Source organism: Ornithorhynchus anatinus, chromosome X5, assembly GCF_004115215.2.
Source record: "Ornithorhynchus anatinus isolate Pmale09 chromosome X5, mOrnAna1.pri.v4, whole genome shotgun sequence".
In the NCBI taxonomy this organism is placed as follows: Eukaryota; Metazoa; Chordata; class Mammalia; order Monotremata; family Ornithorhynchidae; genus Ornithorhynchus; species Ornithorhynchus anatinus.
In genome coordinates this window covers 65,520,681-65,664,859 of record NC_041753.1, presented here as the reverse complement: position 1 = coordinate 65,664,859, position 144,179 = coordinate 65,520,681, and the positions used below count along the sequence as shown (strand labels likewise).

The 144,179-nt window shown below is 45.5% G+C and overlaps 1 protein-coding gene and 1 long non-coding RNA gene across 5 annotated transcripts; one reads left to right on the top strand and one right to left on the bottom strand.

Annotated features, from left to right (window-relative positions):
- Positions 1-33,354: 33,354 nt before the first annotated feature.
- On the bottom strand, positions 33,355-34,830 carry LOC114807944. The gene is made up of 2 exons (XR_003755942.2): positions 34,547-34,830; positions 33,355-34,062 (listed from the first exon to the last, which is right to left on the bottom strand). It is a non-coding gene; the product is annotated as an uncharacterized LOC114807944 (long non-coding RNA).
- Positions 34,831-34,963: 133 nt separating this feature from the next.
- LOC100080169 (transducin-like enhancer protein 1) lies at positions 34,964-130,330 on the top strand. Of its 4 annotated transcripts, none has more exons than XM_029056098.2 (21): positions 34,964-36,818; positions 37,760-37,860; positions 39,508-39,571; positions 39,684-39,728; positions 65,811-65,873; positions 68,170-68,274; positions 86,601-86,805; positions 87,590-87,606; positions 90,301-90,339; positions 99,791-99,907; positions 103,144-103,197; positions 103,805-103,957; positions 105,450-105,594; positions 106,598-106,788; positions 107,953-108,029; positions 120,849-121,098; positions 122,836-123,083; positions 126,403-126,550; positions 127,808-127,958; positions 128,710-128,786; positions 128,976-130,330. In XM_029056098.2, the coding sequence occupies exons 1-21, from the start codon at positions 36,795-36,797 to the stop codon at positions 129,081-129,083; spliced, it is 2,382 nt and encodes a 793-aa protein (XP_028911931.1). In that variant the 5' UTR covers positions 34,964-36,794; the 3' UTR covers positions 129,084-130,330. The 4 variants fall into 4 exon arrangements, with proteins under 4 accessions (XP_028911931.1, XP_028911932.1, XP_028911934.1 ...); XM_029056099.2 differs by having other exon boundaries at positions 34,965-36,818; positions 68,170-68,244; XM_029056101.2 differs by lacking the exon at positions 90,301-90,339 and having other exon boundaries at positions 34,965-36,818; positions 68,170-68,244.
- Positions 130,331-144,179: the final 13,849 nt, after the last annotated feature.

The window sequence follows — 144,179 nt, the reverse complement described above, 5'->3', positions numbered from 1 at the left end:
AATTATAGTGACAACTGTGGTATCTGTTAAGTGCTTAGTATGTGTCAAAAACTGTATTAAGCTCTGGGTTAGATACAAGATAATCCAGTCCCACATGGAGCTCAAAGTTTAAGTAGGAGGGAGAACAGGTATTGAACCCCCACTTTGCAGATGAGAGAACTGAGGCCCAGAGAAGTTTGGTGATTTGTCCAAGGTCACACGGCAGATAAGCAGCGAAGCCAAGATGAGAACCCAGGTCCTCTGACTCCCAGGCCTGTGTTCTTTCCACCTGGGCACTCTGCTCCTCTAATAACATAAATACCACTGATTGATTGATCGATCGATAGATAACCAACCTCAAAGCAGGAGTGTGGGATGTAGTGGATGCTATCTCTCTTGGTCTCTAACTATGCTCCCTCCCACCCTCTCCTCCAGAATTGGGTGGTGCCCATGCAGCTCCACAGGGTGCAATAGGGAAACTGCAGAGGGAGGAATTGTCCTAAAAGGACCCTCTCTCCCCTTTCATCCTTCCCTGCTCTGCCTCTTCACTGGCTCTGCAACGTATTAGAGATGGAGCCATCCCTGCTCCCACTCCCCCATGCATTCATTTATATAAATCCACTTCCTCTAAACTGTGAGCTCGTTGTGGACGGGGAATGTATCTGTTTATTATTGTATCATCCTCTCTCTAGCTCTTAATGAAGGGCTCTGCACACAGTAAGCGCTCAATAAATACGATTGAATGAACTTCCCAGGGAGGTAGAATCAGACCTAGTCAGCTTCATTCATTCACTGAATTGTAGTTGTTGTTGGATGTTTTTTGGGAGGGTGTGAAGGGGGTTAGTATCAGAGGGCTTAGGGACATAGGGGACTGAGAAGGGAAAGAGAACAGGGAGAGGAGAAGGAGGAAGGGGGAAGAAAAAGGCAGCATTTAATCTCTCCCCTGGAGAATGAAGGAAGGAGAGAAAGCAATTAGAGGAGTGGTATAGGGAACCTTGTGGAACTTTGGCAGAAGGAGGACAGGGAAGGAAAGAGAGACCAGGCCCTGGCCTCCAAATAGGAGACCAGAGAGCGACCCTGGCACTCACTCTGGAAAAGTGGCTATCACACAATGTGAAGTATGGTGCCACTGCCTCCCTCCATCCAGTTCACCATGAGAAACCCATTGATAATCTGCCACTTATTCTCATTCTTGAAAAATAACTAAAACTCTCTTGGGTAAAAATGCCTCTGGGTTTTCCCATATATGGGTCAATGCCAGCAATTTGGGTGTAACAGTGTTGACTAAAAATACGCTTTTGTTTTCACAACATTAAGTTGAAGCCTGCTTACCCCCTGGGCAAATGGAAAGCAAGACATCAATCACCTCTCTTAGGATAAATAAAAAATCCTTAGTGAGAGCTAGCATGATTCTGAGTTACAGGTAACAGGAGAATCACATGTTGGAAAGTAATTTTCCCACTCGACTCCATGCTGGTCAGACCCTCAGTCCGGAACTGGGTCCAGTTTAGACCTCCCCAGCTAAACAGGCTCTAGGGAATCTGGAGAAGGTTCGGGGAAGACCTGAACATATAATTAAAGGGTCGGCCAATAAAACCTATGGGGAAATATTGAAGGCACTGGAATTAAAGGCATAGCTGCCAGAAGAGAAAGTCAAGGGATGATTTAATGCAGCTTTCAAGTACATAAAGGGCTCTCATATGGAGAATGATACCCAATTGTTTCTTCATAAAAGAAGAAGGTATGACTTAAATTTAGGGGCAAGGGATTTGGGCTAGACACTTTCCAGGAGTGAAACACTGGACTGGGTCCCCAAGGAAGGTCGATAATAATTGGGGTACTTTTAAAGCACTTACTATGAGCCAAGTCAGACGCTCACCCTGTCCCACCTGGGGCTCCCAGTTTAAGGTGGAGGTAGAACAGGTATTTAACCCCCATTTGACAGATGAGGAAACAGAGAAGTGAAGTGAAGTGACTGGCCCAAGGTCAGCAGGCAAGTGGCAGAGCCCAAATTAGAACCCAGATTCCCTGACTCCCAGGCCCGGGGCTCTGTGATCTCCATTTTTGGAGGACTTTAAAAAGAAGGCAGCACTCCATCTGTCTGGGTTGTGGGGTGTGCTAGGTAATCTCTCAATATCCCTTCTAACCTTTATGATTCTAGAATCTAGATAACCTCTCAATGTCCCTTCCAAGCTTTATGATTCCAGAATACTGTACATATTACAAAAGAAATAAAGTCAGGAAAAAGGGTGCCATTATTGTTAGGGGACTTTGGGCTTTCTAGCCAGAAGAAAGTGTGCTTTCCATTATTCCAAAGGTGATTCGTTTGGCCAGTTTGCTCATAAAAACAGATGACCAGACTTTTAGGGGCAGGTAATTGTTTGTTTTTAAGTCATAAAAAATGAATTCCTGCTTTGTTTCCAAAGGAACATACACTTCATGCAATCTCTGGTATACAAACTGAATGATAAGTAGCTGAAGATTTGAATGATAACACTCATTTGCCTAGGAGCCAAGAACAATGGGACAAAGGAGACATTTGTTGGTGTAAGCTCATAAAACACAATAATATTAGTCATGTAAATAAAAGAAAATAAAAGAAGTTTAATGAGATAAGTTACACCAAGTCCCCACATTAGGGATTAAAATATTCTGAATTGGCAAACACTAAACGGTGAAAAGAAAGGATAAAGACAAGAGTGATAACTTCAGATTTGGAAAACAATGGGTCCTTCTATCTAAACCAATGTTAAACAACAGGGATACTATTTAGAGCCAGCCTTGGACCTCCATTGTGAAGGGGAATGTCTCTGCTCTACCATTACATATCTTACTTTTCATAAAAATTCACCCCATGCTAAAACCTCTGACAAACAAAGCCTCCACAATTCCTCTCTTTCTTCCTTCCTTCCCATCTTTCTTTCTTCTTTCTTTCCTTCCTTCCAATTGCAAGGTAATCCACTTGCAGGGCTGAATTACATAAGTCAAGGAAGGGAATAAAAAAAGTGTTGCTAGTTTTCCAACTCTGTATTTGCATTCTTGTAACTCCTAACGGGCTTTGTAATTTGCTAGCCTGTCTACCCAACTGTGAACAGGCTGCTGTCCTCAAAGGATGGGAAAACAGCCAATTTATCAGTGCTTGAGATTGTCCATGTACTTACCTGTATGAACAGTAACTTTTTCATAACCTTTTTATGAGAACATTTGAACAATCGAACTCCAGCACAATTTTCACTAGTTAAACTAAAAACATTGAATAGGCCAAAGCCATTCATTGAGTAAATATTATACATTTGTATTGGGTTTTTTTATTACTAAGGGTGTATTTAAAGATATAAAGAAATAGAAGTTTGAAGAAGTACAGACAATTCTTACTGGCTCACATACCGGTAAACACCCAATACACAACACACAATTTCCCATGCTAATCCCCTGCTCCTTCCCCCAAAATGGCTAGCTGTTGATGTCCTAATTCAACAGAGTTGCCTGGGTGGCCCACAACCCTCTCCAGGGACCTGTGGTCCAGGACACCTGAGCCCCAATGTTAGCCTCTTTTCCCAAATCTAATAATAATAATAATAACGGTACTTATTAAGAGCTTACTATGTGCCAAGCTCTGTTCTAAACCCCCCAGTAGTTACGAGTTAATCAGGTTGAACATAATCCCTGTCCCACATTGGACATTTAATCCCCATTTTACAGATGGGGTATATGAGGCCCAGAGAAGTGCCCAAGGTCACACAGCAAACATGTGTCAGAGCCAGGATTAGAACCCAGGTCCTTCTGACTCCCAGGCCCGTGCTCTTTCCACTAAGCTATGCTGTTTTGCTATAGTGCTACCAGAGTCTTCCTACCGCCCCTCCCCCCCAATCCCCACCAGCCTTCAGACCCCTCCAAAATACTTTTTTTTTAATGGTAATGCTATTATGTCATAATAACAATAGTAATAGTGATATTTGTTAAGCACCTGCTATGTGTATAGCACTATAGTAAGCTCTGGGTAGAGACAAGATAATCAGGTCCCACAAGGAGCTCACAGTCTCAGTAGAAGGGAGAGTGTGTACTGAATCCCCATTTTACAGATGAGAGAACTGAGGCACTGTGAAGTTAAGTGACTCGCCCCAGGTCGCACAGTAGATAAGTGGCAGAGCCCGGAAAAGAACCCACATCCTCTGATTCCCAGGCCCGTGTTCTCTCCGCTAGAGCCACAATACTTCTCTTTCCTATAAGAGTGTAAAACTCCTTGTGGACAGGGAATGTGTCTCTTGCTAGTTATCATCATCTTCGATAGTATGTATTGAGGACTTCCTCTGTGCAGAGCTCTGTAATAAGCACTTGTGAGTTAGAAGAAGTGAATCCTTTCCATAAGCCTGCGGCAATTAATAGACGTGAACCCTGTCCTCAAGGTCTAATAGGGGAGGCAGATACTAAAATAAATTACAGGTAGGGGGAAGTAACAAGGATGTGGGGGTGGGGGGTGGGGGGAGGGGTGGGCGGTAGTGCCCAGGGCTTAGGTGACAGGGAAATGCTGAAATGGTAGTAAAGGGAAAGCTTCCTGGAAGAGATGTGATTCCAGAAGGTTCTTGAAGATAGGGCGAGCCAGATCGTTATGGGAAGTGAATGTGGGGATTGAGACTGTGAGCCCCATGTGGGAAAGGGACTGTGTCCAACCTGATTTGCTTGTATCCATCCCAGCGCTTAGTACAGTGCTCTGCACACAGTAAGCACTCAATAAATATGATTGAATCAATTACTGAATATGAAGGAGGGAGTTGCAGGCAGAAGAGGGGGCATAAGCCAAAGCCAGGGATGAGAGGGACTTACTAAATACTTAGTACAGTGCACTGCACCCAAGGGGTGTTCAATAAATACTACCTCTAGGACAACAACTACTGCCAGGAATATGGGCCCTTCTCTTTCTCTTCCCCTGCCAGGAGAAACCATTTAGAATATTCCTGGAGGATGGTCCCAAAGTGGGGAAAGAGCCTGGGCCCAGGCTTGGACTGGTCAGTCAGTCAGGCAGTCAATCGTATTTATTAGCCACTTACTGTATCCACCCTAGCGCTTAGTACAGTGCCTGGCACATAGTAAGTTTGAAACAAATACAATTATTATTGTTATGCAGAGCCCTGTACTAAGTGCTTGGGAGAGTGCAATATGATAATATATAGGCAAGGTCCCTGTCCACAACGAGCTTACATTCTAGAGGGGGAGACAGACATGAATATAAATAAATAAATGACAGATATGTACATAAGTGCTGTGGGGCTGGGAAGGTGGGATGAAGGGAATGAACGGAGCAAGTCAGGGCGACACAGAAAGGGATGGGAGAAGAGGAAAGGAGGGCTTAGTCAGGGAAGGCCTCCTGGGGGGGGGGGGGGGGGGAAGCAGCGTGGCTCAACGGAAAGAGCCTGGGCTTGGGAGTCAGAGGTCATGGGTTCGAATCCTGGCTCTGCCACTTGTCAGCTGTGTGACTGTGGGCAAGTCACTTAACATCTCTGTGCCTCAGTTACTAATAATAATAATAATGTTGGTATTTGTTAAGCGCTTACTATGTGCCGAGCACTGTTCTAAGCGCTGGGGTAGACACAGGGGAATCAGGTTGTCCCACGTGGGGCTCACAGTCTTAATCCCCATTTTACAGATGAGGGAACTGAGGCACCGAGAAGTTAAGTGACTTGCCCAAAGTCACACAGCTGGCAAGTGGCAGAGCTGGGGTTCGAACCCAAGTTACCTCATCTGTAAAATGGGGATTAAGCCTGTGAGCCTCATGTGGGACAACCTAATTACCTTGTATACCCCAGGGCTTAGAACAGTGCTCTGCACATAATAAGCGCTTAATAACTACCAACATTATTATAATTATTATTATTGGGGGAGATGTGCCTTCCATAAGGCTTAGAAGGGCAGAAGAGTCATTGGATGGCTGGGATGAGGTAGTAATAGTGCTTATTAAGTATTAAGTGCTTATTGTGTGCAGAGCATTGTACTTAGAATGGCTGGGAAAGAATGCACAGGTGGGAATTAGACCCAAACCCTGTTTTACAAGGGGCTCACAATCTATGGGTGTGGCATCAATGCCAAATCTCTTTAGTCAGTCAATGGAATGTACTCAGCACCTACTGAGTGCAAAGCACTGTACCAATATTTGAGAGAGTACTACTGAAACAAAAACACACATTCCCTGCCCTCAAGGTGTTTAAAATCTAAAGGAATGCCTTACTTCCTCAAAGCTATTAAACTGCAGAGAAATTGCCCAAGGAGCTGTACTTCGGGACTGATGGGCTAAAAATCTTCTAGCTAAAAAAAACTCCTTGAGGGAAGGGAGTGTGCCTACCAACTCGATTGTATTTTACTCTCCCAAGCCCTTAGTACTATTATGGCATTTGTTAACCACTTACTATGTGCCAAGCACTTTTCTAAGTGCTGGGGTAGTTACAAGGTAATCAGGTTGTCTCACATGGGGCTCACAGTCTTCATCCCCATTTTACAGATGAAGTAATTGAGGCACAGAGAAGTTAAGCGGCTTGCCCAAGGTGACACAGCAGACAAGTGGCGGAGGCTGGGATTAGAACCCAAACAATAATAATAATAATAATGTTGGTATTTGTTAAGCGCTTACTATGTGCCGAGCACTGTTCTAAACACTGGGGTAGATACAGGGTAATCAGGTTGTCCCACATGAGATTCACAGTCTTAATCCCCATTTTACAGATGAGGTAATTGAGGCACAGAGAAGTTAAGTGACTTGCCCAAAGTCACACAGCTGACAGGTGGTAGAGCTGGGATTAGAACCCATGAGCTCTGACTCCCAAGCCCCTGCTCCATTTTCCACTAAGCCATGCTGCTTCTACTTGCACATAGAAAACACTCAATAAATACCACTGATTGATTAAAAACCCTATATCTCCCCAACTGCCACTTAAACACTTTTTTTTTAATGTCAGTCAATCATATTTAATAATAATTATGATATTTATTAAGCGCTTACTATGTGCCGAGCACTGTTCTAAGCACTGGGGTAGATACAAGGTAATCAGGTTGTCCCATGCGAGGCTCACAGTTTAATCCCCATTTTACAGCTGAGGTAACCGAGGCACAGAGAAGTTAAGTGTCTTGCCCAAGGTCACACAGCAAACAAGTGGCAGAGCCAGGATTAGAACCCACATCCTCTGACTCCCAAGCCTGTGCTCTTTTCACTGAACCACACTGCTTCTTTATAGAGCACTTATTGTGTGCAGAGCACTGTACTAAGCGCTTGGGTAAGTAAAGTATAACAACAGGGGAGCAGCATGGACTAGTAGATAGAGCATGGGTCTGGAAGTCAGAAGGACCTGGGTTCTAATCCCAGCTCTGCCACTTGTCTGCTGTGTGACATTGGGCAAGTCACTTAACTTCTCTGTGCCTCAGTTATCTGTAAAATGGGGATTGAGACTGTGAGCCTCATTTGGGACATGGACTATGACTAATCTGACTTGCTTGTATCCACCCCAGCACTTAGCGCGGTGCCTGGAGCATAGTAAGCCCTTAACAAACACCAATTATTATTATCATTATCATCATCATCATTATTATTAACAATAAAGACACACTCCCTGCCTGCAATGAGCTTATAGTCTAGAGGGTATTTGGACACGAGCAAGGAGACAGACTCTGCTCTCAGGACAGCAAGATGACCATGGAAGAAAGCCCCACTGTGAAGCAGTATGGTGTAGTGGATAGAGCACAGGCCTGGGAGTCAGAAGGTCATGGGTTTTAATCTCGGCTCTGCCGCTTGTCTGCTGCGTGACCTTGGTCGAGTCACTTCACTTCTCTGGGCCTCAGTTCCCTCATCTGTGAAAGGAGGGTTGAGACAATGAGCCCCACATGGGACAGGGACTGTGTCCTACTCGATTTTCTTGTCTCCACCCCAGTGCTTAGTACAGTGCCTAGCGCGTAGTAAGCATGTAACAAATACCATCATTATCATTATTAGTACTTTTAGGTCATGCTTGCCCATCAACCCTCTGTCTCCCCTGCACACACTCTTCACTCTCCCTCCATCTCCTGGATTCTCAGCGTGGCTCAGTGTAAAAAGCATGGGCTTAGGAGTCAGCGGTCATGGGTTCTAATCCCAGCTCCACCACCTGTCAGCTGTGTGACTTTGGACAAGTCACTTAACTTCTCAGTGCCTCAGTTACCTCATCTGTAAAATGGGGATTAAGACTATGAGCCTCACGTGGGATAACCTGATTACCCTGTATCTACCCCAGTGCTTAGAACAGTGCTTGGACATAGTAAGCGCTTAACAAATACCAACATTATTATTATTATTCTCCCCATCTTCAAGTGCTCTGCTTAACCTTCTCTCCAACTGGATCTGTGTGTGTGTGTCTTCTCCTGATTCAGAGTGTGATGGAGAAACAATGCTGGTATAACAATAATAATAAAAATAATAATAATAATGGTATTGGTAAAGCACTTACTATGTGCCAAGTAAGCCCTTTGTTGGGCAGGGATTGTCTCTATCTGTTGCTGAGTTATACTTTCCAAACGCTTAGTACAGTGCTCTGCACACAGTAAACTCTCAATAAATATGAATGAATGAATGAATGAATAAATGAATGCCAAGCACTGTTCTAAGCACTGGGGTAGATACAAGATAATCAGGTTGTCCCATGTGGGGCTCATAGTCTGAATCCCCATTTTATAAGTGAGGTAACTGAGGCACAGAGAAGTTAAGTGACTTGCCCAAAGTCACACAGCTGACAAGTGGTGGAGTCAGGATTGGAACCCACGACCTCTGACTCCCAAGCCCATACCCTATCTACTGAGCCACTCTGCTTCTAAAGTCAGGAGTCCTGGGTTCCAGTCCCAGCTCCTCCACTGGCCTCCTGTATGATCTCGAGCAAGTCCTCTGGACCTCAGTTTCCTCATCTGGGAATTAAACATCTGTTGTCCCTCCACCTTAGACTTTGAGCCTCATGTGGAATAGGGACTGTGTCTGGTCTGACTGTATTGTATCTACCTCAAGCCTATCCCCAAATCACTGCATTTGTTATTGCCAGTTCCGTGATGAAACTGCCATTGCCCCACAAGCATTTTATCCAATCATATTTATTCAACCATATTTATTGAGCACTTACTGTGTGCAGAGCACTGTACTAAGCGCTTGGGAGAGTACAGTATAACAGTAAACCAAATAGTGCCGATACTGGGCCAAAGCACCAGAGACCAGTCAATCAATTGGTGGTCTTTTTTGAGCGGAGTACAAATCACTGTACTAAGTGCTGGGAGTCAGGTCAGACACAGACCTCGTCTCACGAGGGGCTCTCAGTCTAAGAAGAACGGAGAAGGGTATTTAATCCCCATTTGACGGTTGAGGAAACTGAGGCACAGAGAAGTGAAGTGACTTGTGCAAGATTACCCAACTAGCCAGTAGTAGAGCCGGGATTGGAACCTAGGCCCTTTAAGCCATGCTGTTGCTCATAATAATAATAATAATAATGATAATATTTGTCGAGCGCTTACTATGTGCCGAGCACTGTTCTAAGCGCTGGGGTAGATACAGGTAATCAGGTTGTGCCACGTGGGGCTCAGTCTTCATCCCCGATTAGACTGTAAGCCCATCAGTGGGCAGGGACTGTCTCTATCTGTTGCCGATTTGTACATTCCGAGCGCTTAGTACAGTGCTCTGCACACAGTAAGCACTCAATAAATACTACTGAATGAATGAATGAATGAATTAATAAACAGACACATTCCCTGCACACAATGAGCTTTGTACCCCCACAGCTTTGGGGTCTGGATTCATATCCTTGCTCATCTCAGATCTCCGACAAGTCCGAGGGAAATTCCGAGCAGAGCTGAAAAGATCCCAAATAAGGTCTTTCTGATCTGTTATGCCTTCTAAGCCCCATCTCACCTACTTCCCCTTGAAAAGCTTGTCCCCTTTTCGCCTTTAGACTCAAAATGCAAAACTGGCACCTATGCCTACATTGATGAGTTTTAAAATCTATGACCCGTTTTTTGGGCCCTGAATATAGAGTTTAAATATCAGGACAGAACATTTAACTTGTGGGCCAAAAGTCTGGACTCCTCCCAAGGTGCCGATCGACAAGCAAGAGCCAGAGTTTGGCTTCCCCCATCCTATGCTGAGCAAAGGATGTTGCATTTCATAAATCAGGAAAATAAAAGCAAGATCTGACCTGGGGAGCAAAGCGAGTCAGGTCTCACGTTTGAAAATGCCAGTCTTAGACAGAAACACCTTTTGTTTTTGAATTGAGACTTAAGGGGAATATTTCATTCATTCATTCATTCAATAGTATTTATTGAGCGCTTACTATGTGCAGAGCACTGTACTAAGCGCTTGGGATGAACAGGTCGGCAACAGATAGAGACAGTCCCTGCCGTTTGACGGGCTTACAGTCTAATCGGGGGAGACGGACAGACAAGAACAATGGCACTAAACAGCGTCAAGGGGAAGAACATCTCGTAAAAACAATGGCAACTAAATAGAATCAAGGCAATGTACAATTCATTAACAAAATAAATAGGGTAACGAAAATATATACAGTTGAGCGGACAAGTACAGTGCTGTGGGGATGGGAAGGGAGAGGTGGAGGAGCAGAGGGAAAAGGGGAAAATGAGGCTTTAGCTGCGGAGAGGTAAAGGGGGGATGGCAGAGGGAGTAGAGGGGGAAGAGGAGCTCAGTCTGGGAAGGCCTCTTGGAGGAGGTGATTTTTAAGTAGGGTTTTGAAGAGGGAAAGAGAATCAGTTTGGCGGAGGTGAGGAGGGAGGGCGTTCCAGGACCGCGGGAGGACGTGACCCGGGGGTCGACGGCGGGATAGGCGAGACCGAGGGAAGGCGAGGAGGTGGGCGGCAGAGGAGCGGAGCGTGCGGGGTGGGCGGTAGAAAGAGAGAAGGGAGGAGAGGTAGGAAGGGGCAAGGTGATGGAGAGCCTTGAAGCCTAGAGTGAGGAGTTTTTGTTTGGAGCGGAGGTCGATAGGCAACCACTGGAGTTGTTTAAGAAGGGGAGTGACATGCCCAGATCGTTTCTGCAGGAAGATGAGCCGGGCAGCGGAGTGAAGAATAGACCGGAGCGGGGCGAGAGAGGAGGAAGGGAGGTCAGAGAGAAGGCTGACACAGTAGTCTAGCCGGGATATAACGAGAGCCCGTAATAGTAAGGTAGCCGTTTGGGTGGAGAGGAAAGGGCGGATCTTGGCGATATTGTAGAGGTGAAACCGGCAGGTCTTGGTAACGGATAGGATGTGTGGGGTGAACGAGAGGGACGAGTCAAGGATGACACCGAGATTGCGGGCCTGCGGGACGGGAAGGATGGTCGTGCCATCCACGGTGATGGAGAAGTCTGGGAGCGGACCGGGCTTGGGAGGGAAGATGAGGAGCTCAGTCTCGCTCATGTTGAGTTTTAGGTGGCGGGCCGACATCCAGGTGGAGACGTCCCGGAGGCAGGAGGAGATGCGAGCCTGAAGGGAGGGGGAGAGGACAGGGGCGGAGATGTAGATCTGCGTGTCATCTGCGTAGAGATGGTAGTCAAAGCTGTGAGAGCGAATGAGTTCACCGAGGGAGTGAGTGTAAATGGAGAACAGAAGAGGGCCAAGAACTGACCCTTGAGGAACTCCAACAGTTAAAGGATGGGAGGGGGAGGAGGCTCCAGCGTAGGAGACCGAGAATGATCGGCCAGAGAGGTAAGAGGAGAACCAGGAGAGGACAGAGTCCGTGAAGCCAAGGTGCGATAAGGTATGGAGGAGGAGGGGATGGTCGACAGTGTCAAAGGCAGCAGAGAGGTCAAGGAGGATCAGAATGGAGTAGGAGCCATTGGATTTGGCAAGAAGGAGGTCACGGGTGACCTTAGAGAGAGCAGTCTCGGTAGAGTGGAGGGGACGGAAGCCAGATTGGAGGGGGTCTAGGAGAGAATGGGAGTTAAGGAATTCTAGGCATCGATTGTAGACGACTCGTTCTAGGATTTTGGAAAGGAAGGGTAGTAGGGAGATAGGACGATAACTGGAGGGGGAAGTGGGGTCAAGAGCGGGTTTTTTTAGGATGGGGGAGACGTGGGCATGTTTGAAGGCAGAGGGGAAGGAGCCCTTGGAGATTGAGTGGTTAAAAATAGACGTTAAGGAAGGGAGGAGGGCAGGGGCGATGGTTTTAAGAAGGTGAGAGGGAATGGGATCCGAGGCGCAGGTGGAGGGGGTGGCACTTGCGAGGAGGGAGGAGATCTCCTCTGAGGATACTGCAGGGAAGGATGGGAAAGTAGGGGAGGGGGTTGTTGGGCTCCTTCTGGGTTGTTCGGTTGTTGGGCCGAAATATTTTTTCGGCTCCTTCTGCAAGTGGGCCAGATTTCAAAGGAAAGATTCTAAATGAAGAGAGACAGGTAGAAGAGGTTCTAAAGAGACTCTCACAAGACAGAGAATTGTTGAATTTAAAGATAATTGAGTTTGACTTCTACCACATAACAGCAACTCGCAGCCATTAGAATTCTTATTTAAGGAAGGCTCATCAATTCTCACTAAGCCTTATTCACAGATTTGAGAGACCTCATCCAATGCTTGTAAAACAGCTAATGTGAGAGAAAAAAAAATCTCACCAAGAATACTGAGAGTTTCCAGTTAGAAAAACAGCCTTGGACCTGATCATCATCCTAAGGAGAAACATACTCGTGTCTAATGGATTTTCCTCATTGCTTTGCCTTTCACAGGGTCTTAAAAAATAAAGAATGTTTTTGGTGGGTGTGGTGGTGGAACATTCAGTTAGGACATATTGAAGACCAAAATCCATTAATCTTACCCCTATTAGTCATAATTTTTTCTCAATCAGTCCTTTAAAGAATTGAAACACCTAAAATTGGGGTTTCCCTAAATGACTTCTATTTTTTCTCCCAACCTAATTTTCTTCATCCATATGGTAATTTTCCTTTGGCTGTTGTCATCCTCTCCTTTTGCTAATCAAGTAGTCCTTCAATCGATGGTGCTTATTTGGTATTTACTCTGTGCAGAACACTGTACTAAGAGCAATTCTTTTTGATTTCTTGTCTACTTGGTCTGTCCCCCTCTCTTCCCTTGACCTGTCACCCCCACCATGTGCACACACACACACATACACACACATACACACTACACACATCTCATTCTCTCTTCCTTTAGTAGTAATAATATAATTATGGTATTTGTTAAGTGCTTACTACATGCCAAGCACTGTTCTAAACGCTGGGGAAGCAGTGTGGCAGAATGGAAAGAGCACGGGCCTGGGAGTCAGAAGGTCATGAGTTCTAATCCCTTCTCCACCATTTGTCTGCTGTGTGACTGTGTGGGAAGCAGCATGGCTCAATGGAAAGAGCCTGGGCTTGGGATTCAGAGGTCATGGGTTCAAATACCGGCTCTGCCACTTGTCAGCTGTGTGACTATGGGCAAGTCACTTAACTTCTCTGTGCCTCAGTTAGTTACCTCATCTGTAAAATGGGGATTAAGACTGTGAGCCTCACATGGGACAATCTGATTACCCTGTATCTACCCCAGCGCTTAGAACAGTGCTCTGCTCATAGTAAGCGCTTAACATATGCCAACATTATTATTTAGAGAAGCAGCATGGCTCAGTGGCTTGGGAGTCAGAGGTCACGAGTTCGAATTCCAGCGCTGCCACTTGGCAGCTGTGTGACTGTGGGCAAGTCACTTAACATCTCTGTGCCTCACTTACCTCATCTGTAAAATGGGGATTAGGACTGTGAGCCTCATATGGGACAACCTGATTACCCTGTATCTACCCCAGCGCTTAGAACAGTGCTCTGCACATAGTAAGCGCTTAACAAATACCAACATTATTATTATTATTATTATTATTAACAGTGCTTGGCACATGGTAAGTGCTTAACAAATACCATCTTTATTATTATACCCAGTTATTAGGCAGCATGGCTTATAGTGGAAAGAGCACGGGCCTCGGAATCAGGGGACCTGGGTTCTAATCCTAGCTCCATCACTTGTCTGCTGTGTGACCTTGGGCAAGTCACTTCACTTCTCTGGGCCTCAGTTACCTCATCTCTAAAATGGGGATTTGAGACTGTGAGCCCTGGGTGAGACCTGGACTATGTCCAACCTTCAATAGTATTTATTGAGCGCTTACTATGTGCAGAGCACTGTACTAAGCGCTTGGGATGAACAAGTTGGCAACAGATAGAGACAGTCCCTGCCGTTTGATGGGCTTACGGTCTAATCGGGGGAGACGGACAGACAAGAACAATGGCAATAAATAGAGTCAAGGGGAAGAACATCTCGTAAAAACAATGGCAACTAAATAGAATCGAGGCGATGTACAATTCATTAACAAAATAAATAGGGCAATGGAAATATATACAGTTGAGCGGACGAGTACAGTGCTGTGGGGAAGGGAAGGGAGAGGTGGAGGAGCAGAGGGAAAAGGGGAAAAAGAGGGTTTAGCTGCGGAGAGGTAAAGGGGGGGTGGCAGAGGGAGTAGAGGGAGAAGAGGAGCTCAGTCTGGGAAGGCCTCTTGGAGGAGGTGAATTTTAAGTAGGGTTTTGAAGAGGGGAAGAGAATCAGTTTGGCGGAGGTGAGGAGGGAGGGCGTTCCGGGACCGCGGGAGGACGTGGCCCGGGGGTCGACGGCAGGATAGGCGAGACCGAGGGACGGCGAGGAGGTGGGCGGTGGAGGAACGGAGCGTGCGGGGTGGGTGGTAGAAATAGAGAAGGGAGGAGAGGTAGGAAGGGGCAAGGTGATGTAGAGCCTTGAAGCCTAGAGTGAGGAGTTTTTGTTTGGAGCGGAGGTTGATAGGCGACCACTGGAGTTGTTTAAGAAGGGGAGTGACATGCCCAGATTGTTTCTGCAGGAAGATGAGCCGGGCAGCGGAGTGAAGAATAGACTGGAGCGGGGCGAGAGAGGAGGAAGGGAGGTCAGAGAGAAGGCCGACGCAGTAGTCTAGCCGGGATATAACGAGAGCCCGTAGCAGTAAGGTAGCCGTTTGGGTGGAGAAGAAAGGGCGGATCTTGGCGAAATTGTAGAGGTGAAACCGGCAGGTCTCGGTAACGGATAGGATGTGTGGGGTGAACGAGAGAGATGAGTCAAGGATGACACCGAGATTGCGGGCCCGAGGGACGGGAAGGATGGTCGTGCCATTGACGGTGATAGAGAAGTCCGGGAGAGGACCGGGCTTGGGAGGGAAGATGAGGAGCTCAGTCTTGCTCATGTTGAGTTTTAGGTGGCGGGCCGACATCCAGGTGGAGACGTCCCGGAGGCAGGAGGAGATGCGAGCCTGAAGGGAGGGGGAGAGGACAGGGGCGGAGATGTAGATCTGCGTGTCATCTGCGTAGAGATGGTAGTCAAAGCCGTGAGAGCGAATGAGTTCACTGAGGGAGTGAGTGTAAATGGACCTTGTATCTACCCCAGTGCTTAGTACAATGCCTGGCACATAGTAAGCGCTTAACAAATGCCATTAAAAAAACAAAATTAGAGAAAAGCGAAACCACCTTCCAGGAAACTCAGTTTTCAATGTTGAGTCTTTGGCCTCCTTAAGATCGAAAGCAACCCATATCTTCACGACACCTTATTTGAGGGTGGTGGCCTGTGCTCTGGGTAACTCTTGGAGGAGAATAGACGCGGCTACTCTGTTCCCCTTTATGCAGTTTCCTCACATAAATATTCAAAGAAATCATCACCTGAACTCACTTGCACTAACCTTGCTCGCACTAACCCTTTTCTAACAGATTCACTAACTTGAGGCAGACAGATAAAACCAAACACACTCCCCGCTCCTATTCACCCCTTCAAAACCTCATTAAGATACATAAAAACAAATTGTCCACTCCCCCATGATCTTGTAAGATCCTGGGGGGCAGGGATCAAGGTTACCAACTCTATTGGACCCTTAGTTCATCCATCGACTGTATTTATTGAACACTTGAAAGTATTTATTGAACGCTTACTATAAGCAAAGCACTGGACTAAGTGCTTGGTAGAGTAGGACACAACAGAATTAGCAGAGACGTTCCCTGTCCATAAAGAGCTTACAGTCCGGAGGGGGATGGTCCCAAGATCCCACCAGGACAGACATTGTTTGATCAATTCCTCTACCATTGTTATGTAGGTGTCCTTTTATAATAATGTTCATTAAGTATTATTTTACTGAATTAAATGCAGCATTGTCAAGTTACAAAAATACAAAGTAATACAAGAACAGTGCAGTTCCAGTCGACTGAGGGAGAGGCTGGTACTGAGTGTGCCTAAGTAGAAATACTGTTTCAAAGGCTCTTTGCAACTTAAGCCTTTAAACACAGAAAAACCCAGGCGTGAACCTAAGCTTTGCTAGACATGAAAATCATCTCTAACCTAGAAAGACCATCTTCAAGACCACCTTCACGAAACTCCTGATCAAAATGCCAGTGAAGGCATCAGCCTGGGATCATATCAGATAATGTGGGAGTCCATTCCACTAGGATCAGGATCATAAACACTCAACCCATTCTCTATAAGCCAATAAATGGCTCCAAGAAGCTGACTGATCATTACTGAGTTCTGCTCAAGTCAAAAACTCCCATCAAGCAATGAAAAGCAGCTTGTCTTATTTCCAGTTTTCCCAGACGTCCAGTCTCCTTAGCAAACTCAAAAGTCAAACTTTTGAATCCTCCTCGCTAGCTCCGTTGCAATAAAAAATCATCTTGTATCATTTGGAAAGACAGTCCTACCGATAGGTCAAAATTGGGAGAGTACACTCTACCAATATAACAGAGCTGATAGACAGATTCCCTGCCCACTTAGAGCTTACAGCCTAGAGAGGGAGACAGACATTATTATGAATAAATAACAAGTATATACATAAATGCTGTGGGGCTGAGGGAGGGGGGAATAAAGGGAGCAAATCCGAGTGCTAGGCCGACACAGAAGGGAGTGGGAGGAAAGGAAATGAGGGCTTAGGGAAGACCTCTCAAGGAACCAATCAATCAATCAGTCATATTTATTGATAGAGACAATCCCTGCCCAACAACGGGCTCACAGTCTGTACGGAGGAGACAGATAACAAAACAAAACAGAACAAAACAAAACAAGTAGTAGACTGTAAGTTCTTCGTGGGCAGAGATACTGTCTACCAACTCCATTGTACACTCCCAAGCACAATAAGTACCACTTTTTGATGGATTGAGCGATTATAAGGACAATCAGATCACTTTCTTGCACAGGCTAAAAGTTGGGAGGACAGGGTTTGGGTGGGAATATGAGGAGTTCTGTTTTGGACATGTACCGTACTGAACAGAGCAATAATAATAATAATAGTAAAATGGTATTTGTTAAACACTTACTATGTGGTAAGCACCATTCTAAGCACAGGGGTAGATACAAGGTAATCAGGTTGTCCCACATGGGGCTTATGAGAAGCAGCATAGCTTAGTGGAAAGAGCACGGGCTTGGGAGTCAGAGATCATGGGTTCTGATCCCGGCTCCGCCACTTGTCAGCTTTGTGACCTTAGGCAAGTCACTTAATTTCTCTGTGCCTCAGTTACCTCATCTGTAAAATAGGGATGAAGACTGTGAGCCCCACGTGGGACAACCTGATTACCTTGTATCTACCCCAGCGCTTAGAACAGTGCTTGGCACATCGTAGGCGCTTAACAAATACCAACATCATCATCATTGCAGTCTTAATCCTCATTTTACAGATGAGATAACTGAGGCACAGACACAGTGACTTGCCCAGGGTCACAGCAGACGAGTGGCAAAGCTTGATTAGAACCCACATCCTCTGACTCCCAAGCCCCTGCTCTTGCCACTAGGCCATGCTGCTTCTCAGTGCTAAAGAGCACTGTACTGACCTCCTGGAAGAGTAAAACACCACACTGTTGGTAGGCACGTTCCCTGCCCATAAGGAGCTTACCATCTAGAAGGGTAGACAGACATTAGTGTAAAAAAATAAATTTGGGGTGCACACATAAGTGCTGTGGGGTTGAGGGTGGGGTGAATATCAAGCGCTCAAAGGGTACAGAGCCAAGTGCACAAGCAGTGCAGAAGAGAGAGCAGGTAGGCTTAATCAAGGAAGGCCGCTTGGAGTAGGTGCAATGTCAATAAGACATAGAGAAGCAGCGTGGCTCAGTGGAAAGAGCACGGGCTTTGGAGTCAGAGGTCATGAGTTCGAATCCCAGCTCTGCCACTTGTCAGCTGGGTGACTGTGGGCAAGTCACTTCACTTCTCTGTGCCTCAGTTACCTCATCTGTAAAATGGGGATGAAGACTGTGAGCCCCACGTGGGACGACCTGATTCCCCTGTGTCTACCCCAGCGCTTACAACAGTGTTCTGCACATAGTAAGCGCTTAACAAATACCAACATTATTAATAAGGCTTTGGAGGTGGGGAGAGTGGTGGTGTGGAATATACGGAGGGGGAGGGAGTTCCATGCCAGAGGGAGGATGTGGGAAAGGGGTCGGCAGCGAGATAGACGAGATCAAGGTACCGTGAGTAAGCTGGTGCTAGAGGAACAAGGTGTGGAGGCTGGCTTGTAAGAGGAAATCAGCAAAGTTAAGATAAGCTCGTTGTGGGCAGGGAATGTTTCTGTTAGATTGCTTTGTTGTACTTTCCGCAGTGCTTAGTACAGTGCCCAGCACACAGTAAACGCTCAGTAAATGTGGTCAATCGACTGATAGGAGAAGGCAAGCTGATGGAGTGCTTTAAAGCAGATGAACAAAGTAGAGCCCTGGAAGTAAGCTCTAGAGAAGGTTTAGCCTAGGCGGGGCCCATTTTCTGGTCATTATGGTGGGAGACCAGGCACTTTTTACTATCAGAGTCCAAAAAAAGGAGGGTCGGTTATGCATTCGCCAGGCTGATGTTGACAGCAAACAAACCTCATTCCCTATGTGGAATGGCTGGAGTTTGAAGAGTCCCACCTTCCTTTCAAGGAGAATAGTTCTCCATGCTGGAGGAATGAGAGGAAAAGGCAGTTGTAGCTCAAGGGAAAGGCAACTGCACCTCTCTTGAAAAACTTGAAGAATGTGTGGAGAAATGGGCATCCGAGAGAGTGGAAACTGGAATTATAGGATGGAAGCCCTGAAGGTCCCTAAGGGGAAACAGCCACTGGAGTGTGGGGTGGAAATGGGTGGAGGGGAAACATGGGAATGAGGTCAGTTTATCCAGTGGTGGATAAATGCTTTAACCATAATTCAGCCAGGAATCCCAGAGTAAAGAATTTCAATTTCCACCACCGCTTAGCTGAAAATGATGTTGCCATCTGCCCAGTTCCCCCCGGACAGTCTGGAATTGATGGTCTCCATCTGGCGTCTGGTCTGATCTTCCATTCAGTTGCCCAAAATCTGGGCTTCATCCTCAAACTGTCAGCTCTGTCCAAGCAGGAAGCTAGGGCAGCTGGACAAACTTGGGAAAGGGCAGAATGGGGGAGGGGAAGGGATGGAGACCCAACCCCATTCCATTTTTCCCCTTGCTGTCTTTGGACCTCTATCCTGGATGGCATCGGCTCAATCAATCGATCGGTCAATCGATCCCACGGTATCTATTTTGCACCTAACTTTGGGAAGACGACACTGGTGTCTCAGGGAAGGACAATAATTCTCATTCACAAGCAGCGGGAGACCCGACGACCCGACTATCTGGCTTTTGAATAGATTGGGGAGTTGGCCAGGAAGTAGGCAAGGTAGTGGATTTTCAGTGAAGCTCTGCTACCCACCTCCCTTCCTTCCTTCACCTTGCCCACTTCCTGCTTGCTCTCCAACAGTCTCTGCCGAATGACGTCTTGAGGGCTGCAAAATGTTTTTTATTTTGATCTGAGGGAGAAGCGAGCCCAAAAAGGGCGATACGTTTGTTCGTGGGCTAACAATTGCATCAACTTGATTCATAATGATAATTATGACATTTATTAAGCACTTGCTATGCGCTAATTGGTGGGGTAGATACAGGGTTATTAGATTGGACACGGTCCCTGACCCACAAGGGGCTCCCAGTCTTTCAGGGAGAGAGAGCGGGTATGTTATCCCCATTTTTACAGATGAGAAAGAGGAGGCCCAGAGAGGTTAAGAGACTTGCCCAAAGTCACACAGCAGGCATGGTGGTGGAGCTGGGATTAGAACCCAGGCCCTCTGACTCCCAGTCCTGTGCTCTGTCCACTAGGCTATGTTGCATTTTAAGAATTTAAGGTACTCTACCAGCTCTCTCTTCCTCTTACTTACCTATACTCTTCTCCCATTATGCCCCTGCTCACATCTTTCTTTCCTCTCAAGCCAGCCTACTCACTGTGCCTCATTCTCATCTCTCCTGCCTCTGGTCTCTTGCTCACGCTCTTCCTCTTGCCTGGAACTCCTTCCCCCTTTAAATCCACTAGGCTATAGCTCCCCAAAGACCACAGTGCTTCAGAAATTCCACCTCTGCCAGGTTGCCTTCCCTGATTCATTTTTTCTCCCCAGGTCAGAGCCTCCCAACAACCACCTTAGTATAGATGAACTCACAACCACCCATAGAATTTCTGTATTCCACTATTTAAGCCCTACTTCATCCACATATCCATTGCTCTATTCTCTTCTTCCTCCTTTGTAAAGCATTTTGGGTCAGTCAGTCAATGGTATTTCTAGAGTGCTTACTGTGTGCAGAGCGCTGTACTAAGTGTTTGGGAGGGTACGATATAGCAATATAACAGAAGCATTCCCTGTCCACAATGAGCTTACAGTCTGTCTGTCTTCCTCTCTAGACTGTAAACTCCTTGACGGCAAGGATCTTGTCTTCTAACTCTATTATACCCTCCCAGACCCTCCTTGGCCAACTATTTTTCAGGATTCCTGCTAGGCCTGGCTACCTCATGAAATACTGTTGGTGGTTCTTTGGTCAGAGACCTTCACCACTGATACCATGGCCCCAGCAGGCAGAACTCAGATCTCCTGATTCTCAAAGCAGTGCTCTTTCCACTGAACCAAGGGCAGGCCTAATGCATACTAAATAAGTATCTCTAAGAGAAGCAGCATGGTCTAGTGGATAGACCCCGGACCTGGGAGTCAGAAGGACTTGGGTTCTAATCCCAGCTTTGCCACTTACCTGATGTGTGACTTTGGGCGACTCACTTCACTTCTCCTTGCCTCAGTTACCTCATCTGTAAAATGGGGCTTAAGACTGTGAGCCCCATTTGGGACATGTACTGTGTCCAGCCTGAGACTGTACGCTCATTATAGCCAGGGAACCCCTCTGCTAATTCTGTTGCATCGTACTGTCCCAAGTGCTTAGTACAGTACTCTCTCCGCTAGGCAACACTGCTTCTACTCACTTCTGCCTCCTTACCATCCACTGCTTTGCTACATCAATCAATCAATCAATCAACAGTATTTATTAGGGCTTACTGTGTGAAGAGCACTGTGCTAAGTGCTTGGGAGACCACAGTATAACAGACACATTTCCTGCCCACAATGAGCTTACAGTCTAGAGGGCGAGACAGACATTAATATAAATAAATTACGAGTGTGTACATAAGTGTTGTGGGTCTGAGGAGGGAGCGATGAATAAAGGGAGTAAATCAGAGTGATGCCAAAGGTAGTGGGAGAAAAGGAAATGAGGGCTTAGTCAGGGAAGTCCTCTTGGAGGGGATGAGCCTTCAAAAAAACTTTGAAGGTAGGGAGAATAATTGTCTGTCTGATATGAAGAGGGAGGGTGTTCCAGGCCAGAGGCAGGATGTGGGCGAGAGGTCGGAGGTGAGATAGATGAAATCGAGGTACAGTGAGCAGGTTGGCATTAGAGGAGGGGGGTATGGGGGCTGGGTTGTAGAAAGAGAACAGCGGCGTGAGGTAGGAGTGAGGTGATTGAGTGCTTTAAAGTCGATGGTAAAGAGTTTCTTTTTGATGTGGAGGTGGCTAGGCAACCACTGGAGGATTTTGAGGAGCGAGGTAACATGTCCTGAACATTTCTGTAGAAAGATGATCTGGGCAGCAGCATGAAGTATGGACTGGTGTGGAAAGAGACAGGAGGCAGGGAGGTCAACAAGGAGGCTGACACAGTAATCAAGGCAGGATAGGATGAGAGATTGAATTAACATGGTAGCAGTTTGGATGGAGAGGAAAGGGTGGATTTTAGTGATATTGTGTGAAGGTCGAACCGACGGGATTTAGTGATGGATTGAATATGTGAGTTGAATGGAGTCAAGGAAAATGCCAAGGTTACGGGCTTGTGAGACAGGAAGGATAGTGGTGCTGTCTACAGTGATGGAAAAGTTTAGGAGGGCGATAGGGTTTGGGTGGGAAGATGAGTTCTGTTTTGGACATGTTAAGTTTGAAGTGATGCCAGGACATCGAAGTAGAAATGTCTTGAAGGCAGGAGTCAGTCAGTCAATTGCGGAGAAGCAGCATGGCTTAGTTGAAAGAGCACGGACTTGGTAGTCAGAGGTCTTGGGTTTTAATCCTGGTTCTGCCATTTACCAACTGTCTGATTTTGGGCAAATCACTTAATTTCTCTGTGCCTCAGTTACCTCATCTGTAAAATGGGGATTAAGACTGTAAGCCCCATGTGAGGCAACCTGATTACCTTGTCTCTACCCCAATGCTTAGAACAGTGCTTGGCACATAGTAAGCACTTAACAAATGCCATTATTATTATTATTATTATTATTTATTGAGGGTTTACTGTGTGTAGAACACTGTACTAAGCGCTTGGGAGAGTACAGTACAATGATGTAACAAACACATTCCCTGCCCATAATGAGCTTAAACCTTAAAGGTGAGTGCTTCTGCAGAGGGAGAGAGATCAGGGCTGGAGATGTAGATTTAGGAATCATCTGCATAACAGTAGCAATTGAAGCCATGAGTTGGCCAAGGGAGTGGGTGTAGATAGAAAATAGAAGGGAAATCAGAACTGAACCTTGAGGGATACTCACAGTTAGGGGGTGGGGGGCAGAGGAGGAGTCCAAGAAAGAAACTGAGAATAAGCAGTCAGGCCAGAGAGATAGGAAGAAAACCAAGTGAGGACAGCGTCAGTAAAGCCGAGGTTGGATGTTTTTCAGGAGAGAGTTCGAGGAGGATTAGGGTGGAGTAGAGGCCATTGGATTTGGCAAGAAGGAGATCATTGGTGACCTTTGAGAGGGTGGTTTCTGTGGAATGAAAGGGGTGGAAACCAGATTGGAGACAGTCAAGGAGAGAATTGGAGAGGAACCTGATAAAGCCGGTGTAGACAACTCACTCAAGGACCTTGGAGAGGAATGGTAGAAGGGAGATGGGGCGATGACTGGAGGAAGCCTTGGGGTCAAGGGAGTTCATTTGAGGTTTTGCATTATTGTGTCTTAAAAGCATTTCTTCTTTTCACTGTTTGTAGTTGACATTTCAGCTCTTTATACAACTGACGTTTGGCTATATAGTTGCTCTTCGTATTCGAAGAGGACACCACTGGTGCGGAAGTTCACTCTGAGGGTGTGGGACTGAAAAGGTCAATGCAGAACCCAGAGTTCTGGACACACTGGATGCACAAAAAGGCTGTTCCTTGTTGTGTCACTGTGCTTAATGCTTGCAGTGCCTTTCTCTAGGTCAGTTAACAAATCCATCAGTCGGGCAATTGTGTTTATTGAGCGTTGTGCGCAGAGCACTGTACTAAGCACTTGGGAGAGTAAAATACAGCGGTCAACAGGCACATTCCCTGCCCACAGTGAGCCTACAGTCTAAATGGAGAGATAGACATTATTATAAATAGAAGATATAAATAAATCAATAGTGTTTATTGAGTGCACGCTGTGTGCAGAGCACTGTGCTGAGCTCTTGGGAAAGTACATGATCCCTGCTCTCAAGGAATTTACAGTACAGTTGGAGAGACAGACTTTAAGATATATTACAGATAGGCAAAGCAGCAGAGAATAAGAATATGTACCTAAATGACGTGAGGCTGGACGTGGGGTGAGCGGCAAAGCGCTTAAGGAGCACAGTTTCAAGGGCATAGGTGATGCAGAGTGAGAGTGAAGATTTTGTTCCGAGCCACTCCCTTCTTGATGGCATTGTGCCATATGAATCTTTCCTAGCAATTAACTCCCAGCTTTCAACTGGGAAGCAGCACTGTCTGAAGCTTTGTTTGACCATGCCCTTAACGATAAGAATAATGGTATTTGTTAAGCACTGTACTGCCCAGAGTCCTGAGGTAGTTGCAAGATAACTAGGTGATTATAGTCCCTGTCCCACATGGGGCTCATAGTCTAAGGGAGAGGGAAAGGGGGGATTTTATCTCCATATTACAGATGAAGGAACTGAGGCCCAGAGAAGTTAAGCAACTTGCCTATGGTCACACAGCAGGCAAGTAGAGGGTCAGTCATTCATTCAATCGTATTTATTGAGGGCTTACTGTGTGCAGAGCACTGTACTAAGCGCTTGGGAGAGTACAATACAACAGTAGACAGGCACACATTCCCTGTCCACAATGAGCTGATAGTCTGGGGGTGGGGGTGGGGGGAGGAGGGGACAGTCATCAATACAAATAAATAAATTACAGATATGTACATAAGTGCTGTGGGGCTGGGATGGGGGAGGAACAAAGGAAGAAAATCAGGTCCTCTGACTCCTAGGTCCATGCTCTTTCCATTAGGCCATGCTGCTTTCCTATGTCATTAAAATGTTCTTAAAACACTCCTCTGTCCCCCGCCCCCCAACCCCTGCTTTCAGTTTCCCAGTTTCAGTTCTTCATAGAGCAGCTGGTCAGATAGCCTGCTGTGGCTCATTCTCCTCATGTGTCCCACCCAGTGTAGCTGTGTTAAGTTGAACGAAAGCTTCCACAACTTCATTGTTGGTGATCATGTCTTGCCATTAGGTGTTGAGTTTGGCTCTTAAGTGACATTGGTGGAGCTGCTCAAGATGCCAGGTGCTTGAGCTCGGTCCACTCTCACAGCCGCAGAGAAAGATGGGAAAAGCTACTGCTCTGTAGATCTTTCATGGGGTCTGGAGCCTGCTATCCTGCTGCTGCCACTCTGCCACTCTCTCAAAGGATGTGCTGGCCTTCTTGATTCTGTTCATTCATTAATTCAATAGTATTTATTGAGCGCTTACTATGTGCAGAGCACTGTACTAAGCGCTTGGAATGTACAAATCGGTAACAGATAGAGACAGTCCCTGCCCTTTGACAGGCTTACAGTCTAATCAGGGGAGAGAGACAGACAAGAACAATGGCAATAAATAGAATTGAGGGGAAGAACATCTCATTAAAACAATAGCAAATAAATAGAATCAAGGCGATGTACATCTCATTAGCAAAATAAATAGGGTAATGAAAATATATACATTTGAGCAGACGAGTACAGTGCTGAGGGGAGGGGAAGGGAGAGGGAGAGGAGCAGAGGGAAATGGGGGGAAGAGAGGGCTTAGCTGAGGAGAGGTGAAGGGGGGTAGAGGGGGAGCAGAGGGAGCAGAGGGAAAAGGGGAGCTCAGTCTGGGAAGGCCTCTTGGAGGAGGTGAGCTTTAAGTAGGGTTTTGAAGAGGGGAAGAGAGTTAGTTTGGCGGAGGTGAGGAGGGAGGACATTCCAGAACAGCGGGAGGACGTGGCCCAGGGGTCGACGGTGGGATAGGTGAAAACGGGGGACGGTGAGGTGGGCGGCAGAGGAGCGGAGCGTGCGGGGTGGGGCAGTAGAAAGAGAGAAGGGAAGAGAGGTAGGACGGGGCAAGGTGATGGAGAGCCTCGAAGCCCAGAGTGAGAAGTTTTTGTTTCGTGCGGAGGTCGATGGGCAACCACTGGAGGTTTTTAAGAAGGGGAGTGACATGCCCAGAGCGTTTTCTGCAGGAAGATGATCCGGGCAGTGGAATGAAGAATAGACTGGAGCGGGGAGAGACGGGAGGAAGGGAGATCAGAGAGAAGGCTGACAAAATCATCCAGCCGGGATATTATAAGAGCCCGTACCAGTAAGATAGCCGTTTGGATGGAGAGGAAAGGGCGGATCTTGGCGATATTATAAAGGTGAGACCGACAGGTCTTGGTAACGGATCCATTGTGTGGGGTGAACGAGAGAGCCGAGTCAAAGATGACATCGAGATTGCGGGCTTGAGAGACGGGAAAGATGGTCGTACCATAAATGCTGTGCAGTCAGCATTGCTTCGATGCTGATTGCCCTCCTTGGCATTCAAATATTGTGGCGCTATTTGGGATGATATCCGTTCTTTATCTCTAGATGGAAATGTGATTTATTTAACCATTGTTCTTCCCCAGCTAAAAAGTCTGAGCACAAGGTCTAAGGAAAAACCGGGTGGTGCACTTGGTTGAGATAACAAACCTTGGCCCGACAGATTTAACTTTGCCTTTTCAGACTTACTGCCCTACTGCCTTCTTACCCCATTAAACTCAAGATCTTTCTTTCAGTGATTTCTTAAGGATATCCTGGTAGGAATTATCTTAAGTTACCTGCCTCTGTAGAAACTCTAATTTCAAAGCCAATGGATCTGAAGAAAGGTATTATTCCTTAAGGCAATCTGTTTACATTAATCAACATTTCTCTAATACTCGTCAGTGTTTTGTAACACTTTTTCAAGTGCCAATTGCAGTTTGCCAGTTCTTCTGAAGTGTAGGGAGTGTAAATGGTGAAACCAGAACATAACTAGGTTCCCTTGGGGCCTTTCCTGTCATTGTAATGCAGAAGGTTTTTTTTTAAGGTGTTAACGTTTTGCATAATCATTAGCTGTCTGGAGAAGATGGGGAATACTGGACAGTTCAGTTAAACCTGATGAGCCACTGGGCTTTGCAGAGTGTTTGTTTTGCAACTTTGCTCCACTCCTAAAGTGCTCTCAAGCTGAATTTATGGATTTAAGACAGGGATGACTCAAAAGCAGACTGTATTTGTTATACAAGATTTCTTAATCTTCCAAAAAAAATTTTTCTTCAAAAAGAAGAGTGGTGACATAAATGTGGTGGAAGAAAACGGTGATGGCGAAAAAATCGGCGAAGAACTTTCATCACTCTCCATCGGGCCATTTTCATTACTCTTTCGACAGCTTTGGTGGAAACATCCATTCATTAACGTGAATCAATCAAACGATGGTATTTATTGAGCTCTTACTGTCTACGGAGCACTGTGCTAAGCGATAACTGCCCATTGGATGAGGAATGCACTGTACATCTGAGCAGATGTAATATCAACTGACTGTTTTCCCTGCTCTTTAAGATTAACTTTTAATTCCTAGGACACAGAGCTATAATCTGTTTCTTGAATTTAACCTGGCTCGACTCTTGATTTAATGTTTTCCCGCAAAAAAGGCCAACAAAGCATATATTCAAAGCAGCGGTTACAAAGGGAAAATAAACTTTATTTGCCACTGGCTCATGGCTTTCAAATATTTAATATCCAGGCAATTTTGTTCTCTGCTTTTATTGGAGGTTTGCTGGTGATTTTGAGCTTGATGCACCATATAACAATGCATCAGGGGGCTGTCAATATAATACCGTGATTTATTTAAAGATTTCCATTTTATATTAGCAGGTAACCATTGGGGGTGACAGTCTTCACAGAATGAAGGAAATAGGTTTTGTGTTAAAATCAAAACAGAAGAATGATAAAAAGGCCCCCAAAGGTACCAAGTAAAGTGGTTATTATTCAAAAAGGTATCAATGTTTAAGACTCTTCAGCTATAATGTATCAGCGATATCACTTTACTGTGACCAGAAAAAAGCTAACCCATGATGATGTAATCATCTTTTTTTGGATGCCTTTCCTATTTGAGGCATTATGAGATGGGCTTTTAACCACACGGGGAAAATTTAATCATTTCATTTACTATTCAAAGAAAACAAAAGGTTCAGGCCGAGTTACACACATCAGACAGTTGCTGCAGACTTCACGCTGACCTGCGAGGGGAATGCTAAGGCTCTGAAAGAAGTGGGGATCCCAGTTGGGCGGGGAGGGGTCCCCCGAGGAATGCTTTAGGATAGGAGGAAATCCGCAGATGTCCGCAAAATGGCCTCATCACATTCTGCATGCCTGGAGAAACACCAGTGACCTCACACGACTACATCGCCTGCTCGTCCTATTGGTATTTTCATTCATTCATTCATTCATTCATTCATTCGTATTTATTGAGTGCTTACTGTATGCAGAGCACTGTACTAAGCGTTTGGAATGTACAATTCAGCAACAGATAGAGACAATCCCTGCCCAACAACGGGCTCACAGTCTAAAAAGGGGGAGACTGCAAAACAAAACAAGTAGTCAGGCATCAATACCATCAAGATAAATAAAATCATAGATATATACACACCATTAATAAAATAGAGTAATAAATAATATATACAAATATACACAAGTGCTGTGGGGAGGGGAAGGGGGTAGAGCAGAGGGAGGGAGATGAGGGAATGGGGAGGTGAGGAGGGGCAGAGGGAAAGGGAGGGCTCAGTCTGGGAAGGCCTCCTGGAGGAGGTGAGCTCTCAGTAGGGCTTTGAAGAGGGGAAGAGAGTTTGGCAGATGTGAGGAGGGAGGGCATTCCAGGTCAGTGATAGGATGTGGGCCAGGGGTCGAAGGTGGGACAGGCGAGAATGAGGCACAGTGAGGAGGTTAGCGGCAGAGGAGCAGAGTGCACGGGGTGGGCTGTAGAAGGAGAGAAGGGAGGTGAGGTGGGAGGGGGCAAGGTGATGGAGAGGTTTGAAGCCAAGAGTGAGGAATTTTTGCTTCATGCTAAGGTTGATAGGCAATCACTGGAGGTTTTTGAGGAGGGGAGTGACATTCCCAGAGCATTTGTGTAGAAAGATAATAGTATTTATTGAGTGCTTTCCGTATGCAGAGCACTGTACTAAGCGCTTGGAAAGTACAATTCAGCAATAGAGACAATCCCTACCCACACTGGGCTTACAGTCCAGAACGGGGGAGAAAGACATCAATACAAGTAAACAGGCATCAAGACATCAGTACAAGTAAAGGGCTATCGATATAAATAAGTAAAATTACAGATATATACATAAGTGCTGTGATGGGGGGTGGGGGAGGAAAGGGAGAGAGTCAGGGTGACACGGAAGGGAGTGGGAGATGAGGAAAAGTAGGGCTTAGTCTGGGAAGGCCTCTTGGAGGAGATGCTTCTTCAGCAGGGTTTTGAAGGTGGGGAGAGTGATTGGTGGATTTCATTCAGTAATATTTATTGAGCGCTTACTATGTGCAGAGCACTGTACTCAGCACTTGGAATGTACAATTCAGCAACAGATAGAGACAATTCCTGCCCAATGACGGGCTCACAGTCTAATCGAGCTCATCCTAATCGGGCTCACTCCACTGTGTAGTGTGGATTTGAGGAGGGAGGGAGCTCCAGGCCAAAGGTAGGACGTGGGCCAGGGATGGATGGCGAGACAGGCGAGATTGAGTCAGAAGGTTAGCACCAGAGGTTTGTCTCTCCCTCTAGACTGTCAGCTTCTTGGGATCGTGTCTACCAACTCCACGAGACTTTGCTACGTGCTCAGTACAGTGCTCGGCACACACAGCAAGGGTTCCATGTAAGTTCCTTGTGGGCAGGGAGCATGCCTACCAAGTCTGTTGTAGTGTCCTCTCCCAAGCGCTTAGTACAGTGCTCTGCACATGGTAAGCACTCCTCAAATGACTGATCAATCGACTGAGAAATACTATTGGTTCACGTGCACCTCCTTGTCCAGGATTTGGGAGGGCCATCGGTGGCCACCCTAATCGGCCCTGAAGGTAGACTTCTGAACGTGGGAGGTTCATAATCTCCACTCTCCTATTGAATTTGGCAATCTTTCCACATCAGCAGCCTATCCTTTTTTTAAAAAAATTGGAAGGCCTCCTGGGAAGGGTTACTGGGAACCGGTCAGGAAACCCGCCCGACACAAATTTTATAGGCCAAACAGAAAAGACATTTAAATTTCGATTTCCAAAATAGAAGCTTCTTTTCCATCTAAAGGGGGAGAGCAGAGCGGGCCTCCAGTGTTTTAGGTTGATTATATGAAAGCCACTAGCCTGGAGGGTAGGTGGTTCATTTCACAGAAATTAAGGGCAGCGGTCTTCACTTGTTCTGCACAAACGTAGGCTGGGCTGCCTGGAACAAGTGTCAACTGTGCTTCTGTTTAACTGCTTTCTTCTTCCCTTTGTCTGCCAAAGGCTCTGCAGCCCCTATTGAGCTAAATGCCTAAATTGAAAAAAAGTGTATTGTCAGAACCATTATCAGTCGTTAAAATGAGTTCAAAAAGGGTACCTAACTTCGCTGAGCCCCATTATTAATGGTTTGTGCAATGGACAGTTTTCTACAAAGCCCCAGATAGTGTTCTTGTCTTTCAAGGACATCTCACTTGGGGCTGGTGGGAGAGCCCTGGTAGAAGTGCACTCTGAACTATTTCGAGAAGACCAGTGGTGTATTAGACGATTACATTTGGGTGAAAAATTGGAAATTAATTAGACTCTATTAGCACCCAGCCGACCCAAGCAGACCCTGGGAGGGGTATTTATGTCTCTGCTTCAATGCGTACTCCTCTGTTGTGATATCTGTCTGCAGGGAAATCCTCCTCTACCATGTAAAACATGATAGTCCGACAGGTGGTCTTCATTATACAAGTCACTGACATTGTCAAGCAGCGTGGAAAGGTGGTGTTGCACCTTGAAGGTTATCAGGCCGGAGCCACAAAGTCTAAAACAATTTCTTTGACAACAGAGTAAATGGATAATATCTCTGACACGATTTGCGGCTTTCACAATGTAGAAAGAGGCCAGATGGTGAAAGCAAGCACTTCATTTTCAGGCTCTCCCCTCCCTTGGTCTCTCCTTCCTCCACCTCTCCCTTCGCCTCCCCTAAACTTGGTCTCCCCTCCCCTGAAAAAGAGGACTGAAGTTGCAAAGGAGACATTTTTTTAAATTATGAGAACTACGGTCATGAATTCAAGTACACCCATTTATCAAAAAGGGCTTCCCCGTTTGGCTCGAAAGTCGGTTTAACAACGCGCTGTGTTCGATAACATGTACGCTGAACATTTTCTACATGGCAGTGGTGAGCATTTCCCATTTGTTGGGCTCTTTTTTAGGTAGTCCGGTGGTAGTCTCAGGCAGTGAGCATGCGTTTATCTGCTCCTATGTGTGTGTGTGGTCTCTTCTCCTAATTTATTTGCACTTCAACCCATTGGGATCAAGCTGCAATCCCTGTAGGCAAAGAGAGATTAGGGAAAGGGACTGCCGGGTTATTTTTTTCCTCTTCCCAGACACAGAAAGAAAAGCAACTTCTCAAGTACCACAAGTTCTTCTGGCCACTGTACAAATTGTTCTTGAGCATGGAGAGTTTCCAAAAGACCTAATTAGCAACTCACTGCAAACATTTCTTTGCATTAGCTAATGATCCGGCTACACTTGTAAGCAAACAGAACCAACATATCTAATCAATGCAGAAAAACCAACAGAATGCCTATTAAACATCTGGATGTAATTTTCTAGTTAGAACAAAATGAAAACATATGCAGGTTCCTTTGATCTATGCCTCAACAAAGAAATTGTTGATAAAAAAGCACACTGGCCAGTCCAATGTGTCATTTTCATAAAGCCCAGTCCTTTCTCTTCAAATGCTCCCAATTTAATTTTGTTGGTTTCCTGCAATCTCTAATTTTACCATATTGTGCGAAACCACAAGAGATACTTTGGATCTGATTTTATTTGAGGTTTTACTGCTGCACGATCTGCTACTGATTTTTTTTTTCCTACACTGCCTGCAGATTTTTTGGCTGGGGGGATGAGGGGGGAGGAGGAAAGGTGGGAAATGTTCTTCTGAAATTTTCTGACATTCTTGGGCCCAAAGAAAAATTCCTACGTAGAAAAAAAAAACAAAAACCTGAAAACAATCTATGAAATAGCTGATAATTAATAGTGTATGGTGATAAATTGTAAAATTTTTAGCCTGACCACATACTACATTATTATTTGTTTTTCATAGAGAAAATATACAGTTTCTTGAAATCTACGTTTCGCTCCTACCCCATATTTTTCAAACCTGCAGTGTCGACTCAAATCATGGGGTAGATTTTACGATCAAGAAAAGAAAAAAACCATTGCTAGCTAGCAACTTTAATATTTTAGCCTTGATTTTGCCAGAGACTGGATTCCTTATACCGCTGGTAGGTCAAGATGTAGAAATCAATTACACATGAATAGAAAAATAAAAATGAACATCTAAGGTAAACCGAACAGTAGGACAATCCTTTTGTTTCTTTTGCAGGAAAAAAAAAAGGTACTCTAAAAACACAATTTTACATGAAGCTGCATTTAATATATGAAATGAAAACATCATCAACACATGAATATATTTAAGGAAAAGAAGATTATATTTTAACAGTCCTCAAATTGAAGAAGAAATTGTGACCGTGATAACTAGGCTCTCTATTTTCTTTTAAATAATACTGTAGATGGCCTTTACATTTATTCTTCATTTCAAACATAAGCTTAAGCTAGGTGAATGTTTCAACACCATCATTTGTAATGCAGTTTGATGAGTTTTGTAGTATAATTATTACAGCATGACAGTCAAGAAGAATATATGACCTTGAAAGGGGGCAAAGTCTACTCCAGTCTGTCTTCAAGCTAAGGAGAACTCTAGAGAAAAAATAAATTAGTAGTGAAAACTAGCCATAATTATGGTGTGCGATTCAATTAAGAGTTTCCATTTAAAAGATTACCTTTATTCCTTTCCATAGATACTTGATGGAGGAAATTCTGGAATTTTATCTTCCCCACCACGGATCAGGGGAAACACTAGAGTTTTTTCATACCTGGACAGTGGTAGGAACATTCTCAAAGGATGCAAAAAAAACCCTACAGAATGCTCAGATTTCTATTCAGCTTGTATGCAGACCTGCTTTCAAAAAAAAAAAAAAAGAAACCTTAAAGCAACAACAATAACACTTCTGTTCCTATTCCAAAATCCATTGTTGTTTTAATTTGTCTGCTGATATCTAATTACCAGCTTGTACCAGCAAGTTCAACTTAGCACCAGCCAAAACTGGGTAAGCAGGTGTGTTGTCTTAGGCCCCATAGCTACCCTAGATATACTGACTGCCCATACACTCTTTACATAACTGGAAAAATGCGATGTACTGTCTGCAGTCGACCCCACATAAGCAGATCTGAGATTCAACCAGTTTCCCTATGGAATTTGAATAAGCATTTTTTTTAAAGTACTGCATATGGAGAGCAAGCCCCAAATGTCATCATGTAATTTTACAAAAAGAAAAAGGAGGAAATGTGTTTTCCCCACCCCCATCATTTTCCATCCAAGTAAAACTAGCAACCCTGCAACACAAATGAAAATCCTTCTAATGAGTAGGCTGTAGAACCAAAATGCTGTATTTGGTAGGAATTTCTATGGTCCTGGACGGAAAGCCTATAAATACCCATTTTGCATTTATAATTCATAGTTGAGGTGGATCTAATTATGAACCAATCAATCTCATGCATGTTTAAAGTGAGGAAGAGTGCAACAGAATATTCTCTAAAAACGATTCTTTAATATTTCAAGAAAGAGCACCCTTGTGATAGGCAAGTCTTCAAATAAAACACATCCCAGCTGAAATAACAAGTGCTTTCCTAAATCAGCCCTTTTCAAATGAGGGGGTAAAAATGATTAATACCAAAAACTTGTTAACTAAATTCCAACATAAGTAAGATGGTTGTTATTAGGATGTTTGTTGAAGAACTGCATTTCCCGCTGAAGGGTATGTCACTATTTGGCTGTGGCTACAAGATTCCCACATGTAGCATGTGGAAATGGCCTGACAGTTCTCTACTTTAAACAGAACTCTAAACTCTCTGCAATTTTGAAAGTTTTCAACCCTTGTGTGTTCGATTTATTCATACAGACTGACACCGCTGGAAACTGTCATTATTAATACCCAAGACATCCCATTTACACAAAGCCCTTTTAACTGGAATGATGACTCTCGGGAGAATTCTAACTAGGACACCTTCAGGACCATTCAGATAAAGTGGGTTGTCCGGAAACAAGGTGGGGAACAACTGTTTGGAAAGGGTGATGAGAGTGGGTACGAGAGGGACTTTCCAAAGTTGGGTGGAATTTAGGATTGGCACTTTAACCAGTGACACAGCTCTGCCTCTGCCACACGTGAATTCGGATCTGTCACTTAATGCTTCTGGGTCTTCGTAGCCTCGTCTGTCAGATGGAGATCCTTGGAGGTCCTCAAGTGGAAAAGAAAGCATGTTACTGAGGTTCAAGCCATGCAAATATTACCTAGATGACTGTTGCAAGTTGCTTATAGACTAATATCTTTACATATATACACGTGTGTGTGTATATATATATACACACATAAATAGGGGTGGTTGTAAGTTTGCTCCATCATCATGAGAATTTTCTACTTCATTATGAGAAGAGAGCTATAGGTAAATCATTCCCAAAGAAAATTTTGAATATGACCTCACTCTTCAAACAGTATCATTAGTCTAGTGACACGCACAGAGAAATTTAACACTATGTTTGTCTTTATCTACAGAGGGGCCTTCCTAGCAGAATGTACTTTGTTTCTTATTTTATAACCTCAGAAATCTGAGAGGAAAAGTGAAAGAATAAAAAAGCAATACACTTCTTATAGTGTGTTCTCTCTCTCTCCCCCCACGTTACTTTGATTGACAGCTCAGCACTGCCGCTCTCCTTCCCACCGACCTTCCCATTCTCTGTGCCAATCTCGGCGTTCCGCCGCTTGCCATTGGTCTGCTCGGGCGTCCTGCTGCTCCTCCAGGAACGTTTCCTCCCCGAGCCCGGGAAGAGGAGGAGGACGAGGAGGACGAGGAGGAGGAGGAGAGGAGGAGGACGAGGAGGACGAGGAGGAGGGAAGGAGGATGGAGGAAAGGTGGAGCGAGGCCGAGGCTCGAAGAGAAACTGCCTCTTCATAGGCCAGCAGGAGGCTGGACGTCACAGGCCCACGTTGGGCCGCGGAGCTGGCTATTGGGCGGGCCCCCTCCCCGTCCTTTTCCTCTTTCTCGGCGCGCCCCCCGCCTTCCTTCCCCGCCAACCCCCTTCCTTATCGTCGCCTCTCCCTCCCCCTCCCACACCGGGGTGGGCGGGGCCGGCCGCTGGTTAGCTCGAGGAGTGTGAAACCGCGTGTTAATGTAACCAGCGCGAGAGGCGCGCGCGGGCGGCAGCAGTGGGTGCGGCAGCAACGGCAACACTGTGTCCCGCGTCTCCGAGAGTTGGGTTGCCTGCAGACCGTCCTGCTGCTGCTACCACCTTAGGATCCCGCCGGCTGACCTCACCGAACACTCCCTTCTGCCTCCCCCTACCCCTCCGCCCTCTTCGGGGCATTCTTCCTTGTCCACATATCCCCCCCCTCCCCCCCCCTCCGCGGAGCATCGCCTGCTCGCCGGGAGCAGGGAAGAGGCGGGGAGCGCGCAGGTTCGTGGATTCTTTCCCTGCCACCCCCCTGCTCTGTGGATGTTGCACTCGGGGGCTCCGGAGAACTTTACTTCAGGCTGGAGCAGCGATTGTTAGAAGGCAGAGAAAAGAGGGGAGGAGTAGGACCGATCTCGGCGGCAGGAGGAGAAGGAGGCACGGGCTAGTGTGAGTGTGGTTGTGGGTGAGAGATGCTGCTATCGCATGGGTGTGTGTGAGCTTTACTCCCCGATGTGCTTCGGGCCGGAGGAGGAGGCGGCGGCGGGGCTGCTGCGCTCGGGCGGACTGCTTCCCTTCGAGTAACACCCCGGGAATTGCTCGGGTCGGGTTGCCGCTGCTACTACTGCTGCGGATTTTGTGCAACTGCACAGAAGATTTTGCTCTCCTCCCCTCCTTTTCTTTTCCCCCACCTCCCTCCTCCCCCTCCAACCCCGAGACTGCTTAGTGCATGTCTTGGCTTGGACCACTCCTCCCCGCGCGCGCTCTCTCCCTGCTCCCTCTGCACTTTTTCCTGCCTCATTAGTCCTCTCCCCCGGCTCCGGTCGGTGGCGATAACTGGGCTCCGAGCCTTGGCCCCCGGCTCCGTCTCTCTCTTCTTCCCTCCCGGGGGGTGCTCGAGCCGGCCCGTGTGAGTGTGTGAAAGACAACAGGGGAGGGTAATTCCCTCCCCCTCCGCGTCCCCGTCCCCCCCCCCACCCCCCCAGTCCTCGCCTGGCGGTATTGGCTGCAATTTCTTCCTACTCTTCTTCCTGGATTTTGCCTCCGCCGGGAGAAGCCGTCGCCTCTTTGCCTGGGGATATTTTTGCTTTATTTTTCTTCGTTGGTTTGGTTTGGCCGGGGGTGCTCCTTGCCACCTGCAAGTTTCAAGCCGCCGGGATAGAAGGAAAGCAAAAGCAAGACAGTCCGAAGGACAGCCGGTTGAAGGATTAATTTTCTTGGGACCCAAGCGGCGCGCAGATCGGGGTGGGAGGGGAGAAAGGGGGAGGAGGGGGAGAGTGAGGAACCTTCCCTCCTTTGCATCACTCGCTGCATCGGGGGCTCGGAGCCTCCGTGTGTGAGTGTGTGCGAGAGCGCGCGAGTGTGTGTGTGTGTGTGTGCGCGCGCGCGCGAGCGAGCCCGTGCACACACCTACATCAGCTCCCGGACCGAGTGACTCTCGTGCACTTTGGGTGTTGTGTGCCCCCTGTAAACTCCCCATCTCCCAGAGGACGGACGGACGGACGGACGGACAGGCGGCGGCCCCGGCGCGCGAGGACCAGGGAAGCGATGTGGCAGTGAGTCTGGAGGCAAAGACCCGGGAGGCGAAGCAGCAACAGCGGCAGCCACCCGCCGTCGCGGGGAGAGGGCGAGGGGCCAGATCCCTGGCCAGTCCGGGAGTGAGTGTGTGAGTGTGTGTCCCCGGCCGCCCCTCGTCCGCCTGGCGGGATCTCCCATCTTCCTCGCCTTGCTCGACTCGTCCCCGGCGGGATTAAAGTTGGAGATTGAGCTGTCCAGGAGCAAAACCGCGGCGGCCGTCCGAACGATGTTCCCGCAAAGCCGGCACCCGGTAAGGGCCCAAGGGTGGGGAGCCTTCTCTTTGGGGGCCGGAGGGGGGGTGGAACGCATACCTCCTCTTCGCCCCGTGACCTCAGCCCCCCCCCCCCCCCCCATCCGGAGGTGAGGGGCTGCGTTGGTGCAAGGGGAGGTTTCTGCAACTGGGAACCTGGCTCGCAGGGAAGACCTCTCTGCCTCCCTATATTGGGTTTTTTTTAACATTTTTTTGCCCCCCCAAGGCGTGGGGCGGAAGGGAGAAACCTGGAAAAACCTCATCTCCTTAGCCTTTTTTCTTTTTCAGTCCCTGGCTGCGGTTGCGTCCGCTCCCCCCGCACTAGCCAGAGATATGCCGGGGGGTGGGTACGGGTCAACTTCTTGGGTTTCTTCTCCCCCCCCCCCCCATCCTCTTCCATCTCTTTCTCTCTGGAGGGGAGAGGGATGGGTTGAGTTTCCCCCGCCCTCGGGACTGGGCGAGCCGCCCCCTCCCCGTTCCCCCTTTGTTCAGTGGATCACCGATTTACATGTCAATCGCGGCCCCCGGATTCTGTAGGGAGGGGGTGGCGGCGCCGTCTCTGGGAACGGGAGTGGGGGCGGGCGGGGGAGGGTGTGTGCTGTTCCGCCTCCCCAGGGCTATTACCCTCCCCCCGATCTACCCCTTCTCCTCCCTCCCCTCCACCCCGATGCCGAGCCGTGCCCTGTCCCCCCTCATGTCGCGGGCTTGCCGGGGGTGGGGTGGGGGCGCGGGAGGAGAAAGGAAGAAACGTTTTCCAGAAGACCTTGTTTTTCCTCCTGAATAAAGTGTGCGAAAGTAGTTTGTATTATCCCCGCGACGGGTTTTTTTTGTTGTTGTTTCGTTTTGTTGTTTTATAATGCTGGGTAACTTTATCCTTGTTTATCTTTTTCTTTCCCCCTCGTCTCTGCTCTCGCTCCTTCCCTCGGCCCCATCACCTTCAGACGCCGCATCAGGCTGCGGGTCAGCCCTTTAAATTCACCATCCCGGAGTCCCTGGACCGGATCAAGGAGGAGTTTCAGTTCCTGCAGGCGCAGTATCACAGGTGGGTGCAAGCCGCCGCCAGCGCCCCCAACTCCGGCCGGAGTGGAGGTTTGCCCCGAGCGAGCGGTCCCCCTGCGGGCCGGGGGTGGGGTGGGGAGGCGGAGCGGCTTTCTCCTCTCTCCCCCCCCCCCCCGCCCCCCGTCCATTCGCGGGAGGTTTGCGGTGGCAGCTGCATTTCGCCCTCGCGTCCAGACGGTGGCGTACGGAGTCCCAGTAAAGACCTGTCATTCACCCTCCCCTGCCCCCCCGTCCTCCCCCCCACCTTCTCCACCCTTCCCTCGGTCTCCCTCTTCCTCCACCTCCTACTCTTCCTCCTCCTATTGTTTCCTTTGCTTGTTTGCTGCTGTCCAGATGAACTCTTCTCCGTGTGTTTGGGAGTCGCATGAGAAATGTCAATATTTGCTCTTCATTTATTTATTTTGCAAGAGGCCGAGCAGAAAACACCAGCTCAAATCAATGCCTCAGTCGTGGAATGTAGGGACACGGGGGCAAGAGCCGTGTTGAAATAATGTATTTGTCTAGCCGGGGAATACAGTCGCTCTCCAAAGCAAAGTCCGAGATGGAAAGTTCGCTGCTCTTAAGCAGGTGAATTCAATGGGGGGGGGGAGTGAAGAGCATAGTTCCAAGTGCCACGAACAAGGTGCCTTGAGATTATGGGGAAAAAAGAAATCAGAATAGTTCCAAGTGCCGTGAACAAGGAGCCTTGAGATTAAGGGGAAAAAAGAAATCAGTCAGAATATCAAGTGGAGATTGCCCTTCTGGTGCTCAGACCTCTCTATTGCCCTAGTGGGAGGCCTCTGCACAGAGGGGATATCAAAGGGGACAGGGTGGCATACCATTCGATTTGCAAGGATGACCGTTCCGCTGGCCAGACTGGGAGTTTCTGGCACTCTGAGGAAGAATCATTTCCTGATGTCACGGTTCTGCTGGTTGACCTAAACTGGAGGAATAATATCCACTCCGCTTTTGTCTGTCGCTATTTAGATCTGTAACCCTCCTGAGCTTTTTGAATTTTAACCCGATGCCTTGTCTTCCATTATGGATTCATCTGCTGTAAACCGTGGTGCAAGCCATTTTAGAGGTATTGCTAATGTGTGCTGCTGAAGGCACGGTATGGGGATTGTGTACCGTGGAGGAGAAATGGGTGTCCATGCCGTCCCAGCATAAAGCCCAAAGCAGTCCTCAACCTTTCCGGCTCAGTTTTTAGAAACCGATGGGAATATTTGAGTTGCAAAGCTAAAGTACACAGTGCGTCCGATGAAGTACTGACATCAGAGAAATTTGAAGTCTCCATTTTCAGCCCAGATTAGCGGAGTCTCTGATTGAAAGTAACCCATCTAGTGAAGTGGTGGTTAAAATTTCTGATTAATCCACAAAACAGATCAGAGGTTTTGACAGTGTTTTTAGCCTTAAGCATCAATGATTGTGATACACTAAGAATGAAAGGAAGCTAAGTGGATATTAAGCACTATTCATCTTGACTTTTTTTTTGTAGTAAATGCTGGAACAAAGCTTTTGGATATTTACTTTGATAGTTTATAGTTTTTCCAAATTGGTCTGTGTTTTTACTTGAAGTGCAAATATGTGAGACAGATGTTAAAACAAGTGACATAATGTTTACATTAAGTTGCCTGTTTTGTTTTTGTAGCCTTAAATTGGAATGTGAGAAACTGGCAAGTGAAAAGACAGAAATGCAAAGGCACTATGTGATGGTAGGTACCGAAGATTTGACTTGTTCTATTTAAAAAAAAACAAAAAAACCCACACACTAATGTATTTTCTTGGACTACACAAAGCATCTTAATGCTTTTTTTCTCTTCGCAGTATTACGAAATGTCCTATGGATTAAACATTGAAATGCATAAACAGGTAAGATTAGCAATCCAAATTGAGTTAATCATGGTTGTAATCCTAGTTTTGCCACTGGCTGTGGTTGACCTTGCAAGCCACTTAACCCTCCTAGGCCTCAGTATCCCCACCCTTAAAATAGAGCTACTAACTGTAATAGAGCTACTAACTGTTGCGAAAGGTTTGCTATTCAGTATTTGTGGTGTCATTTGCGATCACCAGATCAGAGGAACTGGGGAAGTGCAAACGATTCTAATTACAGGTGAACCAGAGGTTAGGTTTTTTGTTTTTTTTTACCACGTAGAAAATCCTGGATTCCTAATTTGAGTAATCTGTGCACTCATGTAGTAGAAAATGGGAATATGTGTCTGTGCTTCTGAGTGCTTTTGTCCTGTGGTAGCAAGAAACTACATTCAAGAAAGGATCTTTCCAATCAGTGTGAAACAAGGTCTATGATTACCATCCTTGGTTCTCTTTTTGTCGTTGTTTTTCAGATTTTTTTCTATGCCGTATATGTTTTTGAAGTTGCATTAAGGACATTTAAATTCAGTGGCTTATAGGAAAACTGATCTTTGAGAAAATTCCTAGTTTGATGCAGCCTCGGAGCTGCATCTCCCCTCCCTCCTGCGCCCCCCTCCCCCCGCCCCCAACCTTTTATATGCACAGCATATGTCGATAGTTGCTCAGATCCTAGCGGTTTTAAAAGCATGAAAAGATTAGTGACTGGGAAAGCTCTAGTTATGACTATGAGTTTGCAAGTTCCCATAAAATTCACACTTATGGCTACTATAATGGCGAATAAAAAGAGTATTGAACTGGAACAAGGCACTAAGGACCTCATAAGAGAAGAAAAGCTAAATGATTGCTCAGCCCAAAGGACCCTCGATTGACTAGTCATTGTCTGCCAAAGAAAGCATTAATGGTAGGGTGTAAGTATTCTGTAGATATGCTGACGTTCACTTTTTCATCAAGACGCTGGTACAATAAGTCTTTCAGAAATCGATTGCCTCTTAAAAAAATTATCATTAGATGAAGTTGCACAGTTGGACACATTTCAAAGTGCAACAATACAATTCTTACTTGATGTATATGTGCTATTTCATCTAAAACTCTTGTTTCATTAAATTAAAGAGCATGGCTGACCGGCTAGGCCATAGTGGAGAAATTGATTAGTTCAGGCTTCAGATCTTCAGTATATTCAAAGACTTTCATTAAGCAAGTGTGCTTCAGAGTGGAATTCTGCTTTTGTAACTCTGAACTCTTTGATTTTTAAATTCCTCATAGATTTTATAATGGTAAGGTAACATTGTGGAAAGTTAGGCTTTCTTTTTTTTTTTCTCTGTAAATTTAGAAGGAGAGGTTTTGAATGCTGGTTCCATTTAGTTATAATTAAGACATCTTTTTAAATTTTCTTTTTCAAGTCAGAGATGATTGTGTTCTGTTGTTTGAAGGTTGGACAATTGAGGGTGGAGTTTTGTTTCTAATGGCCAGTGCTTTTTTTGAGGGGATAGTAACTTGTTGACAGTTCTGGACAAGAGGACCGATAGCTAAATTTTGTCATTTTCAGCAATTATGTAAATCTATAAATTCAGGCAAAGACCATTCCAAGCAACTGCCAGTTCTTAAAAAATCCTGGTACTATGTATGGGAACAAGAGGGTGTGTTTTTTCTTATAATGTTAATAAAAGAAAAATCCAACGAAAAACAAAAAGAAGGGAGTTGAATTAACCGGCCACTATAGGTCCTCTTGTTGAGTTTTAGAAGATCACTATGTAATTCCGGGAGTTTATGTTGGAGTTACTGGGGGAATTCAAGGATGCGTATCAGTTTTCTTTTACTGTCCGTTCAGTTATATAGCACTGCATCAGTTGGGTGTTTCTGTGTGGGAAATTTAGAAAAGAGAGAGGAGGAGGGGTGTTTTGTGAAAGTGTATTGGTAAAAGAGGAAGAGTAGGGGTTGGCATATTTCTTATGCATTGTGTATGTATCTGTGTGTGTACACACACACACACACATAATATCAATACACTATATATTGTGTATGGAACGCAGTGAAATATAATTTAAAAATATGAAAAGCTGATACAAACAGTGTTTTTATAGCAGGGTATTACACTCCCTGAAATTCAGCTTGTATTGTAAATGCTGACAGTCTCTAAACCATAGTAGTATGAATGGCTCTGCTGTATAAAGTGTAAAGTGGCCTTACATTTTAAAAACATCCTCCTGAATGTCAAACATTAATAATAAGTTCTGAGGAGGCATTTGGTAGCTAGTAATCATAATTCTTATTAAAAACTGGTGACGTCTGGCCCCTAGGGTGTAGCCAGGCTCAAATTGATGCTTTTTGCTGGCTGCTCACCAGCATGGCCTAAGTGCTCATTATGTTGTAGAGGGCCTTTTGGAGCGCTCATTACGTTTGACAGGAATTCTCTCTAGGGGGAAACTGGGCATTAGCTAGACTCCTGACAGGCTGAAATTATTCCTGCTTTATGGCTTATAACCAAATGCTAGCAAGGCATCATCAGGGGACACAAAAAATTGTCATTTCTGACAACATCTTTGTTACTGAAAAATGCAGTGATGGGGAAACTTTCCACTGAGCGAGCTTTTATGTTCTTAAGGCTTGTCTCCTGTGTGACTGCTGCCTCTCTGCTTCTCCCATGTCTTCCTCCCTCCCCCTCCCCCCATCTTTAGTAGTTCTTTTTTTTCGGGGGTGGGGGTGGGGGGATGGGGAGGGCATTGGGCCTTGGGCGTTGGGGAGGAGGGGCCCTGGTGATTTTAACACTTTTGTGTCAAGTCTCAAACGGAAAAGTCTTTATGGCAATGTTGAGATGGAAGTGTTGTCTGACTAGAGCAGTTTAATTGTGCTTTGCCTGCTTGGTGAAAGTGAGGGTTGGTTGCATGTAAAACATGCTGATAATCGTGTCAGTGTTTTCTTGGAGAACATTCCTCCCTCACCTTGCTCTCTGAAAGTTTGTAATTGGTTAAAATAAATTCACCGACTCAGGCACAGCCTAACTTTACTATTTTATTTTGCCATCGGTCAAAACACCAAGCACAGGGACCGTCTTAAAATGGAAGCAGAATGGTCGCAGTGGTGGTCTCGCAAGATATGTATGGCATATGTGGCAAACTGGAATTTTCTTACGGTCGTTGTTGACAGTGGATTATGGATTCCTTACCCCTATTTTGGGGATTCTTGTCTCTATTCCCAAAAGGGTAGGACTCCTGGGGAAAGACCTGATAGACCCCCAGAGAGATAAAACTTAGACTAGGTATGTAGACCTTGCTTAAGCACACACCTAAATATCCACTTTCCTCCACCCTATCTGTGAATTATTTTAGAGTCTATCTCTCCTGTTGGATTTGGAAGTGTTTACTAAGTACTTAGTACAACGCTGTGCACATAGTAGACTGTGTCCATCAATCAGTCTTATTTACTGAGCACTTACTGTGTGCAGAGCACTGGACTAAGCACTTGGGAGAGTACAACATAACAGACACCTTCCCTGCCCGCAGTGAGCTTACAGTCTGGAGGGGGAGACAGACATTAAAATAAATTATGGATATGTACATAAATGCGGGGGGGGGGGTGGTGGATGTGGTGGTGAATAAAGGGAGACTAGGAGGGAGGGAGAAGGGAGTGGGAAAAAGGAAAATGAGGGCTTAGTCAGGGAAGGCCTCTTGGAGATGTCTTTAGTAAGGCTTTTGAAGGTGGGGAGAGTAATTGTCGGATATGAAAAGGGAGGGCGTTCCAGGCTAGAGGTAGGACACGGGTGAGAGGTCAGCTGCGTGTACTCTTTGAGGACGGATCCTGTCCGTCAAGTCCGTTAGACTCTCCCAAGGGATCAGAACAGTGTTCTGTGCATATTAGGTGCTCAGTAAATATGGTTGATTGATTGAAGAAAGTAATTTCCTGACATTAATCTTTAGTGCATGGGAGTCCAAGCATTTGTGTCACTGACCTTGAATGAAGTTAGCGGAGGTAGAGATTTATGGGTATAAAAAGACGACGACCACAGTTGTCTCTCCTGATGAGAATGTATTGAGGCCCAAAGTGGATCCATTTCAAGTCAATAAAATAGGCGAGGCACGAGACAAATGCCACTGCTCTTCGTCTGTGAGGTAAAACGGTGGACTGTAAGTCTGTAGGAGTTTCACCTCTGTGATCTTGAGTGATTTGCTTAACCCCTCTGGCCTTCAGGTTTTTTACCATCTGTAAAATGGGGCTAATAATTCATGCCCCTAAATTGTCCCACAGGAATGTTATGAAGATAAATAGAAGTGTTTGGAACCCTTTAGTAGAAAGATACTTGAAAGTCTCAGTCCCAAATATTACATTTGATGATTTAACATCTTCAGCAATTTTCAAAGTATTTCACTTCCATTACTGGAGCATAATGAAGCAGGTTAAGTCTTAGAGCATGAATGTGCAAATATGACTCTAGGTTTAATCATGATTCTTGGCAGAAAATGGACTCTTGCAGTTAAAAAGCAAAACTACTCTTTTTTTTTGTTTTATTCTGAATTTCCTAACTACGAATATATCTGAGTTGTCTGAGCCCTTTATTGCTTATACCTGTCTTTACGTAGCTCAAGTTTCACACGTAAGTGAGATTCTCTTCCAGGGCCATAGCCATCCTTACTAAATGGATGGACACCAGGTATTGGCCCTTTTGGTCCACTCCTCAGGTGTTAATAGCCATGGGTTGCTGTCACCAAGTGTTAGAAAGCAGACTCTTCTTATTTTCACCAGTGAGGTTGTTTTCTAGAATAAATGGAAGAAGATAAAGCTTCCTGTGTGTGTTTTAAAAGCCCAGACTGTTGAGGTGTAAGATTAGCCTTTGTTCAGTGGCAAGCTGCCAGAGAAAGATTCATCACTCTTGAGCCCCTGACAAGCAGTACAAATGACCACTGTTTAGTTTCTGCCATGCCAAAAGGGAGAAGGTGGGGCCTGTCCTCTCTTTGGATGGGTTCCTGGGATCTGTGACCAGTTTTGTGGGGCAGATTGGCCTTCTGGTATCCTGCATGGCTTCAGCAGGGGGCATCTCTCCACTGAGATGGCAGAGAAAAGCCAAGAAAAATTGTGGCCCATGTAACATTCCAAAGTGGACAGTACAGGTGGGTGTTGTTGGACTCACCCAGAAGCCTGGGAAGCAGTGCTTTTCTTGAGATAATTGCTTTCCCAAGTTAAATGGCAGCGTAAAAAATACGCCAAAAGAGCAAAAAATCATCTCTTCTTTGGTAAATGTGTGTGTGAAGAACCAATGGCACTTAGCTCCATCACTTTAAGTGGTCCTTATTCAAAGCCCCAAATCTTTGCTGATCTTTCATTAAAGCATCATGGTCTCTTGAAGTAGGTTAATTAGAGGTGGATTAAGGAGTTTGCTTGACTCTTAGCTGTAATAAGATGGCACTACTGTTGAAGGGGAGTTAAAGATAAATTTCATTTGCACAGGGGTGTCTTTCCATACTTAGGTTTCACAGGTGAGTAATTTTGAGTTCCTATCCTACTATTTTGAATTGAAGGGTTTGTCATAATGGTTTTTAAGTTAACACATGGGCAGTTGAGGAAGGAGCGCTGCTTTGTTGCCGGAGGATACATATACGTGAATGTACACCACCTAGGTACACCGATCCAGATCGGGTCAGTTTAATGTATCGGCAGGATTGTCCTTACAAATAATACGAGATGATTTTTCCACTGCTATCAAGGAGGATCCCAAGGTCTTACTTTTGAGTTTTGGCTTTCGACTTTTGAGACTGGATATCTGGGAAAACTGGTAGTAAGATATGTGGCTTTTCATTGTTTGATGGGCATTTTTAACTTGAGCAGAACTCAGTAATGATCGATCAGCTTCTTGGAGCCATTTATTGGTTTATGGGGTATGGGTTGAGTGTTTATGTCCTGATCCCCCACATTAACTGAATTGATCCCAGGCTGGTGCCTTCACTGGCACTTCGATCAGGAGCTTCGTGAAGGTGGTCTTGAAGATGGTCTTTCTAGGTTAGAGTTGAGCCTCGTGTCTAGCAAAATTTACGCTCACGCCTGTTTTTTTTTTTCTGTGTTTGGAGGCTTAAGTTGCAAAGGACCTTTGAAACAGTATTTCTACTTAGGCACACTCAGTTCCAGCCTCTCCCTCAGTCAACTGGAACTGCACTGTTTTTGTATTACTTTTTATTTTTGTAACTTTACAATGCTGCATTTAATTCAGTAAAATGATACTTAATGAACACTGTTATGAAAGAGCTCCTACATAACAACGATAGAGGTATTTATCAGTGTCTGTCCTGGTGGGATCTTGGGACCATCCCCCTCTAGACTGTAAACCCCTTATGGGCAGGGAATGTGTCTGCTAATTCTGTTGTATTGTACTCTCCCAAGCACTTAGTCCAGTGCTCTGAATGTAGTAAGCGCTCAGTAAAAACCACTGTTTGATCTAACCCCTAACCCATTAAGTCATATTGAATTAATGATGTCTGTAACAGTTTTTTTTCCAAAATATGAGTTCTCCAGGAACATAACTGAGACTGTGAACCCCATGTGGGACAAGGACCATGTTTAACCTGATTATTTCATATTTAACCCATTGCTTAGTATGGTGCCCAAGCATGATAAAAACTAAAAAACAAAAAACCCACAGGTTGTGTCTTTTGGTTATTTAGTTAGAGTGAAAAGAGTGCTAGACCCTGCAAACAACAAGCAGGACAACATAGCAAGGGACAGCCTTTTGTAGGGGCTGTGTGTTGTACACTGCCCCCCCCCCCCTGCCCCCACATAAATTTCAGAAAGTGCTGGGTGTCAAGCATCAGTGACACATGCATGTGTGTACATCTAATGCACACAAAGACTCTTTACATGCTAACCTTCAGATTAAAAGTATTGCTTTGGTACCGAGAAGACCCTCAGGTCTTTTAGTGGGTTATGTCAGACCTGAGTTTATGACTTTAATTACATTTTGTGATTTTATAAAACTGGAGCCCAGTTCTCTAATCTTGCCATCTCTTCACTAACCCCCACTATCTGTACTTGGAATCTCACCATTGCACTTAGACCAGAGCAGTTGTTTAAACAATTATAAAAAAGTCAAAGGTATAGTGTATCCATCAAGATTCTTGACATTCCATGAAAAAGCAAGACTTGCAGTGTTGCTTGAATTGCGACTTAATTTTGATACATACTTCATTTGGAACCAACTCTGAAAACTTCCATCCAGATTATCTTCATGATGAAAGTTATTCAGAGAAGTGTAGTACAATCTTAGATAGTTTAATCGACCAGGAACTGTCATCAACTGTATTTATTGGGTTAGGCATGGTTTTGAGATATATACCTGACTCAGCACCGCTAGCCCTCTTACCCCCTCTCCTCCTCTGCTTTCTCAGCTTGCCCTCTGTCTTTCTCCCTCTCTCTCTGTCTCTGTCTCTCTGTCTCTGTCTCTGTCTATGACTCTCTCTTTCTGCCTTTGCTCCAGGTAAGTTGAACGGGCCTGGTTAAACAAGATCATATTTAACCTCAAAAGTCTAGTCTGAAAGCCTATAAAGTGATCGATCTTCTGTATGGAATATTACTCTTGGAGGGAGAAGAAAAAAGCCACAGCCACCCAACTCATTTTCAGTGACATGAGAGTTGAGCTTCCCTAACTAGCATAGTTGTTGGTTTGATTCAGATCGTAAAAAACAAACAGTAAAACCATACGTTCTTCTGAAGTATTTCAGAGAGTAATTGGGGCCTGAAGTAAGTGTTGGCTCGGTTTTAGTAAGTGTTTATAATAAAGCATCGTGGGCTCCAGAGTGGCTTTATATAGCATGATTAGTCTACAGGCATTGGTCAGGAAGCCTGGGCTCTTCATAAGCAATGCTTTTGTTCCTCTTCCAGCCTCTTGATGCCTTGGGTAAACAGTCGGTCAAAGCAGCTTACAAGTAAGGTGACCAGTCAGTGTATTGACAAGAACAGACACAATAGAAAACTGCATTAGGAGGCAAAGCCATTGGGATTTGCAGTAAATATATTACAGAACACAAGTGAATTGCCGATACTGCTTGTTTAGCAGTTTGCAAGGGCAATGGCAGTATGGATTTTTGAATTAGAAGGGAAGAACTGTTCTTTCTCTGTGCTGGAACATCTAGTTGATGGCTGAGGAGAAAATTGATTTAGAGAACAAAATGCTGCCGTCTTTATTTGTGCCATTTGAAAGGCTTCTATGGATTAGTGAGTGAAAATAAAAAGGTAGCTTTCCATTTACGAGTGTTGAAGGGGAGGGGCATTTATCTGCATCTCCATCAGAGATTAAGAATGAATGTGAAGACTGGAAAACCAGCTATGGGTGGTTCAAATCAGAGGAAGGGTATATACATTTAGGGTGATCTGTTTTAAATTAACCATTTCCACTTTTAAGATTGTTTCAGAAAAATTTGCCCTTTGGCCATATTCTGTTCATCTTGCTTTGAAAATGTTTTTCATTAAGAACTGGGGAAAAGAGTTTTAGTAGCAGGCAGTGGGTTTAATCAGTAGACTCACTTTGGGATTATAAGGCCAAAGCTGCAGCGCTCATCATGTTTTAGTATTTGTGAAATCTTTTTTTTTTAAATTTGTTAAGCGCCTACTACATGCCGAGCACTGTCCTAAGCGCTGGGGTAGATACAGGGTAATCAGGTTGTCCCACGTGAAGCTCACAATCTTAATCCCCATTTTACAGATGAGGTAACTGAGGCACAGAGAAGTTAAGTGACTCACCCACAGTCACACAGCTGACAAGTGGCAGAGCCAGGAGTCAAACCCATGACCTCTGACTCTGAAGCCCAGGCTCTTTGCACTGAGCCGCGCTGCTCCTGAAACCCAAAAATGAAATCTCTTTTTTTTTTTAAAAATGCTAAGGTTGCACCCAGACCATGGTTTGTTTTGTTCACAGTGAAAGGAGCATTATGATTTCTGGGCATTTTGGGACTCTAGATCTTTAACATGGTACCATCAGCCCTGGTCTGGGAAGTTGTGAAACATTAAGAGCTTTTTCAAAAGCTTTCTCCTTCACGTTTTGCTTTCTCCTTTAAAGCATTTGGAGTAGTTGTGCGATCTTTAGTGGCATGAACATTTCAAGTGTTGTGGGTGGTATACTATGTACGTGTATATACGTGCAAATGGAGAGAGAAAAGAGTGAGCTGCTATGACTGTTTGCGAGTGTGGCAGGAAAGCCGTGCTTGTGTGTGTGTGTGTGAGCCTTTTGTCACACTAGTGCAAATCCCTCTTTCAATGCTGTTGCTGCTTTTGAATCTGCCTCTTGGGACCCTGATCTTGGTCAAGGTGAGTAACCCCACTCCTGATTTTCACACGCCACGCTGTTCAGGCTACTGTTGCTCCTGTCTTCTGATTGCTCTCTGCTAGTCCATGTTGTCGGAAACTGTTCGGACATGTCTAAAATATCTAAGTGTTCTGCTCCACTCCTTGCATACACCCTCTGTCTGCTCAGCATACAGCAGCTGTTGAGATATCAAGCCCGTCAGAGGGTAGGGACTGTTTCTATCTGTTACCGATTTGTGCATTCCAACCGCTTAGTACAGTGCTCTGCACATAGTAAGCACTCAATAAATACTATTGAATGAATGAATATCCTTCTGTCATGCGGTCTCTTCACATGTCCTGCCCAGTGTAGCTGTATTGGAATTAGCCTCACCTCAATGCTGGTTGAACTTGATTTTGGTGGCCTTGCCCTTGCCATTTGAGGTTGTGTGGCTTTTGGATGATGCTGATGAAATTGCTTGACAAGTCCGATCAGTCAATCAATCAGTGGTATTTATTGAGCACTTCCTGAGTTCAGAGCACTGTACTAAGCACTTGGGAAAGTACAATAAATAGAGTAGGTAGACGCAATCAATCATTTTTTGATAGCTTACCCTGTGCAGAGCACTGTACTAAGTACTTGGGAAAGTACACCATTGTAACAATATAACAGACATTCCCTTCCCACAAGGAGTTTACAGTTTACAGGAGGAGACAGGAATTAAATTACAGTAGCGGAAATAGTGGAGCATTAGGGTATTTACATAAGAATTGTGAGGCTGATGTGAATATCAAAGTACTTAAAGGGAACACAACCAAGTACATAGTCATAGAGCCAGAGCAGAGGGCAGGGGTGGGGCGACGTTACATGTATGCTTCATTTGGGTAGCGGCTGAGTCGGGGTGTTGGAGAAAAGGAGCAGAGCTCTGGAGAAGGTGTGGTGTGTGCTCTCTGATGATGTGCACTATTGCCCATGATTCCCTGCAGCTATGTCCTCTCTTACTCCAGTTCCTAAATCTGCATTTTTGGGGTGAGGGAGAGGACCCCAAAACTCCCGGAGCATGGAGATGAGTAGGATGGGAGCAAGTAATTAGCCACTGTAACACTTAATTCTCCATTTTTGACTGAATTGGGTTAGAGGAAGAGAGGAAGAACTTTCCCAACCTTTCCAGAGGAATTTGAGGTCTCTGTTGGAGCTGGCTCCCGGTGCCTTCAAGTCCAAGACACTGCTCTCACTGCACCTACAAAATGGAACCCAGGAGACCTAGCTCCTCATTCTGGTTTTGCTTTGGATTCACTCCAGACCAGACTCCATGGAGCTGTTTCCTCATTTGTAAAGTGGACCTGTCCCTACAAATGTCTCTCAGGGACATCGTGGAAATGAATGTAATGGGGTCTAAAGCACAGCAGAGGAAACACTTCACACATGGTGGGTTGTAAGCATGGAATTTGTTACCACAAGAAGTTGTACAGGTCACAGAGGGGAAGTGGAGGAGGGAGAAAATCTGAGAGCTTTAGCCTAGGAAAAAGATTTTCTATAGGGATTAGTTGATGATATTGTTACGGAATTGTTACTTCAGTGTGAAGAAAGGGTTGTGAGTCATATGTTGGTTGCCATACAGCTACATGTGACCACATACCCTAATAGTGACTTTTACCATTGGTGTTACTTATCAATATCTGAGATGGTAGGAGAAATATATGAGGTGGTCTAGTGGATAGGGCCTGGAAGTCAGAAGGACCTGGGTTCTAATCCTGACTCACCTGTCCGCTGTGTGACCCTGGGGCAGGCACTTCACTTTTCTGTGCCTCAGTTACCTCATCTGTAAAATGGGGATTGAGACTGTGAGCCCCATGTGGGACAGGGACTGTGTCCAACCCGATTTGCTTGTTTCCACCCAAACAGTTAGTACAGTGCCTGGCACATATCACACATTATTATTATTTGAATGTCAAATGTATGTATTCTGTCTGTAGGCCTTTTGAAACTCCATTTCTGTATACCACGTATTGTCCTTTGCAGCCATCCCTTTTTTCGCCTGCCCTGAGTCCTTTACCCAATTTTCTTAAACGCCCCCAAACACCAAACGGGCACCCACTGAAGCTTGATGGTGGAAGGTTCAAAACAAGCAAGGAAAATTTTCTTTACTCAGGTTGGTAAACGTATGGAATTGATTGTCCCAGTAAGCTGTGCAAGGCAAAAAATAGCAGTTTCAAAGGGGTTCAGGACAAATTTGTAGGCCAGTGGTCCTTAATGGGCTATCAGGGGGAGAGTTATGGATGGAGAGGGGGAAAAGTTTAGGGATGTTAAGAAGGTACATTCTAAACATTCAGATGGACCAGACAAGGAGGGAAACCATCACATGCTTTCTCCAAGCATCCTGTTGCCCCATTTATATACAGAAATACCAGACTGTCCATTGGACCAGTGGTCTGTCCCAGTTTTGTCATTTCTCATGTCCTTATTTTTCCATTCTTATTCCTTGAGCCCAGCTTATGTTCCAACAACGTTTTCAGCCTACACATTAGTTTCTTTTTCTTTTACGTTTATCTCCTTGTCTGAAGAATAGTTATTTTAAGGATCCACTGGACATCTACCCAGGGGTCTAGTCTAGAAAAGAGTCTGCTAGAAAAGGGCCTAGCAGAAATCTTCAGGAAGAAGTAAAGTCCTCTTCTCTAAGCAGGAACGTGGTACTAGAATAATTCCCTCTTCTCTGAATAGGAACCTTTTGGGGAGTAAGCACATTCTGTTCCGTGGTAATAGAGTTAGAGCTAACTAGATGTAACCTGTTTTTTTACACATTGGGGAAGGAAGGGTGACAGATGATTGTTCTTGAGCAGCAGGTTTGACAAAGAGCAGGGTGAGGAAACATTTGTGATTCTTGTATGTAATCGTGGATTTTGGAGAATTGGACTCTGCTCTGCTAAAGAGATGGGTGGAGGGCTAAAAAATTGAGGGGAAGGTTGGAGGGCATGGGGCATTTGGGGCTGGGATGTCTTAGAGAAGTTTCCGTTGAACTACCTTTTGGTTTTTCTCAGGTCTACCGGAAGGGGGTACTGGAGTAGAAACTTGGTACTTTCACATTCACAGGTGTTGTTTATGTTACTAATATTAATGAGGGAATGTGAAAACCTTTTAAGGGAGGAGGTTTTGGGCATTTGGGATGATAGGTGGGAAGCCCTAGTGGAAGTTGGGGTGGTTTACACTCCTTTAAAGGAGAGAGAGAGAAAGGGAGGGAGAGGGAGAGAGACAGAGGGAGGGGGAGAGAGAGAGAGTATGCTTCTCTCCAGAAGCAGCATGGCTCAATGGAAAGAGCACGGGCTTAGGAGTCAGAGGTCATGGGTTCTAATCCCGGCTCCGACACTTGTCAGCTGTGTGACTTGGGGCAAGTCACTTGACTTCTTGGTGCCTCAGTTACCTCATCTGTAAAATGGGGATTAAGACTGTGAGCCCTACATGGGACAATCTAATTACCTTGTATCTACCCCAGCGCTTAGAACAGTGCTTGGCACATAGTAAGCGCTTAACAAATACCAACATCATTATTATTATTATTGTTCCATGCGTACACATATGGATATGTATTGGTGTACGCACACACACAGACACACTGTACTCTTTGGGGTGAAAGAGCAGAAGTGGCCCTCTGTCTCTGGGTTTGCGTGTGTGTGTGTGTGTGTGTGTGTGTGTGTGTGTGTGTGTATGCTTGTTAGTGTTGAGTTTTACAGAGTGGCATATTCTGAAATAGGCGTTGCCACAAGTGTGAGGGGATTTATATGATAACCACCCCTCTCTGCTTAGTTTAGCTTGAGACGAGCCTTGACATTCTAAAGATCTGTGGGGAAAATCATATCGTTCTGACAACTGCCTCCCTCCTGCCAGTTGGCCTGGGTTCAGCAGCATTTTATAATTGCAAGTGGGATTGGCTATTTTACAATGCATGGTCAATAGCTGAAGAGGAGCAAATCTTGTTGTGCTGCTACAGAGAAAATTGGAATTAGACAAGTGAAATGTATCCATAAACTGCACTTTATAGCTGACCCGAGTCCAGAACTATACTCCAGTTGGCCAATAAACTTAACTGTTGATTTTTGCATTTTATTAACTTATATCTCCCACGATGGAGTAGGTTGGTCTTTATGTTGCTTGAAATGGCTGTGAGATTTAAGAAAAATGTAGTGTGTTCACAAATTCTGATTAAAATTTGGGCAATAAACGTGCCACATGTACAGACTTTGATTCAGATCCTGAAATTGTACTCTTTCCCCTTTCCTGACTAATTAATTTCTAAGTATGGTTTATCCACTGAAAATAAAGGGCTACAGACAAATCAATCTCTCTGTATTTAGTACCATAATCTTGTTCAGTCATCCGTATGCTCATTATTTTATCACAAGGTCAAATGCAAAAAGGCTGTGGTTTTCTGATTATCTTGTTATGTTAGTCTGTCAATTTCCCCCCAAAGTGCTGAGATTGTTCAAAGTTTATTTGGAATTGGTACTAATTGCTACTTATCAGATTAAATCAAAACCTGTCTTCTGTGTATAAAAAAAAGGGAAACAGATCCTGAATAAAATTTGTAGTGGTGAGACTATTAGTATTGACAGTGTTTATAATTTAAAATACAGTTTGAAGGCCAAATTCTACTCTGTGTCGCATACTGGTTAATATGGCTGTAAAGAGGAGATGAATGTGGCTACTTTTCTGAGTCTATTACTCAGGAGGACTGTAAATTTGATTGGCTGTTACAATTCTAGCAGAATCATTCGATTTGAGAGCAATAGAAAGATAAGATATCCAATTACCCAAATGATTTGCAGGGTTAGCCAACGTTGTCATGGAGACACGAGTTGGAACAAATTAAATTTTAAGCAATAAAATAATCTTAAAGCACGTCTGGGAACAAGAAAATTTGGCAGTGGCACTTACCTGAATTGAATCTTAGCTTGACACGATGTTGTTTGACATTGATTTACTGTGGGGGCCTAAACTTTTAAATGGCACAACATTGCCTTTAAGGAAAAAAAAAAGAAAAAAATCTTTACAGCCACTGCAGATCAGTACGTTGAGCATTAGTCTTAAGTAAAAGGGTGTTAAAATTGTGCCAAGGATTAGAGGATTCTTATGTACCATTTCCAAGAAGAGTTTGTATTGAGCGATTGAAAAGCCTTTATAAAAACTGAACTGCTTTAATTGGTTCATACAAAAATGAAGATCTATTTACCAATAACACCTACTTTTAAAAATTGCTGTTCCCCCTTGGATATGAGTGGATGTCAGCAGATGCAGTGGAAATTGTGTGAATATCTTTCTGGGGTGGAGGAGGAGAGGGGCGTAAACTTGCATATATTTGCATGTACGAGTAGAATTTGGCATTCCCTGTGCATTGCCAAAAGCACGATTTCTCTGTGACACAAAACTCTCCCTATTTGTTAAATTTGCTCCATAACTGTGCTCCTTGAAGATTAGTAAACCGTGTTCTAAACTTTAACTGTTGAGCCTACAATCTGATTCCGTAGCAGTCTGGAGTTTAAAAGGTTATTTTCCCTTATTAATGTATCATTTAACTGATTCCTGGCTTGTGACATGGATTTAAAAACAGTTGAGTGCCCCATAAGGAGAGCTTTTTATCCACATGTCTATTAGACAGATGGAGATGAAAATTGGTCTGAGGTCAAGCCATTTGCAGCGTTCTCACAGCCTTCGATTTTCCTCTCCTCTTCGCCACAGATCATCTCAAATGATTCAGTAATGACCAAAAGTGCAACATTGACCTTTATTCCCTGGTGGATTACTGTGTTACACAGGATAAATGGCAGGAAGTCCATTCTGTTCTTCCAGAAGGAATGCAGCATTATTGAGCTGGTCTCCCATGTGGGCAAGGTGCAGAGACAGACCAGAAAACACAATAAATACTTGGGTTAAAATTGGTCATTCATGCTCCAGTAGGCGTGAATTGACATGCCTCTAAATTTATGCGCACTCTATGTGTATGTGGGATAATTAATGTTAGACTAACCAGGAGCCTTAAAGAAACACCCCAAAACCAACTGCACCCACAAACAAACATACTTGGGCTACCACACTTTTTCAGGCCACTTCTGGTAGCAGTGGTTACTTTGGGCAGGGTCAATGGAAACTAGAAGTAAAATGACCCCTACTTTAACATATTATTCTTGGTTCCTCTTTCCCCAGAGGTGCCTAACCATACTTGTCTAATTTCTTTTGGTATATATCCATTTCAGATTGAAGGCTTCTTTGGCTAGCCAGGATGGGGCTCCGGTTGTTTTTTCACATTCCTGGCATTGTTCGGATATATTTATGGACTTCGAAAAAGAAACCCATTCAGGATTTCTTTTCCAGGGATTCATGAATAAGCAGATTCTTTTGACAGTGAATTGGTTGGTTAGTCTTTGGGGGGACAGTGCTAGTTGTCTAATAGAGGCTAAGCCTTTCTCACTCTGTTATCAGGTTCAAGGATCTTGTTTTTAAAAGACTTGATTTGCATGTATTGTGACCCCTTAGCCTGTTTCCTATATTTACTTTGATCCCCTAAAAGGGATATTCATTTGGATAATAACCCTGGATTAAGTGGCTTTCAATTCAATCTACTGCTCATAATGCCAGTATTTCTTATGAGTTCCTGGAACATGTATTTTCCCAGATAATCCTAGATTGGAGAACCGTATTAAAATTTTGGTGTAAGTCTTCTCACTCCCTTCCCTTCTACTCTCAACCTTCACATCATTCAGCAAGTTCACAATGCTATTGTCTAAACCTCTCTCCTCAAATCTTTACCCTGACTTTTCTGCTGTGCCTCTAAATCAAGTCCCCACTCCAAACCACTCCTCAATAGGCGGAGATAATTTAGGGTGTTAATTCTAAAGCAGTGATACGGTTTTTAGGTTCACATAGCACCCTTAGGTCATTCACAACAAAAATGTCCCAAGTCTCTCTTGAGCATCCAGGAGGCAGGTTTGTAACATTGAGTCCACAGAAAAAACAGCATCTTTCATCATCAGTGGTATTTATTGAGTGTTTACTATGGGCAGAGCACTGTACAGAGCACCTGGGGAGAGCCCAGTGTAACAGAGTTGGTAGACCCATTTTGTGAGCAGAGTGAGCTTACAGTGTAGTGTCTTCTGACTCGAACTCTGAAATATAATTGGGGGAGGGGGGACGAGTAGGAGGCTAAGAGACTCTTTTACCATCATTTCCCTTAGCACCCTATAAGTGAGACAGTGACCATGGCATCACACTCAAGTTTTGCAGAATCCCAGCAAGGACCCAAAACATCAATAGGAGAAATGTACTCATCAGCTGTAAAAATCTTTCCAACACAAGAGTCACACAGAATTAGTCACTCGCATCCCCTGAATTCTCAACCTCTCAATACCTATGGTGAAATATGCCCCACAGCCAAAACCAAAGCCCTTAAAAGTCTGAATAGCTCAACTAATCAGAACATAAGTCACCAATTACTGATGATCATAATTTTTTATGTTCTATCTCCTCATCATTTGGCAGCCTCCTAAAGCATTCTAATATCCATCACTTTTGAGCTGTCTCCAATTGGATGCAGTTTTGCATCTAACTACTGATCTTTCACAGACCGTAGCTCCGCTGAAAGCAAGGAGGGGTTAAAAAAAAAAAGGGCTTCGTTGAAAGCTGCTTGGGCAGAGACAGCAATACTAATTGCCCACATTCTCTCTGGCTCACTGGCAAGGCAGATTGCAGGGGCCTGCATCTCATGAGAAAGCTCTTGTAGCATCTCGAGTGCCCTTAATTGTTTATGTTCTTAATGCAGAGCCTCTTGAATGCATTCATTTTTAATAGCAGGCTTGAGTGTGGGGCCTATCAAAGAATGACAAAGCAACTCCATTCACTGATTCTTGCTACTGCAATGACGGTCTTTTGATTTATTTGCAAATGACAAGCTTGGCAGGCCCCTGACTCCAAGCTGCCCTCCTTTTTTTTTTTTAAAGCATCATTAAAATGAACATGAAGGAATTCAGCTGCATTTTGCAAAATATAGTTGAGTCTGTGAATTTGTAATTTTTTTTGGTCTTGGTTCCTCCTAATTAAATGATTTAAATGTTTTGACCCAACTGTTGCCAAGCACGAGTATTCGTGCTTTAATTTATCATTTTGGTAAAGTTGCATCCTTGACAAATTGACAGAGGCAAAGCAGCTGTTTCAGTGCCTAAACAGCAGATTCCCATTATTCTGATACCCTCGTGAAAAGGTTCAAGGAGTGCTTGTACACAGTCTTATTGATTTGTTCCATGTCATAAGACAGTCTGGTTGTTTTATGAAAAAAAAAACCACCCACAAACAAAAAACCAAAAATGCAAAACAACAACAAAAAACCATTCAGGGTGTTTAATGCTGGTGCATTCTGGGCAGAGCAGGCGTATTTCAATGCACCTTTCTAAAAGGTGAACAGTGGAACGGAACGTAATGAAATGATTTCTTGTTTGTTCGAGGAAGGTTAAACTGAAGTCTTTTCCTGAACACACCCATTCATACCCACACCTTCACACACCTTTTGTTCATAAATAGGCCATCTCTATTTCAAGTGTTCAAGTTATAGATCAAATTTACAGTTATAGATCAAAAACAATTACTCTCCGCCCCCAAAGCCTTACGGAAGCCACGTCTCCTCCAAGACGCCTTCCCTGACTAAGCCCTCCTTTCCTCTTCTCCCACTTCCTTCTGTGTCACCCTGACTTGCTTCCTTTATTAATCGCCCTCCTCTCCCCCACCCGCCCACCACAGTCCCACAGCACGTATGCACATATCTGTAATTGATTTATATTAATGCCGGTCTCCCCCTCTAGACTGTAAGCTCGTGGTGGACAGGGAATGTGTTTGTTCATCATTATATCGTACTCTCCGAAAGGCTGAGAACAGTGGTCTGCACACAGTACGCACTCAATAAATCCGATTGAATGAATGAATTAAAGGCCATTTTATTAAAAAACAACAATAAACAAAAACAGCACTCTTAGCTTCACCGTTAGAATGTAGGCTCCTTGAACGCAGGGTCCAAGTCCGAGTTCTGCTAGTCTCTCAAGCATTCAGTCTAGTGCTCTGCGCACAGTAGGTGGTAAGTACTATTAATTGAGGTGAAGTTATTCTCAAATCTGAAAGGGGTAACTCAACAGACTTGATATCATTCATTCATTCAATAGTATTTATTGAGCGCTTACTATGTGCAGAGCACTGTACTAAGCGCTTGGAATGTACAATTCAGCAACAGATAGAGACAGTCCCTGCCCAGTGACGGGCTTACAGTCTAAACGGGGGAGACAGACATCAGAGTAAAGCAGAACAAAACAAAAACAAGACAACATTATCAAGAGAGAATCAAGGGGATGTACACCTCATTAACAAAATAAATAGGGTAATAAATAATATAATATATACAAATGGGTAATACACAATATATACAAATGATAAATAATATATACAAATGTCATTTTCCTGACTCCACCTGCTTTGTTAGCAGTCATAGCCAAATCAACCCCCTTGGCCAGTGGACGAAAGGAATATTTGCTGCCTTTCATTTCACTCATTTAGTAGTATTTATTGCGCAGGGCACAACACAAGTTAAAAAAGACTTTTGTTCTGCCCTCCCAAGTGCCTGGTACAAGCACTAGCCTCAAGGAACTTTTTTTATTTTAATGGTATTTGTTAAGCACTTACTATGTGCCAGGCATTGTACTAAGCGCTGGAATAGATACAAACTGATCAGGTTGGACAGTCCCTGTCCCACATGGGGCTCACAGACTTAATCCCCATTTTACAGACGAGGGAACCGAGGCCCAGAGAAGTGAAAGGACTTGCCCAAGGTCACAGAGTAGACAGGATTAGAACCCAGGTCCCTCTGACTCCCAGGCCCATGCTCTATCCACTAGGTCATGCTGCTTACAATGCCTGCGACTATCCATTGTGCAAGGAATGGAAAGCATTACTCTAAATTGTGCCAACAGCCTGTGACCTTAGCCTTTCTGTGCCTGTTTCCTCACCTGTAAAATGGGAAATGTGTCCAACCTGATTATCTTGTGTCTACCCCAGTGCTTAGTATGGTGCTTGGTACATAGTAAGTACTTAACAAATACCCCAATCATACTTAAATAGTGAGCCGGAAGCGGGCAGGGAGTGTGTCTGACCCGATTAACTTGCAGCCACCCCATTGCTTAGAGTACTGCTTGTAAGCTCTGAATAATAAATACCTCAAGTATTATTATAATTACTCCATCTTGTGCAGGCATCCTGATGATTTAAGGTATTCCTCCAATAGACAGCTGCTGCTATAGGGTGCTGATGGTTCTATACTGCCCTCCTTAACCTTCTGCCTGTCTTGATTCTAGGGACTGCCCCAAAGCCCTACAAGATGGAAAGGGGAGAAGATGAAGTGTCAAGGGAGGGAGGGAGATGCATCATGGCCTAGTGGATAGAGCATTGCCCTGGGAGTCAGAAGGACCTGGATTCTTATCCCGGCTCCACCGCTTGTCTGCTGTGTGACCTTGGGCAAGTCACTTCACTTCTCTGTGCCTCAGTTACCTCATCTGTAAAATAGGGATTAAGAATGTGAGCCCCATGCGAGACAGGGACTTGGTCCAATCTGATTAGCTTGTATCTATCCCAGCACTTAGTACAGTGCCTGGCACATAGTGAGCACTTAACAAATACCTTTTTTTTAAATAAAAGGGAGGGGGGAGGCTGACAGGGATGCAAACTGGAAAAACCCCAGGTGCTGTCTTACCCAGATGGACATACTGACATCAGGGTTCCTTGAATACTAAAGTAGGAATAATGATGGGTCATTCCCAAAGTATTAGTTTTGTCTGCAGAAGGCAGTCCCAATAGCTTGTTCCATGTCAATTTGGTTGATAAGAAATCTAGTTACCAAAAAATTGATTTATTTAGTTCATTTGGTATGGTTAGATTAATTTTTTCCCTCAATTTGGTTTTACCTCTTGACCGACAAGAAGCCCAAAGACAACCAAGGGTATTTGCCAGCCCAAAAACAAAAAACCCTCTATGCAACCAACGGTTTTCTTTGGCAACACCAAGCTAAATGAGGCCACTGAATTATGCTACCTAGACAGCACATCTTCGATAAAAGCCAAAGTGGAAGAAAATTTTGGGGAGAGACAATGGTTCGGCATGACTTTGTTCTCAAAAGACGCTGCAGAAGCTGGGATATGAAGGAAGGGGAAACCTGTGAAGTGAGACTGATGTTGCTTCAATCTTCAGAAGTAGTGACACTCTGGGGTGGCATGATTTAAGTGTAGAGGTCAGAAGAGAACAGGGCAAAAAGGACCGATAATAGCTTTGCTTATGCACCGAACTAAACGCCTGAGAAGTATAAAACAAGAAATGACATGTTCCCTGCCCACAAGGAGCTTACACTCTTATGGGGGAGGCTTACATTAAAAAGCTTCCAAACAGAGTAATCAAATAATTCAAGGTTCAAGTGAATAAAGCTGCCTGCAAAAGTCCTGAGGATGGGTATAAAATAAGTGCATGAGTGCTGGAGGTTGCTGGTGGATTTGTACAATTTGGGGGAGGTTTGTTGGAGGAGGTGGGATTTTAGGAAGACTTTAAGCAAAATTTTAAACTTCCACTTTTTATAAGGTAGCAACTTCCAGATTGGCATAAGGGAAATCACTAAGAACACTGTTATGGGCATCAGTTCGGGAGCTCAAGGGTTATGTTGGTCTCCCTTCTGTATCTTACTAAGCAGCCTTCGGACTGGGGGGCTTCTCTCATCTTTTCTTCAGGCCCTCAGAAGAAAAGCATTTTAGATCGACATTGTTATTCTCCAGCAACACAGATCTGTTTCATACCAGACCCTGATCAGCTTGAACTTTGTTATTGATCATTGCAAGAAGCTCCATGAGGGCAGGGTTCATGTCTACCAACTATCTTGTACTCTGCCACTGGTCTGCTGTGTAATCTTGGGCAAGTCACTTAATCTCTGTGTGTCAGAGCTTCTTCACTGTAGTTACCCCAGTACTTGATACAGTGCCTGGCATACAGTCAGCACTTAATGAACATTATACCTAACTCTATTCTCTAGTCTCCAAATACTATCCGCCTGTGACAAGGGCAGGTATTAGGTTACACCCACCCATCAATTGGCTGATTGTTAGAGGGGCTGGAATAATTTTAAGGATCAAACATCAAGTTGGGAGTACAGTTTTTTGATGTAGATAAGAGGCTTGAGGAAGGCTCTTTTCCCATCACTTGTCCCCTTTGGGGTCAGGCTTTTGGGGGCCCTGAAGAAGAAAAGCTTTCCTCATTGAGAGTTGGGATGATTGGGAGAACAGATTATTGGAATGATATTTCTAAAGCCAGGAACAGTAACAGCAACATCATTATTGAGAGCCTAGTGTGAGCAGAGAACCAGAGCAGAAACTTCTGTTGCATATGCCAAACGTTTAGTGCAGTGTGTCGCATTCAGTGGGAGCTCAATAAGTGCCATTCAAAATTGTAATTGTGTTCGTTAAGCACTTAGTATGTGCTGTGTGCTGGGGTAAGTACAGTACAATCAGATCATATCATTATTTCTACTTAAGCGGGTGCAAAAGGGAGGCAGCACCAAAAACATTTGATAAACTCGTTTCTACTTACTGAACAAAGAGTACCCAACCCAAGATTTTATCCCGTTATGGCCCTGAGGAAGGGTAAGCATGACGGCATTCTTCTTAGGGCATGGGTTCAGTCAAGAGGTTGATAGGTATTTTGGAAGGAGTTACAAGACGGACAGTTTGAGCCAGAATTTGACCTAGGTTAAACTGTTGCAATCTTAGTTTAATACAGGAACACATCATTCCCTGAACATTTGGACTAATCCAGCACTCCGAGGTAGCAAAGCTTTGGGTGACGTTCCAGACAACAAAAGAAACTTTTGCCTAGTGCCTCAGTAACCCGTTACCAGCCTCCCCTCTCCCCACCATCCCCACTCCCTGGCTTAACCCCCAGACCGCCTCTTCCATTATCGCTTCACTAGGGCAGAAGGTGACCTGGCACTTTTTAACCTCCTTCCACTGTCCCTTTCAAGCTAACAACCTCTGTCCCTATACCTCTCCCGCTTAGAAAGTTCTTCACTTTCCACCCCCACTTAACCATTTATGAGATTCCAGCAGTGCCACTTAGTTTCTTTTTTTTCCCCTCCCCAAACCAATTAAGAGGGTTCAGCAAAATGTAAATAGGTTTTGACCACAGTGAGCTTTAAGCAAATAATTAAATTACTGTAATAAAACTTGCAAAGTTAGTAAAGAAATTCACATAAATAGAAGTACAGTAGGCTTTAGCTCTAATGTATTGAAAGGTTACTTCCAGGGTTTTGTCTAGAAGTTGAGGCAGATTTTCCATAGGAATCGGTCTAAGTAGGTTAATGAAGTTAGTGAATAGCGTAATGTATTCACAATCAACTGAACTATAAGTGTTAAGCGGAGTTGGTAAATAGGGCCAGGGCATCAATACTGAAAGAGCACTAATTTGCAGTGGGTTAAATAGGGGGGTGGCGGTGGCTGCCTATCCAGCTTTCTGAAGCTGTCCTGTGGCATTTGAAGATGGTGCTAGTAGCCGTGGAACTATGATCTGTAGGTGCTATGATTGATATAAATTGATCTTCAGTAGGCTAGGCCCATCCATAGATCGGAGGAAAGTTTCTAGAACAAAAAAACAACTCAGTCCTTGGGACCCATCAATCAGTCTATCAATCAATGGTATTTTTCGAGCACCTAATATCTGTCTCCCCCTCTAGACTGTAAGCTTGTGGGCAGGGAATGTTTTGACCAACTCTGTATGCTGCTCTCTTAAATGCTTAATCCGATGCTCTGCACACAACAAGCACTTACTAAGTACCATTGACTTATTGAGCACTGTACTAAGTGCTTGGGTAAGTACGGTATAATAGAGCTGGTAGACACCTTCCCTGCCCACAGAGAGCTTGCCAGAGGGAAAGATGTTTTAAATGGGATATCAGTCACTCATTTGGTGACATGAGTTGGAGCACAGCCAGTCATAGGGGAGGATCTGGGCAAGAAGGCGGGGACTGGGAAAATGGTGAGAAGTTGTCTTCAGGAAGTTAGAGACATTCAGATGCCAGCTGTTTCTGGCAGGCTTAATACATTTTGGTGTGCACTTCCAGGTGTGCATAACTGGCTTTGACCAAATGTACAGATGTGATACAGTGATGTTGGTCAGGAATTATCCATGTGTGCTCAAGAATGGCATTCCTTAATTTTTATATTGGTCCAATTCCCAACACCCAAGTCACATCAGCCCAACTGCTACCCCTAGCACTTATACCTATCCTCAAGGGTTTATGTATATGTGAATATTCAGTGGTGCATTCGATTATTCTAATTTATCCTGGTATTTCATCTTGCCACTCTTTGTAAATGTTTTGTGTGTGTGTGTCTGTGTGTGTGTGTCCCAGTTGGATTGTGAGATCTTGTGGGCAGGGAACAGTTGCTTACCTTCTGTTGTAATTTACTAAGCACTAATAATTATACTGGCAATAATAATAATAAAAAAATTTAATAATGTTGGTATTTGTTAAGCGCTTACTATGTGCAGAGCACTGTTCTAGTGATGTTGGTATTTGTTAAGCGCTTACTATAATAATGTTGGTATTTGTTAAGCGCTTACTATGTGCAGAGCACTGTTCTAAGCGCTGGGGTAGACACAAGGGAATCAGGTTGTCCCATGTGGGGCTCACGGTCTTCATCCCCATTTTACAGATGAGGGAACTGAGGCTCAGAGAAGTTAAGTGACTTGCCCAAAGTCACACAGCTGACAAGCGGCAGAGCTGGGATTCGAACCCATGACCTCTGACTCCAAAGCCCGTGCTCTTTCCACTGAGCCACGTTGCTTCTCTGAAAGTGGTTACTGTCATTTAGTAACCACTTACTATGTGCCAAGCGTTGAGGCGGAGACAAGATTATTGGAATAGAGACAATCCCTGCCCCACATAGGGCTCTAATCTCTCTCATCCCCATTTTACATATGAGGAAATTGAGGCCCATAGAGGTTAAATGACTTGTCCAAGGTCACACAAACCACTAGCAGAGCTGGGACTAGAGAACTTGGGTTTCTTGACCTCCAGTCTCATGCTCTGTCCACTAGGCCATGCTGCTTTGCCCTCAGTAGCCACTACTACTACTCTACTACTGCCACCTGGCCTTACACCTTGGGGACAGATTCTTGCCCTTGCTACCAGCAGAACCAAGGACTGACTATAAATCCTGTCATGTAGCAGGGATCATGTCCTTCTCTCCTTCTCATTAAGGATCTTAAACTGTTGGGCAGAGCCTCACCTCCCCCTGCCAGATTAGCAGACAGTTTGTTTACAGATGAAGTCCTGGTGAAGGCTGGATTGGCATTTAGGTTTATTATATGTCTGGGCAAACAGAGGTCCTGCTTAGACCATGTTTTAGTAATCTGTTAACTATTTGTTAGTGTGAAATTGTGAAATTCAGCAAGCTCCATGCTTTTGGAAGGAGAGTAGAGCTTTCTCAGCGCTATTAACTTAGTAAGTAACCACTAAATCTTACAGCTTCAGTGTTCATGCCATTCCTCTTGCCGGACTGTGTCACCGTGTTCCCCAGCTCACTTGCTGTTCCCCAGCTCACTTGCTAATCACGTCCCTCTCCACAATCACAGCCCCGCTAAAGCCTGCTTCCCAGGCTATCTCTGCCTCCTACTTAGATGGTGAGCCAATCAATCACTGGTATTTATTGAGCACTTACTGTGTGCAGAGCACTGTACTAAGAGCTGGAAGAGAACAATACAACAGAACTGAGACACGGTCCCTGCCTATAATGAGTTTATAGTCTAGAGGGGGAGACAGGCATAAATATGAATAAAATGAGCCCCACTTTGGACAGGGACTGTGTCCCACCGGATTATCTTGTATCCACCCCCCAGTACAGTGTTTGTTTGGCACATGGTAAGCACTTAGTACCACAGTGATCAGTTAATGGTATTTATTGAGCACTTACTACGTGTTGAGCGCTGTACTAAGTGCTTGAGAGAGTACAATACAACAGAATTAGCAGACATGTTCCCTGCCCATAAAGAGCCCATTATTCCTATTCTTTTCTTCCCCACTCCCTGTTCATACTAACCATCCCTACTAACCATCCCAGCACTTAAGTGGGTATCTCTGCAAATCTGTTCTACCTATTTATTAATAGGCAATCCATTTTTATGGTACTTGGCTGTTTCATATGCTTCTGAAAATTATCCTATCTTCCTCTTAATTATAAACTCTTTGGGCAAGGACCTTGATTTCTTTGTGAATTCCTGCCAATCAATCAAGCAGTGATGGTATTTATTGAGTGCTGACTGAGGGCAGAGCACTATACTGTATTGGGAGGGTACAATGCAAGAGAATTGGTATACACATTCCCTGACCACAAGGAGTTTACAGTCTAGAGAGGGAGACAAACGTTCAGATAATTATGCATATGTACATAAAGACTGTGGGATTAAGGGCAGGGTGAATATCAGGTGTTTAGAAAGTATTCCCAGCACCCAGTACAGTGCTTTTCACTAAGGACCTCAGTAAATACCACTGATGAGGAATTCTTAGGCTCCACCTATTCAATGGGATTACTATTTGGCACCTCCTACCCTCTTTGTTAGAGTGTAATATTAAAAAAAATATGACCAGTATTTGAAATATAGTTTCATCCCACCAGAGGAAAAACAGTAGGAGTAAGAGGGTCTGTTTTAATTGACACTAAGGTATCCAAGTCATATTTTAGCCTCACCATGTAAATGTTTTGTTTTTACAGACTGAAATCGCCAAGAGGTTGAATACAATTTGTGCACAAGTCATCCCGTTTCTGTCTCAGGAAGTAAGTAAAACTGTTCAGCTGTTAAAGTGCAATTATGTTGCTCCTCTGTTTGCAAATTAGCTAGTTTTAAGATGTTAATTTTATCACCACGCACAAGTGTGAGGAACATCTGTTACAGCTGAAGTGTGTAAACCCCCTGCTATTCGGTCTAACAGATCTGAGGGCAAACTGCAGAACTGGTGACAATAGCTCAACTTCAAATTAATTCTTTTCAGAAGAAAACTGCAAAATGACTATCAAGATAAGGCTTTTGTTTTCTTTGAGAAGCAGTACTAGCTTGACAGCTACCAATCACTCAGTCCTTCTACAGTTCTACTTAAATGGAAAGTTTGGCCTTTAAAGGAAAAAAAAGTGGCTCCATTGAGTTTTATTTTTCACGGGTGGGTAGGGAGATAATTCCTCACTGTCCCTGAGGTAGGACTCAGAGCTGACAGGTATGATTCAGGATATTAAGCATGGAGTCTTAGGAATGATGGTAATGATTGCGGTATTTGCATCGCACTTACTATGTGCCAAGTTGGATGCTAAGCATTGGGGAAGATGTAAGCAGACACGGGCTCACAGTCTATGGGAAGCCATAGATGTCTAGAATTTTGTCTAAGATGGTTTTAGAGGCTTGGAAGATGCCTTTCCAGAAGTGAAATATGTGATGATGGAATTCTTTCTGAAGACCACACAGTTCTTTAGATTAAGCATCAGGTGTGGCCAGCTTTGCATCTGAAATCTAGTGAACCTTTGCTGACTGTTCCTGCTTCTCTTGTGAGATGTGTGGCCTGTCATTAGCTTTAATATCAGTCCCTCCTGGTAGAAGCCAGTGGCTGAAGTCCTGGGTGCCAGTTTTCATATTTGCACACCGGAAGGTTAAATGGACCTTAGTGTCCTTTCAACATTAATGTGCTTTCCAACCCTTTATCCAGTGAGGCCTTCTTCATTCGGGCCACCTCCCTCTTCCTTCTGAAGAATGGCACCGTACTCCTCCAGCTACCTAACAACTTCACACATTTTTAATTTACCAAGATGATGCTAATATTCCAAATATGAAGCAGTGTAGCCTATTGGAAAGAGCACGGGCCTGGGAGTCAGGGGGACCCGGGTTCTAATTCCAGCTCTGCCACTTGCCTGCTGTGTGACCTTGGGCAAGTCACTTAAATTCCTGGTGCCTCCGTTTCCTCATCAGAAAAATGGGAATTCAATACCTGTGCTTCCTCCTACTTAGACTGCGAGCCTCATATGGGACCTGAATATCTTGTACCTACCCCAGCGCTTAGCGCAGTGCCTGGCACATAGTAAGTACTTAACAAACACCACTGTTATTGAGTAGTGGTATGTCCGAGTGGATAGAACACAGGCCTGGGAGTCAGAAAGACCTGGGTTCGTTCTAATCCCACCTTTGCCACTTGTCTGCTCTGTGACCTTGGGCAAGTCACTTAACTTCTCTATGCCTGTTACCTCATCTGTAAAATGGGGATTAAGACTGTGAGCCCTATGTGGGACAGGGACCATGTCCACCCAATAAGCTTGTATTTGCTCCAATGCTTAGTATGGTGCCTGGCACAAAGTAAGCACTTAAATGCTTGTTGAGTGCTTATTGAGCTATTGAGCACTCAGGAGAGTCCAGTCCAACAGAATTAGCAGACATGTTCCCTGCCCAGAATGAGTTTACAGTCTAGAGGGGGAGACAAAAATTAATAGGAATAAATAAGTAATTTATAATATATGATTTAAAGGGAAATGGGGTGTTCTTTGGTTCATCCTTTGCCTAGAGGGTCGCAGTTCTTAGATGGCTTTCAATTGCCTCCAAAAGCATTGTGTCAGGATCGCTCTGGGCCTGGATTTAGTGCATCCAAAAGAGACTTCCCTCCTTCACTTTTTTTTTAAAATGGTATTTATTAAGCGCTTACTGTGTGTCAATCCCTGCTCTAAACACCGGGGTAGGTACAAGATAATCAGGTTGGACAGAGTCCCTGTCCCACAAAGGACTCAGTGTCTAAGAGGGAAGAGGATTTTCACAGATGTGGTAACTGAGACCCAGGGAAATGAAGTGACTTGCCCAAGGTCACACAGTGGCAAATGGTGGAACGGGGACTGGAACCCAGGCCCTATGACTCCCAGGGCCCAGGCTCTTTCCACTGAGCCACACTGCTTCTCATGCGTTCTGTGGAACGCATGCATTCCGTGGAACGCACCTGACCCTTAGGTATGTCCTTAGATGGGAGAGGTTTAGGAAGGTCCAGGGAGAACTCTTGCTTGACTTGTAAGTTTAATAGCTCCTCATCTCTTTTTGTGTCCTTGAAAGCACCAGCAACAAGTGGCCCAAGCTGTTGAGCGTGCCAAGCAAGTGACCATGGCTGAGCTGAATGCCATCATCGGGGTACGTGGCCTTCCAGGTCTACCTCCTACAGTGTGTATAACCAGCTTTCATTTCTTCTTGCTTTGGTAGTTTAAGTTAAGAATGTGATTGTTTGAAATTTGATGTTCCGGGAGATATGCGGAGGCTCAGGAGGACAGTTGGGAAGGGGAGGTTGTTGGAGGTGGGAAAGCTAGCTCTAATGGAATTTTAACTGGGTCCTTGTGTACCCTTGCTGGGGCAAACCTTTTTATACTGCATTAGTTGATCAGTATCAAACACTTCCAAATGGGTGGACTTTTGATGGTTCATTTCTCCCCTACCTACAGCGTGGGATCATGAGTTTAGACCCCAGCTCACTATTGTTCCAGTTCATTTCGTTATCTCTCCCTTTGCTTTCTGCTTTTCAAGGTACTTGCAACCTGTATAACTATTCACTCTTCTGCCTCTTTTTTTTTCTTCCTTGTGCCTCTTTCATGAATTTCAAAATGGCCTGTCAATGAAAATAAATTTCTATTGCTTTGGGAGAAGTGTTAATTGTCTGACGTAGTGTTCTAATAGCCTTTCACCAAGTTTTTGCTTTTAAATATGCTGAGATCAGTTCACACTCGTTGCTTGTGACCGACTGTCAATCACAAGTCATTTGCTTTGCATTAATGAACCTGGTGAACCATGCACTCTTTCCTCTGCATGAGTTCATTTCCCCGCCACAAAGTCTAGAGTTTCTCTCATGTTTTCGGCCCATCCAGACTAAGTGAAAGAAGTAGCCGCAACAAGGAGCTGTTCTTTCTGATTTTATTCATATGTGAGTGCCTTGAGCAGATTCAAATTACTCATTTATCAATTTATGTTAATTGCTTGTGAGAAGATGCCCTGCTGGTCTTTATAGTTCCCTCAGACACTTTGTAATGATAATTAGACATGCTGCTGTACGGATTAACAGTGCCATAGTCCAATGACGTCTACAGACAATGGAACCAGTTAATCCATCTGTGCTTAAAATTACATCCCAACTGGAGATGGAGAAAAAACATAAGAGCGAGGGAGGATTAAAAGAATGAGCCTCAGCTTGAAAACTCTCCTTTCATCAGTTTCTCAATTGCAGATCTGCAGTCGGTTTGCCTGTGGTAAGCTATTGGCAGTCAATTAGGTGAAATAAACTAGGAGGGTGACCTTCATTTCCTTTTAATAGCTTTTTCCTCCCCGAAATCGGGAGCTTCAGTGGATTTTCAGCTTAAATTTTATTCAAGCTGCTTTATTACACTTGACAGCTTAGCTTTGCATAAACAATCTCCCTCCCCTTCTCTTTCCACAAATCCATCCTTGCTTTCCCCTCAGCCCCCGCTCCACCCCCCCCCCCCGACTTTAGTATCAATTTTTGACTGTTACTTAGTTGGCTTTCTAATCACATTCAACAGAAAATACAATTACATCTGCATTTGTCTTCGGTCCCCTTTTCTTGGTAATGAATTGCTCTAGTCCGCAGATCAAATCAAATATTCACATGGTACTCTTACATGAAAGATGTTTGATTAGCCAACGACTAGTAGTGGATTGTACTTGTAGTTTGAGAATGAACTTGCTTCCCAGAGAGCTTGAGGATGGGAAACCCTGTTTAGAATAAAAAGAAAATATATGCAAAGCCCCTCACAAATAGCAGGCTGAACTTAGAGGAACATAATTGGATTCCTATAGAGTCTAAATTCGCCCAAATAACCTTGAGGGCACACCTTTCCTTATATATGCCTGTCTGCCCTGATTCCTTCTTTGAAAGCAGCTGATTACTTAGCATTGAGAGCCTGGCAAAAGAGGAAAACAAATATTCAACAACAGCCCCCATTTTGACTTCAGTTAAAATGATTCTAGCCCAGAAACTCCTTTGGAGGTAAGAATGTCCTGCTTCGTTTTTTATGAACCCTTTACGTGAAAAATAAAAAACGAGTGGACGTTTTCTTTGATGGAGGATGACACATTTAGTTTTTGGAAGAAAGAAACGCTTCTCTTTTTCATAATAAGGATCATTACATCAATTTAACTTTACTCGAAGCTCAGTGTGGGAGCGAAGATTCGTGCATTAGGGAGAGCACAGACTTGTGCTAACTGCAGGTCTTCACTGTACATGGATCTGTTAACTTTGTAATTGATATTTTTAGGTCTGTGTATTAATGTATGTCAGAGCGATCTTTTATAGTTTGGCATGATCCATAATTATCCTATGCCACACAATACGTTTCATGCTCTGACATATGCTTGATTTTCCTTGAAAGGGATTGTGTGCATCCTGGAAAATCGGAGTAGCATAAAATTGGGTTGACAATTCAGTGGACCTGTGCACCCCTTCATTGAACATGCAGTGTGTCAACCTGTCTCCCCAGAGGGGAGGCAGCATCGGGAGACTGTCTGTTCCTACAAGCAGCAGCTGCACTGAAAGTTTGATAGCAGCTGTCAGTATTGTTCAGGGACAGACTTAGTGTACAGAACAATAGGAGGGGCCATGCTCTTAAACTGCAGCGTCTTTCAGGCTAAGAAAAGAAATAGTAATTTAACGGTTTAGACATCTATTACCAGTGTGAAAGATCATGAAAGAGGCCTCTTTAAAATGCGGATGAGCCAAAACTACCTCAGTCCACTCAGACGCTCCACAGAGCTAAAGATATTTCTCCTCCTCAAACTTGGAAAAGTTGAAAGATTTTCTTAGGCTCTGAGCTGGGCCTCCGAATAAAGCCAACCAGGGTGTTGAGTGCTTTGGCTTTTTCCTGATGGCTGTTTCTTGCCGACTTTCATCTCCTCGGCGTGGCCAGTGGCCTGTGACCTTAGTCTTTGCAGTAGCTAGGCTAGAAGTCGAAGCCTGGTCAAAGGCAGGTCAAAATACAAAGATCATTTACTGGGTGAACTCAAAAGAGCAACTTTTGTTTGGGGATTGGGGGCTGCTGCAAGCCCAGTGAAGGGGCTGAGGAGCGATTGCTTGTTTACCTGATGCTGTCTGCATTTTAAAAGCTATTTGTCATTAAATAGGCTCCTCTCTCAAAGATAACAGGAAAAGGGTTATTTCATAAAGTAAAGTACCTAATGAGCTCCTAAGGTCCTGTTGTTTGGGGTGACTTACAAACCCCAGAAGCTTAAGAGGAACAAGCTGGGTTGTGGGAAGTGAATACGGTAAGTATCTGTCAGCTTGAGATGGGGCCAACTTCTTTTCTCGGAAATGCCTCCCTGTAAGACTAGTCCAACCAAATGCTGGACTTTTCCAGCCATCAGATAGTCATTTCTGAATGACTTCATTTTTTCAAGTTCCCAGCAGTTAAGCAGAATCTCCATATGCAGCCTTGGTTTTAGTGCAAACTTAAAAAAAGTTCAAGGTGGCACAGGAGGAGAGGGGGTGGAAAAATAGAAAACTTTTAAAACTATTCGAAGCAAAGTTTAGATGCATAGGTGTAGCCATCCGGTAGTCCGAGCCCCACTAGATTCAGCACTCTTCACATGGAGGGGCAGGTGGGGCACTTAGCTGCTGGCGTGCAAGTGGATTGTCATGGCAGGATTGGATGGAATGGGTGTACATGTGCTCTGCATGCATGTGTGGTTGAGGGAGAGACGATAAAGCAGCAGGCAGGTGATTCAGCGGTTCTCCACAGATTTCACTAAGCAAACTAGGATTGAAAATCGGAAAACTCACCCTCTTCCCCCCAATTTCTGCACTAATGATGGTCTGCAAATGACAGGGAGTCTGAGAAACCTCAGGAAGGACAGGGTTTTTGTGGCTCTCTGCTTGAAATAAGATGATTTTGGGGTTTTTTTTAAATGCGCTAATTTTTTTTAGGCCTTTCAACCTGAGGGCCCATGCTAATATCTCTATGAAGGTGCCAGTGATTGTGCCGGAGCATGAAGAGGGTTCATTGCTGATGCTCCAAAGGCAGGCCGCATCATTATGAAGGCTTGTTGCTCATACTGAAGTCGGGGGCAGGTTAAGAGCAATTTAAGTTTCCTCAAGGTGTTTTCTTAGTTTTTTCAGGTTTTGGATAAATTGCTTACGATTCTGTGAAATGCATCTTTTGGGTTGACTGTACTCTGGAGACAGATTGAGTTGTATGCCTCCTAAAGGGCTCTCTACTGTTGCATGAGGTGATTGGCTAAAGGATTAGCAAGATGCGGGATTATTTTTCTCCTTTGGCTGGGGCTGCCAGCTATCTCCAGGATTGTAGTGTGTGAAGTTTAAGAGGATGAGGTTAACCTCTTGAGGGTTTATTCTTATGAGTATGTAGTTAATCCTTGGAAAGCCCTATAAAAAAAAAGCCAGGCGCTGTGAGTTTCTTTCTCGACAGAACAGAAATTCAGCCTAGAAAAAATAACATCTACAAGTGCAAGGAAGGAAGCAAGCTAAGCAAGCAAGCACTTGGGTTGGTCTCTCTCTGGTTCATTTTAGTGCTATACCCTGTATAGAAATGTACATTTTAGTAGGAAAGCAATTAATTGTTTTGGCCCCAAAGAGGAAGGGCAGAAGGCTTTTACCGCACACTCCTTTTTGTGGAATCTTGGCTCGTTTAAAGCCTTAAGGAACTTGATAGAACTGTACTGCTGCACACCTTGTGGAGAGAAAGCTTTGCTATGGGGTTTATGCTGGTGCTTGCCCCAGCTCTTCCATAGCCTTTCAAAGAGTCAAGTTATTCAGTGCTGTGGGGGCTTTTTGTTGTCAGGGAGAAGGATTGACCAATGTGCTGGTGTGACATGCTAATGCTGAGCATCTGAAACAGGGAGATAAGTTAAGGTAAAACAAAACTTCCTTAGTGAGTTCCCGGTCTCAAAATTACATGTACTAAACTGCCTTCTTAGAAGACGGTAACAATGAGAGCAAAGGAGCACTCTGAGAACATGCTGATAAAGACAGTACAATACAGCAGAGGCAGTGCTGAAAAATGCACATTTAGGCCAGTGAAACGAGGCAAGACCTAAAAAGCTGGCGAGTGGTTATCGGTATCCCAGAGCCCCAACACGTCATGCTGTGGTGGTTTGCCAGTAGCCAGGCCAAAACTGTAGGGCTGTGGGCAGTCTTGCTGGTTAGGAAAGAGACTCATTTCCTAAGAAATGCAAGTTGGAAAAACTATCACCCCCCTGCTTTTTTTAAAATTAGTATTTCTTAAGTGCTTACTCTATGCCAGGCACTGGTCTAGGCGCTGGGGTAGATACAGGGTAATCCGGTTGGACACAGTCCCTGTCCCACATGGGGCTCACAGTCTTAATCCCCATTATACAGATGAGGTAACTGAGGCACAGAGAAGTGAATTGACTTGTCCAAGATCACACAGACAAGTGGAATTCTTTCCTGTAGCTTTGAAGTACAAGGGCTTTGTTGGGCCGGGTGCTAATGGGCACCTCTGGAGCATCAGCAAGAGGGTCTTGGTCTAGCCACATGGATGCCCTGATGTACAGATTTTCTAAACGAAATATGGATTTGTGATGAAAAATCAGTGGAGCTTGGACCATGGGAGACATGAGTCTGCCATTGAGCCCCAGCAGTGCCTTGGGTGTAGCATGGGAAGTCTTAAATTGGGGGCTCTTTGGAATTACAGTACTTCTGATCTGGGAAGATGGAAATGAGAGGCAGAGTGGCTTAGTGGAAAGAGCACGGGCTTGGGAGTAAGAGGACGTGGGTTCTAACCCCGGCTCCGCCGCTTGTCTGCTGTGTGACCTTGGGCAAGCCACGTCACTTCTCTGGGCCTCAGTTACCTCATCTGTAAAATGGGGATTAAGACTCTGAGCCCCACTGGGACAACCTGAATACCTTGTATCTACCCAGCGTTTAGAACAGTGCTTGGCATATAGTAAGCACTTAACAAATACCATTATTATTATCTATTATTATTATTAATGAATGGAAAATTGCTTGATACCTTCACAAGCACAGATTAGTCCTATTCAGAGTTCTTTGTCGCCAAAACCAAGTCTTCCCCCCACTACCCCTGGCAGATTCCCATCTATTCTAAAGAGTAGCTAGCCTTTCCAACATGGATTCCTGGACCTGGACCTTGAAATGCTGCTGGTCACGGCCAGGGGGAACGTCTGGGAGATGCCAAATAGGGATCATTCAATATGTACTACTGACTGAGCCAAGAAAAGTAGATGGGCCAGAGAAAGGGCAGTGGAGGGCCTAGAACAGCCCAGATGATGACAGGGAGGATGATGATGATGATGATGATAGTGATTGTGATATATAAGTGCCTACTATGTGCTAAGCACTGTACTAAGCGCTAGGGCAGTTACAAGAAAGTCAGTTTGGATACAGTTCCTGCTCAGCTCCACCATCTGCTTGCTGTGTGACTTTGGGCAAGTCACAGCTTCTCTGCCTCAGTTTCCTCATCTATAAAATGGAAATTCAATACCTCTTCTCCCTGCAGCCCCATGTGGGACAGGAACTATGCCTGACCTGATTGTCTTGTGTCTACTCCAGCACTGAGCTCAGGGCTCGGAACGTAGTAAGTACTTAACAAATATTATCATCACCGTGGTCATCAAGGGGGAAGAACAGGTATTTCATCCCCATTTTGCAGAGGTGGAAACTGAGGTGCAGAGATTGTCAAGCATCTTGCCCAAGGTCACACGACAAGCAAACAGCGGCATTGTGGTTAGAACCCAGATCCTGCCTAATGCTAAAACTTGGGTTGGGGGAAACGATTTTATCTGAGGTCTTCCATGAGACAGAAACGTTGAGGGCTGGTTCCTTTCCTACCTGGGATCCCAACCATCTGGGGGATCTGGCACTGAGAGGGGTGCGTGCCCTTCCCCATGCTTGTTTCCTTTTGATTCTGTTCATTCTATTCATTTTTAAAAGGTCTTGCTGGAGAATGGTCAGGGAGTAGTTTCTGTCCATTCCTCAGCATGGAGAGTGGCCCATTCGCATGGTGGGTACTTTCCTCTTGGAAAGCAGTGGTTTCTTCCTGGGTTTCCCAATAAGACTGGAGTTCCCAACACTCCAGTACTAGGCTTCTGAGGCACAGTTATATCCCAGAAGCCACAGAAGGGAGAGCAACCCCCTTCCCCCCCAACCCCATCTCGTTGGAGACAGACATGTGCCTGTTGCAGATGGGGAATCACCAGCAAAGGAAGTAGCTATGTTCTCACTCTACCCACTCCCCTACAATGTGCCTTTCACCTTGGTTGTTATGGAGGGGAGAGGTTCAAGCCTGAGGAGCCACACCAAGAATGAAGTGGCCACCAATTCTAATTCGCCCCCGACCTCCGGGCATGCACCCCAAAAGGCGTTATAATAATAATAATAATGTTGGTATTTGTTAAGTGCTTACTGTGTGCAGAGCACTGTTCTAAGCGCTGGGGGAGATACAGGGTAATCAGGTTGTCCCACGTGAGGCTCACAGTCTTCATCCCCATTTTACAGATGAGGGAACTGAGGCACAGAGAAGTTAAGTGACTTGCCCACAGTCACACAGCTGACAAGTGGCAAAGCCGGGATTTGAACCCATGACCTTTGACTCCCAAGCCTGGGCTCTTTCCACTGAGCCACGCTGCTTCTCTATTCATCCTCATCCTCAAGGATAAAAGCAGCAACAAGGATATGCACCATATCCTTGCACTGGGGGGTGGCGGGCTGGTGAAGAAAGGAGGGGGAAGAGAGTCATTATCCCAGCTCCCACCTGCTTCTGTTTCTTCTCTGTCCATGGGACCATCTCCCCTTGGATTGTAATTGTTCACTTCTACACATCAAATGAATGAGGAACCCAACTAAGCAAAAAGAAATTCGGAGTAACAATAATAATAATAAGAGAAGCAGCGTGTGCTCTGCACATAGTAAGCGCTTAACAAATACCAACATTATTATTATAATAATAATAATGTTGGTATTTGTTAAGCGCTTACTATGTGCCGAGCACTGTTCTAAGCGCTGGGGTAGACATAGGGGAATCAGGTTGTCCCACGTGGGGCTCACAGTCTTAATCCCCATTTTACAGATGAGGGAACTGAGGCCCAGAGAAGTTAAGTGACTTGCCCACAGTCACACAGCCGACAAGTGGCAGAGCTGGGATTCGAACTCATGAGCCCTGACTCCAAGAAGAATGGGGTGCTTTTTTGCTCTTTAAAGAAGCCAAGTCACGAGGAAAAAAAGGAGAGATGTCAGGTGACAACAACAACCCTCTCTGTATACAGTGCTCACCTTGTAGTGCAAGGAGCTTCTAGAGATTTTTTAAAAATCCCAACCCTCCCATCAATTCAGGATCAGGGCCCAGGGCAACTATGCTTTATGCTCAGAGAAAATATGGCCCAGGGAATTAGCGATGGGTCCCTAGTGGCATGAGACAGTCAGAGCTAGATACTAAGCCTCAATCAGTGGTATTTACTGAGCACCTACTGTGTGCAGAGCACTGGACTAAGTGCTTGGGAAAATAGGTAGTAGACAAGTTCTCTGCCCAAAGGGTGTTTACAGTCTAGAGTGGCGGACAGACATTAAAATAAATTCCCTCTATGTACATAAATGCTCTAGGGCTGGAGGTGGGGTGAATATCAAGTACTTAAAGGGTACAGATCCAAGGGCTTAGGTGACACAGAAGGAAGAGGGAATAGGGGAAATGAGGGCTTATTCAATCATTTTTATTGAATGCTTACTGTGTGCAGAGCACTGTACTAAACGCTTGGGAGAGTACAACACAACAATAAACACATTCCTTGCCCACGACGAGTTTACATTCTAGAGACTAGTCTACAGTTTAGTCAGTTTCTTGACCTGCAACCCAGCATTCTAGCCAGTCGACCATGTTGCTTTTCTGATAGCATAGTGCTCCTGAAAGCTGAAATTGCACAAACCGCTTCTAACAAAGAGATATTCTAGGTTAGGCAAATAAAACGAATGATCTAAACCAGTCGCCACTCAGAAGGGTGAAGGGCCGTGGGTTTAGCATATTAAACGTGTATGGATTAAATCCCATCACAGGTCAGGGAAGAAAGCATTGGTTACAGCAGACAGGGCTAGAGTCGGTCGTCAACTTCCAGAAAAATGATCCGAGGTGGGGTGAGAGCCTCTGTATTCAAGGTGGTGAAAAATACTGGGGGAAGGCAGAGGATCAGAAGAATGAGTTACCTGAGTACAGCTGTTGGAAATGGACTGAAGGCATCCGTGTCTCAGCTTTCCACGTTGACTTTATGTGTTCCTATGAGGTCTAAAACAAAAGGGTTCTTTTCCGCCTCCCGATAATGGCCCTGGGATGATTGGAAGAGCCATGTGATGTTGGCCCTGCCTGGAAATCCAAAGCTTCTATCTAAATAAGAACTTCAGAAAAATCGGAATTTTTCAAGCTTAAGGTCTTTAAAGTTTCACAGACACAGTAATAAAGCACTATATGCGGTTTTACCTCATGTGCACCCCCCTTCTATGGTATTTGGTAAGCATTTACTCTCTGCCAGACACTGTACTAAGTGGTGGGACAGATACAAGATAATCAGGTTAGACACAGTCCCCGTCCCACATGGGGCTCACAGTTTAAAGTCGGAGGGAGGAGGATTTTAATCCCCATTTTACAGGCAGAGTAGTTGGGACTTGCCCAAGGTCACAGAGCCGAACCCTGACTGTCCAGGATTAAAACATGCAGAAATGTTGAGAAGTAGCATTTTAAAGTTGTGAATGGAAACACCAGTTTGTGTTTTTATATAACTAGCCCACATTGCACATAATCGACATTTATTTACTGATAATGGCACCAAGTGCCTACTAACTGCAGAGCACAGTTCTAAGTACAATAGAATCCAAACACATGTTCCCTGTCCACTAAGGAGTTGACAGTATATGTAATGTTCTGTAGAGTTTTCCTCCTTATTTGAAGGTGATGTCACAGACCGAGATTTGACTGTGCAGCTGAAAAAGTCAGTACTCGACCCATTGCTCTGACCGACTTGCACACACAAAGACTGTCCTTTAGTGTGCTGTTGTGTTTGTTTGCACCACCTGATGTTGGTTTCACTTTTGTCTCATCTTTATAAGTTAATGTTCAAATTTCACCTCGATCAATCCATCAGTGGTATTTCTTGAACACTTACCGTGTGGAGAGCACTGTACTAAGCGATTGGGAAAGCACAGTAAAATAGGGTTGGTAGACCTGATCCCTGCCCACGAGGAGCTTTCCATCTACTGGGGAAAACAGACGTTATAATCAATTACAGATGGGGAAATAGGAGAACATAAGGATATGGACATAAGTGCTGTGGGGCTGGGGTGAGTTTCAAAGTGCTTAAGGGGTACACAGATGGGAGGGTGGGTAGGGGAAATGAGGGCTTAATCAGGGAAGGCCTCTTGGAGGAGATGTGATTTTAGGAGGGTTTGGATAGGGCACCATTCCTGGGTGGGTTCTAGGTTATGCTAGCTCGGGTGTTCCTCCTATTTCTCCAACCAATTTGAATTACTCGCAGCGTGGCCTAGTGGATAGAACACGGGCCTGAGAGTGAGAGGGACCTGGGTTCTAATGTCGGCACCGCCACTTGTCTGCTGTGTGACCTTGGGCAAGTCACTTCATTTCTCTTGACCTCAGTTTCTTCATCTGTAAAATGGGGGTTAAGACTGAGCTCCATTTGAGACATGGACTCTGCCCAACCTGGTTACCTTGTATCTACCTCAGTCCTTAGAACAGTACCTGGCACGTAGTAAGCGCTTAACAGACCATTAAAAACACAGACCCCCCCCCCCCCCCCCCACCTCCCAAACACCCCCCCACACACACCCCACATCTCTATCTCGATGATCAGGTCTCCGCTCTCAACTCCACCCTCTCTACTCATCTCGACTCTCTCGCCCCCCTTTCCCTCCGCCGCTCTCGCTCCACTAACCCACAGCCCTGGATCACCTCCTCCGTCCGCCTCCTACGCTCCTATGCTCGAGCTGCTGAGCGCTGCTGGCGAAAGTCCAAGCACCGAGCCGACCTCACACACTTCAAATTTATCCTTTCCTGCCTTAACTCTGCCCTCTCCTCCGCCAGGCAAAGCTTCTTCTCCTCCCTCATCGACACCCATGCCCGTCACGCCCGCCGATTGTTCCGGACCTTTAACTCTCTCCTTAGGCCCCCTGTTCCTCCCCCTCCCCCATCTCTCACCCCCAATGATCTGGCCACCTATTTCCTCACAAAAATCAACACGATCAGGTCTGAGCTCCCCAAAGTCACCCCTCCGCCTCTCCCCTCCCCCCCACTAACCCCCTCCCCTACTTTCCCATCCTTCCCTGCAGTATCCTCAGAGGAGATCTCCTCCCTCCTCGCAAGTGCCACCCCCTCCACCTGCGCCTCGGACCCCATTCCCTCTCACCTTCTTAAAACCATCGCCCCTGACCTCCTACCTTCCTTAACTTCTATTTTTAACCACTCAATCTCCAAGGGCTCCTTCCCCTCTGCCTTCAAACATGCCCACGTCTCCCCCATCCTAAAAAAACCCGCTCTCGACCCCACTTCCCCCTCCAGTTATCACCCTATCTCCCTACTACCCTTCCTTTCCAAAATCCTAGAACGAGTCGTCTACAATCGATGCTTAGAATTCCTTAACTCCCATTCTCTCCTAGACCCCCTCCAATCTGGCTTCCGTCCCCTCCACTCTACCGAGACTGCTCTCTCTAAGGTCACCCATGACCTCCTTCTTGCCAAATCCAATGGCTCCTACTCCATTCTGATCCTCCTTGACCTCTCTGCTGCCTTTGACACTGTCGACCATCCCCTCCTCCTCCATACCTTATCTCACCTTGGCTTCACGGACTCCGTCCTCTCCCGGTTCTCCTCTCACCTCTCTGGCCGGTCATTCTCGGTCTCCTTTGCTGGAGCCTCCTCCCCCTCCCATACTTTAACTGTTGGAGTTCCTCAAGGGTCAGTTCTTGGCCCTCTTCTGTTCTCCATTTACACTCACTCCCTCGGTGAACTCATTCGCTCTCACGGCTTTGACTACCATCTCTACGCAGATGACACGCCGATCTACATCTCCGCCTCTGTCCTCTCCCCCTCCCTTCAGGCTCGCATCTCCTCCTGCCTCCGGGACGTCTCCACCTGGATGTCGGCCCGCCACCTAAAACTCAACATGAGCAAGACTGAGCTCCTCATCTTCCCTCCCAAACCCGGTCCTCTCCCGGACTTCTCCATCACCGTGGATGGCACGACCATCCTTCCCGTCTCTCAGGCCCGCAATCTCGGTGTCATCCTTGACTCGTCTCTCTCGTTCACCCCACACATCCTATCCGTTACCAAGACCTGCCGGTTTCACCTCTACAATATCGCCAAGATCCACCCTTTCCTCTCCACCCAAACGGCTACCTTACTATTACGGGCTCTCGTTATATCCCGGCTAGACTACTGTGTCAGCCTTCTCTCTGACCTCCCTTCCTCCTCTCTCGCCCCGCTCCGGTCTATTCTTCACTCTGCTGCCCGGCTCATCGTCCTGCAGAAACGATCTGGGCATGTCACTCCCCTTCTTAAACAACTCCAGTGGTTGCCTATCGACCTCCGCTCCAAACAAAAACTCCTCACTCTAGGCTTCAAGGCTCTCCATCACCTTGCCCCTTCCTACCTCTCCTCCCTTCTCTCTTTCTACCACCCACCCCGCACGCTCCGCTCCTCCGCCGCCCACCTCCTCGCCGTCCCTCGGTCTCGCCTATCCCGCCGTCGACCCCCGGGTCACGTCCTCCCGCGGTCCTGGAATGCCCTCCCTCCTCACCTCCGCCAAACTGATTCTCTTTCCCTCTTCAAAACCCTACTTAAAACTCACCTCCTCCAAGAGGCGTTCCCAGACTGAGCTCCTCTTCTCCCTCTACTCCCTCTGCCATCCCCCCTTTACCTCTCCGCAGCTAAAGCCTCATTTTCCCCTTTTCCCTCTGCTCCTCCACCTCTCCCTTCCCATCCCCACAGCACTGTACTCGTCCGCTCAACTGTATATATTTTCGTTACCCTATTTATTTTGTTAATGAATTGTATATCGCCTCGATGCTATTTAGTTGCCATTGTTTTTACGAGATGTTCTTCCCCTTGACGCTGTTTAGTGCCATTGTTCTTGTCTGTCCGTCTCCCCCGATTAGACTGTAAGCCCGTCAAACGGCAGGGACCGTCTCTATCTATCTGAGAAGCAGCGTGGCGCAGTGGAAAAGAGCACGGGCTTTGGAGTCAGGGCTCATGAGTTCGAATCCCAGCTCTGCCACTTGTCAGCTGTGTGACTGTGGGCAAGTCACTTAACTTCTCTGTGCCTCAGTTCCCTCATCTGTAAAATGGGGATTAACTGTGAGCCCCACGTGGGACAACCTGATTCCCCTGTGTTTACCCCAGCGCTTAGAACAGTGCTCGGCACATAGTAAGCGCTTAACAAATACCAACATATATATATATATCTGTTGCCGACTTGTTCATCCCAAGCGCTTAGTACAGTGCTCTGCACATAGTAAGCGCTCAATAAATACTATTGAATGAATTAATGAATATCTCCAGAATACCTACAGTCTCTCTTCTCCTGAAACATCAGTATGTAAAACTCCCCAGGCTTGTCTACTAGGATGTAGGGAGGGGTAGATCCTAGTAGACAAGGATCTAGATACCTAGATCCTTAGGTCAGGTATCATCTCTACCAAGTTTATTATTCTCTCCCAAGCGCTTAGTATAGTGCTAAGCACACAGTGGACCCTAAGTTCTCTGAGGGCAGGGACCACATCTACTGAGTCTACCATGCACTCCCAAGCAGTCAGGACAGCACTCTGGCAAAAGACAACACTCTTTTAATACTGTTGATTGTTGGTCATATGTAAGTTTCTGTGTAGAAGTTGGTGAGAGGAAACAACAGGCTCACTGTTGAGTTTTAAAAGGGAGATCCAATGAGGATAAAGGGATAGTGAAATCTGAAAGAGACTTGATAAAGCAATTTGGCAACTCAGTGGGCAATCAAAAATGGGAAATATAAATCCGTAACGGACAGCAGACTAACAGCTTTATTCCAAATTGATAGCCTTAGCTGCATAACAGGTCTAGCAATAAAAATTGCTTGGTCCCAAATGCACACTCTTGATAGCTTTGCAATGTATTTTCTGTTTTGTCAAGTGTCACAGATAAAGATGCCAGTACCAGGGTTTCTTAATGTCAGGAACTAAATCATCATCAACAGTATTTAGTGAGCACCAACTGTGAGCAGAGAACTGTTTTAAGTGCTTGGGAATATATAGAAGAAGCAGAAAGTTCCTTCCCTGCTCTCAAGGAGCTTACCTGATAATGGGAGGAGAAAAGCAAACATAAGTTGATGGAAAGTAATGGTGTGAGATTAGATATAAATAGCAAACATTGTTGGGTAAATCAATCACAAAGGATTTACCGACAGGGAAACAGTTAAGTGCATTAGTAACCAAATGAAGGAACACGGAGGAAAAGGGTTAGAGAAGGGAACAAGCTGATCTCTCTCCTTTAGTGCTAGGCGTTCCGCGGGTTTGGGTTTTATACCTCTTGGCCCACCTCCAAATAAAATATGCAAAAGCATCTTCAGCTCTAGATCAGCAACAGTTGAACTGAGCCAACAGTTTGCTACCCAACCAGTAAAGGACTCCTACAGGACCAGTGGTTTCAGAGCCTTTATTTATTCAGGAAACATTCACTCCCTTGAGTTTTCATGAAGCAAGTGCTTTTGAAAATTGTCCCATAGCATTCTTGAGAAGGTATATTTGTGCTTGGCACATAGTAAGCACTTAACAAATACCACAGATTATTCCTCTAATGATGATTATGGTATTTGTTAAATGCTTCCTATATGCCAGGTACTCTTACTAAGTGCTGGGGGTTGGATACAAGCAAATTGGGTTGGACACAGTCCCTGTCCCACATGGGACTCACAGTCTTAATCTCCATTTTACAGATGAGGTATCTGAGGCACAGAGAAGTTAAGTAATTTGCCCAAGGACACAGCAGACAAGTGGACGAGTTCGAATTAGAACCTAAGGCCTTCTGACGCCCAGGTTCGGGCTCTACCCACTAAGCTATGCTGCTTCCCTAGACTGTAAGCTCCTTGTGGGCAGGGAACGTGTCTACCAGCTCTTATATTGTACTCTCCCAAGCATTTAGTCCAGTGCTCTGCACACAGTAAGTGCTCGATAAATGCCACTGGTTGATTGACTCAGAGAAGACCTAGGGGTCTTTTTTTGTTGATGTTTTGTTTGGGTCTCTACCTCTTGTACATTTCATTTTAGCAAGTTCATGGTCTTGAAACTGGATCTATTTCTGGTTGCTCTGAAAAAAAATTCAAGGCATTAAAAAGAGTGACCATAATATTCATCATCACTGCCTGGGAAGGGCTAAGGGTGGTTCTTTTCTTTTTCAGAGGCAAATTCTGAGGCATAGGGTAATGGCTTAGGCCATCTTCATAGGCTTCATAGCTGGACTAGGCTCCTGTTGTTGATGGAGTGGAAGAGTAACAGAAAGATGGGCAGCTGGCCATCTTTTGAACTTCTAGCCTAGCTAGGGTGTGATTTAGGAGGAAGGGATTGAGTGATTTAGTAGGGGGAGGTTGGGTGAGTTCCATGGCTATCGCTTTTGGTCATTATCGGCTTAACCCTGTAAACCGATTTTCCAGTTGGGAAGCCCCTTCACCCTCATCAACGTAGCCGAAAAATGGTGCCCGTGCGGATGTGCCACATATTTTTGTTTTGTGTTTTAAAAAATGGAGGTGCTAGGGGGTTGGTGGTGGAATACCACCCTTACTCTCTTTGTGTTAATGACTAAAATCTTAACTTTAGAAGGGTCGCCATTGGATTTGATCTACTGCTCCTGTTGAATTAAGTTTCTCTTTGCTTTGCCTTTTGTATGTATATGTGGGGGGGGGAGGGAGGGAGGAGCATGGGGCGGGGTGGGGGGAGGGGGCATGGAGAGTGTAAATCAGGGCTGTGGTTAATTACCCCAGTGCAGTTGCTTGTGTATGCATCACTGCATTTTTTTTTCCCCAGAAACCGGACACAGCTCTTGATCTCCAAGTAATGATAGTAATTGGTGGTAGGACAGACCTGTTACTCATCCTTCTCTGAGCACATTTCTTATGGCAGGTGTCTAGTTTTTAATTAAGTGCTAATGAGCGTGCCTAGTGGACCGTGATGCTGCTGCCAACTTCTCCAGTTTTATGTCTTGCTGTTGCTGAGCTTTTAAAAGGTGACAGAGCAGGCATTAGTGTCTTTGAAGCGACAGGAAGGTGATTACATGCATAAAGATAATTGTTCCTATGATCTAATATAGTAAACCTAGTTTAAGAATGCTTTCTTAAGAAGCAGCGTGGCTCAGCGGAAAGAGCACGGGCTTTGGAGTCAGAGGTCATGGGTTCAAATCCCGGCTCGGCCACTTGTCAGCTGTGTGACTTTGGGCAAGTCACTTAACTTCTCGGTGCCTCAGTTACCTCATCTGTAAAATGAGGATGAAGACTGTGAGCCCCACGTGGGACAACCTGATTCCCCTGTGTCTACCCCAGCGCTTAGAACAGTGCTCGGCACATAGTAAGCGCTTAACAAATACCAACATTATTATTCTTAGAAATTCTATTAATGGTTTCTTCTCTGATCCTCTCCCCCAATATTCCTTTGAACAGTGCATACCAGGTGGTCAAAGAGGGGTATGCCAAAGTTGACCCAGAAGTTCACTGAGATTGATTTATAGACCCCAAATCTTGCACCCCAAATGTATATATATTTTTAATAGTATTTGTTGAGCACTTACTATGTGCCAGGCAGTGTACTAAGCACTGGGGTAAATATAAGATCATCAGGTTGGATACAGTCGCTGTCTCATGTGGGGCTCACAGTCTTAATCCCCACAGATAAGTGAACTGCCTTGCCCAACGTCATACAGCAGATAGGTGACGGAGCAGGAATTAGAACCCAGGTCTTTCTGACTCCCAGGCCCGTGCGCTTTCCACAAAGCCATGCTCCTTCGCAATCTATTCAACTACAAATCTTTTTCTTAAATTCATTCCTATTTTAAAAGTATACCATGTTACGATAATTTGAGGCTGGGGTGGGAATATTTAGCGATACAGGAATTCAGGAAAGGACTTCTTTCATGAGGTAAACTGAATCACTGAGACTTTGCGAAGTCATCATCATTGAAGGTATTGAATGGATCCCCACCATGGGTGGAGCACCTGAACTAGGCATGGGGGAAACATAACTGAAGTTAAAGACATGACCCTTGCCCTTGAGGTGCTTACTGTCTAATGGGGGAGACAGGCAGACAGAAATTGGCAGGAGGTGAACGAGTAAGAGTTTAAGTACAAATGAGGAAAACAAAAAGTAAGCAATTAAATAATAAACAGGTCTGCATATGAAAGTGAAACACTAGCCTGTTTTGACCTAGATAGACAGACCTGGAAGGGGGCAGGGAGACACGTTTGTGACTCCTCGTAAATTGAACCAAACCACTGGCCCTACTCTACCAATTGAGTGGTTTGGTTGGTGAAAAAGGATGGTTGTGTAAAGTCAAGATAGTTAGAAAGTTCAGGCAATATAAGTGGAGAATGACACTGAAAACTTGCTCCCTGAGGGTAGGGATCTTGTCTGCCAACTCTATTGCATTGCATTCTCCCAAGCAGTTGGTTCAGTGCTCTACCCATAGTAAATGCTCAATAATATCATCGATTGATTGTTATCCTGGCCACATCTAGACTACTCTAACCAGGCTCGCTTACAGTTCAGAGCAACATATTTCTAGAGCAGCATCAATCAGCAGCCTAAATTAGTACCCGACAAAAAAAAACCCAACAAACCCACAGACATACAAAAGAAGTGAAAGATGCAGGCTTTACCCCTCCCCTCCCCCCTCCCATCAATCAGGGTTTATAATCAGTGGTTCTGTCATGTTACTACTGGTGTAGGCAGCAGCTCTCACGACTCCCACAGAGCTAGAAGCCAATCCAGTGTCATTTTGGGAACCTGGGTGGGCAGTGGCAGAGGCTGGGCAGGGAGAAGCATGGGAACTGGGTGGCTGGAAGACACTGGGCAGGGATAGGGAGCTGGGCGGTAGGGCATAGAGGGCTTGGGAAGGGAGAAAGGCCAAGCCTGGGATGGAGGGAAGGGAATTTGTGTGGGAGGGAGCCTAATTTTCAAAGGCTATATTAGGGCTGTGATTTTTTTTTTTTGAGACCCACAAAACTAAAGTAATAAAGTAGCTTGGTGGATTTGGGATCATAAGGCAGGAAGTAAGAAATAGATAGGTGGGGGAAATGGGGTGGGTGCCACCATTTCTGACCCTGAAATGCTAACCACGTTTATTTTTCCTCTTTCCCTTTGTATCTCTCTACCTGTCTCTCTCTTTCTCCCGTCTTTCTCACATGTGACCATCTCTTTTGTTTCCCCTTGTGACCCCACCCCACCATGTTACATATCCACTCTTTCCCTCACATGCTACTACCATTTATAGCAGCAGCAATTGCAGGCCCAGCACCTCTCCCATGGCCATGGACCTCCAGTGCCTCTTACACCCCATCCTTCAGGACTCCAGCCCCCCGGAATCCCACCCCTTGGAAGCAGCGCCGGCCTCCTTGCACTCTCCAGTGCTTTGAGCGGGCAGCCTCACCTGGCAATCAAAGATGACAAGAAACACCACGACACAGAACACCACAGAGGTGAGAGGCGTGGCAAGCCTGATTAGGACATTCTTTGTCCAATGAATATTCATAGATTGCTGCAAATGGTGGGCATCTCTAAAGAAATCTCAAGTTTCTATAGAATGAAAATGAGGAAAGGGGAAAAAGAAAGCTGCCACAAAACATTTAAAACACAGTTCAGCTTGGAACTTTTTCAGTGTTTGAAATAAGGGATTCTTAGGATTCTCCAGCTGAACTGTGTTTCAGTGGTAAATGTTTTGTGGCAGGTTTTTGAGTGTTTCTTTTTTTTTTTTTTTGACATTTTGGCAAATGCTTAGTGTAACACCAGTGGCCTGCACCATATTGTGGAAAACTGTTAACTGCTTAATTGGGTAATTTTCAAAGAAAGTAATGTTGTTAAATGGGGTGAAATAAGAAGTTAAATTTGAAAGTGAATGTGTTCAAATGAAAGGTTAGATAATTGCATCTGTCACTACTTAGTTTCATAGGCTTAAATTCTAGTATGCATTAACTATTAGGCAAAATTGCACTTGACTCTTTTTTTTGAAGAAAAGTAATTTATTCTGTGATGCAATTTAAAAAATAGGCTTTGTATATGGCTAAAAACTGTAAGTCTTGTTTACAAAATACTGTAATTTTCAGGAAATCACTGTATTAGGAATGTGCAATGACATATAAATAAAAGCCATTTTAAAACTGTTCGGGGCTTGCGTTCTAATTTTCCCCCCTTTTTTTTATTTCTGTCCTTGCCTCTGTGTCTGAACGGGCATGTCTGTGCATTTCTTGGTAACCACGGGAACAGACAGAGAACCAGGCACAGTAAGTACCGAAACTCATGGTAACATCAAAATTATTTACACTTCTACAATATTTGGACCACCCTCTCCTTCCACATCTTTTCTCTCCTTTCTCTACTTTCCCCTTTCCTAAAACCCCTCTTTTCCCCCATCCCTCCACCCCCCCCCAGTCACATGATCTTCTTTCTAGATTGACATTTTCCCTCTTTCTACTATTTTTTGGTCTTCCTTAAATAGTGGTATTTAAGCGCTTATTATGTGCCAAGCACGGTACTAAGCACTGGGGTAGATACAAGATAATCAGGTCCCACATGGGGTTCACGATCTGAGGAGGAGGGAGAAAATAGCAAGATTACACCTGTCTCCCTCTTAGATGATAATGTGTTTCCCCTGTTAGGTCAGAAGAACAGATTGGTTTAATGATAAAACTCCTATGGCCATGATCTGCAATGGTACAGGGCAATATGTACTTTTAAAACTGCAATGTTCCCCTTGAATGCTGTTTGATCTGTGCCTGCCTCAGAGCCACCTCAAATAAAACAAAGTTGAGAGTAGCTTGGGATCTGAAGGCCAAATCATGCAGGTTTTGCTTTAGAGGGCCATCCAGGTGAGAAATCAAAATTCACATGTGAAATTGCTTATCAGGGTTAGGGGTGGGGGAGCGGGGTGGGAGATGGAGGAGGTGGTTCGTTCATTTCCTCCATCTGAACCGTGGCACCCTTGTGAATATGTCTCAGCCACTAGATTTTCAGAGCAGCCACAGTTTCCCTTAGAAAATTGTCCTTGGGGCACGGATTTTAATTTAAATAAAATTATATTAAAATAAAGACGTGACTTAAATCCCAAGGAAAAAGAGGCAGAGACACGTAGGCCTTTATATGCTCTGCAGGCATGTCTGTCTCAACTGCTGCACATGTAACTCTAGTCTCTTGGCAGGAACCAGGGAGGTTCAGGCTCTTGTTTCCTAACTCAGGTGATTGAGCAGTGTCTGTTTTTGTCTTCTCTGACTTGTACTAATTGAAATGATGAGTTCTATGTACTGGAAATACTGTCTTGGGCTTTCTGTTTTATAACCCTTGTCTTTGAATGCTAGCGGGACTATAGTATTGAGTGGGGGTGAAGAGAAGATTATTTCCCAACTACTTGTAGTTTGATGGAGCCCAATTTGTTTTTTGCTCTTTTGTTGTTTTTTTTTTTCCTGATGGAGGTTAGAGGTTAAGAGTACTTGTGCAAGTGTGTGGAAATAGGCAAGGAAATGGTTTTTGTTTAGCTATTCCTGGGGAGACTGCAATTTGGGGGTGGCCTAATCTTTTATTTTTTTAAAGCATAGTGCTATGTAATCTCTGTAGATTATGTGAAGGAAACTCCAGAGTTTGAGAATAATGTGCAAAATGTTGATGAACCAATTTGAGGTGGAACATTGAGCAATTGCCAATGTGACCGTTTTAGTTCATTTGCTCCCAATAATGTTATTTATGGGCAGCGTTTTCCTCTGAGGTGTCAAAAGGTGAGCCCTTCTAGGGAACTAAAGAAATAGCAGAGATGGGAGAATTGTGAATCAGGGACACTTTGATGTCTTCCATAGGCTTTCTATATATGTTAAATTTATTTGAATTTATAAAGAGCCAAATGTATAAAAATTGATTAAGGAAATGGTTTAATTTTTAGCAGGTGGCCCGAGTTGTTGAGACCTTGCTTCTCCGACCCCTCCCCCCCCCCCCCCCAACCTCACTCTACCACCCATTGCATTTTTGTGGTGGATAGGATATTGAGAGTTTAGCGTAACCTAGAAAACTTTAGTGAATCCCAGTACCTTATGGCTATGGAAAACAGGAGAAGCAGAGGCTTATCCTTCTGCCATAAAAAACACAAGTTAGTGCCCATATTTATTATTTAACTCTCTTCCCCGCACCCTCTTTTTTATAGTAGTTGAAAATAATGGGTTTATTTTTTTCTTCCATTTTGGTCTGTTAAGACATGGTGGATTGTTTTGGGTTTTTAAAATTATTTTTCAACTTGGTTATATTAGCAGTTTAGGTTTACTGAATAAAAATGCAATGAATGCATTACATTGACCAATGCTGTAGGAAATTAAATTGGATGTCTAAGGTTGCTTATTGTTTGTTTTATGTGTCCTTTTTTACACTTGATTTTCTGTAAATAGCACTGGTGTCAATAATGCTAGACATGGATATTAATTTCAGTGGGCCCCTTCCAATTAAATGCACAATGCCAATGGCATTGTACTGATAATACAAAATAGTCTAGAAACAACTTTTTAATCTGAATTTTTAAGTTCTCTTGCATACATCCCAAAAAGGGTAGAAATCAGTGGAGCAAAGTAGCTATCCTTTTTGGGTGACTTTTTTTTTTTATCGATTAGAAAGCACTTGCTGCTATGCCATCCCGCATCCTTACACAGAGCTTAATTTAAGTCCTGTATTAATAGGTTAAAGACGTAATGGGGCCATGAGTAATGTGTCGCTGCCGGCAAATAAAAATAAATTAAGGGAATATAGTCAAATTTTCAGGGTAATGTAATTTGAAACACTCACCGGCAAGGCCAGTGCTATGACAGGGTGAAGGATGAGTGGGTGCAGTGTGATGCTGTGTGCCAGAAGAGGTTAAGGACAGTTGTCCCAGGACAGAGTGGTCTGGTATTTCCAAACTCAGCAGCCTCTCCTTTTCCCTTTGTTAACCCAACCTGTACATGAAGGGCAAACTTCGGGGACCCGTGCAGACCCGGAGTGTGAGGGTGAGTATGTTTTACTTGTTTATGAGCCTTAAAATTCTCATCACATTAATGTAATCAAAAAATTTGACTGGCCTCTTGTGGTGTTTGAAGAAGAGACATGGCATGGTTCAGTTAATGTGTATAGTAGTGGCCTGTAGTCAGTCAATCATATTTGTTGAGCGCTTACTGTGGGCAGAGCACTGTACTAAGCGCTTGGGAGAATACAATAATAACTTGAGACTTATAAGGATGGAGGGGAAATAATACCTGCTTTTTAAGTATGCCAACCCTGTGGGGTCAGTGGAGTCAAGCTTAACAAGTTGGTTCTGTCCCCACTCCCCACATTATTAACTGACGGTTGGTGGTTTCTGTTTTCTTCGAGCTCTGATTTTTCCCTGGCTATGGGAGGTGGTGACGCCGATGCAAATATGTCACAGGTGTTAACTCTTCCTCGATTAGTGCAACAAACCCAGACAGCAGAGACATACAAGGTCCTTAGTAAAGACTATGGACTTCAGCAAAGAGCCTTAACTCTTTTATGTATTTGGAAGTCATCTGAAAATCAATTGCAATTATCACTGAAGGGAATCATTTTGACACAGCCTGTTTAGGAAGGCCTGAGTTGCAAAAACAGCTAAGTCTCAACTTTCCTTTAATGTGCCTGAAGAGTAAATGGTGTTTAGTGTTTTTTATTGCCTTTGAAAAGTATTCCCTGCCAAGTAGCAGAAAAGACCCTTCTTGAGACAGGGGCATCCATAACTAAAACTCCACTTAAAAGAGTTTGATTAGTGTTTATTGGGAAGTCTGCAAAATACAGTTCACTGGAATTGGGCCCAGGTGATTATCTAAGCTCACCTTTAAGTAGCTCTGTCTGTGATAGCTTTATTTCTGGCAAAGAGAAACAACTTCATGATTTCATTTTCTTTTCTAAATATTGTCATCTGTTTAGAAACTCTCCCTGTTCTTTAGTAGGTCTGTACTGCTTTTATTCATGGAAAACGTCCCACTTTGTTCCAGGCGAGAGCCTGAATTTCACATGGGAAGATGCAGTTTGGACCATTCCTGGATCATGCCAAACATTTTAAATTCTTCCAAGTCAGTGTTTTGTAGCATTCGTACACTGATTAGCGGGCATTTTGCTGAAGACTACCTGGTTTGTTGTTTTTAGCATTTATTAAGTATCCTTGGGTAGGCATTGTACAAAACACCCAGGAAACATCAAGCCTGCTTTGGAAGTTTATGTACTAGGAAGTAATTTAAAATCTAGTTCTGACTGTGGTTATTCTTTAAACGTTCTGTTTAAATATCCCCATTGGTCCACTGTGCCTAGGTGTGTGGCTTTCTCTCTTAAGGAGAACAGGAGACCGAAGGCCCCTGAAGGCCCCTGCAGGGAAGCAGCGTTGCCTAGTGGGAAGTGCACAGGCCTGGGAGTCAGGAGATCTGGGTTCTAGTCTCAGTTCTGCCATTTGCTTGCTGTGTGACTGCATGCAAGTCACTCAACACTACTGTGCCTGAGTTCCTCCTGGAAAATGAGGATTAACTTGGAGTGAGAGTCCCATGCGGGACAGGGACTATGACCTGATTAACTTTTATCTGCCTCGGCTTAGTGCAGTATTTGGCACATAGTGCTTAACAAATATTATTATTATTATTATTATTATTATTCAGTTGTATGCTGTATCTAGTTTGGGGCTGGGTCCCCTCCACCCCAGATCTTATCCCATGTTTTCCATCTTTAAAAACTTTTCAAAATGAAACCATATTGGAGACAATTATGACCATGGAACATGGTCATTTGGGGGTAGCTCTAGTGTGCCTTCTTGGAATTTCATATCTATTAGTGTCCCAGCTTTACCCTAACCAGCTGACTCGATTTCCAAATTTTATCCTCAGAAAAGGGATAAGTAATTTAGCCCAAATATTTACAGATAAATATTCACCCCACCCCCCAACTACTAGGCCAGGAAATTGGAAGAATATAGTGGTCGAGTCAAATAGGTTCTCTCTGCAGCCAATTAAATGTTTCAGTTTCATGCAGTATCAGAAATACTAGATTGCCTAGGTTGCTTAGAAGGCGAGGGGCTACTAGCAACAGGTTTTCATTTCAGATAGGATTCAGAAGTCCATTGTGTGCTTTCTTCTCATGAAATAGCATCTTCTGAAAAGGAAGAACATTCTGACTTGCAAGAGAATGCTCAGCGCGATAAACAGAATACAGAAAACTAGGGATGACCCACTTCCCCTTACCTTTACCAGGCACGAATTGATCCAATCAATCGGAGACATAGCTCCTCAAGGGCCACCCTCCAATCCACTGGAAAAGACAGTTTTCTAAAGGACCCAGGGGATGGATTTAGTGCAGCAAGAGTCATGCCTTGCCTAAAGGGCATGTGCTCAGGGTCATACTTTGAAGTTCTGTAGTTGCATGTTTTTGGAGAGCAGGTGGCTATCTTTATTGTCTGTCTCCTCCCTACTGTGAGCTCCTTGTGTATTGTGCTTTCCCAAATGCTTAATACTCTGCACATAGTAAGTGCTCAATAAATACCATTGATTTTTAGTTCTAGTTGCATGGGAAGAAGGGAAACTTGGTACCCACTCAGTCAGTCCATGGTATTGCATGATAATGGGAAACAATGCCGTATCCCTGAAAGGTAGGGGATTTCTCACCTGGGCTAAGTTCTTCTTTCCTGGGGTCAACATGATCCCAGCCCTCAAGAAGTTTACAGTCTATTCATGTTTCCTCAGCTGTAAAGTGGACTGTAAGCTTCTTGAGGGCAGGGATCAGGTCAACTAAATTAGTCGTACTCTCCTCCTATGTTCTAAGCATAATGTGCTGCATCCAACAGGCCCCCCATAAACCTATTGAGTGATTGATTAGTAAGGTACTGGGAGCTTCCATAATTTTCCTGGACCCTCGCTCTAGCCTCTGGGTGTGGGCCTTAGGTTAAGAGGTCACTCACCACCTGCTTTGGTTTTTTTTAAAGAAGGCTCTGGAAAGATGTCTTAGATTCCTGGGGAAGGGGATATCAGTTATCAATCAATCAATCATGGTTAGACTGTGCTTTCTATGGGAAATATCTCAGTGCAGTTGAGATTTCCTTCACTTTGTTTCTGTCTGTGGTGGGGATTCATTTCCCTGTAGCCACCTCCCTCCCCACCCACCCCTGTTACAGTGCAAACCCTTTTTCCCAGTGCTGGCAAGTTCTGTCCCTGAGTGCAAGTGAAAGCTTTAAGATTGTGTTGGTTTTTTCCAGCAACCATGGGCTTTGCTGCGGCCTGTCAGGCCGGTGTGATTTGGCTGCTTAATGAGTGAATTTGCACCCACTCCCCCCCTTCTCCCTCCCCCTTTCCTTAGTCTGCTGACACCCGAGGCTTTGGTCGGCTTTAATGGTCGGGAAGTCAGTCGTGCAGTCTGTTTAAATGTCCGGCAGAATCTGCAAGTGACCAAATGCACTGGAAAAAGTGCAGTGCCAGATAATGGCGTAATTGGTACCAGGTGTAGATAAAGAATGCACACAGATGTGACGGAGAACAGAGTTTCCTAATTGTTATAATGTTCAAGGGAAAGCTAATTGTCAATGTAGTGTGCTAGCAAATTGAGTTCTCATTGCCTGAGTATTACACAGGATAAATGAAGTGCCAAAGGCTCCAAATCTGTACCCCTGACACACATGCTTTTCCTGTGGCTCCAGAAGAATTCCCAGGGGGAATCAGAGCAGCAGCTAAGGAAATCCATTTGAATAATGTGTATTAGGAGTCCCATTAGGGAAACCCGCCCAGCTCTCCCGGGCACCTGGGAGTGGATTTGCCTCTTACATTTGTGGCTGATGGGTTCCAGGTTTGAGGTTGGGGGAGAGAAGCTGTTTAAAAGGGCCAGGTTGTAGTGGAGGTTGTGGAGCTGACATTCCAGGAACAGTGGGGTGGGGGGAAACATGACATGATGCTCCCTTAAGCTGTTTCATTGTCTTTTAGAGTTATTTGCAGAAGGGAATCTGGGCAAGCAAATATTAGTCTTGAGTCACTGGGGGGGGGGGGGGCTAGAGGTGCCTAGTACAGAACTGAGCCTTCATATTTCTTGAAAAAAAGAAGGGCTTTCCTATTTGGGCATGATTGTGATGGTTCTCAAGATTTCTGGGCCACTAAAAGAAAATTCAGAAGCATTGGCAGCCCACCATAGTGCAGTATCTGCAAATGTCTGTTAGGTTATGACTGGTGGATGCTTATTCTTGTTAGATCTGAAGTGCACATATTAAAAATTTCTGTCCCAAAGAATTGAATATTCTTCTGGGAAATGTAGGCATTTTGGTAGTTTAATTAGCTATGATAATGAGCCAGAAAAAGGGGCACAGAGAGACCCGATGGCTGTCTAAAGGAAACAAGCAATGGCCACGGTGCTCTGGCATGTAACTTGCATTACCGGGTATGTGTACATCATGTCCAGACTCCTGCTGTGATATTGGAAGTCACCTCCTATGCCTTGTTCTAGCCCATGCCTTCTTTGAATTTGTCACATCCCTGGTGTTGGGGGGAGTGGTGCAATACTTGCTGAGATACGTGTACTACTCTGATAAATGTCTTGTCATCAAAAACTCTGTTGAATATCCCTCAGTTCTTAGTACAGTGCTTGGTGCATAGTGAGTGCTTAATACCCTAGGTATTACTATAACAATTATTATTAGCCTTAAGTCAGCAATGCCTGTAGGAGATTTGGGCCTAGAATTTGGGAATTCCCATACCTCTCAAACACATTTCCTTTTCTTTATTATGTTTATATTCTCCCCTGGGGCCCTAAATGTTGTTTTTGTTGTTGTGGGTTTTTTTCCCCCCCTTTTCTACTGTTTCTCAAATGTAGCCCCTAGAGGTTTTCTTAGCAACCTCAGAGAAATGGTAGGGACAGACTCAAGGAGATCCAGGCAGGGAGAAATAGACCCAGAGAGAAAACTGGTAAAGACTTGACAGGAACTGATTGACCAAGATCTAAAGTGTGAGAGAGAAAGCAACTGTATTTAAACATTCCCATGAATGGGTCATGGGCTTCTGCTAGTTTTTGTCTTTGGACATATTTTTAAAATGTGCCTCGACATCGGTAGTCAGCGCCAAGTTTCCAGTGAAAACTACGGTCCCTCTAGACTTTACATATATCAATCAACCAATTAATGGTATTTATCGAGCACTTAGTGTGCAGAGCAGTGTACTGTATACCCGATCTCTACATCGACAGTGACTATTATAGTAGTTCTCTTTTGAGGGCCTGGACACTTTGTATCTCACAGTGGAAAGCTGTTGTGTAGGGTCCACAAGTTGATGAGATGAACTTGTGGTTGTAGCATTTGAGATTCAGTAAAGAGAATGGGTTGGTCTAGGAATAGCCCACAGCACTCCTTTTCCTCCTGTCAGTCAGTCGTATTTATTGAGTGCTTACTGTGGGCAGAGCACTGTACTAAGCGTTTGGGAGAGTACAACACAACAATATAACAGACACATTCCCTGCCCTCAATGAGCTTACTTACAGTCTTCCGCCTCCCTTCTCTTCTCCCCTCTCTGGGGAAGTTTGAGTGCTGCCTCAGTAGACAAGGCAAAATACTAGCCATCCTCGGATCATGTTGACACCCATTCATAGAGGATATTAATTTGAATTGATCTGCAGTTGTTTTAATGGGAGACCCCCAAACAACAAGTTCTAAAATCAAGCCCAGCCTGTGGGAAACTTGGGTCGGTTTTAAGATGTGACAAGTCTTCTGGGTCAGAGTATTCTGTATCTGCCTAAGCCAGCTTTAGCTGAATTAATGGAAAGAATTTTCTATTTGAGATGAGAAATGCCACACGTTATATTTTGTGGCTTTTCCTCAAGTTTCACTGTGTCTTAGGTCAGTTGTTCTCTTTTTTTCCTCCCTGCCCAGTCCTTAGGTTAGTGATGTGCCTTGTGATGAGGGATAAGGAAAGGAGTGAAAAAGAGTGTAATTTTAAATTCCAGCCAAAGATATGAAAATGATTGTAATTCTAACGAATGCCTTCAGAATTCCCAGAGTCCTTCTGTTCTTAAAACCACCTATCTGCCATGGCATAAAATGCAAATTGCTGCAGGGATAGCCAGTGGTGATCTCCATGCCCTCTCTTAAAAAGCCAGACAATGAAAAGAGAAAGTGCATGGGGGGGGGGGGGAGGGTGTGTGTGTGTGTGTGTGTGTGTTTTAATTATAATGGCACTTTTGAGGCTGGGATTTCATCTTTGAGTTCTGGAGTGTTGGTAAGTGAAGTAATTAATCAAAATTCTTAGCCATCTATTTTCAAGGTCTGCAGCTAGTGTTGCCTCCTGAGAAACCTGTTTGTTTTTTTAATGAACATCTGAGATACCCACGCCACAGAAATGATTAAAGCAGCTAGGGACATTAGCATGGATCCAGGTCCTACAAAACATCAGACTGGAACGGAACAAAATCAGGTGGCAGTGGACCCGAAAAAGAAATGGAATTAACTCTGCCTTTCCTTTCCTTTCCATTACATTTTTGGTTGGATTTTTGAGGGAATTGGAGCTTGTGGAGGAACTTTGAGCATAGTTACCTGCAGGCATAGTGCAGGGGATGGGGAGAGGGGGTAGGAGCAAGTTGGGTAGGGCCACTGCATACTCAATGACTGGTGAAAATAGTTTGGACAATTTTCTTTTTAACTCAGGGTTGGGCTGTGCCAGTTTTGTAGTTGCCCAGTCAAGCATGGGAAAGAGGAGCACAGAAAGCAGCCACCATCCCCCCCTTGCTTTTTTTTTCCCGATTACCCCCACCTTTCCTTGCAGCAGAGGGGATAGAAGCAGCATGATGTAGTGGATAGAGCATGGGCCTGGGAGTCAGAAGGGCCTGGGTTCTAATCCTCACTCTACCACTTGTTTGCTGTGTGACCTTGGGCAAGTCATTTCACTTCTCTGTACCTCAGCTGTAAAATGGGGATTAAGACTCTGAGCCCCATGTGGGACATGGACTTTGTCCAACCTGGTTAGCTATGTACCTACCCCAGTGCTTAGTACAGTGCCTGGCACATAGTAAGTGCTTAACAGATACCATGAAAAAGAGGGGGTGGCAAACCTTGACTGCATCTCTGGTGTGTTCATGCTCTCTGGCAGTGGCCACCACTTGTCTGAATGGCTGCATTAAAGAGCTGGAAAATGGGCTAAAGAGAATCGGGGCTCATGTATTTGGCTGAGAAGATTTATCTTCCAGGGTTATGTGAAGAATGCTGATCCGCTTTTCCCCAGACAAAATACAATCGGAATGTGCCGCTTTTGCACCAGGAAGGAGAGTTTAGGGAGCAGGTTGTTAGATTAAGCAGTCTCTGAAGTGCCTTACAACCCAGAGATTTGTCCAAGGGCACCAGAATCTGTCCCCCCCCCCCCCCCCCCCCCCCCCCCCCGGTCAACCACACCCATAGCCAAATGGGTTTCAATTCATTGCAGCTGATTTGTGAGTTGGAGTTTTGCAACTGAGTAATAGTGGGTAGTGGGGCATGCTTTGTCTTCCCAGATTTATCCTGCTCACTGTCCCAGAGGCTCCCCCACAGAAAGAGAATGTAACGTTAAGATGATGTAATGCTCGACTTGACTACACAACGATTCAGTGTCAACTCTCTGCCTTGGGCCTCTTTACAATTTCTAGAGGGATTTTTGCGCATTTTGACCCTTAATGGATTGGGTTTACCAGTGCTCTGGGTACCTCTCTGGGCAGTGGTGATACCATTATATGACGTAAACATCATTAACCTTTACTGACCTTACTGGCATGGACTCTGCTCTCCTCAGTGCCCTTGCTTTTATGTGGGCACGAACGTCTCTGTCTTTTTGAGGGGAGGAGTGGTGGGGTGCTAGAGGGGTTATTTTCCTCACATTTATCAAGGTAATTAGTTCAATGATCCAACAAGCCCACCTTTTTAGCCACAAAACATCGTGGTAAAGACATTACTTTGAGCTTCTTTATATTGAATTGCACTGGGCCCTCCTTCATGCTTTTATGTAAACCTCCTGGCATTTGTTTAGCTTGAACGCTCATGAATAAAAGAGTGCAGAGCTAGCTTTAAAGTGCAGCCCCTGAAGTAGGCAAAAGAGGATTCAAATTGCCTTATGTACCCTGTTTTGTTTTCCTCTTCCTTGTGGTTGAGCATTAATGTTTAAGAGGCCTGGAAAGCTCCCATGGTGATGCCATTCGGAGGGAACTGGCGGCAGTGGCCGAGAGCCCACCCCTCTGTTTGGATCACTGGTTTGCTCTCCAGTTAGGAATGAATCCCCAGGGCTTTTTAAACGGACCACAAAATACTTGCTCTTGGGACAGACCGCTGTATCAAATTTAGCATAATTTAAAGTTTGTGTTTAAGAGGAGAAAACAAGGGCGGGAGAAATGTAAAAGCTGGCTGGCACCATGCTTCTTCTCTGTCTCTGTCCGTGTCTCTCTGTGTCTCTCTGTCTCTGTCTCTCTCTCTCTTTAAAGACATCTTTCCAAAGCCAGGTTATTGGGGCTTTGTGAAAGGAGTTTTTCACACAACTCATTCAGCATTGTTCATGGCATTAACACATCACTGAACAAATTGCCCCCTTGCATATGCTAATCCTGCACTTAAAAGAACTCATTGTAACATGTTTTAATGCTTTAGCCGGCGGGGAGATGGGAATTGAAGGCATGTCAAATCGTGTCATGTGACCCAAAAATATCTCGAATGCCTGTTTTCTTTGGGTCAACAGTTTGTACTTAGCATATCTGAATGAAAGTAGTCTGTGTAGTTTGTGGAAAAGATTAGTCTTTGCTCTCCTTTTGTGTTGAGGTGCTGGCCTTGATTCTCTGATGAAAGTGACTCTTGGGGGAGGGGACTTTGAATTTTGTACCAGTGAATTTTATATTGATAGAGGAAACACCAAATCTTTTCATTCTCCACAATAAACTGGAGGGTTTCCAGTAGGGTTTTCCCCTGATCACTCCTAAAAAACTGTACGTTGGGCCTTTTAGGGTAACCTGCTTCTGCTAGCCCCACCCACACTTTTCATACTTAAGTGGCTTACACTTTGAGACCTCCCCCCTCCCCCAAGTTTCTAAGAGCCTGTCTGATTGAGAAATCTTCCGAGCTTCCATATTTATTGTATGCATTCTCAATGCTAGGAGATCTCCATCAGAATATGTGAAAAGTAAATTCTGGAAGAAACAGCCGACTCCTGTTTCTCTCTCACACCATGAATCCAGTTGAATAGGAAGCTTGAGTGACTGATAGACCCAACCAAACTTCGGATTGTTTGATTGTGCAAAGCCAGAGTCTCTTTTTAAAATGCATGAACCCTCTCTAACTGTTTGCCTTGAAAGTCTTTGATGAGTTGAATTAAATGGAATAAAAGGCTGTGTAGGTATCACATTTCTAAAGCGTCTATCACATCCAGTTTGAGTTTTCATATGTACAAAGGACTTCTGAAAGGAATTTTTGATTGACCTTATTCTTTGTCTTCACAGAGTAATTCTTTACTGGTCCCGGACAGCCTGCGAGGAACAGATAAACGCCGGAACGGCCCTGAATATTCCAATGATATCAAGAAGAGAAAGGTGGAGGACAAGGATGCCAGCCACTATGTAAGTAATCTATGCCTAAGTGATCTGTTTATTTGCATACTTGTCTGCCAAGGGAAATCCTTGTACAGGAAGGTAAATCTCTTGGATTCAAGTGATAATTGCTGGCCCCTCAAGGATCTAGAACTCTGGAGACTATTGATCATTGAGCCTTGAAATATTTCTTCCTCAGGCTATAGATTATGCAGTGATTCCGCTCCAACCCCTGATCTCTGTGAGCTCTTTGATGTTTAAAGCCAGTTAAAGTACTTTAGTTTGCATTTGACACCCTCTCCTTTTTTATGTAATTCCAGTGCTCAAAGTTTAGGACCTGGGCAGGTCCACTGGGCTGTTCCAGGGGAGTGGGCTGGGGCGGTTCAATTTTGGTTCACACACGCTCAATCTCATCATCTCTACCCTCACCAACTCTGGAATTTTCTATCCGACCACAGCCTCCTCACCTGCATTCTCTCCCACATACCTCCTCCCCACAAATCTGTCCTGTTCCTCCAGAGAGACCTTCCGATCTTTGATTCCCTCCAATTTTCTAAAGTCACTCAATCGTATTTATTGAGCACTTACTGTGTGCAGAGCACTGTACTTAGCTCTTGGAAGGTACAATTTGGCAACCAATAGAGACAATCCCTACCTAACAGTGGGCTCACATTCTACAAGGGCGGGGGGCATGCCCCATTTGGTCTTCATATCCAAACTACCTCCTTGACCCACAAATTGACACCCTTGACACTGCCCTCTCCACTGAACCTAACCCCTTAGCTCACTTGTCCCTCTGCCAATCTTGTACTGCTAACTTGCTGCTCTGGATCACCTCCTCCGCTCCTGTGCACGAGTTGCCGCTGCCTGTGGAAATCCAGACATCAGGCTACCCTTGTCCATGTCATTCATCTTTACCTGCTTTAACTCTGTCCTCTCCTTCCAGGCAATGTTATTTCTGCATCCCATACCCACTGCCTGTTCCAGCTCCCTCCACAAACCCCCTATCTCCCCACCCTTGATATTCGTCCCTCTCTCCTTAAGCACTTGATAATCCCACCCTCAGCCCCAAAGCACATATATATCCACAGCTTACTTTAATGTCTGTCTCCCCCTTTAGACTGTAAACTCTGTGGGCAGGGAATGTGTCTATCAACTCTGTATTGTATTCTCCCAAGCGCTTAGTACAGTACTGTGCACACAGTAAGCACTCAAAGAACGCTTACTATGTGCAGAGCATTTCTTGTGTCAAGAATCTTTCACGTCATTTTCATGTACCCAAGCACATGAAACAGGTATTTCTATATGCAGTGATGCTATTCCACTTGTACATTGTGGTGGTCTGGACAGATCAATTGGTAGGCCAGATTCAGCCACCAGGCTGTGTTTGCTCATCTTTGCCCTACCCCCAATTCAATTTCCAAAAGAGGCTGGGAAATGCATCAGAAACACTTCCTTGAGAGGAGCCTTAATATCAGCAGCTATAGAACTTAGCTGAGCTGCTGCGGAAAGACTGCGGAAGGCAGACCATTCCATTGGATGCAGCAGTCCTAAAATTTTGACATTGCTAAATTAGGACCAATAGTCAAATCAGTCAGTTAACTAAATGATATCATTTGGGGCGCTTACTATGTGCAGAGTACTACACTAAGTGCTTGAGAGAGTAAATTACAACAGAGTTGGTAGACACATTCCCTGCTCCAAGGAGCTTACAGTCTAGAGAGGGAGACAGAGATTGGTGGATTCCATTCCAGATGTCTGGCTCTTTCCAGTGTCCCACTTTCTTCATTGACTCGATTCTCTCTAGACTCCGCTTCTCTTCATTTACTTTAAGGGAAGTCACGTACTCTGGGTCAGGAAGAAATCCTCCACTCTTTCTCCCTATGCCAACTTTAGTATTTGGCCAATGAAATCAAGCCACTACTCCAAAAGCAATGAACCTTTGACATTTTCCCCAAGTTGAGGCAATGTGTTACCCCTGCAGAGAAGCAGCATGGCTCAGTGGAAAGAGCCTGGGCTTCGGAGTCAGAGGTCATGGGTTCGAATCCCAGCTCTGTCACTTGCCAGCTGTGTGACTGTGGGCAAGTCACTTAACTTCTCTGTGCCTCAGTTCCTTCATCTGTAAAATGGGGATTAAGACTGTGAGCCTCACGTGGGACAACCTGATTACCCCGTATCTACCCCAGCGCTTAGAACAGTGCTCTGCACATAGTAAGCGCTTAACAAATACCAACATTATTATTATTATTAAAGTTCAACGATGGGTTCCATCTGCCAAGGTTCTCTGTATATTGCCTCTCCTCTTTTCCTTTTCAAAAAACAAAAGCCAAACCAAAAAAAGGGATCAGAAAGCAAGTGAAGAGGGTGGATTTAGGTTATTTTTGGGGGCGTGGTAAGTGTTATTTTTTTTAGCACTTACTAAGTGCCAAGCACTGTACTAAGCGCTAGAGTAGATACAAGTTAATCAGGTTGGACACAGTCACTGTACCACACAGGGCTCACAGACTTAATCCCCAGTTTACAGATGAGGTAGCTGAGGCACAGAGAATTAAAGTGACTTGCTCAGCATCACACAGCAGACCAGTGGTGGAGCAGGATTAGAACCCAGGTTCTTCTGGCTCCCAGGCCATTGCTCTATCCACTCGGCCATACTGCTTCTCCAGTTTGGGAAGTTTGTCCAAAAAATGCTAGCTTGGAGGGCCGTCCTCATTGCGCCAGAATCTAAGTTTGGCTGGCGAATCCCATTTTATAAAGCAATGGGGTTTGGATTTTGTGTGTGGAGTTGGTTTGGCACAATTTGGTAGGTGGTCTCTGCCAGCAATTGAGGGTTGCTTAAAACGACCACTTAAGGGTCTTTAACTTGGCTGACTTCAAGGTGAAAATGGCAGCCAGGGAAAAAAAAAATCCCTTGTATTTTTTATTTTTTCCATTTGACTCTCCTGTTTTGGTAATAGCTTTAACAGCCCAAAAGAGAAACAATCTCACCTCTTTCTATGAGGTCATGTATGTTCCAGACTGAAAAGGGCTGTTGGGTATAGAAAATAGCCTTAGAGCTATCGGAGATGTGGGGAAGGGGCATACAAGTCTTAAGTTATTTGATTCTGTGGGACTGGAATTGGGGAACAGTCAACAGCTGTTTGGTGGTGGGCAAGGGCCGGGAGCTTCATATGATTAATGTGTTTCTCAGGCATACAGGCAGCCTAAATGGGGACTTCCCTTTTCTCTGCTCTATCCCCCACTAACTGAAATAAAACACTCCTTTTTAGGACAGTGATGGTGATAAAAGTGATGACAACTTGGTTGTGGACGTATCCAATGAGGTAACTATTTTCTATGTCCAAATTTGACACCCAAACAAAGGTCTTGCCATGCATTCCATCTCAGCAAGAAAAAGGGTCTCATTTGGTGGTGAATGAAAAAATAAGAACATGCCCCAAATGTCATAAGATTATTAGTTTGCACTTGACAAATCTTGCTAATCTTGTCTCTTTGGATTTGAAAATTGGGTTTGCATTTTCAAGCATCACATTGGCTCACCAGGCTTTGGATGCCACCCACAGCTTGTGCTTTGTGGTTCTGGAGAGGGAGAAGATGGAACGCCGGGCTGTCTTTGTACAGCTGTTAATGTTTTTCTTGGACCAGCAGGTTGAAGGGGCTCATGGTCACCTGCTGTTCTTAGGTAGAATAGAGATGCCATTGTTAGTCCCTGGTACAAGTATGCATTTCCTGTTCTAAAGGGGGACCATCAAAGAGCAATACAGGACTAAGCCTCACTGTCTAAGCTGTTTAGTATTTCCCTGGAGGCTTAAGAAATTCATTTGGGGCCTGAGAATCAGGAAGAGTCAGGAACTGGGACTGGGGGGAGGGAAGGGGGAGTGTGGACCATTCATCCTAAAACCTTATTGGCTTTTGGTTCTCTTTATGGAGGATCCCTCGTCCCCACGGGCAAGCCCAACTCACTCCCCCCGGGAGAATGGCATCGACAAAAGCCGCCTGCTGAAGAAAGATGCTTCAAGTAGCCCAGCCTCCACGGCCTCCTCAGCCAGTTCCACCTCTTTGAAATCCAAAGAAATGAGTTTGGTGAGTATCGGGAATGATGTGTGGCCCCTGGGAAGGGCGATTGCTTTATTTCTCTGTATGGGAGAGGGCATTTCCACGTCAACAATCAGTGCTATATTCAATAGCATTTATTGAGCGCTTACTATGTGCAGAGGACTGTACTAAGCGCTTGGAATGTACAAATCGGCAACAGATAGAGACAGTCCCTGCCCATGACAGGCTTCCAGTCTAATCGGGGGAGATAGACAAAAACAATAGCAATAAATAGAATCAAGGGGATGTACATCTAATTAAAACAATAGTAATAAATAGAATCAAGGTGATGTATATCTCATTAACAAAATAAATAGGGTAATAAAAATATATACAAATGAGCAGACGAGCACAGTGCTGAGGGGAGGGGAAGGGAGAGGGGGAGGAGCAGAGGGAAAGGGGGGCGAAAGGGGAGCTTAGCTGAGGGGAGGTGAAAGGGGGGAATATATATTGAGTGCTTGCTGGGTGAGATACAGTTGAGTTAGCAGACATGTTCTCTGCCCTCACTGGTTATAGTCTTATGTGTGCAGACCACTGTGCTGAGTGCTTGGGAAAGTACCATAGAGTTAGTAGGCCCGATTCCTAAGCCCTGGGTAGGGGGTGATTGTGTCAGAGGAGAGGCATGACTTTTTCGGGGAGTAAAGAACCCTGAAGATTGGATGTTTGGGAATATGTGATCAGCTTTTTCATTGGAGGGGTTAGGCCAGAGTAGGGCACCCATTCCTTCAATGTGGCCTGGAGGGGGAGAGAGTGGGGAGAGGGTATTAGCATACTAGTGGAGAGAACACTGGCCTGGGAGCCAGAGGACCTGGGTTCTACCTCCCTCACTTGTCTGCTGAGTGATTTTGGTCAAGTCACTTATCTCTGTCTGTTTGCGCATCTTTAAAATGGGGATTAAATATCTGTTCTCCTTTCCTCTTAGATTGGGAGCCTCATGTGAGACAGGGATTTTGTCTGACCTGATTATCTTGTATTCACTAGAGTGTTTGGCGGAGAGCAAGCCCTGAACAAATACCACAGTTACTATTATCATTATTATTATTATTATTTCTGGAGGTCTGTCCAAGAGGGCTTCCCCAAAGGCCCAAGGTGTATCCCGTGAACAAGGCCATTCAGTATTGGAGGTGGGGCAGAAATGGATGTGGGTAGGGGGAGGGGGACATGATTGAACTCTTCTTAAGAAATTGAAACCCCTGCTAATTCAAGACTCCTAGGCTTGATGAAAAATACTTTTAAAAAACTGCAGAGGAAAGAGCGAGGCCACCTTCTGTATTTCTTGCTGGAGTTTTAATTCTGGCAGGAAGAGGAAGGGTCAGCATTTCTCCCTCGCCAGTTAATGCTGTCAGCGTTGTGTGGATTTATGACAGTTGGCTGCGGGAGCAGGTAGTAGGTGCCCAGCATTCCAGCTGCTGTTGTGATAAATTGTGTAATATGGCTTGGATTAAAAATAATACTCATTTAATTTGTTTAATGATACCAGCATGAAAAAGCCAGCACGCCCGTTCTGAAATCCAGCACACCAACTCCTCGGAATGATGTGCCAACTCCGGGCACCAGTGCCACTCCAGGACTCCGTCCAAACCTTGGCAAACCTCCATCAATGGACCCCCTCGTGAACCAAGCTGGTAGCACACATTGCCTCTTATTTCTCTCTTTCTGTGCTTGATTAGTCTTCTGCTAATCTCGTCCTGACGTAATTCCTCCATGAATATTAAACGCACTCTCACGCGTAGCACGGAGAAGTCTTGATAAGAAACAGATGTTCCTATTTGGTGCCCAGCAGCTGCACCCCTTTTCTGGTCCAGACTGTTTACATTCAGCTTTTATCTTATTTCCAAATAACCCCAATGATGGAGACTTCAAGAACGTTCCTGAGTGATTATTCTGAAAGGAAGCGTCCCACCGGCCTATTATTGCGGGTACGAGTCAGCCGATATTGCTCAAAGTGGCTGGCTCGGCCAGGACGCTTGTGGCTCGGTTTGGCGGCTGCTCGGTCTCGAGTAGGTAGGATCCTTTAGGGTACCAGCTGTCTCTCTCAGAGGCAGCGGGCTGAATGTGACCCGAGAAGCAAGTGTGAGAAGAAACTCAGAACCCACGGTCTGGGCAAGGGCAAAACAAAATATGGCCCGGGGCAGAGTAGATTTGGGCAATGGGAAGAAAATGAACACTATGGTGGATTACCCACCCTCCCCCTCCCCCCAAGCCACCACCTCTCCAGCACAAGGTAGATGTGCTTTGGTTTACCCATTACCTGGGACCGTGCCAAGTTTGGAATTCTGCTCAGGGAAAGGAAATGGGGGTAAAGAGGATAAGGTTGGATTTCTTTCGAGGAGACCCTTATGGGAAATGGGGCCAGGGAGAATCCCTGCTCTTTGTGTACCCATTTCCCCATCCGTAGAGCCTCTGTCATTATACCTGTCTCTGAGGTCTACTGTCAGAACGTGAATCAGCTTCGAGCTGTTAGGGAGAGATGCGCACAAACCGACGGTGGGGTTAACATTCTTCCCTGCGCTTCTTCTGTCTATGTCTCTATCTCCCAGGATGCAAGGGGGTGGGGGTGGGGGCAGACCATCGCCTTTCCCCTCAAAATCGGCATCCCTAAGCCACGAATGTTTTGTTCTGCTACAGCTGCTGGTTTGAGGACGCCCCTGGCAGTGCCTGGCCCCTACCCGACTCCATTTGGAATGGTCCCTCACGCCGGCATGAATGGAGAGTTGACCAGTCCCGGGGCAGCGTACGCGAGCTTACACAACATGTCTCCCCAGATGAGCGCTGCCGCAGCTGCAGCCGCCGTGGTCGCCTATGGCCGCTCCCCGATGGTAGGCCACACGCTGCTTGCCATCTCCGTCGGATGGGTTTTGGTTCAGTGGGAAAAGCCTCATGCTCCATTTAGCCCTGTCAAACTCCCTGGACCAAGGGCTGACTGCTCCCTTGTATACTTCCCTCTGCTCCGTGGTTGGGAGGAAGTGAAGCCACAGCTCAGAAACAAAGACCCGCAGTGTATTTACGTGCGTTTCAGTTTTTGTCAGCCCTCACCCCACGATCCAGGTCATTAAGAAATGCCAAACTGGGTTTTGTTTTATTGATTTTGTAGATGAAACAAGGCAGTGTATAGAAGCTACAAAGCACTTCAGTGGTCCTGGAGACATCTGGTTTCCTCCCACCAACGGGCATTTTTAAGACTGCTTAAATGAATCTTGCAGCTCACAGAAGGCTTTTTATTCACTTTTATCGTTTTTTTTAAAGTTAAAAGAAAACATTGGGAAAAAAATGGCAGCTCTATCTTACCGTGCTTATAATAGCCATTAGTAGGTCCTGGTGCCTTTAAGCTCTTGAAGCCACCAGGATAGAAAAATTAACGAGAGCCGTGGGATGGCTTGGCCTCAATCTTTCCAGGAGGAAGGTATCATTATTTCCTGAAAGCCAGGAAGGATAGAAACCAGATTTGTTTTATTGGTGTGAGTGTGTGTATGTTTTCATGTGTTTTATGTATGTGTATGTATGTATATACACACACACACACACATATATATATATACATATATATACATATCGATTGTCTTTAAGTTTGAGTTTGGTAGATCGTAGATCTGTGGCTTTTTTGCTCTATGTGTCCGTGTGGTTGGAAAAAATAGGACATTCTAAATCCCAAGAGAAGGCCAAGCATGCTAAACAGATCCTTATTGTAAATTTAGTTTTTCCAGCTTCAGTGGTAAGTAGACAGTGTTTGGGGGAACAAGTACTTAAGAGTTTTTGTACTGCTTCTGGGGTGGAAATGTGAAAAATAATGGGAAATGCCAAAGTTCTCAAACGTATTTTTCCTGTCGTGGATAGAAAAAAACAATTACCTGTGAAGGGGTACTGCCTGAGGCAGGTTTGTGTACCCTGCATATTTTTATAGACCGCAGAAGTGAACAAAATGTTTGCCTTGCCACTCCCTGAATCTGACACCTTGGCCTGTGATGCATTGTTTTTATTTTCAGGTTGGGTTTGATCCTCCCCCTCACATGAGAGTACCCACAATCCCTCCAAACCTGGCAGGAATCCCCGGGGGAAAGCCGTAAGTACCTTTAACTCCTTGGTCGTGTTTTAAACAGAGCGTTTGTGTCAGCAAACAGCAAGCAGGAATTCTAAAGGGGATGGTGTCTTGGGGGTTTCCAAGGAGATTTTTCTGTTGTCTTCTCCTGTTAAGTGTTAAAGTTTTCTCTAAATGCATAACTGGTAGGTGTCATGTCTCCCTGTGAGCACTGTTGGTGAACTCATACATTTAGCTATTTCTAGAAAGAAGCTGTTAATGTTGGGGAAAGTAAGGGAAAAAAAATCATTTAGTGTCCTTTTTCCCAGTAGAGTGCTTATTTCAAAAGGAAAAGGCCAATGCGTTTGAGCCTTTAGTGGTGATGTGATTGGGGGAAATAAACTCTTGGAAATACTTGAAATGAAAATATTTTCTGGCTGCCTGAGCATCTGTCACTAATAGTGTGTGATGTAACCCTTGATTTTGGAAGAAGTGAAAGTTTAATGAAACTACCAGATACCAAACTGTAGAAATTGAGGTAGTTCTCAAAGGTTTCCTGAGTACATCTGTTGGCAAGGCATAGGAAGAGATATTGCATAAAGGTATATAAAGGGCACAAAATAGGAGAACTGGAATAGAGGTACCTTCTGTGGCATTGATAAACAGCTATGTAATTTAAAAGACTCCTTAAAATAGCAGATGTCTGAACGCGATAAAACACCATCTTTGCCACTGTTCAGTGAGATTCTGCGCGCCCCCCCCCCCACACACACAAATGCTGGCCATTTCGATTGGAATTCATTCAAGATGATGAATAGCTTGTTATTAAAACTAAATAAAAATAGAAGTCGAGTCTCTTAGAGGTTTTAGAATTCCATTTTCTTCAGTAATGTCATGTAACACTGATATAAGAAATGTATTTCTGAATAATTCCTCAAAGTCCTCATCACTATTAGCCTTAACTTATGCTTGAATCGATTAGTCCGGTTGCATTATGCTAAGTGGCTCATTTAAAACTTGCCCCACTCACTGTGATGCGGTTGCAAATGGAAACCTTTCCAAATGGGTTAGGGAGAAACTATTGTGCCTGAGTCACGATCAGAATATATGATCATTCGATCTGTGGTACTTACTGAGTGTTTACTGTGCACAGAGCACTCCACGTGAAGTGCTTGGGAGAGTACAGTACAACAGAGTTGGGAGACACATTCCCTGCCTGCAACTAGTTCACAGTCTAGAGAAACATAAAGCCCTGTCATAATAGGTCAGACCCATAGCCCACCCATTCCCGTACTCTGTCTCTTGGCGGTGGCACCGGTAGGTGCTTGAATGAAAAGTTCGTTCATTTGATCCGTATTTATTGAGTGCTTACTGTGTGCAGAGCACTGTACTAAACTCTTGGGAAGTACAGTTCAGACAATCCCTGCTCACAACGGGCTCACAGTCTAGAAGGTGCGCTGTCCATTCTCCTGATTAAGGACGTATTGCCTTTTACCGAAAATCCCTTGTAAGCTTCATTCCTGTTTCCTGTTGCCTTCATCATTCCAGGCTGTAGAGCATTAATTTTTGCAGGCTAGCCTCATCCAGAAAGCCACGCCCATTCCCACCGTCATTTTTATTGCTCCCCCGTACTGATGGGTTTGGAATTAAATTCTCATTGACTGTAAGCTCCTTGAGGGCAAGGATCCTATTGAATTCACCCAAGTGCTTAGTACGGTGTTCTGTGCACAGTATGTGCTCTCTAAATACCACTGATTGCTCTGATTCTCACATAGTCTAGTGTAGGTGAAATGCGTCCTCAAGTGAAATACTGTTGATGTTCAGGTAGAAATAGAGGTGCCCGTGCGGAAAAGCCCCTGCTGGATTCTAAGCTCCTGGAGGTCAGGGATTGTGCTTACTCACTCTGTTGCACTCAATACAGTGCTTGGCACACAACAGACTGTAAGCTCCCTGAGGGCGAGGGATCAGGTCAGCTCACTATACTGTACTCTCCCAAGTGCTTAGTACAGTGCTCTGGACAGAGTAAGCACTCTATAAATACCACTGGTGGCTTGGTTGATTGAGAAGTCTCTAGGCAAAGGAAGCAGTTGGGACTGAAAAACACTAGCTGAATAAAATCATGCTAAACATTCCATGGGGTAAATCAGATTGAGCCAAACAGTGATGAAGATCATACCTAACAGATTTCCAGGAAGCGTATTGGGATGATCACAGTGTAACAGCCGGGGAGCTTAAATTGGAGAAATTCCAGAAATGAAAACTTCCATTCTAAGAAAGAGAGCTCAAATTTCTGTGGCTAGAATATCTCTGAAACCACAGATTTGTAAGTGTGGGCCGAGGTTAACTTGGCTAAGCTATAATTTGCCCAAAGAGCATGGAAATTTGTTTTACTGGGAGAACTCTGCTCCTTGGACATGCCTACAGGGTCTGTCGCGTCGGGCTCGGTCACTCCTCCTCGGCCCAGGGAGCACCCTTACGGAAATGGGTTGATAACATTCCAGGCCACTATTCCTGGCTCTTCGCTCTCTTCGTTAGACTTCGGTGCCCCGCTCAGTCCGAGGTTTTTAAGAGTTCCGGGAAGCAGGATGAGTACCTCAAAATCTCTGTTCTCAGTCTAAATCCTCAGACCCGGTAGAAGAGGAAACTGGCATTGTTGGTCAGCGAAACCCAGGGCTTCTCCAGCATTTTTGGCTCATAGCTTCCCAAAGTATCCCACAACCTCCTGGTCATCATAGCACTTCACTACAGCTGTTGAGTCCTCTGCAGCTTCACTAATCTGTGATACAGTACTTTGAGATCACCCCCTCCCACCCTAGTTTGAAAAACATTGGTTTAACACGAGTCCCCTTTGTATATTCCTACGGAGGGTAGTGACACTGAGGTGATTGTGAAAAACAAGGCAGAAAGGCTGCGAGGACAGCCCTCTCGTCGCCAGGAGTGTTTCTCTGTTTTATTGCTGTTGATATTGTTACTAGCCTTCATGAAGCCTCCAATACGATTGGCACCTCTGCAGTAACAGTGATGCAAGCCTCTCAGGCCTCCAGCTTAGGCTGTGGACTAGGCTGGGGTCTGGCTTCATTTTGGTCTTTCTGGGCATTGCAGTAAGAGTGCCTCAGGGAGCCGGAGAGAAGTGTTCGAAGTGGCTGTTTTCCTTCCAGTTGTAGCCCAGCCTGCTTCCTGCTACGCACTCTCCACCCCTTGAAACTCTTGAGAAGGGCACAGGAGTCTGGCCCTGTTTCCTGCTCCCCCCCAACCCCCACCCCTACCCCCCAAGAGGAGGAAGGAAGTGATGTTTTCATTAGCGATGGCCAGCTCAAACGGTTCCGGATTTTAATGATAATTGTGGTGTTTGGTAGCTGCTTACTGTGTGCCCTTTTTACAGATGAGGGGATGGAAGGACAGAGAAGTGAACTGACTTACCCAAGGTCACACGAGAGGCCAAAGTGGCAGACCTGGGATCAGAACCCCGATCTCCTGGCTCCCAGCCCCTGTGCTCTTTCCACAAGGCCACAGTGTTTCACTTTTAGAAAGGGCTAGATTTTAGGGCATCAGATAATCCCAGAATGCACTGGAGTTTGATGTACCACTGTGGGCTCTACCATCACCTCAACATAGGTTTAGAATACCAATCACATAATGATATAAAATCTTCCACTTGAATTGGGTTTGAATAAATCATAGAGTATTTTTGGGGGATGGGGAGGAGGTGGGAGGGGGTGGGAATTAACTTCATTTCAAGTAAAATAGCCTCTTGGCAAGCCATCTTTTGCTACAAAGGAAAATAGCATTCTTGGCTTTTCTGCAATAAAGGGATATCAGTGAAGAGATGCTTCTTTGCTTCGCATCTCTTGTTTCCTGATTGTACTGTCTTGCTCCTCCACTTGCCACACTTCTTTCCAAACTGGCTTCCTTGGTAGTGAGAATCAGGGCTATGCTGTTTTGCTGAACAGCTCCCATCCTCTTCATTGCACTTTATCTGCTGCATATCTATGTGTCTTAGTCATAGGGAGAGCTACCAGTGGTTTTAGCCCAGCACCAGTCTCTGAGCCTGCTGGCTGATAAAATCTATAGATAATCTATTTTGGGTGAGCTGTATTTGTGGGGCTGGCCTCCCATCAAAGGCAGCTGTGTCTGAGCCACTTTACTCTTGCTAAATCTATAGATAATCTATTTCGCATGAGCTGTATTTACGTGGGGCTGGCCTCTCATCAAGGGAGCTGTGTCTGAACTGCTTTACTATTCCTCTTTTCTCTCTCCTTGTCCCTCCTCTCTGTAGAAATCCATTCTGCCAATGCCCCAGGTTACTTAGTAAACTCGCTCCTAGCCCCTGTTGGGGAAATCTTGACAAATCTTGGGTTATACACCTATACACCAATCTATCTTTTGAAAGAGCCAAGGCCTCCTCCATTCCTGTGGGCTCTTCCCTTTGGTGGCCCTGACTGGTTTGTGCATTGAGAGAGAAAGACCTTTCTTTCACTTTGCTCCCTCCTCTCCAGTCAATCGATCAGTGGCATTACTGAGTGCGTACTGTATGCAGAGAACTGTACTCAAGTACTTGGGACTGTACAATATGCCACGGTTGGTAGACACGTTCCCTGCCCATAGTGAGCCTGCAGTCTAGAGGGGGAGACAGACATTAATATAAATAAATTATCGATATGTACATAAGTGCTGTGGGACTGAGGGAGGAGTGAATATAAGGTGCAAATCCTTGTGCGAGGGTGACACAGAGCAACGGTATGTATTGAGCAGAGCACTTTATTAAACACATGGGAGAGGGCGATAAAGTAGGTAAGTTGTGATCTTTACCTCAAGGAGCTTTCAGTCTAGGGCCCCAAAGGCCTGCTTCTTGGATGTGGGATTCAACTGGATAGCTACTGGAAACAAATGTAATTTTGAGTTTGGGCACAGTTGTCCAAAGCTTATTAACCAGGTGATTTTCTTACATCTCACAACTGTTGGGTTTCTCTTGGAACCCAGTATCTCCCCACTTTAAAGAGGTTCTCCATTGGTTTTCCAGAAAAAACAGAAAGAATGCGTGTGCTCATTTACAAACAAAAATGCTCCTCGCAAGGCCGTTTGGAATCTGGAATATTAAAAAAAAAGAAAAAAAAAAGCAACCCTCGGTTGAATCAGAAGTGCTGACTCGTGGCAAACCTCCAAATGAGGCTGAAATTGTAAGATGTTCAGTGGGTTTATTTTGAGCATATTTTCCTCCTCTTTTTTTTTCCCCCTTGCGATTTCATTAATGCCATCCGCTCTGGTCTCAAATCTGATCTCTCACCACTAAATCCCTTGTAAATGGGCAAACAGCCTATTTGCATGGAGTTGTCTGCTGTTTGTTAGTGAAAATGCCACATTTGAGGAGAGCCAGAGGGCACAGCGAGCACCCCAGCACCAGGGGTCTAAATGCTAAAGAGCTCTTTGTGGGATCAGGGCAAATTGAGTTTATTTTAGGAACTGGCAGGCAGGAAACCCTTGACAGACCAAAAATATTAGTCTCTTTACCAAGGGACTTAATTTAACCTTTGACTGTGTCAAATTCTCTAATGATTTAGTAAATTGTTTCCTCCCTCCCATATTTTGTGTAACACTGGTGACATAAATCAATATCATTTTTGGCCATGTAGAATTCTGTAACGAGCTAGCATAGGGGGTTGACAACCTGCCTGCCTGCCAGAGGGTGGCTACCCAAGCCATTCCGGCTGACACATCAGCCTCTGGCGGGGCCACCAGGGAGGGTAAAGATGGAGGTACATTGTTTGAAGCGGCCCCTCTGAAGATCTGTCCACTTCCCCACCCAGGCAAACCTGCGCTCCAGCCTGTTTGCACAGGGTTTGACACAGAGTAAGCACTCAGTATGTCCCATAATCCCCCCGCAGTAGTTCCCCATTCTCCGTTGAGATAGGGAGTCCCGCCCGGGGCCTTCGAAGCTGGGTCCACCCGATTGGTCTACACTCATCTCCTACAGTGCACTGATATGCAACTGCTGTCCCAGCTTCCTTACACTTCTGCCCAAGTTTTCCCTCATGTGTAGAACAGTCTTCCCCTCTCTTCTCGTTGCCATGCCTCTTTCAGGCAAGTCTTTCTTCCTCTTGAAATTTGGGTCTGTCTGTATTTTTACAGTGTCAGCTTTTAATCTATCTTCCCTCCTATTAGATTGTCAACTACCTGAGAGCAGTGACTGTCCATTTTTTAACGTGCAAGTAAACTCCCAAGTGCTCAGTATGATGCTAATCCTATATTCATTCATTCTATCGTATTCATTGAGCGCTTACTGTGTGCAGAGCACTGTACTAGGCACTTGGAAAGTGCAATTCGGCAACAGATAGAGACAATCCCTACCCTGCAACGGGCTCACAGTCTAGAAAGGGGAAAACGACAACAAAACAAGTAGACAGGCATCAGTAGCATCAAAATAGATAAATAGAATTATAGATATGTACACATCATCAATAAAATAAATAGAATAATAAATATGTACAAATATACACAAGTGCTGTGGGGTGGGGAGGGGGTAGAGCAGAGGGAGGGAGTCGGCGATGGGGAGGGGAGAAGGAGCAGAGGAAAAGGAGGGCTCAGTCTGGGAGGACCTCTTGGAGGAGGTGAGCTCTCAGTAGGGCTTTGAACGTGGGGAGAGAGTTAGTTTGGCGGATGTGAGGATTCCAGGCCAGAGATAGGACATGGGCGGGGAGTTGGTGGGACAGGCATGAATGAGACCCATTGGGGAGGTTAGCGGCAGAGGAGCGGAGTGTGCGGGCTGGGCTTTAGAAGGAGAGAAGGGAGGTGAGGTAGGAGGGTGCAAGGGAATGGAGAGCTTTGAAGCCAAGAGTGAGGAGTTTTTGCTTCATGCGAAGGTTGATAGGGAACCACTGGAGATTTTTGAGGAGGGGGGTGACATGCCCAGAGCGTTTCTGTAGAAAGGTAATCCGGGCAGCGGAGTGAAGTAATAATGTTGGTATTTGTTAAGCGCTTACTATGTGCAGAGCACTGTTCTAAGCGCTGGGGTAAACACAGGGGAATCAGGCTGTCCCACGTGGGGCTCACAGTCTTAATTCCCATTTTACAGATGAGGGAACTGAGGCACAGAGAAGTTAAGTGACTTGCCCACAGTTACACAGCTGACTGAAGTGGGGAGAGACAGGAGGATGGGAGATCAGAAAGGAAGCTGATGCATTAATCCAGTCAGGATATGATGAGAGATTGTACCAACAAGGTAGCGGTTTGGATGGAGAGGAAAGGGCGGATCTTGGCAATGTTGTGAAGGTGAGACTGGCAGGTTTTGGTGACGGATTGGATGTGTGGGGTGAATTAGAGAGCAGAGTCAAGGATGACACCAAGGTTGGGGGCTTGTGAGACGGGAAGGATGGTAGTGCCGTCCACAGTGACGGGAAAGTCAGGGAGAGGACAGGGTTTGAGAGGAAGATATGGAGCTCAGTCTTGGACATGTTGAGTTGTAGGTGGCGGGCGGACATCCAGGTGGAGATGTCCTGAAGGCAGGAGGAGATACGAGCCTGGAGGGAGGGAGAGAGAACAGGGGAAGAGATGTAGATTTGGGTGTCATCTGCATAGAGATGACAGTTGAAGCCCTGGGAGCAAATGAGTTCACCAAGGGAGTGCGTATAGATGGAGAACAGAAGGGGACGAAGAACTGACTATAGGCATTCAGCCAGTACGTGCAGACTGATTGAATCACTTGGTGAAATGAACTTGCATGGGCCCCTCATTCCAGTAATGCTTATCAACATTTCTTTACTGGAAATTTCTAATCTGGATCATTTCATTGTGGGTTACCCTTGGAGGGCTTCCAACACTTAAGAGTTAAGCTACTCTGGCCCTCGGGATTCCTCGCGAGTTCTCTGGAAGTTCGAGACTTGTACCAAAGATGAGAAGGAGCCTCCACAATGTTTTCCCGAAACTGTCGGAGAGGAAGAAGATCTGTCCCAGGGTCACCCAGACCAGGTCACATATATGCTCCCCAGTTCCTTCAAAGTCAAGCTTCTCGGAGTAGCCCCTCAGATTGATGCAATTCCAAATGGCAGCCTCAAGTGTACATCTCTGTCAGCGATACATTGGGGAATCCTGTTTGGTCTTCTGTCTCATGGCTCTATCCATCGTTGGTGTGACAGCAGTTGCCGTGGAGATGGACCATTTGCTCCTTGGGCCCTTTGCAATTACTGGTAATCAGTCATACTTGTTGAGTGCTTAACTGTGCAGATTAAGACCCTTCTTGCATTTGGATCTGTTCCCTTTAAGCATTTGCTATATTCACCCTACCCTCAGCCCCACAGCACTCGTGTTCATATCTGTAATTTCTTTAAGTATCTGTCTCCCCTTCTAGACTGTAAACTCCTTGTGGGCAATGTGCCTACCAATTCTGTTGGTTTGGACTCTCCCAAGCACTTAATACAGTGCTCTGTATGTAGTAAGTGCTCAATAAGTACCATTGATTGGTGCAGAGCATTGTATCGGGCGCTTTGGAGGTACAATAGAGATATTAAGTATAGTCCCTGCTTCCAAGGTGCCTTCAGTGTAGCTCCTTTAATTTCATTTATTTATGTAATTTCTAGGTAGAAAACATAGCTAGCGCATCCCCAGCAACAGAGACGGGGGTTAGTGACCTGCTGACTAACAATATGTTGGCTCTTTACGTTTTTAAAATTATCTGGTTTGTGTGGCAGTGGCGACACCACGTGCGAAGCAGCAATCCCTCTGCTGCAGTGGAGAAATATTTCAAACACAGTACCGTATTACCAAGGCGGTCTGTTGGCAGTTACCATGGCGTCTAGTTGTTAGAGTTCTCCATTTCTACTCCTTCGTTCTGTTCCTACAATTCAGATCTCTTTCCAATGGACCAACAACTCTGTGACCACCTGTTTTCTTTTGGCCCCAGAACAGCGTGGACTCATTAGGAGTAGCTGTTCCTGCTAGGGAAAAATAAGCGGCTTCCTAGGAACCCATTCTTGTTTTCTGGCCCGCTACTGGTGCAAGAATTCCCAATGGGGAACTCTTTACTTTCTGTTGCTTCACCTTCTGCTCTGCACTTAATAAATGAAAGGCTCTTTCTCCTAACCGGTCTCATTCTGTTTTTGTTTTTCAAATCTAAGAGGCCTGGTGGGGTTCACTCTTTTTCAGTGCTTAATCCTGTTTCCAGCAATACCAGTGACCCTGGCCCAGTGCCACTTGACCCAGAAAGCCACAGGAGATGTCAGTTCTCTGAGGCTGCATTGTCCCAAATTAGCTGGCCTTGGCAGTAGGTACCCTCGAAGGGTAATCCAGTAACATTCAGTCTGCCAGCCCTGTCGAAATGTCTCATTAGGCGCCTCTTCTTGTTTTCTTTTCAGCCACTCCTGTGCATTCTTAAATGCCTTGATTTCTTCACGCTCCCCCCCCCCCCCCCCCTTCTTCAAACTCCCCAATTCCCTCAAAAGCCTTCAAATGTGCCCTTTTAAACTCCTCCACTCCTTTGGCAATGTCTCGATCTCTTCCATCCTCTGCCATGGTTATCTGATATCATATTTTCATCTTCTGTCAGCAGTTCTCGCCTCAACTTTACCTTGACTTCCTCGGCAGGGGTGTTGGGCTATGAACCAACAGTCACTCTAGAAATTTCCTAAAGCCAACTGCCAGAAGTTGGTTTCCCTCTTCCTCTTTGGAGTTCTTCCTGGCAGAGAAGAGAATACAGATCGGCAAAGAAAGTCTATTTCTTGGCATGTTTTCTCATTCTTGGTGTGTGTGTTCTTTTTTAATTATTATTCCCCACAGTGTTCCATCGAATTGGCAAGGTTATCACTTGCTAAAATCAGTGATAGTTTCACAGATGAATGTAAGCTGGGTCTGGTTGTCTAGTTGTCCTCCATTTTGGCTGTCTTTCCCCATCCGATTGAGCCTCCCATTTGGGTCCTGTCAGACAATGTCAATCAGTTGTGTAGTCCTGGCACAGTGCCCCATTGGCTCATTTGATTGGGGTTTCCAGCACAGCAGGCATTTTCCAGCTTCTTGTGCATGATGCATGTGCGCCCCCCCCCCCACGCACATACACTTGATAGATGAACGTGCGGGTGTTTGGGGTGGTGGGGGGGGGGGGGTGTCCCTTGGCGACAGGAGTCCTTGCTGCCTCAGACAATAGCTGCCTGCTTGGCAGATCAGTTTTCCCTCACCCTCTTTCCATCCCCCCAGAAGGTGTAAAGCAAATGACACCTGGGTGATGACTGGCAAGATTGCTGTGGACATAGTGGGCTGATCTTCCTCCGGAATCTGTTTTTAATTCAGCCTGTAGGGTCTGTAAAATAAGCAGGTGTCAAATGAAAGAGTCTATCCTGCACGTAAAGAACTGTTGGAAGCAGAGGCAAGTGCAACTTTCACAGAGCTCCCAATGGTTTTTCAGCAAGCAGAGAAAGGCTGATTGATAGGTTCCCGGCTGCCTGTTGGGACCCAGCGTAAGGAAAGCATTTGTTCAGCTGAAAGTTCCTCACCACCGATTTTGGTCCAAAACAAATGTTTTGGACCGGCTGTTTCAAAGCCAATTTGACAGCTCTCCAGCGTCACCTGAATTGCGTTTGGCTCTCTGGGCGTGGCCCAAGATCCAATTTCAGCACACAGAGGAGCAGCGTGGCCTATTGCATGGATTTGGGAGTCAGGATTTGGGTTCTCCTCTCGGCGCCACCAGGTGCCTGCTGTGTGGCAGTGGGCAAGCCACGACTTCTCTGTCCCTTATTTTCCTCAATTGTTAAATGGGGATTCGATACCTATTCTTCTGGATCTGAGAGTCAGAAGGACCTGGGTTCACTTGCGGCTCCACTGCTTGTCTGCTGCATGACCTTGGGCAAGTCACTTAAGCAGCGTGGCTTAGTGGAAAGAGCCTGGGATTGGGAGTCAGAGGTCGTGGGTTCTAATCCTGCTTCCGCCACTTGTCAGCTGTGTGACGTTGGGCAAGTCACTTAGTTTATCTGTGCCTCAGTTACCTCATCTGTAAAATGGGGTTGAAGGTTGTGCGCCCCACGTGGGACAACCTAATTCCCTTATATCTACCCCAGTGCTTAGAACAGTGCTTGGCACGTAGTGCTTAACAAATACCAACATCATCATCATTATATTATTATCTGTGCCTCAGTTATCTCGTCTGTAAAATGGGGATTAAGACCATGAGTCCCGTGTGGGACAGGGACTGTGTTCAACCTGATTAGCTTGTATCTACCCCAGCGCTTAGTACAGTACCTGGCACATAGTAAGTGCTTAACAAATACTATTAAAAAAAGAAAAAAAAAAGGTGTCACCTAGCTCAGACTTCCCCAAGGGAAGGATTGAGCTCTTGTTCACTGCCTACTTCCTCTTCTAGAGGCCCGACCATTCTTGAAGTGTCCAGGGGATCCACCTGGACTGGCGGTGGGGTTAGAGGAATCTTGCAGGGCCCAGAGCTGGGTACAGAGTAGGGCGACGACACCGTGCATGCGAGGTGCTTGGCTTATGGTGACTTTTTCAGTCTCCCAAGGCTACTGGGCTGGTATCCATTACTCGGACTAAATGATTCAAATAAAAAGTAACAAAGGGATTTGGGCCAGATTGCCCATTCAGTATCACTTATTGGGTCTGGTTTTACTAGGCGATGACAAGCATCAGTAATTGGGCAGTGCATGTGTTTGGGTGGTCATTTTCGAAGATTATACTACATTTGCAATTGGCTTTCATGAAGGCAAAATAACGACATCCATTTGAATTTTAAGCTAAGAAAGCTTATGCATCTGCTAAGCTGGTGTCTGTCACTGCGCATCTGTTCTCTGATATGTAGACAAGAAGATGTAAGTTGAAAAACCAGAGAGACAAGAAAAACCAAGCCCCAAACATCACCATTCCCAGGGCCTTCACTCATTGTGTCCAGCAAGATCTTGTCCCCCACCCTTATGTGGGTGCCTGAGTTCCCCGAACCCCGCAGGAAAAAGGAGGAAGATTTCATGGGAGGTGTTGAGCAGCCTTTATGGGGGCAGTTACTGGAGCTGAAAGTCAGGGTCCCTGCAAAAAAAAAAAACAAAACTCTTTAGGTGCCACACCCCAACCCAGAAACTTGGGCAGATCTTGTATGCGGAAAAAAGTTCTGCTTTGATTGGGGCATTGAGCCACAGAACATCTAGGAATAATAATAATAATAATAATTGTGGTATTTAAGTGCTTACTATGTGCCAAGCACTGTACTAGTAAACACTGGGGTAGATGCAAGATCATCAGGTCCCCCATGGGGCTCATGGTAGGGAGAACAGGGATTGAATCCCCATTTTGCAGATGAGGGAACTGAGGAATAGAGAAGAGAAGTGACTTGCCCAAGGTTACAGGGCAGGCAAGTGGTGGAGCCAGGATTAGAACCCAGGCCCTCTGACTCCCAGGCCTGTGCTCTTTCCACTAGGCCCTGCTGCTTTTCTAGGAAGCAGGACATATTTACTCTTGGCTTTGGGCTGTGTTGTTGTATTGTACTGTTGAATTGTGTTTTCCCAAATGCTTAGTCCAGTGCTCTGCACCCAGTAAACTCTCAATAAATACCATTGATTGATTGGTGAAGAGACCCACGTGGAGGCTCTGGCTTTACATCTCTCTCAAGAGGACTCGTACACACCAGCAACGGGTCTGTCGGATGGAACTCATTACTGCCCCACTGAATTTGCATCCAACTCAGATCAATTTCAAGGCCATGGATGAAGCAAAGGGAACTATTCAGGGATATTTTGTTGCTCATTAATTAGTAATGTGACTTACTGATGGATTTTGTAATAAGTTCTCTCTCCACTCTCTCTCTCTCTCTGTCTCTCTCTCCTCCCATATACCCTTTGCTCCCCGGCACTTTCTCCGTCTCTGGATCCTCCCTCACCCTCAAAGCGCATACTCCTTCCACGTCACTGCCGACGGTCAGATGCAGCCTGTCCCTTTCCCCCCCGACGCTCTCATCGGCCCCGGGATCCCCCGTCACGCCCGTCAGATCAACACCCTCAATCACGGGGAAGTGGTGTGTGCGGTCACCATCAGCAACCCCACCCGGCACGTGTACACCGGGGGGAAGGGATGCGTCAAAGTCTGGGACATCAGCCAACCCGGCAATAAGAGCCCCGTCTCTCAGCTGGACTGTCTGGTAAGTGAACAGGAACTTGTGCACAAGGGTAATTTCTCCTTGGAGACTCAATAAGGAAATAGCTGTCCTGGCCTGGATTTTATTCATATTACAAGGGAAATAGCAGCCAGTTCTGTTTCCTGTGTTGGGTTTTTAATTTTATTTCCCCTCCTCTCCTCCCCTGGTGCCCCCTTAAGTTTAGAGGTTTGATTTATCGCTGTCACAGCAGATATAATCGTATCAGAGCGGATGGGAGTTTTCAGCAATAATTCACAGGGATGCTTTTTATCTGGACTTTTGGGAAAGAGGGGTTTCCCCATTCCTCGAACAGAGAGGCCGAAGGATCCTCCCCCAGCCCTCTGCCTGCCAGTAGCCCTATCTCACAGGTCAAAACAGGGCACTCAATCAGATATCGACTGTGAGTGGGAGGCCTCTCCCTTGACCAGGGGCCATGGCATTTCGGAGTTGGAGACTAAGCTAGAGTGTGCTCTAGGCTCCCGCCATCGCCCCATGCTTTTCCGGCACAGGGCAGAATGCCACATATGCGGTGTATGCCCTGGGTCGTCTCGGTCCCCGGACCATCGTGGATTTCCGCAGATGCATCCCGGCCACCTCTCCCAGACCTTCCTGGGCTCCATGGACATCAGGGACAGAGATTCCAGGAGGCTCCTGAATTCCCTTTCAGTCTGTCTTTTTTTTTTTTTTCTTTTTTTTCTTTTTGAAAATCCTTCAACCAAGTGATCTTTGAAGGAATCTTTTGCGGGCCAAATTCAGGCTTAAAAGCCACGCACCCTGTAGCAGTGATACCAGGCGCCTTTCTTAGTCACAGAGGCGCAAACAGTTGGCAGTTGGGGAAAGGTTCCATAACTCATTAAAGGATCCAGAAACCACTGGCCTTTATTTCAGCACAGGTCAGGAAAATCTGCTCTCTATCACCACTTCAGAGGATATGTCGGCCACTGAATTGGCAGGCAAGGGGGCAGGATTGGTTTGACTCTTCTTGGGGCTGAAATACTTAATAAAACAAACAACAGACCACCCTCCTTATCGGCTTCAACGGCACCTCTAGGCCTCTTCCCATCACACCGTATTTGCCTGTCAAAGCAGATCTTCTATTAACGGAGCCTCCTCCCTCGCTCCTGTCAGCAGCAGCGGCAACAGTTTTGCAACTGGAGAAACTAGGCTGGGCTAAGAGCTCTCCCCTCTCTGCTGACTAATGAAGACAGAGGGCGGGGAATGTGGCTTCGGAGCGGCGGCCCCCCTCTCCCCCCCCCCCCCCCCCAACAGGGCGCTGTCCCAGCCGCGCCCCCATTTGTGTTCGGGACAGCTCACCCCAGGGGGCCCGAAGGGGTCGCAGGTAGGCTCTGGAGACACAGCAAGAGCCAAGGGGCCCGCTCTTCGGGCAGCGGTCCCGGGCCCGTCCACAACGGGCGCTCGTCCGCTCGTGTCGAAGGACGCCTCTTCGGGCTCCGTGGGCCCGCCCTCAGCCGCCAGCGAGAGCCATCGGGGTGGTGAACAGGCCGATTGCAGTGCCTCTGAACCTGAAGGCGAGGGTGGCGATTAGAGCCTAAGATCCCGAGGGAGATTGAGGGGCGGGGTCACCCGGCAGCGGGCTCGGTGTCAGCCGCGGGTTTGGCCACTGCGACGGCACCCGAGAAAGGCGAGCTTAAGAGCCTGAGAGCAAGGTAGCAAGAGAAGCTCAGCATTATCTATTGCCTGCTAGGGCGTTGTCGTAATTGAACTGTATTTATTACACAGAACAGAGATAACTACATCCGTTCCTGTAAATTGCTGCCTGATGGCTGCACCCTCATAGTCGGAGGGGAAGCCAGCACGCTATCCATTTGGGACCTGGCGGCCCCCACTCCGCGGATCAAAGCGGAGCTGACGTCCTCGGCCCCCGCCTGCTACGCCCTGGCCATCAGCCCCGATTCCAAGGTCTGCTTCTCCTGCTGCAGCGACGGCAACATTGCCGTGTGGGACCTGCACAACCAGACGTTGGTCAGGTAAGGGCTGCCGCCGCCACCGTTGGAAAGGGAGCCTCTGGGTCTTGTTTGCTCTGGTGGTTTTCTTTTCCCAGCGTGCAAAGGCAGACAGTTTTCCTGGCCCTGAAGCCCCGCCCGGCGGCCGGCACAGCCCGAACACGGCCTTTGGCAGGCCCGGCCCCGCCAAGCTTCTCGGTGGCAGAGCGGTGCCTTGGGCCTGGGGGAGCGTGAGGGCTACTCTGGGGTCAGGGTGTCCGCTCTTGGCCTCGCCCGGAGCCGCGTTTGGGCCAGCCCTGCTAGCTTCCCTCTGAGAAGCGAGAACCCAGAAAGTAACTGTCCCGAATGAGCACGGGCCGATGATGATGCCCGGACCTCGGCCGGCGCAGTGCAGATCGTTGCTTGGTCCCTAAGGGAGACCCCGAAGAAAGGGGATTTTCCTCGAAGCAAGAGGTGTCTTGGGAGAGCCTTCCTCCTCATCGCCCTCTCGCCCTCTCTTCCTCCGCTCCGTTTCCTGTGGCCAGGGGCCATTCCTGGCCCCCCCCTCCACCCGAGGCAAACTCCGCCCCCTCCCTTTCAAATTCAACCATTCCAGTTGAACTTGGGCTACCTGCAGCTCTAGTCCCCTCAGGTATCTTTATCGTGTTCCGACCCCTCCTGATCTCTCCTTGAAACTCTGTTATCGGTGGGGTCTCTTGCAGGCCAACTGGCCCTCTGGTCAGCCGGTTGTTCCGATGAGGCTTTTTAAGGTGGGCTCGAGCAGATCTTTCTGCAGCCTACTGTCCTCTCCTCAACTTCCTTCGTGGCTGAAATCGGACGGAGGACCCGGGGCTGGAAAGCTGTTCCCACCTGGGCGGTGGAACTGGTCGATCAGGAGGCGGGGGCCTGGACTGATCATGGAGGGAATCTGGATTCTTTCATCCACGTCCACCCTCAACTCTTTCCCCCTCGCCCCCACCTCCGTTTTCTCTGGTTCCTCTCACCCCGCCGGGCGCTGTGGCGAGGATCGCAAAGCTCATCGCGTTCCTCCGGGGCGGGGGGAAGCTTGATCAAGCCAAGCTGAGATCCTGGCATTCTTCACATCATTCCACAGGCCACAAACATGAGGTTGCTTTGGTAGTGACCGGTGCCTTTACATAGTAGGTGTTTTTAGGTAGATCTGGGAACCATTTTGCTCCTTGGGAAGTCACGGGATTTTTAGTTGTCGGGCCTCTCTGGACGGCAGGTCTGCCGCCCCAAGCTAGAACCCAGACTTCCCGGCCCCGGGGGGTGTCCATCATCACCACCACCGCCTCCACCGTCGTCATCGTCTTAACCGCTGTCGTCACTGGGCATCACCCTCGTCATGATCAGAAGCGTCTGAGTTGAGCACCAGGGTGCTAAATGCTGTCAGAGGGATTCGAGCCCTTTAATCATTGGCAGTTGTCTGAGAGAAACGCTCTGTGCAGTATTGAAGGCCATCCAATAAATACTGAACAAATGTCTCTTTGTAGCCACCAGCGAGTGGTGGGATTTCTAATAGGCCAAAGAGCCTTGGCCGTGGGAGACGTGATTTAGGGAGTGGGCCGTTTTTGGCCACTGTTTGAAGACTGCTGCCTCCGCGGTCCAAAACCCAGCCCCCTGACCACACCGCCTCTCAGCGTGCTCTGTCCAGACTTTCTCCCCTTCCCCAACCTTTGTTGGGCCAGGTGTCAGAACAAGGCTGCATCTTGTGGATCTGGGGCCGCCCAACCTGGAGTCTTCCGCTGCCTTGAGGAAACGAATAACTAGGCACTCTTTTTCCCAGTGAAAGGTAAAGCAGCTGCCAGAGTAGTGTTAATACTGAGGGAATCCAGCCCAGCGGTAACCAGCATCTGGTGGGGTGTGTTGAATGAAGGAGTCAGGGGCAGGGTGGAGTTTGGGAGGCAAAGGGCAACATCACCACTTCTCTTCAAAGGGGGAGGTAGGGTTTCGGGAGCTCTTTGAACGTCGGGTGGGAAAAGGGAAGGTGTCCCGGGTGCAGACTGTGGCTGGGACTAAGAGAACAAGGAAGCAGGAGTTGTTCGATGCATCGATGCATGTGTCTGGAAGGAGCAGAGGGGGGCCCGGTCAGCGAGGCAGCTCCGAGGGCCCGAGGATCCACGTTGTCGGAGAGAAAACACCAGCAACTCGAGACCTAGGTTGGAACGCAGACATGAGGCCAAGCAGTAGGGCCCATGCAGATAATTTACCGCGGGAGGTTTGGTCCTGATCCAGAAGGTAGTGAGAAGCCGTTCTTTCTCTCCCCTCAGCTCCTCGACTTTTGCTCTTCCCCATGATTCCAGTGAATCAGAACAAAACAGGAACTACCAGGCATAGTTGCCTCCCCTGACTCTGTTCCCCCCTACTTTTAAAGTTAGGGGAGTTGTGGAATTTTAGAACTAGGGTAGGGGGAACTCGAGCAAGATGTGGTACTGACCTCAGCCAGGAAAGGCAGAGAGGGGACTCCTGTCCTGTATTCAGCATATTATGAGCCTGACATGAGTTAACAGGGATAAGCGAGAGGTGGGGTGCACGGTGGGTGGAGGGGAATCAGCACTACTGGTGCCTGGAGCATTATGCGGGTGCTGCCTTGATGCTCTGCCATTGGACAGCATCTTTCTTGGCATTCCAGCCATGTTCACCAGCAGGTCGCTTTTGGCTCCATCTCACGCCCCGGGGGTCATGAGGACTGAATAAAATTTGAGCCGACCCTTTGCCGTGGGGAGTTAGGATTTCCTAATGCGGAACCCCACGCATGCATATCCACACATGCCCTTGGGTAAATAAATACCTGAGCTCACAACCCGTTGGCACAAAGGGCATTGTTGTGTTGACACAAGCCAGGAGAGTGGGAGAGTTGAGTTTTCTGGTTCCCATCCTAGGACTGGAGCTGAGTGTTTTATATGCTTAATGTGGCATTTCCCAAAAGAAGGGTGGAAGTGGGGTATGAAGAAAGCTCAAGCGTGTTAGGGAGCAGGTTTTGTTTGCTGACCCTGCATTCGTTTGCATTGGCTTTCTAAGGGCCAATTTGGTTTGTTCCAAGTCCGGTACGATATCTTAGGTGGGTCCCCTCAATCTATGTGAGACGTTTTCACTTCTCTTGTTTAGTTAGCTGCAATGCAGTTTGTTTCCATAGCACTTGCACCACAAAAAGCACTTTGCAGGTGCTAGTTTATATCTTACCCAGGGGAGGGGTGGTTTGATCTCACACATTAGCAGACACAGAAGAGATGTCGCGCACACACACAGACACACACACACGCAAGTCCAAAACTAACAACACAACAGTGTTTACCTTGAGCTCTGGCAGGAAATCATTATTCAATCTGGTTTGTTTTTTCAGGCAGTTCCAGGGCCACACAGACGGAGCCAGCTGTATTGACATTTCTAACGATGGCACCAAGCTCTGGACGGGGGGTTTGGATAACACGGTGCGATCCTGGGACCTGCGAGAAGGGCGGCAGCTCCAGCAGCATGACTTCACCTCACAGGTGACTGATCTGGCCCCTTCGGGCTGGTTGCTTTGGACCCTAGCTACCAGATCCAGAGGCGGGGAGGTCAGGTGTAAGAGCTTTTCTCTTCGAAAAAAGGACGGATCCTGCAGAAGTTTAACCCGCTCGTCGGTTGCGTGATATCTCCTCTCCCCGCTGCCCCCAAGGAGGCCGAGCAGTGAGGACTGTGCTGTTTTATTTCTTGCAGCTGTGCTGTGCCCGCCCCAGGTTATTCCCGCTCTCAGATGGTAGGGGTGCAAGAGGACTGTCTGGCACACGTACACGCAGGGCTGGAGCACTGTGGAGTATCATCCCCAGGCAGGAAAAACCACCGTCACAGCCCTGCAGATTTGTTAGCTCCCTTCCTTCAAGGGCACAGGCAAAGCAAAGAACTCACAAGTTGACTCCTGCCCCCTCAAAATGGAATTTGTCCCCATCTCGAATGTATTTTTTGACTTCTCCATGTACACTCAGTCGTATTTATTCAGTGCTTACTGTGTGCAGAGCACTGTACTAAGCGCTTGGAAAGTACAGTTCGGCGCCGGACGCCTTCAGAATGTTTGGGCTTCGGGTAAATATTGGTTCTCTGTTTGGATGGGGAGAGACGGAGGGAGAAGCCCGAGTCAGTTCCGGCCTTGGTCTGAAGAGCCGGTGGATACCTGACAGGCACTCTTGAGGGACCAACTCTACTTTTTGGTAGAGTTTTGGTAGTCTCGCCCAGGCAGCGATGGGACACTGCTTGGTGCCCCCACACCCCATTTCTTGGGCTTGGTTGATGCCATTTCTGGGCTTGGAGGAATGTGCCAGTCTTGCTGCTCCTGAAAGTTCAGAAAGAGGACCAACTTCAACCCCTACGCTGGTTAAATCTACCGCCGCTGGTGGCAGCCTGGGCCTGCGGCCATTTTCCATCCACCCATTTTTGGGTCTGGTTGAAGTCTTTGTGTCAAGTTTCTTTTGGATTCCCCCAGTCCAGCTGCATCTCGGTGTCTTGCTTCACTCACAGATGTGCTGCTACCACAGCTTCTCAAAGCCCACTAGTTCTAGTGGGACCACAGCCGTTGAGTCTGAAGCCTGGGGAAAACAAATACAGCTTGTTATCCATTCATTCCCCCTTCCCCTCCATTTTGAAAATGGAGCTCTCAGTTTGTGTTTCGGGCTTTTTCCATAGACGATCCGTTCCTTCCCTCCCGCGTCCCTCATCTCGCTTCCAAAGTTCACAAGGCGAAAAGAATTAATCAAGTCATTGATTGTTCACAGATCTTCTCCCTTGGATACTGTCCCACTGGTGAATGGCTAGCAGTGGGGATGGAAAGCAGCAATGTGGAAGTTCTCCATGTAAATAAACCTGACAAGTACCAGTTGCATCTTCACGAGAGCTGCGTGTTGTCACTAAAGTTTGCTTATTGTGGTAAGCATGCCGGACCTGGGGAGCGACCCGGGAGCGATTGCCCCGAATGGAAATCCGACAGTCGTATCTGGGAGAAATGCACACTGTTAGGCAGCTGGTTGTAATAATGTTGCCATTGTGCTAACATCACACGGAAAGGGTGTGTGTGTGTGTGTGTGTGTGTATGTATGTGTGTGTGCTTTAGGGGTAGGGGGGCGGAGGGGTACTGTTCCCAATTTCTCCCACCGAAGTGAGAGAAACATCATCGGGCTTTGAATCACCTACCCCAGTGGCTTATTAAGGCCTTGGAAAACAGCATAAAGGCCCAAATTTGCTCTCATGGCTACCTGCCAACCTTAACTTTGCTCCCTGAGAAATGAGGGGGGAGAGGAGAAAGCGGTGGAGGGGCCGGGGCGGGGTGGTGGCAACAGCCAGGGGCAAGGCACAAGAAAGATGGGGACCAGGACTGCACAGGTTTTCTCTGGGCTTTTCTGCAACCTTTTAAGGGGTCACAGTTTAGGACCCAGAGGAGCATGGGAGAGCAAGCGTGGGGAAGAGGCGGTAAACCAGGCTACAATATCGATCTTGTGCGACACCTCCCATCCTCCCCCTCCAACCCAATCCAGTCGTCACTAGAGTCTGAAGTTAAGGAAAACAGATGTGTAAGATGGAAGGAGTACTTCCAAAGTAGCTTGGGGTACTAGGTAGTGGGAGGTTTTATTGCACATTTCTCTTCTTGTTAACACTTTGTGCTTTCCTGTTCCAATTCTAGGTAAATGGTTTGTGAGTACAGGAAAAGACAACCTCCTTAATGCTTGGAGGACTCCCTATGGAGCCAGCATATTTCAGGTAAAAACTCCAAGGGAGAGATGCTAAATGAAACCCAAATTGGACCCTTAGCTGTCTAAATACGGCTGAGGGGGCGGTCACCAGGAATGGGGGGAGGGTGCTTTGTGTGAGAAGGGGAGTAGGCTAGGGGGTCATTTTGAATTCTCCTGGTAATATGTACTTTGTTGTTGTTTTTGTTGGATTAATCAGTCCAAAGAGTCCTCATCAGTGCTTAGCTGTGACATCTCGGTGGATGACAAATACATTGTCACTGGCTCCGGGGACAAGAAGGCTACAGTCTACGAAGTAATCTACTGAAGAAAAAAAGAAAAAAAAAAGATGTGGTTTTAACGTTTAGAGTTGAACTGGGCCAAAATGTTTTAAATTTGTAGAAGTAGAAAGGTTGTAACTTAAAAAGGAACAAGAAAAATCTGTTTCCCAAAAACCTTAACCCCGCAATTCCTCCAACTTCAAGAAGAAAGCAACATCCGTGGCACCTTAAGATCAGCCGAAGCCCGAGGCAAAAGGGACGGAGGTAGCCAACGCCTGTGGAGTAAGAAACCGAGTCCGCTGAAAATCGTTGGAGCTTTTGATTTTTCTTTCTATGTGACCTCCTGCAGATCGCGCTCATTGCCTGAATATGTGAGATTACCTTTCTGTTCCTTGCAGTTCAACTTGCATTCTGTCCTATGTAGAGCAGTGGTGTCTCCGATGAACTCGTTCCCTGGTTTTGCATCTTGTGATATGTTTTTTGTATTTTTGTTGAAGGTCAGACATTTGTATAAATTGTAAATATATTTGGTTTATTACAGTAAAGGCTTTAGTACCAACAAGCAGTCTTTTCCGGTCCTTATTAAGTCTTTGTCAAAGCCTTTGGGGCTACTGATATGTCTTCAAAGCCGGCTCGAAGCTACATAGTTTGAAAAGTGAATGGTTCTGCCTCCCTCAATGAAAAACATTTGTTCAGGAACTCTTTGTTTCATGTATACCAAGCTGGACGTACTTCTGAATCGCAGAAACCTTGGAATCCGAACAGTTTGCCTTAAAATGAAATGCTTGATCGGTAGTGAAAATGGCAGTTTTCAATGGGAAGCTGAACTCACATCATGCAAACGCATTGCCTCTCTTCACCGCATACTCACGATTAGACTTCACAGGCTGGAACAGTGGCTCGCTCCAGGGCTTTCCGCGGAGAACCCGAAAACCCTGTGTGACTCTCGTTTTACGTGGCTTCTTTTGATCTGACTTTGCAGTTGTTTGGGGGTGGGAGGGGCAGTGGTGGGGTTTGTTTTTTTTTGGCCACCCGGCATTCAGAAAGCACAGGATATGGTTTGCAGTAGAGGATGATTTTTCTCGATGGGATTATAAACGTGTATGAGCTGTGTTGGGAATGGGTAGCGGAGGTGTTCAAGTTGGCAGCCTCGTGGTTACGTTTCGCCCCCTCCCAATTCCTGCCCTTTTTGGTCTTTTCAACACCCCCTTGGAACAGAACTACATATTCGGAGCAGTATTTCTGTAATGTTTTCAGGGCCAGAAAGGAATAAATGAACACCAAAAAAAAAAAATGGTCCATTGTTTTAAGTAGATTGGTTTGGGCAAAAGACAGAAGGATTAAAACAAAAGTGAATACTGTCTATGTTTCTGTGGCTTGAAGAGGTCAGGAACCTAAGTCGTTTTATCATGTAAAAGGGGTTCATTTACACAGATTCTTTTTACCCGGGCGTGTTTCAGGAACATCTCTGGAGTAAAGCAAGGGACACCAGTACACTTCCTACTTCAGCCAAATAATTGGTCCGAATTCAGAGGAGGATGAGAACTAACTAGAACAGCATTCTGCTCAGTTGCCATGTTTGCGTTTCCTTTTATTCCATAAGGCACTAGAAATGCCTCTGCGCATCCTCGAAATGCAATGTGGAAGATTAGTTATTCCAGATCATTAAAATCTCAAAGCACTCGCAAGTTGTCCAAAGCCTAAAACCAGTGCCGCAAAGTGGAACTTATTTTGCCAGAGAAGCCTGACATTCTGCAAAGAATTAAGCATTCAGTGGTATTTATTCAGTGTTTACTGTGTGCAAAGCACTATCCTGAACGCTAGGGGCAGCTACACCAGAAACCAGCGATAGGGGTCTGCCCCTGACTAAGATAAATTATGCCATAATTATTCTTGTGGCTTCCAAGTTTGGTTTACCTACCTGGTTTCTTTATAAATCTGTATCTTATGCTAAAATATTTAAAAAGCTCTAACTACTCTTTGTCATCATCGATGGTATTTATTGAGTGCTTACTGTGTGCAGAGCACTGTACTGAGCACTTGGGAGAGTACAATGCAACAGAGTTGGTAGACATGTTCCCTGCCCAAAACAAGCTTACAGTCTAGCGGGGGAGGCAGACATTAAGATAAATGAATAATTTATAATATATAATTTACAGATATGTACATAAGTGTTGTGGGGTTGAAGGTAGGGCGAATATCAAACGCCCAAAGTTGGGTGGATGACACAGAAGGGAGGGGGAGCTGGGGAAAAATGGCTCACCAATGATTTCGAACCCCCCTGCTTATCATTGAAAAATATTAATTCCACTTGGTGTTTTTCTATATTTTTTTGAAAAATGATTGCAAGAATTCCAATAACTGTTAGTTAACTGCCTTAATGCTTAAGAATTCTGCCCCCCCCCATATGCAGATTTTTTTCAGCATTCCTCAACTGTACTTTTTGTAGATAGCTATTTTTGCGAGGGCTTCATTACTTCCTAATAGTGCGAGCTTCTTTTCATTTTTCTTCAAAGGCAGATTTTTAAAATGAGCTCAGTATTTCAATGATTTTAATGTCATTATAGATTACACGCCCCTCATTTATTAGCAAGTATGAGTTCTTTCTAATCTTCTAACATTCTGGAATAGCTTTATCTTCCTCTGTAGCTCCTTTCGCTGATACAAACGTGATGCTTCCCTCCCGCTCTCTCCCCCCCCCCCCCCCCCGCAAAATATCTTTGTAGGCATTATCTAGCATTGCAAATGTTTGTTTAGTTTCCTCTACCTCCCTCCCTTTCTCTCTTTTCAATTTCAGTTGATTTCTCTCCTCCCCCCCGCCCCCATACAGCTACTCAGTCCTTGGTGAAATCATGTAACTCTCCAAATGTGCCTTTTCCAAAGCTTAGTACTGCTGGCTGGCTAGAATACCTGCTCCAATTCCTCGTCTCTCGACATTAACTCGTGGTCTCAGTCCCAGGCAACCTAACCGTGTCATAAATAGTAGTAGTAATGGTATTTATTGAGTGCTCACTGGGTCCAAATGCACTGTACAAAATGTTTGGGAATGATAACGCTAATGGTGGTATTAAGCGCTGTACTGAGCACTGGAGTAGGTTCAAGATTTTCAGGTTGGACACAGCCCCAGTCCCTCATCAAGCTCATGGTCTAAGTAGGATGGGGAACAGGTATTGAATCCCCATTTGACAGATGAGGAGACTGAGGCACAGAGCAGTTAAATGACTCCCCCAAGTTCAAACAGATAAGTGGCGGAGCCAGGATTAGAACCCAGGTTCTCTGACTCCCGAGCCCCTGGCAGAAGACCTACCCGTGTGGAGCTTACATTCTAATGGGGGAAAAGCGTGCTTCTGTTCTTTCTGGGCTGTGAAATATGAAGTCTATTGATGTTGTGCCATAGTATCGATAGCCGAGCAAAGGCTGCCTTGGGAGTGGATGTTATGTGAATTTTGGAAGCGGTAAACGTGTTTCATTGTCATTCATTGCCAATCTTCCCCCTCTCTTTCTGTTTATCCCAAAGTACCTACTTATTGCCCTAGGATTTAAAGTTCTTTCAGCAGCTATAGCGGTCTTTCTCGCTTCCTTGTGTTATGTTTGGCTCGTCCTAAATCAGAATTTAAAAATTAGAAATGTACATGTATTATGTCCTAGACTTTCCATTGATAAACACATGTTGAGTTTGTGAATCACAATGTGTTGACATCTCTCTCCACCCGTTTAATGTTGTTTTACTGAGTAACTCCCAGCACCAACAGATGCCGATATATGTAGAGCTTCAGTTTTGCACATCCTCCCCCTCCCTACTCACCCGCTCCCCCCCACCCCCACCAACTGTGGGAGAATTGGTTTCCTGTTTCCTTGACAATAATAGTTTATCCAACACTTCCTACTGAAGAACTCAAAGTATTTCACACTCCATCTGCCTTTACGTCATTCCTGGGTGAAAAGAAGGGTGAGGGATGGTTGTCTCTGTGGTACAGTTGGAGAAGCTGAGGCCCAGAGGGGTTAATTGACTCCCACGTGGTCATACAGCAGGTTGATGCTATCACCGTGTGCAAGCCAGCACTAGAACCCAGGCATCTTGGATCCCAGTCACCTGCTCCAAGCACATATATCCCCTTCGTATTTTGAAGAATTTCAGTCCTCTCAAAGGGCAGTCTAGTACTTATTGGTTAGGCCCGCGTGGGCCAAGCTTATGTTTTTGAAGAGAATTTTCCTATGGAAAATTCCAAGTTTGGCCTGAATCTACATGGAATAAGCTGAATGTTGCATGCCAGTTTAATCCTAGTGGACATTGCCCTGTTCAGACAGAGCTGATATTTCTGGAGCACTTGACTACTAGTGACATTGATTGATTGGCAGGCTGGACCATTTAATCATGTACCACTAATAATAATGTTGGTATTTGTTAAGCACATACTATGTGCAGAGCACTGTTCTAAGTGCTGGGGTAGATACAGGGTAATCAGGTTGTCCCTCATGAGGCTCACAGTCTTAATCCCCATTTTACAGATGAGGTAACTGAGGCCCAGAGAAGTTACGTGATTTGCCCACAGTCACACAGCTGACAAGTGGCAGAACTGGGATTTGAACCCATGACCTCTGACTCCCAAGCCCATGCTCTTTCCACTGAGCCACGCTGCTTCTAGATGGATTGCATCAGGATTTTCTACCACCCTTTCCTCCCCAGCTTGATCCTCATCCCTGAGGCGGAGGGTCCTAGAGCCCAGTGCGGGTGGAAGGGTGAGAAAGCATCCAGCTTTCCAGGGCAGTAACTATCAGTGAATTGTAAGGTCCTTGTCTCCAGGGATTGTGTCTAGCAACTCTGTTGTACTCTGCGTTCCCAAGCATCGAGTACAGTTCTCTGCACACAGTAAGTGTTCAACAAATACCATTGGCTGATTGATTGACAGCTTCAGGTTAGTAGGGAGTTACAGCTAAGAGGGCAATTTCACAGGGAAAAATGTCAGCATATGCTCCCTCCCGAGTTTTTCAGCCCTTCCAGGCTGAATGACGGAAAGTACTATCAACTTCCCTAGGACGTAGCCGGATCAGGGATCAGGCAGAATTTGCACAAGCTTTTTGGTCTGCTCTTAGGTGTCCCATGAGTGTCCAACCCCCCCCCATTCATTCAATCATACTTACTGAGCGCTTACCGTGTGCAGAGCACTCCCCTCTCTACATTCCTCTCATTGCACTTAACTATGACTCGGCAATAGAAAAACCCAAATGAGCACCTGGTGGCATTTCCCATCTCTTCCCAATCTCCCAAAATGGTGACTGAGCACAGTATCTCGCTGATTGACTGACTGATTGATCGATTGGTAGGTGGGTCATGTGAGGGTCACATACCGCCTTCCCCTCTTCTCTGGGGAAACACCTGGGAAAAATGCCCAGAATCAACTAGGTCTCCAAACCAGCACCTCAGAGATCAATTGGTAACAAGCCTCCCTTTCAAGCTACCAGTCACATCACTCATCAACTCTGTTTTTTTAGGGTTACTTAGTGCTTTTTGGACCACCTTGGAGGGAAACGAGGTGCGATAAGTACCCAGAATTATTTAGGGGTCCAGAAACTTTTTATCCATCTTCCTTTAAAGGTGGTCATGACCTATGTTACCAAACCACTGATTCGCTTCACTCTTGTGCTGTCCTTCAGTTCCAAAGCAATGGTGTTGCGGGTGTTGACTGTATCTGTGGGTATATCCCAGCTCTGCCACTTGTCAGCTGTGTGACTGTGGGCAAGTCACTTCACTTCTCTGTGCCTCAGTTACCTCATCTGTAAAATGGGGATTAAGACTGTGAGCCTCACATGGGACAACCTGATTACCCTGTATCTACCCCAGCGCTTAGAACAGTGCTCTGCACATAGTAAGTGTTTAACAAATACCAACATTTTTATATCATAGAGAGAAATCTTTGCATACTTCACCCTGCGCTCACCAAGTGCTCCTTTACGGACCACTCTTCTGACACCAGGGTTCAAGCAGGGGAATGTAGCTTATTTGTTTATTGTTGTAGTGTACTCTCCCAAGCGCTTAGTACAGTACTCTGCCCGCAGTAAGCGCTCCATAAATGCAATTGAATGAATGACTGAATGAATGAAAGCCGCTAGACTGTAAGCGCCTTGAAGCAGGGATCATGTCTACCAACTCTATTGTACTCTCCCAAATGCTTAGTAGAGTGCCCCCAATAAATACCATGGATTGATACTTCCAATTTTCATTTGTTTATTGAGCAAAACCACTAAATAAACAAGCAATAATACAAGCAGCTGAGGTACATCAATCCATCAATGGTATTTATTGAGTGCTTTCTGTGTGCAGAGCACTGTACTAAACCCTTGGCAGAGTACAGTATTACAGAGTTGCTAGATACATTCCCGGTCCACAAGAAGCTTAAATTATGGGTATATGCATAAGCGATGTGGGGCTGAGGGTGGGGTGAATCAAGGATACAAATAAAAGAAGGTTTTTCTGACTCGTCACTGTTCCTGCAGAGCTGTCCCTGACCCTAGTTGGTATTTGTTAAGCGCTTACTGTGTGCCAGGCACTGTAGTAAGGTCGGGGGTAGATACAAGGCAATCATGGACACAGTCCCTATCCCACATAGGGATCACAGTCTTAATCCCCATTTTACCGATGAGGGAACTGAAACACAGAAGTGAAGTGAGTTGCCCAAGGTCACACAGCAAAGTGGCAGAGCTGGGTTTAGAACCCAGATCCTTCTGACTCCCAGGCCCATGCTCTATCGACTAGGCCAGTCTGCAGTCATGACCTTGAAGAATCGCCCTTTATCACTCAGGGTTGCTGTTTTCATATATTTTGGGCTTGTTTCTTCTCTTTGGAGGGTTGGAAAATACCTGGTTCTCTCCTCAAACGTGGGATTCTGCAAGTACACAGGGACTGAGTCTACCAACTCTGTTGTACTGCATTATCCCAAGGGCTTAGTACGGTGCTCTGCACACAGTAAGCGTGCAATAAATACCATTATTGATGATGAGCATGAACCCTGACTTAAGGAAAATTTCCAAAATGGTGGTACTTTAACCATTTCTTCCAACACTGCATCGTGCCTTATCCAGATAGGCACGTGTCAAAAGAAGCTTCCCTAATTTCATCCAGAACATATAGTGAAAATACACATTCTAGCTGAACTGAGTGTTGCTTGCTATAAGATAGAGTGTAAACATATAACAATCATAATAATAATAATGATAATTGAGGTATCTATTAAGTGCTTACTCTGTACCAAGCCCTGAAATTCATTCAACAGTATTTATTGAGACTTACTATGTGCAGAGCACTGTACTAAGCGCTTGGAATGTACAATTTGGCAACAGATAGAGACAATCTCTGCCCATTGAGGGGCTTACAGTCTAATCGGGGGAGACAGACAAAAGCAATAGCAATAAATAGAATCAAGGGGATGTACACCTCATTAACAAAATAAATAGGGTAATAAAAATATATACAAATGAGCAAATGAGCACAGTGCTGAGGGGAGGGGAAAGGAGAAGGGGAGGAGCAGAGGGAAAGGGGGGAAAGGGGGCTTAGCTGAGGGGAGGTGAAGGGGGGGGACAGAGGCAGCAGAGGGAGAAGGGGAAGCTCAGTCTGGGAAGGCCTCTTGGAGGAGTGAGCTCTCAGTAGGGCTTCGAAGAGGGGAAGAGAGTTAGTTTGGCAGGACATTCTGGGACAGCGGGAGGATGTGGCCCAGGGGTCGACGGCGGGATAGGCGAGAACGGGGGCCGGTGAGGAGGTGAGCGGCAGAGGAGCGGGGCGTGCGGGGGTGGGCAGTAGAAAGAGAGAAGGGAGGAGAGGTAGGAGGGGGCAAGGGGATGGAGAGCCTTGTAGCCTAGAGTGAGAAGTTTTTGTTTCGTGCGGAGGTTGATAGGCAACCACTGGAGGTTTTTAAGGAGGGGAGTGATATTTAATAAACGAAATCAGGTCATGCACTGTGGCTTCTGCTTTTCTGCTGTCTGTCTACCCCCAAACCTGGTCAAAAAGTAAAATAATGATAATGATGGTGGTATTTAAGAGCTTTTTGTGTGCCAAGCACTGTACTAAGCACTGGAGTAGAAACAAAAAAAATCAGGTCAGACACTATCCCTGTCCCTCGTCGGGCTCACCGTCTAAGTAGGAGGAAGAAAATGTATTGAATCTCCATTTTACAGATGTGGAAACTGAGGCCTAGTGAAGTGACTTGGCCAAGGTCACACAGCAGATGAGCGGTGGAGCTGGGATTAGAACCCAGGTCCTCTGACTCTCAGGCCTCTTCCCCTTCCACTAGTCCGCGCTAGGTCTCCAACCCACTAACTCATTCTGTTCTTGTTAGGCTCCTTCCTGAGAGCGCTTCCCTTACTATGTGTCCTTGAGCTATTTATGGCTTGGTTACAAACCCTACAAATGATATGTCTGTGCTGTTAGGCTCCCTAGCAGTATGTAGGAACCAACCGTAAGTGATTTTCTAGAAAAACAACACTCCGCTTCACTGAGCTCCCTCGCTAGCCAGGGTAAATTTTCCAAGGTTAAGCAAGAATGCCCAATGCTCCCAGCCACAATTTTAGAGTTTGATTTATCTTGCTTCTCGTCAAGTTCTCTCTTTGTGTAAAGCCCCATTCCAAGCTCAGAGGAAAGGTACAAGGATGTTGGTTCAGGCACTGTCCCTGACTCACAGGAGGCCCCCTGATCTCCAAAAGGGGAGAGGAAGAGCCATCTTCAAAGCCCAACTAAAACCCCACCTCCTCCAAGAAGCCTTCCCTGACGAATCTCTCATCTCCCCACCCTTTTTCCCTCCCGACTGCCTTATCGATGCACTTGAGTCCAGTACCCCCTAAGTATTTTGGGACTCACCCTTCCTCCTTGGCACTTTCACTGGGTTGCTTCCCCTTCCTGTAATTGATTTTAATATCCGTCTCCCCTGCTAGGCTGTAAGCTTCTTGAGGGCGGGGGTCTTCCCTATCTATTGTACTCCCCCCAAGTGCTGAGTACAGTGCTCTACATACAGTAAGTGCTCAATAAGTATGATTGATTGATTGGAGCAGACGTAGGGAAAGTAATAACTGGACAAAATTAACTCCCCAACTAGTCCAACAGCAAGAAAGGTGAGAGCAGTCTTTGAACTCATTACTGCTCCCAGCTTTAAACAGTCACAATCTCCCTTTCATTCTAGCAGTAGGGAAGGGTCTTTTCCCCAGTGATGGGGATTTAATACATTTAAATCATATATTACAAATTATTTATTCATATCAATGTTTGTCTCCCACTCTAGACTGGAAGCTCGCGATGGGCAGGGAACGTGTGAACTAATTCTGTAGTGAAGCAGCATGGCATAGTGGATAGACCACAGGCCTGGGAGTCAGGAGGACCTGGGTTCTAATCCTGGCTCTGCCACTTGTCTGCTGTGTGACCTTGGGCAAGACCCTTCATTTCTCTGTGACTAAGTTACCTCATCTGTAAAATCGAGATTAAGACTGTGAGCCCCACGTGATGCATGGACTGTGTCCAATCCAATTTGCTTGCATCAATCCCAGGGCTTAGTACAGTGGCCTAGCACCTAGAAAGTACCTAACAAATACCATCATCATTATTATTACAGTGCTCTGCACATCGTAAGCGCTCAATAAATACCACTGATTGTTCTTAGTTGCTGCCCCTAGAGCCCTGATGGTGGGGGGTTTCAGCCATGTAGCATTGAGCACTTATTTTGCACAAAGCATTGTACTAAGCACTTGGGAGAATACAATATAGCAATAAACAGACACGTTCCCTGCCCACAGTGAGCCACCTTCCTCCTGGCCCTCTCCAATGGGATGGAGTAGTGATGTAGGCTTCAGAGGAGGAAGACTTCTTATTGAGAGGGAAGGTTTGTGTATCTGAGCCTGCGTTTCCAGTCCCCTCTCTCTGTCCCCACTGATAATAATGATAATAATTGTGGTACTTGTTAAGTGCTTACTTGGTGCCTGACACTGTACTAAGTTCTGGGGTGGATACAAGCAGGTTGGGTTGGACACAGTCTCTGTCCAACATGGGGCTCACAGTCTCAATCCCCTTTTTACAGATGAGGTGACTGAGGCCCAGAGAAGTGAAGTGACTTCCCCAGGGTCACACAACAGACAAGTGGGGTGGTGGGCAGGCTCCCAGGCTCGTGCTCTATCCACTACGCACTGCTCGTCCTTGCTACCCAGCCCCACTCCTTGTCCCCATTACTCACCCTTTTTTTTTTACTTTATTGTTTAGTAGTAGACATACTAATAATATTTATTGAACTCCTATGGGGTGCAATACACTGTACTAAACAGCTGGGATGTCCAAAACAAGGAAGCATTTTGTTCATCCCCAAAAGGAGTTTGCCCTCTAATGGTGAAGATGAAGTATTTACAAATAAAAAAATAGAAATAAAAATAAATGATTGAATGTACTGAGAATGGAGTAGTAGGTAGGTGCATAAATGCTAGAGCTGGCTGATGGGTTTATGCTACTTGGGATTCTGAGAATGAACTGGGGAAGGCATGTTGGAGGCGGAGGGATTTCAGGAAGGCTTTTAATATAGGTAGGGCCGTGGTATAACAGATTTTGTTGGTGAAGGACTTCCGGGTAGGGAATGGAGGCGGGAGGGTTGAGAGTGAGGTTCACTTAGGTCAGCTCGGTAGGAATAGAACAGAAGCTTGTGCCTTCCACCCTTACAGACTGTAGAGTACGGTGCTCTGTACAGAGTAAGTGCTCAATAAATAGCACTTGAGGAGCAGCAAGACCTGGTGGATAGGGTGTGGGCCTGGGATCAGAAGGACCTGGGTTCTAATGGCAGCTCCTCCATGTGTCTGCTGTGTGAGTCTGGAGAAGTCACTTAACTTCTCTGTGCCTCAGTTACCTCATCTGTAAAATGGGGATTAAGACTCTGAGCCCCCTGTGGGACGTGGACTTTGTCCAACCTGATTAGCTTGTATCTACCCCAGTGTTTATTTGTCTGCATATAGTAAGAGCTTAACACATACCATAAAAAAATACCACTGGTTGATTTATTGTTAGCTCCTTGATGGCAGGGAGTGTGTTTTTTGCATCTGGTGAATTCTCCCAAGTGCTGAGTACAGTGCTCCACACTCAACAGGTGCTCAAAAAATGCCATTGATTGATTGATCATTAGACTCTTAAGCTCCACCTATTGCCTTTTTGGTAATATTCTGCTTTTTCTGTTGTATTTGTTAAGAGCTTACTATGTGCCAGACACTATACTAAGTGCTTGGGTAGATGCAAGCAAATCAGGTTGGTCACAGTCCCTGTCCCACAGGGGGCTCACGGTCTGAATCCCCATTTTAATAATAATAATAATAACATTGGTATTTGTTAAGCGCTTACTATGTGCCGAGCACTGTTCTAAGCACTGGGGTAGACACAGGGGAATCAGGTTGTCCCACGTGGGGCTCACAGTCTCAATCCCCATTTTACAGATGAAGTAACTGAGGCACAGAGAAGTTAAGTGACTTGCCCAAAGTCACACAGCTGACAAGTGTAGGTAACTGAGACCCAGAGAAGTTGAGTGACTTGCCCAAGGTCACACAGCAGACAAGTGGCAGAGTTGGATTTAGAACCCAGGTTCTTGACTCCCAGGCCTGTGCTCTTTCATTCATTCATTCATTCATTCATTCAATCATATTCATTGAGCGCTTACTGTGTGCAGAGCACTGTACCAAGTGCTTGGAAAGTTCAATTCGGCAACAGATAGAGACAGTCCCTTCCCAACAATGGGCTCACAGTCCAGCCTCTTTCCATTAGGCTACACTGCTTTCCTGCTTGTTCTTGAAGCCAAAACAAAAGCAACCGGTCCTGGCAGCTAAATTGGAGCCACACTAGGTGGAAATTTGGACACGGGGCCTAGTTGTCAGTTTGCTGATGAAACAGTGGCAACTTCTGAGTGCCATAGCCTCCCTAGAGCAACCACCCCTGCCACTACACTTCCCCTATCCCCTGCCCAGCCGGAGTTCCTGGGGGAAGTTGAGTTTTCTTCTTTAGAGCATGCTGCCGGGTGGACTTATGGGCAAGCTTGCATTTCTTTTTCTTTAATGGACTTTGTTAAGCACTTACTTGTACTAAGCCCAGGGTTAGACACAGGTTAATCCAGTTAGACAGAGTCCATGTTTCATGTGGGGCGCACAATCTTAATCCCCATTTTACAGATGAGGGAACTGAGGCCCAGAGAGGTTGTGACTTGCCCACAGTCACACAGCAGACTTGCAGTGGATCTGAGATTAGAACCCAGGTCCTCTGACTTTGAGGCCCGAGCTCTTTCTACTAGCCCATGCTGCTCCTCGTTGCCAGTGTCTACCTTGCCACTAGTTAGAAAAGAAAGGCTTCCCTGTCTTGACCCCTTTCCCCATGAGTGATCAATTCACCAACCTACTCTCCCTCTGAAAAGCTGCATTTGTTGTTTTCTTTCATATATATGTCTTTTGTCTTTGAAGAAGACACCACTGAGGGTGAAGTTCAGCCATAAGTGCATGCGTATTTCACTAGGTGAATGCAGGATCCACAGTCCTTGCAGTCAGTCAATCGTATTTATTGAGCACTTACTATACGCAGAGCACAGAGAAGCAGCGTGGCTCAGTGGAAAGAGCATGGGCTTAGGAGACAGAGGTCGGGGTTCTATTCCTGGCTCCGCCACCTGTCAGCTGTGTGACTTTGGGCAAGTCACTTAACTTCTCGGTGCCTCAGTTACCTCATCTGGAAAATGGGGATTAAGACGTGGGACAACCTGATTCCCCTGTATCTACCCCAGCACTTAGAACAGTGCTCAGCACATAGTAAGTGCTTAACAAATGCCAACATTATTATTATTATTAATAAATGCTAGGGAGAGTACAATGTAACAATATAACAGACACATTCCCTGCCCAAAATGAGCTTAACCTGTAGGTGAGACTACTCATTTAAGTGGTCGTTGTCACTGTTATCAGGGCACTTTTGTTGTGCCTTCATTTTTTTTTTATGGTATTTGTTAAGCACTTACTCTGTGCCAGACACTGTACTAACAGCTGGAGTAGATACAAACTAATCAAGTTGGACATAGTCCATGCCCCACATAAGGCTCACAGTCTTAATCTTCATTTTTTTACAGATAAAGTAACTGCAGTACAGAAAAATGAAGTGATTTACACTTCACACAGCAAAGAAGTTGCAGAGTTGGGATTAGAACCCAGGTCCTTCTGACTCCCAGGACCACTCTCTATCCACTAGGCCATGCTGCTTTTCTATGGAAGCTCTTTGGAGAGCGGTGCCAGAATCCAAGTATCTAAGTTAAGAGCTTCCTTTGGGCAGAAGCTGGAGGAACCTTCAGTTTCAGTTCATGGCCTTGGAGCTCATCCAAGCCTGTTGTGGGGCTCGAGTCCCCAAATTCATGCTGCCCTTGACAGTCTTATCTTGTCCTTCATTCATTGCCAGATTCTGAGAGGCGGTCCCCAAGAGAAGGAGGAGGTCCCCAAGAGAAGTTTCATCAGATCCGAGTGACCAGAGGCCTTGCTTCGAGGTGGGACACCTATCTATTGCCTGTGATAATCTCTTTCCTCTAGGTTTTGAAGAAGATGCATTTGATTGTCCAAAGCACTGTGGTTTGTCTCAATAAACTCTTGAATCAAGTTGGCTTATACTCAGAGTCATTTACATGTGGCTGGAGATCTTATGTGAGTCCAGGGGCAGGTAGGGAAGAGTGTTCTAAAAAGAAAGCTCACTTTTTGTCTGAAATTGATCTAGTTCTCTCTCTCACTCCTTTTACAATCTCTCCTTTGTTTCTCTCTCTCCCTCTCTCTCTCCCCCATTCTTTTCTCCCTTTCCTTCTCTCCCTCTTCTTCTCCTCCCTCTCCCTTTTCCTCCATCTCCTCCCTATCCCTCAATCTTTTTCTCCCTTGTTTCCCCTGATAATCTTCACCCTTCCCTCTCCCAATCCTTCTCTTCTCCCTCTCTGTATTGGTGGGTGAAGGTTGGAGAGCCTCATCAATCAATCAATGGTATTTATTGAGCATCTACTGTATGCAGAGCACTGTATTAAGTGCTTGGGAGAGTACAGTAGAGTCCTAGACACAATCCCAGCCCTCAAGGAGCTTACTTTGAGGGCAATAGTATGTAGTAAGGAGAGAAGGAGGAAAATGTCTATCCCTGTAGAGAGGCCTATCTGGGGTGCTCAAACTACTAGCCAACAATAGCATCCTGATTTATTGTTTGTTTTTTTTTTCCCAAATGTTTCTGGGGTGACCTTTTGTTAGTTTTTACAAAGAGACTTTAAAGAGGGGGAAAAAAAGCATGCTTCCCTTTCTGGAATTGAGTCTGTAAGTACCAAAATGAAGTTTATTTGCAAAGGGTCTCTCTGCCCTTCCTCGTTTTCTTTCTGATGTTCTATGAAGTGACCCATATCCTGCCCCGGCGAAAAGACAATTCATAAGAAAGACAAAGCCCTTGTTCTGTGGGTGAGAGATTCATTGGTTGATTGCATAGAGTTTTCCACCTGGGAGCAAATTTCCTTCTTGGTTTTCAGGGCCCGAAGAGACATTAGTTTGCTTTTCAATTTACAAGACCATTCTACTGAATCCATTGCACTGCACTCTGAAATTGCAATAGCCCTAATACATAACTTCACATTTGGAATGTAAAATGCTAACCATTCTTAATAGTTTAGTTTAATAGCCAGTCTTTTTTTTCCCCCAAGGTTTCTTCTTTATTTCTAGCAGAGAGCCATTTTCACAGGGCCCTATTTTCCCTTTCAACACGTATGGGGAAAATCCTTTATTCATTCAAGAATTATTATTTTTTTTTCATGTGTCAGTTTGGGAGAACTTTGATCTGGGTGTAATATCACCTCCCAGGATCTTGTCTTGACCTTCAACAAGATGGAACATGAATAGGAGAGGAACTCCTTGAATGGAGCCCAGCCATTTACTCAGTAGCTTCTGTCAAGAATCCCTATGGATGGTTGGTTCCTACTGAGCTCTGGGGCTGATGCCAGCTCTTGGAAAGCTTGAACAATCCACAGTATTGATCTTTGAACGAGCCCTTCTTTTTAAAAGTTCCAGGATTCTTAAAATTCCTTTTTTTTTTTTTTAACACTCTTCCTCCACCCTATTTCAGTTGCTGTTGGGTGCTTTGCTTAGCTGGCACTGATCAC

Coding starts and splice junctions, on each gene's coding strand:
- LOC100080169 (XM_029056098.2), top strand. CDS start 36,795: ATGTTCCCGCAAAGCCGGCACCCG. Junction 36,819..37,759: donor TCCCGCAAAGCCGGCACCCG/GTAAGGGCCCAA, acceptor CATCACCTTCAG/ACGCCGCATCAGGCTGCGGG. Junction 127,959..128,709: donor ACTAAAGTTTGCTTATTGTG/GTAAGCATGCCG, acceptor TTCCAATTCTAG/GTAAATGGTTTGTGAGTACA.